This window comes from Alnus glutinosa, chromosome 12 (assembly GCF_958979055.1).
Source record: "Alnus glutinosa chromosome 12, dhAlnGlut1.1, whole genome shotgun sequence".
Lineage (NCBI taxonomy): Eukaryota > Viridiplantae > Streptophyta > Magnoliopsida > Fagales > Betulaceae > Alnus > Alnus glutinosa.
Window position 1 is genome coordinate 3,056,927 of NC_084897.1, and position 144,179 is coordinate 3,201,105.

General features: G+C 36.3%; 10 protein-coding genes and 1 long non-coding RNA gene across 15 annotated transcripts; 4 read left to right on the plus strand and 7 right to left on the minus strand.

Annotated features, from left to right (window-relative positions):
- Positions 1-280: 280 nt before the first annotated feature.
- On the plus strand, positions 281-5,116 carry LOC133851963 (uncharacterized protein Os08g0359500). The gene is made up of 6 exons (XM_062288600.1): positions 281-429; positions 1,565-1,751; positions 2,375-2,528; positions 2,645-2,682; positions 2,772-2,991; positions 4,788-5,116. Exons 1-6 carry the CDS (start codon positions 425-427, stop codon positions 4,895-4,897), a joined length of 714 nt encoding a protein of 237 aa, XP_062144584.1. The 5' UTR covers positions 281-424; the 3' UTR covers positions 4,898-5,116.
- A 1,926-nt stretch (positions 5,117-7,042) lies between these two features.
- On the plus strand, positions 7,043-12,127 carry LOC133852792 (WD repeat-containing protein GTS1). Its single transcript, XM_062289554.1, has 8 exons — positions 7,043-7,277; positions 7,581-7,788; positions 7,934-8,029; positions 8,246-8,320; positions 8,801-8,911; positions 9,981-10,072; positions 10,529-10,613; positions 11,493-12,127. The coding sequence occupies exons 1-8, from the start codon at positions 7,144-7,146 to the stop codon at positions 11,856-11,858; spliced, it is 1,167 nt and encodes a 388-aa protein (XP_062145538.1). The 5' UTR covers positions 7,043-7,143; the 3' UTR covers positions 11,859-12,127.
- A 210-nt stretch (positions 12,128-12,337) lies between these two features.
- Positions 12,338-17,911, minus strand: LOC133851287 (sm-like protein LSM4). The gene is made up of 8 exons (XM_062287624.1): positions 17,791-17,911; positions 17,440-17,475; positions 17,223-17,264; positions 17,001-17,099; positions 16,783-16,860; positions 13,751-13,790; positions 13,191-13,358; positions 12,338-12,777 (listed from the first exon to the last, which is right to left on the minus strand). The coding sequence occupies exons 2-8, from the start codon at positions 17,440-17,442 to the stop codon at positions 12,755-12,757; spliced, it is 453 nt and encodes a 150-aa protein (XP_062143608.1). The 5' UTR covers positions 17,443-17,475; positions 17,791-17,911; the 3' UTR covers positions 12,338-12,754.
- Positions 17,912-18,632: 721 nt separating this feature from the next.
- Positions 18,633-29,114, minus strand: LOC133851286 (DNA mismatch repair protein PMS1). The gene is made up of 11 exons (XM_062287623.1): positions 28,698-29,114; positions 27,886-28,209; positions 26,487-27,677; positions 25,179-25,450; positions 24,964-25,090; positions 24,390-24,458; positions 24,108-24,181; positions 22,698-22,763; positions 19,626-19,729; positions 19,368-19,549; positions 18,633-19,115 (listed from the first exon to the last, which is right to left on the minus strand). The coding sequence occupies exons 1-11, from the start codon at positions 28,935-28,937 to the stop codon at positions 18,990-18,992; spliced, it is 2,775 nt and encodes a 924-aa protein (XP_062143607.1). The 5' UTR covers positions 28,938-29,114; the 3' UTR covers positions 18,633-18,989.
- Positions 29,115-34,090: 4,976 nt separating this feature from the next.
- On the plus strand, positions 34,091-36,200 carry LOC133852206 (uncharacterized). Its single transcript, XM_062288908.1, has one exon. The coding sequence runs from the start codon at positions 34,121-34,123 to the stop codon at positions 36,059-36,061; it is 1,941 nt and encodes a 646-aa protein (XP_062144892.1). The 5' UTR covers positions 34,091-34,120; the 3' UTR covers positions 36,062-36,200.
- Positions 36,201-37,838: 1,638 nt separating this feature from the next.
- LOC133851512 (proline-rich 33 kDa extensin-related protein-like) lies at positions 37,839-38,345 on the minus strand. The gene has a single exon (XM_062287957.1). It carries the CDS (start codon positions 38,343-38,345, stop codon positions 37,839-37,841), a length of 507 nt encoding a protein of 168 aa, XP_062143941.1.
- Positions 38,346-43,259: 4,914 nt separating this feature from the next.
- LOC133851037 (thiamine pyrophosphokinase 1) lies at positions 43,260-48,703 on the minus strand. Of its 2 annotated transcripts, none has more exons than XM_062287331.1 (6): positions 48,467-48,703; positions 48,221-48,317; positions 45,186-45,258; positions 44,831-44,932; positions 44,337-44,586; positions 43,260-43,630 (listed from the first exon to the last, which is right to left on the minus strand). In XM_062287331.1, the coding sequence occupies exons 1-6, from the start codon at positions 48,597-48,599 to the stop codon at positions 43,512-43,514; spliced, it is 774 nt and encodes a 257-aa protein (XP_062143315.1). In that variant the 5' UTR covers positions 48,600-48,703; the 3' UTR covers positions 43,260-43,511. The 2 variants fall into 2 exon arrangements, with proteins under 2 accessions (XP_062143315.1, XP_062143316.1); XM_062287332.1 differs by having other exon boundaries at positions 48,221-48,322; positions 48,467-48,605.
- Positions 48,704-56,866: 8,163 nt separating this feature from the next.
- Positions 56,867-72,149, minus strand: LOC133851135 (uncharacterized). Its single transcript, XM_062287443.1, has 27 exons — positions 71,868-72,149; positions 71,473-71,692; positions 71,218-71,348; positions 69,966-70,082; positions 69,716-69,862; positions 68,799-69,487; positions 64,715-64,836; positions 64,517-64,608; positions 64,046-64,253; positions 63,804-63,870; positions 63,188-63,336; positions 63,005-63,078; positions 62,753-62,926; positions 62,549-62,620; positions 61,812-61,913; positions 61,640-61,729; positions 61,053-61,128; positions 60,866-60,962; positions 60,675-60,744; positions 60,362-60,541; positions 60,027-60,149; positions 59,861-59,944; positions 59,497-59,681; positions 59,270-59,408; positions 59,104-59,163; positions 58,105-58,209; positions 56,867-57,358 (listed from the first exon to the last, which is right to left on the minus strand). The coding sequence occupies exons 1-27, from the start codon at positions 71,952-71,954 to the stop codon at positions 57,245-57,247; spliced, it is 3,774 nt and encodes a 1,257-aa protein (XP_062143427.1). The 5' UTR covers positions 71,955-72,149; the 3' UTR covers positions 56,867-57,244.
- Positions 72,150-114,929: 42,780 nt separating this feature from the next.
- LOC133883076 (translocase of chloroplast 159, chloroplastic) lies at positions 114,930-119,556 on the plus strand. Its single transcript, XM_062322275.1, has one exon. The coding sequence runs from the start codon at positions 115,115-115,117 to the stop codon at positions 119,306-119,308; it is 4,194 nt and encodes a 1,397-aa protein (XP_062178259.1). The 5' UTR covers positions 114,930-115,114; the 3' UTR covers positions 119,309-119,556.
- A 2,803-nt stretch (positions 119,557-122,359) lies between these two features.
- Positions 122,360-123,908, minus strand: LOC133851598 (stress-related protein). 3 transcript variants are annotated; one of them, XM_062288087.1, is made up of 4 exons: positions 123,623-123,906; positions 123,127-123,351; positions 122,853-123,031; positions 122,360-122,819 (listed from the first exon to the last, which is right to left on the minus strand). In XM_062288087.1, exons 1-4 carry the CDS (start codon positions 123,656-123,658, stop codon positions 122,552-122,554), a joined length of 708 nt encoding a protein of 235 aa, XP_062144071.1. In that variant the 5' UTR covers positions 123,659-123,906; the 3' UTR covers positions 122,360-122,551. The 3 variants fall into 3 exon arrangements, with proteins under 3 accessions (XP_062144071.1, XP_062144070.1, XP_062144069.1); XM_062288086.1 differs by having other exon boundaries at positions 122,360-123,031; positions 123,127-123,345; positions 123,623-123,908; XM_062288085.1 differs by having other exon boundaries at positions 122,360-123,031; positions 123,623-123,901.
- Positions 123,909-132,260: 8,352 nt separating this feature from the next.
- LOC133852028 (uncharacterized) lies at positions 132,261-137,989 on the minus strand. Of its 2 annotated transcripts, none has more exons than XR_009895884.1 (4): positions 137,705-137,989; positions 135,241-135,306; positions 134,938-134,993; positions 132,261-132,394 (listed from the first exon to the last, which is right to left on the minus strand). It is a non-coding gene; the product is annotated as an uncharacterized LOC133852028 (long non-coding RNA). The 2 variants fall into 2 exon arrangements; XR_009895883.1 differs by lacking the exon at positions 132,261-132,394 and adding an exon at positions 133,120-133,396.
- Positions 137,990-144,179: the final 6,190 nt, after the last annotated feature.

The window sequence follows — 144,179 nt, forward strand, 5'->3', positions numbered from 1 at the left end:
ACAAATAAGAATGATTACACACGATCTGATGGCCACGTGACACTCATCACCATTAAGAATTTAAGAAAATTATATAAAGAGAGTCATTTAATAAGGTTGCAAACTTCAAAGAGTAAAAGTTGATAAAATTCAAACATGGTGATTTGATAAAAGAAAGAAATACTTATAAAAAAAAAAAAAAAAAAATTCTAAAAAAAGAAAAGAAAAGAAAAGAAAAAATGCTTTGGAATATCTTCGGCCGTGTCACTAAATATTAACCATATGCTAAGAAGCGGTGCATTGAGTAGAAAGCACTAGAAGCGAGGGCGTCACATATATTATATATATATATTCAGCTCCATAACTGAGAGAGAATACTAGAGAGAACTCACGCTTTGCTTGGTTTTTAGGGTTTCACGGCCTCCCTTTTCCATTTTTAGCCAATATGAGGTAAGCCTTCGCTTCATTTCTTACGTTTCGTTCCGTTTCTGAATTTCTGACCATTTGATTTGTTCCATTTGCTCTCGTGCTACTGCTGCGCACTTCACTATTTCCTCGATCCGTTTGTTTGGTTCCCGAGAAAATCCGATCTTGAGTTTTATTGTTTTCGTGGTGCTTTGGTCTGATAAATCTGCGCGGCTGTGATTGATTTCCTTTTTTGGTTTGCTTTCTGTTTCTACATTTTCTCGGCAACCAAACAGGGGATTAGAGTTTAATGTGTCTCAAATATTTATGGTATGAAATGTGGTTGCTCGGTTATCAGATGTAGCGGTTGAATCATATGCTTATCGTCGTAATAGTTGTCTGAAAAGTAGTTGATTAAGTTGTTAAAATTATTCGCTGAGAAGTTAATGTAACTGGACATTTTAAGCCTGGAAAAAAATTAACGCGGAAAGGGTTTAGGATGTTTAGCAAAGTTTCTTGGATGGAATCATATCTAGATGCGTCATAGTTATCTGCAAAATTAGTTAGATAGCGATTCGCAATTTTTTAGAAATGCAACCCCAAACGATTTATTTTCGGTGATTTGGTTTAAAATCACACTTTTTGTCTATGAAATGTGCGTTTTTTCTGCAATCTGAAAACACAGATTTTTCTACACTCTCAAATCGCAATTTTTTTAAAAAAAACTCTCCCAAATGATATATTTTATGCAATTTGGTTTAAAATCACATTTTGGGTATGAGAAATTGTACTGTTTAAAGAACGTTAGAGGGCCTATGGTATTTGTCACTGATAAATGTTAGACTGCTTGTTGGGCCTAGCTAGACATTGAGCAGTCTGCAGGGAGATGTCATAGCTAAAGGTTTTTGCATTGCTAAAATAAAATTTTCCTTTCTATTAGTTAGATTAGCAGCTAAAGAATAGGTGAAGTTAATGTGTTGTCATGGCGTTAGAGCTTCTAACTATAATACCTTAAATGCTTGTAAATTGTTCTTCCCATGCACACTGGAGATTGATACTTCCAAGGTTTTATTTTTACTTTGTTGCATTTTCATTATAATTTTTTTTCCCTAATAAATGCTTTCCAACATAGTTTGCGTTTTTTATTTTAGTTTTGTCTCTCATTTTCAACATATTGTAGTCGTCATCCTGAGGTGAAGTGGGCCCAGAGTGTGAACGAGGTTTACATTACAGTGCTATTGCCAGATGCCAAAAATGCAAAGGTTGATCTTGAGCCAGAAGGAGTTTTCACCTTCTCTGCCAGTGCGGGAGTGGGTGACAACGTTTATGAGCTGAAGTTGAATCTTTTTGATAAGGTTAATGTAGAGGTAAGGAAGCTCTCTACCAATTATTCATAGGACATAAATCTTACTGTGTTGTTTGCTTGTGTTTTCTATATGCTTCTAAAAAAGGAGATAAAAAAAAAGTGTGCACCAATTTTTGCTGTTGTTGATCATTATTGGTTTGGCCTTATGTTGCCCCTGCAATGATGATCAATTTTTTTTTTCTCTGGACAAGTGAATGATTGATTAGTTAATTGGGTTCTCAGTTATCCAAATCAATTATTGTTGTTCAACAATATTTTCACAAATAAGAATAGTTATGCTTATGGTCTTTAGGACCCTTGGGTCAATTTTTCGTATTAGAGCTTGGTGCGGTGCAATGATATGGAAGCATGTGTGTTTAGAGTAAAGCTATATGCAACTCTTATCCCTTTTTTATCTCCCTAAATGTGACATGGCTTGTAGAATCACCGTTGGATCAAAATTCAATACTAATTCATACCAAATCCAATAGTGATTTTAAAAGCCATATCACATTTGGAGGGGATAAGAGTCTTTCATATAGCATTACTCGTGTGTTTATGCTGCGAGTGGGTTTGGAAAATACTTATTTCTTTCGTCGATTTATTTTTGATGTGTTTGTTGCCCATCTCCGCTCATTGGTTTAGGAAAGCAAAATAAATATAGGAGTAAGGAGTATATTCTGCATTGTGGAGAAGGCAGAGAAAGTGTGGTGGAAGAGGCTGCTACGTGAAGATGGCAAGGCTCCACATTTTATTAAAGTAGATTGGGACAAATGGGTGGATGAAGACGAGGATAAGGGTACTAATTTTTGGTGGACTATGTTTTATTTCTTTAAATTGCGTTGGTTTAAGTTGGAAAATGCTGATACGTGCTTAGTTGGGAATCAATTGACTTTTACTTCTTGTTTTGATCAGGTGGTAATGATTTGGATGTGGGAGGAATGGACTTCTCGGTAGGGGATTATTAGCTTATGGGCCTTTGATATTGAACCTTCAATTTTAGTTATGTGCTTGTTGACTTATTTATTGGTGTATTTTGCAGAAATTTGGTGGCATGGAAGGCATGGGAGGCATGGGAGGCATGGGAGGCCTGGGAGGCATGGGAGGCATGGAAGGCCTGGGTGGCCTGGGAGGCCTGGGAGGCATGGGAGGCATGGGAGGCCTGGGAGGCATGGGAGGCATGGGAGGCCTGGGAGGCCTCGGAGGCATGGAAGGCATGGGTGATGATGGAATGGGTGACTTTGATGATAGTGATGATGAAGGTAACAAAGCCATTAAGTGTTTCTAGTTGATGGATGGTGTAGTGCAAAAAATTGTATGATGAATTGTATCTGGTTATGTTCTAAATTGTCAGGAACTAATTATGCCTTCAAGATGTAGAATTAGCAAACACGTTTCTATAACTTAGATCACGTAAAGAGAGCTGAAAAATAATTAGGTAGGATAAGTTTTCTAAATGTGGTTTCTGTTTTATGTTTTGAGAAGTGTTTTAGCGTTTGATAAGTGAAAAGTGCTAGGTGGTATCTGCATCTAAAAACTTGATAGGATTACCATGAAAAGTGTTTCCGAAAGAAAAAGAAATTGTAAAGTCTTTCTGCAAGGAAAAAAAATAAAAAAAATTGTACAGTGTTTGGATGTGGTAATGAAAACAATGTTTGAAAACCTAAGAGGAAAAATTATTGAATTAATCCTTAAGTTTTGAGCATTTTATCAAACTGCTCCACGAGTTCCTACTTTTATCTTTTAACTTATTGTGATTGTTTCCATTATTAAATCAATCATTCCCTCCAATATTGTGCAGATTCCCTAGTATAAAAGTACAATTATATCCTTTTTCTCAAAAAAAAAATAAAAAAAGAAATAGATTAGGGGTAAGAGGGTGGTTTCGAGCACCCCCAGGGTGCTCGTGGCCACCCTTGTGTGACTTGGGGTGGTCGCAAGCTACCCTTGTGTGAATGGGGTGGCTCGTGCAGCCATCCCTTTGTCCCAAGGGTGGCCACACTTAGTGGGGGTGGGTATGAGTCACCCATGTGAGTGAGGGTGGCTGTGAGTCACCCCCTGGATCAATGGAGGTGGCTCGATAGGAGTGATTTGCGGCCACCTCCTTGTCAGTCGGGAAGGTGGGGAGGAGAGATCCACTTCTTACAAATATTTACCTTGTGGCAATATATATATATATATATATTTATGAAATTTAATTTGAACCATTAAATGGTTTCTCTTCATTTCACTTGTTACGAAGATGGTCCTCATCCCTCCTCAATGAGGAAGGTGGGGAGGGGAGATCCACCTCCACCTTCAGTGAAGGGTCAGCATTGACAGGGCGGAGGCTAGCCTTCACTGTCTTTTTTCTTAAGTAGAGGTTGTGTATGAAAGGCTGAACATTATTTTCAATGGTGTTTTCAACTTGTTTTTTAGAAACTAAGCATGAGTTTTCAAAGCGTTCTTACGTGAAAGTTTTATAAAAAGTGGGTGTTGTTTTGAAAACATAAACTGAAAATTGTTTTTGTGGGAACTGCATTTAAAAATTGGTTTGGATAACACTATGCTTGAAGAGCGCTTTCATCGAAAAAGTGAAAACACTTTTTGAAAATTGCAATTGAACAAGCTTCAAGCTATTTTTAGGTCCTATTGTTGAAGGTTGATTTATATTAATCAGTTAGTTGTCATCTTGCTCCAATGGTTTAATTAATTCAGATACTATGTCATTGTGGAAATGTTGAAGTGCTGATGGTTCTTGTTAAATTAAAGAAGCATGGATTAGGAAATGTATAAAGTTGCAGAGATACTATACAAAGGATAAATTTGTGTGTTGTGTGTTGTGTGTTCACTTTTAACTTCTTTGATCTTACTTTTTTGGAAGAAGAAATTTGGAGTTGCTTCAAAATGCATACGTAGGGGACCTGCCATTTTACTTCTACCTTAGACTTTCAATTTAATACAGTAGTGAACTTGCCTTTTGTTTCATGTTGGAGGTGGTTAAGTTTCTCAAGCTCTTCTTTTATGGTTTTCTTTCTTACATCTCTTTAACAAGGCTATGCCTTTTCTGTTATGTCAGAGCAAGAAGTTTCAAAGCCAGACAATGAGAAGCCGGAAGGAGATGAGAAGACTGAAAAAGCCGATGCTGTTAAGAGCGAAGAGAGAAAAGAAGCTGCTCCAAGCACATAGTAATGTTTGTGGTGGTTGAGAATCTCTATTAACTATGGCTTTGAGTATGTGAGGGTGAAATTGTCAGTCTCTATGACTGTATCAATGGGTGTTGTTTGCTCTAACGGAGTTGATGTTACTGATCTTCAAATTCGCACAATATATTGTGTTGGCTAAGAGCATTAATTTGTGTTACAGACAGGCAAATACTATTTTTACTTGAACTAGGATGTTTAGCAACTTTGTTTCATTGATGATAATCCTAGGTAATATCTGAATTTGATTCTTATTTACCCATCATTTACTGGTTGGAAGGTTATAGTCACTGTTTATTTGGAGGATGACAGAGTTTGGAAGACGGGTAATGCTTGGGATATATTTTTTTTTTTATCTTTTTAAATTAATGTGACTCTTAAAATCATCATTGAATTTGAGATGGATTGTTATTAGATTTTAATGATGATTTTAAAAGTAACATTAATATTGAGAGGATAAAAAAAAGAGAAAAAGATGGTCTTTCACATTAATTTTGGAAGAGATAAGTGTCATAGGGGTGGAAGGGGTGATAGTATGAGCCTGAAGAGATAGGTGCCATAGGGGTGGAGGGGGTCGGAGTATCGGCTTGGAGAGATGAGGGTGATTCTTGTACAATTTCTTTTACACAATTTTTATACAATCAAAATATATTGGTAGGACCTATAGGAGTGGAAGGGGTCGGAGTATCAGCTTGAAGAGATGGGAGGTGATTCTTGTATAATTTCTTTTACACAATTTTCACACTACTAGGCACATTGGTAGAACTCATAGGGGTGGAAGAGGTCGGAGTATCATCTTGAAGAGATGGGGGGTGATTCTTGTACAATTCCTTTTACACAACTTTTACACAACTTTTACATAATCAACATACATTGGTAGAACTCACGCATGTGGGTCATAGTAATGTGTCTTGGTTGTGCGGAAGTTGTGTAAAAATGTTGTGAAAGATCATTTCTGAAGAAATAGGTGCCATAGGAGTGGAAGGGGTTGGAGTTAGAGCTTGAGAGTAGGGAAAGGCCATAGAGAATTTGAAAAAAAAATAAATAAAATTGAATGGGTGGATGTCTAAGTGTTCTATACTTTTTATTCATGATCACTAACGTTTAAATAAACGTATACGTTTCAAGATAGAACACAACTTAATAAACGATAACCTCATCCTAATAGCAAATAATTACTTAGAAGATAACAATTAAATCACAATAATAATGTGCTCAACAAAAAATTATTAATTTCATTACACTCTTTACTGTTGTTAGTATGTCATTTATGCCCGAATGTCATTCTCTCTATTTCAATTGAGTGGGGTTAAGATAACTAAATGTACTTAACAAATTTTTTTTTTTTTTTTTTAGCTATTGATAGCTTAAATGTGTATATTTTATCTATTAAAGTAAACATTCATACTTATTATGATTTAATTCTTACATTTTATATTTAATTGTGGAATCATATCTCGTATTAGAATGTTTCTTCAATTCGTGAGTCCAGCAGTTTGGTTTCACCTCTTCTTATATTATACGTTGGACTCTATTTTGGGCATATGATGAACTTCTTTTTGACCCACTTCTTAGCTTTTACTTTTTGCTTTCTTTTGTAATTCTTACATAACACAATATCTTGAATTAATATATTATCTAAGCTTAAGATTAATAATTGAACAATATTTCACAATTAAATATAAAATGTAAAAATTAAATCATTATAAGGTATGATAATGTTTACTTTAATAAGTAAAATATGCACATTTAAGCTATTATCAGTTATCTTCAATTGAGTTGGGTTAAGATAACTAAATGTGCTTAACAAAAATTATTTGTCGTTAAGCCCTATATTCATAGAATATGATTTTTTTATTTTATTTTATTTTATTTTATTTTTTTTTATGGTTAAAATTTTATTTTATTTTATAATAATATACATATTATCACGTTATTTAAACATTGTGTCATTCCATTTAAAATTTTAAATAACGTGAGATATATAAAAAAATATAATCTAAACTTAAAATGGATCCAAATGAACAAATAATTAGTTTGGGCCGATTCCTCTACAAAAGAAGCTTCAATTCTTCAAACAAGGATGAGGCCCTTCAATCAAACTGATTTTTTGCAGAAAGGACTTTTTTTTTTTCTTTTTTTTTTTCAAGTGCCGAAAGCCTACTGTGAGCCCTAAAACACCAGGAGGAGGTCTTTTTTATCAGTTTCCTTAAAGCTCAAGGACACACAGAGATGGAGGCCACGGACATGGATGTCGAAGAACAACCTTCTTCCAATCTCAATAATAACTCTTGTAAGCGGTTTGGTCTTAAAAACTCAATTCAAACCAACTTCGGCGACGACTACGTTTTCCAAATCGTCCCCAAGTACGGTTCTTTTTTGTTTCTTTTCCCCCCTACTATGGCTTAATTTTCCTTTGTTGCTGTTCTTTTTGCCCGAGAAATTATGGGAAAACTGGGAAGAAAAAAAAAAAAATATTTTGAGCCTTATAAACTACCTATACGTTGAGATAATCAAAGTTTTCAACTGGGTTCGTGGGTTCTCGCTATGCGTATTAGCTTTTGTGCTTTTCCTACACTTTCTTGCGGACCAAACGGTTAATTGTTAAATGGGTTTCAGTAATTTTCGATTTAGAGGGTTAAAATTGTTGTCTGGGTTTTGGATGGAAGGGATGATTGGACGGCAATGGCGGTGTCATTGTCAACAAATGCAGTGAAGCTGTACTCACCGGTGACTGGTCAGTACTATGGAGAGTGTAGGGGTCACTCTGCAGCCATAAATCATATCTCATGCTCAGGCGCGTCAGCTCCGCATGTATTGCACTCTTGCTCTTCTGATGGAACCATTAGAGCTTGGGACACGAGGTCATTCCAGCAGGTAGCTCCCTTGGTCTCTCTCTGCATATACATAATGTGCATCATTATGGTTATGTGCTATATAAATTTTTGTAGTGGTTTTGGTTGTAAATTCATTTAAGAATGAGGGATTCTATTTTTTTATTTTTTTATTATTTATACTGCAGGTTTCATGTATAAGTGCTGGCGATTCGCAAGAGGTCTTTAGCTTCTCGTTTGGAGGGTCAACCGATAATCTTCTTGCTGCAGGATGTAAATCTCAGGTTTGATGTCTATAGTAGGAGATTAATCATATTGAGCGTTATGAATGTTAGTTTTTTGGTTGAGATTATTATTTGCTAGTTCTGGTGATGTTTCCTCTATAATGTGTTTGAAGTTTTTTATTCCTTTGTTAGACAAAGGAATGAAGTAAAATGTAGCCATTTACAAGTTTATACACTTATGATTATCTTTTCTTGAATGATGACTAATAAACTCAGATAATCTTCTGGGATTGGAGGAACAAAAGGCAAGTTGCTTGTTTGGAGGACTCCCATGTGGATGATGTTACGCAGGTTTGTTCGGATGCCTATGCCTGTGAAATATGTCTATATATCTAGGTTGAATCATGTTCACTTATTTACTAGTTTATGAGTAGGCAAATAGTGACATCACTTAGTTTTTAATTTCTCCTTTTCAAGTACTTGAAGTGTAGTTAGAATACAAAAACTGTAAGTGTAGTCAGGAGTATCAGTTGATTGTGGTTGGGGCTTACACTGGTAAAGCTTGAGGCTTGCATTACATTTGATTATCTGGAAGTCTATGGCACTCTACCTTGGGCAAGCTTGCATTATATTTATTTTGTGATACTTCTCAGATGAATTGTAGTTGTCAACCTGTTTTGTCGCAGACGTCTTGGAGAGTTTCATAAAAAAATTGTTTGTATGGAGTGCTTTTGTGATCTGTTGATATAATACAGATGATGGAATTTTATTACTTGATTTATATAGCACATGTTTGTTCTGGGTTTTCTAAAGCTTCGTAATTGGTGATAGGTTCACTTTGTCCCCGACCAACGAAGCAAGCTTGTTTCTGCATCTGTAGATGGATTGATATGTATATTTGATACCGATGGAGAAATCAATGACGATGATCATCTGGAATCAGTAAGCACAAGCCTGTAATTCTCAGTATTATTTGTTTTAGTGTTCAAAATTTTGTGGTCAACTAGTTGATGGAGAATGATATATGAACTGGTCAGTTGTTTCTATATCTATGGAGAGGGACGTTGATCAGAGCAAATGATTGGCCGTTTTGAGAAACAATTGCTGAAAAATGCAAGTGGGCTTGGGGTAGTTAGGAAATTTAGCAGCAGTGATTTTTAGCATGTAATTTATGTGGTAATTTCTTGTTTTCAGAATATACCTGAGGTTATCATCATATTTAATAACTCCTTGAAAAGAGATCTTGTATAGCCCATTTCAAATAAGGGACATATTTTATTGGAAAAACCGGTATAATTCTATTCATCTAGGTCTTCTTTATATTATGTGTTATGTAGCCTCGTAGAAATGTGTGTTTTTAAGCTTTTACTTGAAAAGTGTTCCTGGATCATTTCTTTTATATTTCAATATTCTAATTCACAGTTTTGCATTTGTTATGGTTAAAGTTCCTAGCGACCATTGAAATAGTAAAATCTTGTAGAATTTTTACTTGTTAGAAGGTCCTACCTGCAGGACAATGCATCATTAGGAGAATTTAAATCATAGCCATCTCTTTTACTTAGGACCATCTCAGTGGTATTATACTATTAATATATGTATGTCACTGCATAAGGGACATAGGTTGCCTTGTTGATGTAAATTGTCTTGGTTGTGCACATTTAATCAAAACTTGTTTACTCTTTAGCACACTGATTACTCCTCATAGAAGAGTCCTTTTTATGGTTTGCTTTTCAGTATCTAAGGGCATATTCTTTTGTAACTTCAGAAAAAAAGGGGCAAATTTTCCTTTTCTTTTTTCAACTGCAAGATGTCTTACATAAATTACTTTAAAAGAAAAGGAATCTCACAAAAACTTGCTATTTGATACACTTAATGACATATTTTGATGCATTAAGTGCTTGAGCTCATTCGATAAATGAATGGCATCTTAGTTGACAAGTTCTTATTTTCTTGGAGCCATTAATGGATTTTCCTCTATAAATTTACGATATTGACAATTATAATAATTCAGGTAATTAATGTGGGAACTTCAATTGGGAAAGTGGGATTTCTTGGAGAGAGGTATCAAAAGCTCTGGTGTTTGACCCATATTGAGACCTTAAGGTATCAATCTTTTTCCCATTAACTGGTATTTAGTACGTTACTGGAAATATACTCTTAGGAAATTTCCACTCCTTGATCTTCCTGTGAGAATCATGAGGCATATTGGGGTGTTTTATGACAATCTTTTTCCCATTAACAGCCACACACTCACCAGACACACGTTCTTTATATACATTATATCTGAAGTTACAACCCATGCCAAGAATCAGATTTCTTGTCTCCCTCCCTCCCTCTCTACACACAAACACAGCCACACACTCACCAGACACATGTTCTTTATATACATTATATCTGAAGTTACAACCCATGCCAAGAATCAGATTTCTTGTCTCACCTCTCCAATATGTCTCATGTTAAATATTCAGATTTGTACTTGATACTCATATTTTACTCTGATCAGCTGCCACAATATATGTAAAATTCCTGATAACTTACTTCAATTGCTTCCCCTCATAGTGTTTGGGACTTGGAAGGTGCAAAAAATGAAGCAAGCTTCCAAGACACTCGATCATTGGCTTCTGATAGTTGGACGTTAGATCAGGTAAGTCTTTCATGTTGGTAGAAAGTACTCCTTTAAGTCAATTAGGAGAATAACTATGGTTCAAGTGTACATAAATGCGTAATTTTTTTTCAGTGCTTTCTTTTAAAATAAATGAGATGCATCACACACCATATTGAGGTTATATCAGAGCTAAGGGCCCCCCTTAGGATTAAGCCCGGAGTTAACCCCTTGGTTGTCTGAGAACTTCTTGAGGTGGGAATAGTATAGAACTTCTCAACTCTCAACAAAGCATAGTTGGGTTGTACCATCAACCCTACCCTAGGAAAGCAGAAGCAAAGCTCAAGATTTTTAATCCTTGTGGTAAATAAAGATGCAAGTGACCAGCAAGATTACTTAGACAAGCAGTCAAATGTTTCATAACTGTGGTTTTGCAGCATTACTTACCAAATCACATCTTCTGCATGTGTCAACCCTGCTTTTACTTGTACCAAGTTAAAAGTGAATTGGATCCTCTCCATTACAAGTGAAATGGAGATGAAGTATTTCATGATCAAGATTAGATTTCACAGTATCTAACAGTGTACATATTTTTTAAATGACTTGGCAACGTGAACATCATATACACCGTTAAATGCTGTGAAATCTAATCTAGAATGGAGAGGATCCTGTTCCAATTGAAAGGCTCTTTAGACAGCATAAGCACTGAAACTGCGGTCTTCAACTTAAGTTTAGTAGCTTGTTTTAGAACTTTTTGGCTAACCACTCAGATTGGCAGGAAGAATTCTGGGTCCTTCATTAGATGATAGACCCAAAGCAACGAATTTTGGACATTTGTTTCTTAATTGGAACTTAGTAGTTAGAGGATGCAAACAAATTTACCTCCCAGATTGTGTCCCCATTACCCATCTTTTTTTGCAGATAGATTATTTTGTTGATTGTCACTACTCGGAAGAAGCCAAGCGACTATGGGTGATCGGTGGCACTAATGCTGGCACTTTAGGCTACTTTCCGGTAAACTATAATGGAGCGGCAACAATAGGATCTCCGGAAGCAGTTCTTGAGGGTGGGCACACTGGTATTGTCAGAAGTGTGTTGCCTATGTCAACTGTGCATGGTGGCCTACCCCAAAACCAAGGCATTTTTGGATGGACGGGGGGTGAAGACGGGCGCTTATGTTGCTGGTTGTCTGATGATTCTCCTCAAATAAATAGATCATGGATTTCAAGCGCATTGATAATGAAGTCACCAACTACTCGCAAGAAAAGTAGGCACCATCCCTACTAGCTACCCATATTTTTTTAGTGCACTTCGTATCCTAATGTATCTTTCTTTTTGGTTTTTTGGTTTAATTAGATTCTCTTTATTTTATTTGTTTTGATTTTATTTTTTTTGTTAGGGTTGGGGGAAGAGAACATAATTTTGTTTTTCCTCCAAAACTGGGTTGGAGACTGGAGAGCTGGGTTTGGTTGTAAAAAATTTGTAATTTACAAATTCCGTTTGAATTTGTATAATGTTGCCTATTAAGAGATTAATTTCCGTTTTGCTGGATATAAGGATATTCCGACCCAAAAAAAAACGAAGCATATGCTATAATTGGTAAATATAAAGAGAAGACTCGCACACTTCGAGAAATCAGCAAACCTATCACGTTGCCAGGGTTTTTCACATTTTCAATTGAAGGAGACTACAATACCTGTAATTGAGACAAATAGAGAAGACAGTTGTGATATCTAGAACTTGCAAACCAATCTCATCCACCGATCAGCATGAAATTCACAATACTATATGTTCTCATTGATTTTCCATATTCCTACATAGATTTGGTGATCAAATCTGGCGTTCTCATTGAATTTAACCCTTGTAATAAGTAAAACACATTAGGAATAAAAATACCAGAAAAACATTGAGCTCTTTTTTTGGGTTAAGTTTGAATCGCTGAGCTGAACAGAAAAATCAAAGTACAAGCTTCTCACTAAGTTCTGCAATACTGCACCTACAATAGCTACATAAAATTAACCATTCCAACTGAATAAACTCTCGAGGACGGGGAAACATTGGAGCAGCTAACCATCCGGACGTTACCCAAAAAAAATTAACCACCCAGACAGCACATATGAATGAAGTTGGACACCAATGCCTTCATGCTGTTTATTACTAGTTGTTCCACAGCATAACATAAATCAGCCACGGCCACGCCCTACACCTGGTCAGGAAAATTATATACATTTGATTGGTAAGTCGAGTTCTTATGATCTCATTGGCGAACATTAAGCTGAATATACCATGAAAAGAAAAAATAAGGCAGCATATAGATTTTAAACCCTAGTATTGATGGCTCTAACTAGAACTTGTGCTGGTACAGAATGAGCGTACAGTCAATAACTAAATTGCTATTGCTTTGATATAGAGTTATCGTCTATCAGCAGCTTGTAATAAGTGACCCTTTTTTTTTATTCTCTTTCCTGTACGGCTTGTAATAAGTGTGATTTAATAGGTGACTACAAAAGCATATAATCTACCAGTGTTCTCTCTGTACTTAATAGGACAGCTTATTTGCTTTCTATGCCACTAATAAGAAAATCACCAAGAAATATATATTGGTTTAGATAAGTTCACCTCTGTTTCCACCAGGCTTTCCACCAGATCCACCTCTGCCTCGGCCTCCACCCGGACCCTTAGCACTTCCATCATCCAAACCACGCCCAATTCCTTTTGCTTGGCGTCCTCCAGGACCATCCTCCCTACCTCGCCCCCTTCCGCGCCCTACCCCAGGTGGCCTCCTATCTGGAAAATGCAAGCAATTAATCAAATAAGAAGCTAAATTTAAGTAATATCCGATTTCATAAACGCACAAAGCTTTATCTTACCCCATTGCAGGGTGAAAAGCCTGAAAGAGAACTCAAAGCAGGACTATGGTCGGGTAAAACTAAATCATTTTAGTCCAAATATGATATTTACATTAATTTTTGCTGCTCTAGACAAGAACCAATCATTATAACTGCGAAATTTATGTTCACCACAGTGATGCATCCAGTTACAGGTTACAATCCAATTTCTACAAACTCAGGTATGCAATACCTTTCATCAGAATATATATATCTATCTAAACTATCTCGTCATTTGGAGGAGTGAGAATATGAACAAATACCCTAGTCTTACAAGACAAAAGAGTATACCTGAGCGGCTCTTGGTTTCTTCCTGAACCTTATCTATCACCTGAAAATACAAAGGAAACAATACTAGATTGATGAAATTGACCACTAAAACAACCAAAAGAAAGAAGAACAAATGCACCAACGCAAATGATTACAGAGCCATGGCATCCAAATTTTAAATACATCAGCTAACTGTCAACATCATTCAATTTCACAAAAATACTAGATCCTAGAGTCATAAAGCCAAAACCAATGTGTTTCATTCTGATCTCCCGGCTTAGTTAAGGCAAGGCACACGTGGTGTAGCGTTGGGGCCTCCCAAAGGTTTTGGGATTGAGGGCTAGGGTTTTTGAGGGTTGTTGGGTTTTTTTTTCTTTTTTTTTTTGTAGGCTGCTTTAATAGTTCCTGTGTACTTAGGAGCGCCTTACACTTTTATATAAAATCTTTATTACTTCTCAAAAAGAAAAAAAGAAAAAAAGAAAAAGAGTAAAATAAAAATGTATACACCATGTAGATATAAAAATAAAGGTGGCAACCAGGTAGGTTGAATCTAATGCCAAAAAAAAATAAAAAAAAATCCATTGACTACTGTTAAAGCACACGGACTCTCATCAAAGAGTCTGAGTACTAACGGTCTCTTATCCTCAACTGAAGATAAGAGATAACTTCTAGTTTTGAATTGTAAACAAACCGGTTAGACTTGGAGTAGAACTCTAACCGGTTGTATCTGTTTTAGATTAGAATAGATTTGAATTATTCTTATCCTATAGTGTATTTTCAATCTCTATAAACACTCCTAGATAGAAACTCTTTCTATCTAAAACTCTTGTAATCTATTCTCTATATATACGAGTACAAGCAACCAGTGAATAACACGGTTGAACAACAATTCAGATAGAAATCTTTTCTGGTATCAGAGCCCCTACAAGACTAAACGTCTTTTTTTTTTTTTTTTTTTTTTCTCCTTTCCTTCTCTAATTCAATGGCCAAATCCAGTATTACCGTTGATTCCACCTTTGCTCAACCCACTCCTATTTTTAATATTCCGCACATGAACCACTCTCCCTCTTTCAAACTAGCCAAAGACAACTATATGGCTTGGCAGTTTCATCATTTGGCGTATCTCCGTGGTCAAGATGTTTACGGTTTCATTGACGACACGATTCTTGCCCCTGCTCAATTGATTGTCAATCCCGCTACTGCTTCTGGCTCTCCTGCCATGATTGCCAACCCAGATTACCTCTCCTGGTATCAAAAAGACCAACTTATCATTAGCGTCCTGGTCTCGACTTTATCCGACTCTTATGTATCCCATGTTGTCGGCTGCACCACTTCTCGTGCACTATGGGAATCCTTGGAGAAGATGTTTGCTTCCCAAGCACATGCTCGCATCATGCAGGTGCACTTTCAGCTAGCCACCCTGAAGAAAGGTAGTTCTTCTGTAACTGATTACTTTCATAAACTAAAAAACCTCAGTGACACCCTTGTTGCTTGTGGCCAACCCCTCAATGATTTTGAGGCTGTGTCTTTCTTGCTGGCTGGTCTTGGCTCTGAGTTTGATCCCCTGGTTACCTCTGTCACCACTCGGGTCGACCCCATCTCCCGTGATGATATATACAGCTTGCTCCTAGCTCATGAGATGCGACTCGAGCAGCAAATGGCCACCACAAATCTCTCCAATGCTGCTGCCCATGTTATTGCTCGAAATCCTAATCGCTCTGGCCAGAGTGGCCGCAGCTTCAATGTTGCCTGTGGTCGTGGTTTACCCAATGGCTAAGGCTACCGCAGTCCCTTCCCTGGTGGACGTTGTTCCTCCTCTAGCCGACATGGCCGTGGTCAGCATTTTCATGGTCCTAGTTCATCCAGACCCCTCTGCTAGATTTGCAACAAACTTGGTCATTATGCCGGGACTTGTTACCAACGCTTTGATCAAGCTTCTTAAAATGAATCTCATTCTCCACTGCAGGCCTTTTACTCCTCTCCCAATCTACCTACTGATGAGAGCTGGTACCCGGATTCAGGAGCCACTCACTACCTCACTCATGACTTGAACAACCTCACCATCTCCTCAGATGCATACACGGGTCCTGACCAGATGCGTGTGGGAAACGATATAGGTTTGTCTATAAACCATGTAGGTTCTGCCCATATATCTTGTCCAAATCGTTCCTTTATTCTTAAAAATTTACTTCATGTTCCGTCCATTTGCAAAAATCTGCTCTCTGTCAGTAAATTCGCTCATGATAATTCTGTGTTTTTTGAGTTTCACTCTTCCTTTTTTGTTATCAAAGACTGCCAAACCAGGTCCATCCTCCATCAGGGTCCTCTTAAACACGGCCTATATCAGTTGTTGCCCTCCCTCACCTCCACTCCCTCTCCCTACTCTCTTGTTGGTGAAAGGACCTCCGCTGAACAAGAGTCCGAGTACTAACGGTCTCTTATCCTCAAACTGAAGATAAGAGATAACTTCTAGTTTTGAATTGTAAACAAACCGGTTAGACTTAGAGTAGAACTCTAACTGGTTGTATCTGTTTTAGATTAGAATAGATTTGAATTATTCTTATCCTATAGTGTATTTTCAATCTCTATAAACACTCCTAGATAGAAACTCTTTCTATCTAAAACACTTGAAATCTATTCTCTATATATACGAGTACAAGCAACCAGTGAATAACACGGTTGAACAACAATTCAGATAGAAATCTTTTAACTACATATCCAAATTAGAAAGGTATGAATCTATACTGTTCAGTAAAAAGAAGAATTTATCAAATGCAATTAGCTCGAAAGAAAAGAAACCTCTTTTGATAACTATAAAGCAATGACAGCACCTTCCACAAAGCACAATGCAAACTCTAATCATGCCTTACTTAATGCTACTCGACAACACGAATAACTAACAACACAAATAGCATAGATGTTAGATAAAATTAAGAATCTCATGATAGATTCTAAATGCACTAATCCATGAAAAGAGAGAGAGAGACTCAAAATACAAAGATGAACACAAAGCTTCTATATTTGCAGATAATTAACAACACCATTTAACATACCTCATCAGGAACTCGAAGGTACTTGATTGTATTCCCGCGGATGTAGCATTCAGGCATTCGCCAAAATCTATCACCATCCTACATCATGATTCCGATAACATTTGATTATAATCTTAATAAGAAAGCAACATTCTCATTATCAAGCAAAACATGCTTTGAAGAACAAAAGTGAGCTTGTCTATAAACAAATAAGGGTCTGAGAATTGGCAATATATTACTTTAGAGGTACAGATAACTTCACGGAGATGAATGTTCATCCAAGTATCACAGTTGACCAAATGCCCGTTGTAGGTCTCCCCATTTTTCAGTTCCACCAACTGTTACAATACATAATAACTTCACATTACGAATCCCTAAGCATAACACAATATCTAGGAAGCATAATAACCTGTCTATTTTCAATGCATAATTTTTTTTGATACGGAAATGAAAGCTCTTACCATTGGGTGCCCTTGGGCACTCTTAAGTAGAGAAAGTGGAAGCTGCAACAGCCAAAGAAAAAAAGTAAGTAGAATTTTTTTTTTTTTTTCAAAAAATAAGGGAATAATATAATTAGGATCAAAATTAGGGTTTTGATCCTAATTCTCGGTTTTCCTCTAATTTCTCGGCAACCAAACAGAAGGTAAAAAAAATAATAATAATCGTAGAGCAACGTACCATATTTTAGGGCACAGAAAGCAGACCAAACAAAACCTGCAACAAAGACAGTAAAAAATTAATGCAGTTGAACAAATTTCAAACTTTTATTCATCCAAGAAAAAAAAATTCAAACTTTAATTCGATCGAGCAATCTATAATAACCAAGAATAGAGTTTAAAACCCTAACCCTAAAAAAAGAAAAGAAAAGAAAAGAAAAGAAGAACTAGCTACTGGTTATGCTCTTAGAGGCAGAGAGATTGCGGGTACACAAAGAAAGAGGTCGAATATATAGTAACCGAGCTTTGAAACCTTTTTCTTTGGGTAAGTATTTGCTTTGAAACCCTAAAAACTACGAGAAATGGAGCTTACCGTTCAGGAGGCTTCAATCGCTACTTGAAGAGAAAATTTAGTTCCGAGGGATCAAACTGGTGTCTTTCGCTATGACCGCCTATGTATAGCAGTCCAAGTATGAGTTTAACAAATAGTATGAATACGTACTATTTCGTTACTATGTATCGGACTTCAAAATAATTAAAATAAAATAAAATAAAATAAAAGTTTTTTAGGCCGTCCAGATCAATGAGATCATTGTATTTTAGATTGTCTAGAATAAGTGGACTCATAACTCCTCTTATTTTTTTTTTTTTTTTTTTTTTTTTTTTTTTATTTATTATTTTTTTAAGTATCTAATAACAGAGAATTCCCGTCAAGTCATTCTATTCATTAGCGCATTTAACGATGATTAATTTAAAGGTTAGTTAATATAGTCACGTCAATATCGTATGATAATTATAGAATAAAAATATAGTTTATAAAATTACTCTTTTAATAATAAAGCATGTGAGAAGAGTAACGCTACTCTTCGCACCCATTTATCACACTCATTTCATACTAGCTGACGTATCAAGTTTTAAGTGACTTTTCATGTCAAACACTTAAAAAATAAAAAAAAAATAAAAAAAAAAGTCACTTAAAACACGCCGCATAAGCCAGTGTGAAGAATAACATTACTTATGTGAAAATCACATGTTACATATGTCAATTTAATAAATTGGTTTTTAAAGGAAAATTTTGTTCAATTATTATTAACGTTCCCAATTTTTAACATATTACTCTCTTTTAAGTATGTGTGTCTCTCTCTATATATATATATAGAGAGAGAGAGAGAGAGAGAATTTCCTTTTAGGTTGGAGATAAGTAATAAACGCATCTTTGATCATAATAAACACTTTTTTTACAAATAAATAAAGGGACTGAAGTGTAATTGTCCTTGTCAAAAAATGTCCCATTAAGGAGTACAATTGAAAAAAAAATAAAAATTGCAGTTTAAAATTGTGAAAAAAATTCACGTGTTTAAATTACAGCACCTGGAGGCTGTTATCTACTATTTCTTTATCCCAGAAAACTTTCATGAGCCCACAAATATGGTGTCTATGCCCAGAGTGTTAGTTTAGATGATACAGGGGTTTGAAATTTATCTTCAGAGTAAACTAATTGATAATTGATAGAGAATCCAGAAAGCCAGCCCCAAAAATTATATACATGTGTAATCATGGAAAGATGATCCATCAAAAGTTCACATCATTTTCTTCTGATTTTTTGCAAATGGTTGTCAAGTCAACCAAATGACGCATGGTTGGCCTGCCATGTGGGCAATTCCAAGGAGAATTCAGGTCTGTCAAATGCTCCAGTATCTGAAACCAGCAAGTTAACCAGAAATGTGACTCTTTTACTTCTATCTCAAATCTCTAACTCTAATGTTTATAATGATGATGAATAGACAGAGAATGATGCCAGAACAAACTGAATGCCATGTATGGCCATAGAAGCTCAGGAAATTAGGAAGGTTCAAAGTGATAAAATGCATGATAATACTCCTAGCGTGAGAAATTCAGCAGTAAAAGATCATGCTTGACACAAAGATGAGAGTAATCTGGAATTATTACCTTAAGCATCTCATTTCTTCCAAGCGCATCTCCAATCATAACAGACGATCTGCATGCGCGTGATGCCAACATTGCACGAACTCTGGTTGGGCATACAGAGTCAGAAGTGTCCGATTTGTAACTACCGATTATTGAGCATTCCCCTTGGCTATCGGCAAGAGTAGAAATCAGGTCCTTGACATCTGTTCAAAGAGATACTGACAGTGAATGTACCTTTACAGTCGAAAATCACAGGGAAAATCTGAAAGCAACAACTACCTTCAACTCCAAAAGTAATGTTTTTACTGAACGGGACAGCTTTTAATCTAAAATGTTGCCCAGGTGGAGCATATGGATCCTCTTCCAAAGCAAAGCCATTTTTCCTGAAATTGGAAATTACCAGAATGCATATTACGATCAGAAAATAAAAAGTAGTAAGGCATTAAAAAATATGCAAAAAAAAGAATCAAGTACTAGGAAAGCACAAATCCTCCTGCTATGTAGTTTTAGAAAATTAGTATACATTTGAACAAAAGTGCATAAATGGATGAGATCAACACCAGACTACTTGAAAACAACACTAAACATGAAAGAATCCTAGTGATTCCACTAGCAGAATCTCTAATGTAAGTCATTGTAAATGTAATATGATGCACTAATTTCATATCAAAGCTCCCTATTTAACAATTAATCAGGTGCATGCGTTCGGCATCTATGCTTGCATAGGCTTTGCTTATCTCTGAAACAACTAATGCATCTAAGATCTGTGTTATGTGTATACGAGATATATACAGTAGAAGGATATTTTTCAAAACAAAAAATTTAAGAATGCTAAGAGAAAGGGTTGACAACGAACTTTACAGTTTTTTTTTTTTTTGGATGAATTAAAACTTTTATAACCAAACTCATCACAGTACAAACACCCAGTAAAAATTGGATAAAGTCCCCAAACAAGAGAACAACCCATCAACAACAACAACCACATTTCCAAAGCAGGAAAAAACAACTCAGCAAATACAACAGAATGCAAATCCTACAACGAAGGAAACCAACGCAAACAACCAACAGAAAGTGCAAGACAACTACATCCTCCAAAGCTTTGAAAGCTTAACAGAGATGGGAGAACATTTGAACTTCTTTCTACACATAACCCGAGCTCTAACTTCCCATTTAATTTGAGTTACAAGGGCCTCTTCCGTCCGAGGGGTATTACCATGGCACAAATCTCTCGGCCGCCAAATATGGTACATAGTAGTAGCCAAGCAAAGTTTACAGAGAATGACCTGCAAACTCTTCCCTCTCAGCTTACAAATCCATTCTACAATATTATCCCAATCAATATTTTGGATTTGGAATCAAACACGCAGCCATCATATTTCTCCACACTCTTCGACAGAAGCTGCAATTGAAGAAAAGGTGAGCAATAAACTCTTGTCCCCTATAACAGAACCTGCACAATGTATTTCCCTCAAAGCCCCAATAGCATATCCGATCTTTAGTTACCAGAGCATTCCTAAACACCAACCATAGCATAAACGCATGACGGGGAATGGCCACTGGAAACCAAACAGCATGACACCAAGGCACTTTTGGATTCTTGGATCTAAGACAATCCCAAGTCTTAGAGCATGAATAAACACCATTCTTTGACTTCCAAATAAGAACATCCTCTCCACCAATGGCAATATCCGAGAGTTTACACTGAATTTCTACCAATTCATCCAACCTAGCAGGAGGCCAAGCCCAATTGCCATTGCTAATATAGCACACACTTTAGCATCAAGACAGATTCCCGAGTCATAAACAACTCGGTACCCATATATGTCAAGTAATCTTCCTGCTAGATGTCAATTATCAAACCAAAGAGAGATAAGAGTGACATTCCTCAATTTTGAACCTTAAGAACTCATTTGCCACTTCCCGGAGCTTAAGCAATTTCTTCCAGCTCCATGAACAATTCTTGGGAATGGAGATTTGCCACAAACTCTTTCCCTTAGTCAATTGGCTTCCACCCATGCTACCCAAATAGAACCGACTTGTGCAAAAAGATTCCATATATGATTAAGCATGGCTGCACAATCCAAACCTCAAGCCTCTTAAAGCCAAGACCACCTTCAGATTTAGGATAACAAAACTTATCCCAAGACACCTTAGCCTTAGCTTTAGAATCATTCCCATACCACAAAAACCTATTAAACTTCTGTTCAAGGAGCTGGATAACCTTCTTAGGAAGAATGAAAACTCTAGCCCAAAAGAGGCTTGGAGGCTAAAGAGAACAGAGGAAATTAATTGTAACCTCCCTGCAGAAGACAAATGTCTTACCAACCAAGAGTCTATCCTCCCCGAAATCTTTGCTACCAAGGCTTCACAATCAACAGCCGAAAGCCTCTTGGTAATTAGAGGAACACCCAAATAACGAACGGGAAGAAAGCCTACAGGCATATGCAAAATCTCCAACAAAGCCCTTTTATCATCTCTATGGACTCCTGCACAAAAAACAGAGCTCTTGGCAGGATTGGCTTTAAGGCCAGACAGGTCTTCAAACTCAGCCAGGGCTTCCTTAATGGTCCAAATAGAACCCATATCAGCTGCAGAAAAAATCAGCAAGTCATCCGCGAAGCACAAATGAGTAAGCTTCAATTTTCTGCATTTAGGATGGAATCTAAACCTCTCAACATCCATAGAAGCCTCAGCCAATAATCTCGACAGAATCTCCATAGCCAACACAAAGAGATATGGAGAGATTGGGTCCCCTTGATGAAGGCCTAATGAACTTTACAGTTGATGTCAATGTCAGGAACTTAAAAGTAAACAAAATTTAAGAAAAACATAACAAGCAAAATAGGGCCTACAAACAAAAAAAAAATCTAGAGCATTTCAATTAGAGATTGAATCTAATTGAACTCGAGGTCCTACACAGTAAAAGACTTGATCTCCCTGCATAAAAATATTTCAGCCCTAATTTTGACAGTCACTCCATCATCGGCATTGACTCTTTCCAAAGCAACTCACAGTCAGCATGTTTGGTAACCATAATTGTCATGTGGTTTTGGCGCCCACATTTTCAACCAAAGTTAGAATTCCCAGTTACCATAACTAAAGATCACCTGTAAGGCCTTTTCTCCTGAAGTAACTAGACCTCTACCTTTGCCAGGGGGTGGTGGGGTGGGTTGGGTTAAACTTTAGTGATTATAAGGAAATTTGGAGCCTCATGACTACAGGGAGTAAATAAAACTCATAACAGCCAAAGGAAATATAAGCAAAACAAGTTATTCACTTTTGGTTTCAGCTGTAAATTAAAACGATGAAAATATGAATAAGCAAATAAAACAGAATCAGATGATGTTGTACCTAATTATGTCCATGTGCATTGAAGCAACCACTTCTTCTTCAGGAGACAACTCCAACCTCAGTGGCCTGTGCATAATTCAGAATTCAATTTCTAACAGATGCAGACAGATGCATAGCAATAATAACAAAATGTATGAAAGACAAACAACCACCTTGTGCATTATTTAAGTAATACACCTCATTCAAAAGTTAAAATTCACCTCAGCACAAGGATGCTTCACAGGAATGACTTGGAGAATACTAGAACAACCATAACCCGTCCCTGTTCTCCATGACAGACAAGCTAAATGCAATGAATGGCAGATATTTTTGAACACTGTGTTCCTAGATGAATATAATCTACTAATAACATCTGAGTTTTACTACTTCTGTAGCAGAAGAGATTGTTATCCTGTGTTAACAAGTTCAGGAAAAGGGACAGGTGTGAAAGTCTACAGTAGCTGCACAATCCCATTTCATGGAAGGGTTTGACATACTGGTCGAAGCACAGTTCAGCTCTTTGGAGATGATACATCCAAGTGAAACAAGTCATAAGATGGTTTGAATTACCAAATTGAGGATCTTGGGGCCACACCCACCGGCGAAGCCGGAGTTTTACCCGATCCATGTGGAGGGGACGCTTTGCACGGATCCTGGTTTGCCCAATAAGGATGGGTACACGAAGTGGCCCTGCCTTGAAGGGGTTCCCCGTCATCAAAAAAACTTTGACCTTGTACATCCAATCCTCCAGCTAACAAGTAAAGATCTGGTTTGATTGGTTAGTTTTTCTAATAAAATGATCCTAATCTTTCACAACCATGTTCATTCTCCGTAGCAATTACTTACAACAGCCCCCAGAAATCTCGACATATAAAAGCTATATGTGTTCTTGTATGCATGCACAAGCATGTAAAAAAAAACAATGATAATTATCTTCAGAAATCAAACTGTAATACAAACAACATAATTTATGACTTTAGCATCAATCATCATATATCAAACAATAAACCTTTAACTTCAAAATTAAAAGTAGGTCCCATGATTAGAAACATTTATGCATTTAGCTTGACGTTTTTTCGTTCCTTACAATTACAAATTGCATGTACAATAACAGATTATAAACCCAGAAAGGAATAAGCTTATTACACAATGCAACCTCTAAAGAAAAGAGACCCAACTAATGAATCAGATAAAGCATTTTCTTTTACTACTGTTAGAAAATACAAGGTCATAAACTAGATGCCAAATGTCTCACAAAATATTATATCTTAGAAGAGAAGAAGTTTTCAATATGCTTTTAGCAAACATGTAAATACTTCTCAACCTATAATTGTTATCAATGTTTAATAATTTAGTGAACTACCTCAACCAATATACATCATGAGGAGTACAAGCATGTTTAATTGAGGTAAACATATAGCACTATCTCACCGGAGCAAAGGCTGTTGGTTCAAGATGGTTGATTGACAAAGACGCTCAAAATTGTATTTTTCATCAGCAGCATGCTGAAAGTAGAGAAAATTATATATATATATATATATATATATATAAGATTCCAAAGAAAATGTCAGTAACTGCAAAACAGAATTTTATTTAAAGAAGCATTTACAAGAATGTAAGGTTTAATTCAGAGGGTAAAAAGCTTTTAGTTATTGAAAAAAGAAGAAGAAGAAGAAGAAGAAGGAAGATTTGCAAGAATGAATGAAATATTACCTGATCCACGATAAATAGATCTTGATCTAACTTCCCAATGATAAAACCCAGGTTGAATTGCCCAATTACCTATAAATAGAAGTAACAGTTTGATAGTACTAATTAATATAACCAGAATGTACATATGGCTTCGGACTTAAAGTGGGGTAGGGATGGGTAAAAAAAGGCCCAGCCTTGTATAGCGGCGTTTTCTCCACAAATGCCACTAAATTAGTTAGGGGACAAAAACTGATTTTTTTTAAAAGCTTACGAATAATTCATTGCATAGACTAGGTGGGATGTTAATGGCAAAGAAGCCTAACACAAACCTAATCGGTTTATGTCAGGTCAGTCGAAACATGTCTGTCTATGGAAAAGATCAAATGGCCAGAAAGAATTTTCAAGATAGCAAGCATTTTGCGTCAAAAGGAAAAAAAAAATGCAAAAAGGATCAGTCAACCAGTCAAGCAAACCGGACAGGTAATTTTCCCTTTTTATTTTCCTTTTTTGTTCCTTTTTTGTTCCACTTGTATTAGTATATTCAAGCTAATTAATGAATCTGTGAAAATAAACAACGAATACTTTCTACAACAACCTTCATTCTACCAAAGTCCTTCTTTCTGAAAAGTCTTTCCAACTCAGTAGTAGCTGCAGCTAAAGCCTTTGCCTTGCGCTCCTCATTATCTGGTTGAGAAAGCTCCAAAGTTGCAGCAGCATATGACCTACCAGTGATCATACCAAGCACTCCAGTTAAATAGAGAGCACAATCATAACTTTTCCTTCTTTAAAAGGAAGCAATACTTTAAAGACCTTTTCAGCTTCACATTTCCATGTTTATAACCGGTAAATTGCAATCTGGACAGCCTCTGTTGCCTCTTTGTCTTCAAATCTTGAAAACTAAATTGCAAGGTGGAAAATCTCTGTAGACCAGAAGAAGGCCTTGGAGAATCTAGTATGGGACCAGAAGAATGCAAAGGAGCAGCAACTGAAAGATATTCTGGTGTATTTTTGAGATCCTTGCTAGATGAAGCAACTGAGGCTGTGGTAGAAGAAGGCACCACTTTCTCTTGATCCTCTGGTTCCTGAAATGAAATGATTACTTAGAAACAGAGAGGGGAAAAAAAAACCTTAAACAACAGAGAGTGATTACATCTAGGACTACCTATAGGTAATATCTACAACATACACAGGGTTTCAAGGACAAAAATAAACAAATATTCTCAAAAAGCTTTGACTGATCATTTTTTCCTTAACCTAATGCATCATGCGGGATCAGGGAAAAGCATGCCAATGGTTGGTCATGTCACGGTGTCACCCGATGAACTTATGATGGAGCCACTAAATTTGCAACATGGATTTATGAAAAATTGAGTAAAGAAATCAAGGATTGAGGAAGAAGTTTTTAAAAAAAAAATAAATAAATAAATAAAAAAACAGCTTGCAGTTCTTGTTCATTAAGCAGCGACAGATAAAAATGAAAGATGTGAGCTTGTACTCAACGCTTGTGAGGGAAACCATTAGAATGGCATTTTTCTTTAACTAGTGAAGAGTAATTGGTTATCATGATATTCATGTTTTAGTGGTTACACAATTAATGCCAATTAAAGACATCTTCAATCTTGTTACATTTTATTTGGTTAACAAAAGAATACCAAATAAAATTCAAGATTCTTGGTTGAAAGGTAATGACCAAATGTTTTGTGCTGGTTGTCTATATAGCAACAATACAAGGCAAGCATATTATGACACTGATTGAGTGTCATCTTTGAAGGGTTTTCATTGGTTAAGACCAACTTCAGCTTTTAAGAAATTCAAATTTCATTCCTTTCTTTTTGTTCTTACATCTTTGCTTATCATTTCTTGATAGGAGAAATTCTAATAATGACAGATAATGCTTTCAATTATTTATACACATTTGTAAAAACAACTAAAAAAATTTCAAAATATTGCACAAATCCCATTATTTCACAGCGTATAGCAAGAAATCAATACACTTATATTAAAGTATATTTTTAAATTGAAATAAAGAGGATTTTTTCATTCTTATACCGGTTATACTGAAAGGAAACAAGATTGAAATAATAATAATAATGAAGAAAAGAAGCAAGTGACACACACCTTTCTGGGTTCTCCATCATTAGGACTGCCTCCAGAAGAAAGTGGATTTCCAATTTTATTGAAGATCCTGTCTGCTCTAAGATACTTTGAAGGTTCAATCTCATTCATTATATCAGAATTATCAACCTGGTCATGGCTTGCTGGGGATCTTGAAACTGCAGCATGCCTTTCAGAATCACTATTCTTCAAATGACAAGAAAGAGTTTGATTTCTAAGGATAGGCATTTCAGATAGCATTGTTATAATATTTTCATGCTTTCTTTTATTAACAGTTACAAATTTGTTAAGCGAGGATTGAACACAGGTTGAACGACTTCGTGAATCTGTATTTGCAGCAATTCCATTGTCAACTGCCCGTGAAGGGGAGGAAGCAATTTGATCAATTGTAACACTATCAAGGTGACCAGTCAATTGCCTACTGTTATCAGCCTTCTTAGTGCCATGTACTCTGAGAGTGAAATCTTTCTCCATTAATTTGTCATTAGTATTTTGGATTGATCCTTCTAGATCATGCAATTGCTGCTGCGCGTCTTCAACAGTTCTGAGAGGAGTTCCACCCTCCATAATGTGCTCCTCAATTACTTCTACATCACTGCCATCTGGAGATAATTGTTTTAACAACAAATGAGATTTCTCATGAGGAGAACACAACTCAGAGCTATGTCCTTCCTCAGCACGCTCCTCAACTTTATTAACAGAGTAACATGCATTACTTGGGGAATATATCTGTTGTAAAGCCTCCCTCAGGGCAAGCAATAAGGAGCTTTCATCAGAAAAAAATATTTTCCTTTTATCAGGAGTTACATTGACATCACAGGCTCTTCTTGGGACGATAAAGTTCAAGATTGCAATTGGATATTGCCGGGAGTTTGCACCTTTATACAACTCATTCACCAGCTTGCTGACTTTAGGCATATCCACTGGTCGGCCATTTACAAAAAAGAATTGCCTGTCTCCTAAGTTGCGTCCACTACCCTGTCCAGGCTTGGAAAGGAAGCCATCAACTTTGCAATTGTCTGATATAGATATATTCACAGGCTCTAAGCAGCTGAAGATGTTCATGCCAAATACCGTAATGATGTTATCTTTAAGAGAACCACTTCCTTGTGTTTTAACTACCACAGACTTTACATTTTTCCCTGTTGTGTTGGTGCAGACTAACCGGACTCCTTTTGCAATTAAGGCATAGGCCTGAAATTATAAAATGAATATGATGATGCTGATAATAAACAATCATGAAGAATATAAGCTTTCCATATATATACATATCTAGGGTACACAAATTTTAGCCAAATTCAAATACTGGTTGGTTTAATGAAATGTTGGCATTAAGATTGCACTCAAAGCACTATACGACATCTAAAAAATTGAAGTTATATCATAGAAAAAAGAAACTCACATTCACTAATGAAATAAGCTTCCCATATTCCTTGCGAATGTTGCGCCTGAATTCTTTGCTTCGTACTGGCAAATTGGAGAACAATTTCTTAACAGTAACTGTGGTACCAATTTGACGTGCTGTTTTCTTTTCAGCCACCAGTAAACCAGAGTGGTCATAAGTCAAATGTGTCGCAACTGACTCATTCTTCGTCCTAGTCTCAACAGTCAAATCCCCTAAAGCGCAGAGTGAACTCAATGCCTCCCCCCTGAATCCAAACGTGGTCAATGACTGAAGATCAGGAAAATCAGATAATTTTGATGTGTGATGCTTGAGCGCAAGAACCTGCAACAATATGAAAAGGTCAACAATTATATGCTACACCATGCAATGAACAAATGACAGATTTTATAAACATTAATTAAAAATATTTTTGAAAAACTAAATCAGATCGAATTTGAGCACATAAAAAAAAAAAAAAAAAGGAAGAAGAAGAGAGAGATGAATAGTTTTTATCCCAATTGGTTTATTGAGAGTAAGCACAAAGTTCAACAACTACCATTCACAATTTCATAAAGGAACTTCTTTCCCAAACAAGAGACATAATAAACCCAATAATCCTAATTTTTTGTTCCACCCCTGGAACTTTACCATTGGATAGATTTCACAAGTGTTACTATTTAATATAACATAACTGTTCCCAAAAATGTTCTCAGGGAATCAGAAACAGAATCACAAAACTGCTACAAAAAATGAATGAAAAATTGCGTTGAGCTAACCCAACAGTCACTTTGCTACGCTACAAGACAAACCAAACTGCTCTTCTTTGATACCTTGAAGTTATTAGGCGAAATGCCGGAGCCGTTGTCGATGACCCGGAACCACTCTTCGCCGTACTCTTTCAGAGCGATTTCGATGCTGGTGGCGCCGGCATCCAAGCTGTTCTCCACCAATTCTTTCACCGCGGACGTGAGGTCCAGAATCACTTGGCCGGCGCAGATTCTGTGGACCACGCCTTTGTTTATAGGTTTGATCGCGGTTGGAGAATCAGCTGGAGTTTCTGCTGCTTCCATTGAAGCCCCTAATTGGACGAATTGACCAGTTCAGAGTAGAAACCCCATCTAACAACTGTACGTTGCTCGATCGAGAGTGAGATAAACCCTAATTGGCTCCTATTGGTTTTCGGATTTTGCCGCCAAAACGGTCGGGGAAGCGAAGCTGTACTTGTGCGGTGGAGGTAATAAACGAGGAATGCTACGACATAATTCCTTTCTCCACACCTATTTTCATACATTATTATTAAGTAATTTTAAAATTATGGTTAAATTTTTTAACTTTTTAAATTACCATTAAATTTTAATTTAAAATTAATTTTAAAATCCTCTTAAAAGATTGTGAAAATATGTGTGATATTGTGAAAATGTATATAGCATTACTTGTAATACGTGCATTGATACATATTCATTACATAATTTCATTTGAAGAATACTACTCTTCACATAATTTATCACGCTTATTTCATATTGGCTAATGTGATGTTCAAGTTTTTTTTTTTTCTTTTTCTTTTTTAAAAGGTAACTAACATGAAAAATTACTTAAAATACGTTACATAAGACAGTGTGAAATAGGTGTAAAAAGTAGCATTATTCATTCTTTTTTATTATCATCTCATATTCCCTTACTTGTTAGTAGGGGTGTTCAGGTGGGTGCACTGTGTGGTCTACATCTACTATCCGCCTATCCACATGGATTACTGGCGGATTTTCATCCCCTAACCTATGGTATCAGCGCATATGCGAGCGAAATATGGGTAGACAAATGCGAATAATATCTACTCATATACATATATACGTATATAGTTTTGTCTTATACAACAATGTCATTTTGGGATTTAATCCCGAAATGACGCCCTTTTGAAATTTAGTTCCAAAAGTCGGATTAATCAAATCTAAAAGAGTATATAAAAAACTTATTAAAAAAGATGCCCATATATAATTAAATTTATAGTTCAAAAAACCAAAAAAATTAACAAGGCGGATCTCATGGGCGATTAGTACAAAAAGTCGTTCACCTTGTGTGGGATTATGGCCGGATTCCGCCCTCCACAAAAAGTGTGGTTGCAGATGTAGAATAAAGGTATTAACCACCCATATAATGTGATTTACACCCGTACCTTGCCGGACAAGGAGTTTGAAAGATGATCATATTTTCACTTGGCATTATCAAGTGAACTCAGAATTTTTCTCCTTCCATTTCCTAGTCGGCGCCACCCCCAATCACCACGCATGGGTGGCCGGGACCACCTAATTTGGTGGCACAAGTACCAAAAGATCGAACGACAATGGGTAGTTGTGACTACCCCCAAGGACTTCAGAGTCCATGAACCCTTGGAGGTTCGGTTTAGGTGACTATGGGAGAGGCTGAACAAATTGTTTTATGCTAACATGGTAATCCCACCTCAATAATTTCTCTTTTGGTTAACATAGTAATGTCACGTCAAAGAATAAAGGGGTTGGAGTAAAAAAATAGGATTTCTAGCATTTTTTATTATTATTATTTGCATACCCAAATATCCAATTATGGGTATGTGTGTGTATATATATATATAAGAATAAGAATTAAAAAAATAAAATAATAAGAAGAAGAAGAAGAAGAAGAAGAAAAAAAGAGGTGCTATAAAGGAGGATCTTTCCACCATCAAGATGAGTATTCAGTAAAAAAAAAAAAAAAAAAAACACTCAAGTTACAAGATGGATCACATACACGTCTTACCATGTTTACAACTATATCCTTCAAAAAAAAAAAAAAATTGTTTACAAATATCGATTATTTTAAAATTGAATAAGACCATAAATTATTTTATATTTAACGCTATCCCAAATTATAATGAGATTGGGGGTGTGTTTGTTGCAGAATCCACTTAAACAATTTTTACACAATCTAAGATACATTAGTGTAACCCTTGGATGTGAGTCCCACCATACATGAGTCCAACCAATGTGTCTTGAGTTGTGTAGAAGTTATGTAAGTGGGTTGTGCAAGAATCATTTTCTATGAGAATGAGAGTTGTTAATTTGTTATGTATCCATCTCATGTCTATCTTTTGTTAATCACTTTTACAACTTTATCATTGAATATAGGGTTAAATACGTTTTTTGTCATTGAGTTTTGAAAACTTTATTTTTTCTGAGTTTCAATTAGCACCATAGATGGTACCTCCGTTTTGGGAAAAAACCAAATTAGTACTTCAGTCAAGTTTTACGTCCAAAAACTAACAGCCCGCCGGGTTGTTGACACGTTTTTTTTTAAAAAAATATTTAAAAAAAAAAAAAAAAAAAAAAAAAAAAAGGAGAAGAAAAAGAAAAAAAGAAAGAGAGGTGGCTTGGCCATCATGGGGTGGTGCCATGACCACAAAAAAAAAAAAAAAAAAAATGGTCAAGGGTTTTGGCCCTTGGGGTAGCTGGCTAGGGGTGGCCGAACCACCCCCGTGGCCCTTGGGGGTGGTTCGGCCACCCCTCTTCTTTTTCTTTTTCTTTTTTCAATTTTTTTTAAAGTTTTTAATGTTTTTTAATATTTTAATTAATTTTTAAAGATTTTTTATTTTTTATTTTTTTACACTAAAACACGTGTCAACCCTCGTTGACACCTGGCGGGCCGTTAATTTTTTAACGGAAAACTTGATTGAGGAACTAATTTGATCTTTTTCCAAAACGAAGGTACCATTTGTGATGCGAATTAAAACTCAAGTACTAAAAAATAAAGTTTTCAAAACTTAGGAACCAAAAACGTATTTAACCCCTGAATATATGACCACATGTCATTTCTTATACGAAGATAAACAAGAAATATTGGACGAAAGATGTACCCAAACATTTATCAACTATAATAGGAATATTATGAAGTATATATATTACTTCGGAGATTGAATTTTTATTCATTGTCACCCTTCTATGCTAGATTCTCTTGTTTCACAGTTCAAATCGTTTAATGATGTCAAAAGCTAACCAAGTTATCTTTAGGAACAATATATATATATATATATATTGGTTTCAAAATAAACTTATAAGTTCGTATGGTATGTCATGTAACAAAATGAACTCTCTGGACAAATTTCGGTATTTTTTACGGAGCTCTTATTAAATTATAAATTTATTATTAAAAAACAAAAGGGGCGGCGAGGGAGGGAGGGCTATGGTGTTAAAACAGCTGTGATGGTCGGCCACTCCTATAATCAGGAAGAAAGGGTAGCCGAATCACCTCTAAAGTTTGCCATCTCTTAAAAACACACAAAAAAAATAAAAATAATAAATTATGCTTTTATCACAAAGTAATAAATGACATTAGCAATTTAAATATGCTTTGTAACAGGGAAGGGGAAGGCATGAAGAGGGAGAATGGGAAGGTTAGAGAGCAAATGGGAAAGAGAGAAGTAGAACTGGGTATCTGTTAAATCGGTGATGGTAGGGATATTTTCACCTACCGAATCGAAAAAGTTGGTTAATTAACCGACTTCATACCGATGATAATAAATTTCTACTATTTCGATTAAGTCGGTTAATCATAGGCTTTTATATTGGGCCAAGCCTATTTTTATGGGCGAAAAGAAGTTATTTTAGGGTCCAAATGTGTTTTTTTTGGGCTAAACAAGTATTTATTATACATGTTTTTGGGCTAAACAAATAATGCAAAAAACGAAGGGTTAAATTCAGTTAAGTCGATTCGGTTAGAGTTGGTTAAGTCGGTTCGATGGCGGTCAGTAGGTGGCAATCAAATATTCTACCCAAAATCCTTCATCCTCCTATGCCAAAGAGAGTTGAGCTTAACTAAACTGAATTTGAGTCAGTTCACGAGTAGCTTTGTTCATTTGTAGCCTTTGGTTATATATAGACTCGATAATTTCTGCTAAATTGACAATATTTTTTTTTCTCATCAATCACATTGTGAATGACTTCATGTGACAAATTAAGACGGATCGCACTGGCAGCCTTCGCATCCATCTTTTCCCATTCATCATTGTCCATCTTCTCAATTTTTTTTGCTTTTCCCAATAACGCTTTGTAACCTCATTAGTGAATCAAAAGATCCTTCATCCTCCTACGCCAAAGAGAGAATTATCATTAAACTTATCCACTTCATATTTGGTGTTCGTCATATTTACCGTAATCGTCAAACTGAATATCGAATATGGTTTTGATACCACTAGTTAAGGAGAATGATACCTTGAAGAGTTTTAATTAAAGTAAGCCCATAATATAGCATCTTGAGATACTATTTGACCAAAAAGCTGTATTTGGATTTGGGTTCAACTATGTTATATTAATCACGCATATTTTCCTTCAAAAAAAAATTACGCATACTTATGACATATTTTCAATGTTGGATTCAAACATTTCTATACCCACACTTGTATACTCAACAATCTCCCATCATGTGTGAATTCATCACTACATTTCTAAACTCCCTCTCAAACAAAGTTATTTTTTTTTTCAATCAATCTTATGGGCCCTCTCCAATATCACTTGTTGGGCTATGTGGATTTGCCCGCACCACACGCATTTATCCCTACTTCATGAACTCTCATTTGTGCCTATGCCATGAACCCTTGCTCTTTACTCTAAAAACCCTTGTCAATCGTAGTTACAACTTACACCTTTATTCCTACTCAAAGAACTCTTGTACAAGCCCATGCTACGAACCTTTGCTCATCACTCTAGAAACCCTTTGTCCATTCTTGCACATTGCACCTTGTATATGTTTAATTATTTACTTTATTTGCCCAATGGAAACTATATATGCTTGCGTTTCATAATGCAATTGTTCTTTTGTTCTTAATTTCTTTTCGGTTTGTAAGAATTTGCCTGAAATTGTTGGGTTTGATGGTAGACACATATACTCAAGTTTAGATATGAAGTATAACCACGAGAATGCATCTTATTTACTAGTTAATTTTAAATTTGAGTCCAAATTTAAGTATTAAACCTCTAAAGAGTAATTTTCAATATCTTTTGCCAGCCTATGCCTGTAATTTGAAGGTGATTTTACAGCCGCAGCAAGGGCTAAAATATCGGAGAATAGTGGAGCATGTGGGAAATTTGCCAGCTTTTTTTTTTTTTTTTTAATACTAAAAAAAAGCTGACGTGGCTATTTTCTTGCCTCCCACGAAACACTGAGACTAAACCGTGCATGGGTGCGGCTCTTCTTCTTTATAAAGAAAGAAAGCCGAGGGAGCCTCCAAAACCGTAAACCCAGAACAACAATGGCCTCCGCCGGACGTCTTGTAGGCCCACCCGCCGCCCGAAAGACTGCCATATCTGCCACCAAAGATGCCGCCGTAGCCTCCCAAATTCACATCTGCAAACCACCGACCCACGATTATGCCCATGAATGGTACCCAAGAACACTGTTACCGCTGATGGGTCTGACGGAAAACTTCTCTCCGACATTTTTGTCATCCGGGAACCCCTGCCTCGACTTCTTTTTCCACGTGGTGCCCGATACCCCGCAGAAGGATCTGATCGAACGGCTGGAACTGGCGTGGGCGCACGATGCCCTGACCACTCTGAAACTGATCTTCAATCTGAGGGGTGTGAGAGGCACCGGGAAGTCCGACAAAGAAGGTTTCTACGTCTCGGCTCTTTGGCTCCACAGAGCCCACCCCAAAACCCTGGCTTTCAATGTCAAGGCCCTCGCCGATTTCGGGTACCTCAAGGACTTGCCCGAAATTCTCTATCGGCTTCTCGAAGGCAAAGAGGTCAGAAAGCTCGCAAAGGCAGACTGGGAGGGGAGGAAGCAGTATGGGAAAAGAATTTCGTGGGGAAGGAAAACATTTTTCAAGAAAACGAATTCCCAGAAATTTCACAGAGGAGGTGGCATAGGGAAGAGGAGGGTTCTTTATTGGGACGAGGAGAAGAAGGAGAAATTGAAGCACTTGGATAAGGAGGTTGCCAGGGCTTTGAGGAAAGAGTGGGAAATTTCGCAGGCTGTAAAGGCTTTGGATAGGTATAACGGCGACTCTGATTACCGGCTCCTTTTCGATTCCGTTTGCGATGTGTTTGCGGAGCTTCTGAGGTCTGATTTAGCGTTTTTGGGTGGCGGGGAGGTTCGTAAGATTAGTCTTGCGGCAAAATGGTGCCCGACGATCGATTCGTCGTACGACAAGTCGTTGTTGTTATGCGAAGGGATTGCGAGGCGCGTTTTCCCGAGAGAGTGCGAGAAAGAGTACGAGGAGATCGAGGATGCGCATTATGCGTACAGGGTCAGAGATAGATTGAGAAAACAAGTTCTTGTTCCGTTGCATAAGGCGTTGGAATTGCCGGAGGTGTATATGAGCGCCAATCGATGGAACTCGTTGCCGTATAACAGGGTGGCTTCGGTGGCGATGAAGACTTACAAGGGGCTGTTTGAGAAGCACGATGAGAGGAGGTTTTGGAAATATCTCGAGAAAGTGAAGACTGGGAAGGCGAAGATTGCCGCCGGGGCATTGCTTCCCCACGAGATTATCCGGTTCCTGAATGATGGGGATGGTGACGAGGTGGCAGAGCTTCAGTGGGAAAGAATGGTCGGCGATCTTGCCGTGAAAGGGAAGCTCACGAATTGCATTGCAGTTTGTGATGTTTCCGGGAGCATGGAAGGGACTCCGATGGAGGTCTGCGTGGCGCTGGGGCTGTTAGTTTCGGAGCTCAGTGAAGAGCCGTGGAAGGGGAAAGTGATCACCTTTAGTGAGAATCCCGAGCTTCACTTGATTGAAGGGGATTCTCTTCAGGCCAAGACTGAATTCATAAGCACAATGGATTGGGGTGCAAATACAGATTTTCAGGCAGTTTTTGACCAAATCTTGGGAGTTGCGGTGGAGGACAATTTGACAGAAGACCAGCTGATCAACAGAGTGTTTGTTTTCAGTGATATGGAATTTGATGAGGCGTATGGTTCGGATTCATGGGAAACGGATTACCAAGTTATACAGAGGAAGTTCCGGGAGAACGGATACAACAGGGTGCCGGAGATTGTGTTTTGGAACCTTCGGAACTCTTCCTCGACTCCGGTTGTCGCGAGTCAAAATGGGGTGGCGCTTGTGAGTGGGTTTTCCAAGAATATGTTGACTGTGTTCATGGAGAAAGGTGGGATCGTGAGTCCTGAGGGGGTGATGGGATTGGCAATCGCTGGTGAGGAGTACAGGAAACTAGTTGTACATGACTGATATGTCAACGTGATCAGAATTCTCTCTGTGCACAGCTTAATTATCTAATGGGAATGACACTAGCTACCTGACATTATTAGAACTAAGTACTGGGGTTATGGGAGGAATAATATTTTGTGTTATTATTTGTAATCTTTATTCTCTCAGCTTCTTTAATATTTAGATAAATAGATTTATGTTATTATTGAAAGACATACGAGTCTCCTTATCAAACTGATTTGAGAAGCATATTTGAATTCTTCTATAATTTTGTCTCTCATGATTGTACGAGGAATTATTAATGTTATTATTAGAAGCAGGTGGGATAATGGGTTATGGTTGATCAATTTAATTTTATTAGGAGGTTTATCCAAAAATATGGGATACACACGATAATAGGAATGATGGTGGCCGGTGGATCATATTTTAAATGTTAAGTTCTTAATTTTTTACTATCTACACTCTCATAACAGTTTCTCCATATTCTATTTTCTTCTTTAGTGAAGAATGTTTTGAAAACAATTGTCCAAAAGCCTTAAGCACACTTTTTTAACGAAAAAAACAACAAGAAATGGTTTTTTAATTGTTTTTGTTCTCGAAAATAAATCTCAAATACAAAAATAGAAACCGGTTTCTCAAACAAGCTCCTTGTTTTTGTGTTGGTTCTTTTTAGTCCTCCTTTAGAATTCTCTCTTTTCTTGAAAAATGCTTTTCTTGAAAATGCTTTTCAGTTTTCACAAATAAAGATGGATTGCTCCAATGTATCCGAACGATCTGTTGTTGGTAAATTTGCTCGGAGGAACATGTATTTTTTTTCCAAATTTTTTTTTTAGAATTTCTTTTAATTTTTGTACACTTTTCACCTGATAATTACATATAACAATTTAAAAAAACTTTACTTATCACCATTAATCTTTAATCACTTTTACAATCATACCCATAAAATTTTAAACAGTGTCAATTTAGTGTATAATATCCATCTTTCAAATTTTTTTTTTTCAATTTCACCTATCCGTTAGAATTTTTCGTTAAATCCTAATGGATGGGTGTCAAAATTCATAAAATACTCATTTTTTAAAGAAAAAAATTACAAAGATTTAGGCGTCGGTCAAGATTTAATGAAATTTACAAAAATACCCATGCTTGAATCTTTGAAATTTGTTTTTATATATATATATATATATATATATATATATATATATATTATTTAAAAAGAAATAGTATTTTAAAATTTTTGACAAGATTTAACGAAAAATTATAACGAATATGTAAAATTAAAAAAGAAAAAGAAAAAATTGACACTTTTTTTAAAATTTAAAGATATGATTACGAAAATAGTAAAATATTAGAGACGGTAAGTAAAGTTTTTCCTAACAATTTTATTGATTATGTTGAATAAAAATCCAGTTTATGAGATCGAAATGTTTGTGGATTTTGTTAAGCTTAGCCGATAGCTATTACTATGTGAAAAAGCACATGCAAACCCATTATTGGTAAAAGGAAATTTATACTAGAGATAGCTATATATAAAACACAGAAGATCGATGGCAGTCACACTGCTTTAAATTAGAAAAATTCGGGAAATGCTTAGCAGCTACAAGCAGAAGAACAGTACTAGTGCAGAATAACTAATGACTTGAGAAATCCTCACTAGTAATGCTTAATTAGATCGACAGAAGATGACACAATGAAGCTTAATGCATGAGTAGTGATAAACTCTTATTTCTATTGAGCTGATGGATAGGCGGCGCCGTTGATGCATGGCTTGTGGCGCGCGCAGACTAGCTGGGCGCCATTTTTAGTATGGGGTTGGAGGAGGCAGAACCTTCCGTGGTGGTTTTTGATGATCTTTGCCTTTTTCCAGTGGTGGGTGTCCCGGATAGTGACCATAAGGTGGCGATGGCTTGTGCTCTGGGTGTGGCTTCCCTGCCTTGGGAGTGGGAGGTTTGTACACCGGGGTTGATGGCTTGTCGCCAGGTGGCTTGTACTCTGGCGGAGAATTTCCGGTTTTGGGAGGTAGAGTACTTGGTGGCTTATGTTCGGGGCTTGGCTGCTCTACTTTAGGAGGTTGATAAACTGGGGTTGGTGGCTTGTGTTCTGTGGGTGGTTTGCTCACCGGAGGAGGCTTGTAAACAGGAGTTGGTGGAATGTGTTCTGTGGGTGGCTTGGTCACCGGAGGAGGATTGTAAGCAGGAGTTGGTGGCTTGTAAATCGGGGCCGGTGGCTGCTTCTGGTAATCGGCATTGGAGGGGGCAGCGAGAGCCACCACGGCAAGAAGCAACAGAACTAGGTGTGTATTAGACATCTTTGATAATTGGGTCGGGATGATTCAAAACTAGAGCAACGGCTCCCATTTTATAGTGATTTTGGGTCGTTCGTCGGCGGTGTAATTGGTGTGAAAGTCGTTCCTTCTACAAATTTTAGGTGAGAGTGGGGTCCGTTATGGGGCCCTTTGGGTTGAAAAGTTCAAAATTTGAGCAAATGGGTTAAAAGTACAGGGAATATTTTTTATTTTCTTTTATATAGATACCAAAGAAACAACAAACAAAACTTAGAAGACTTTAAATTTAAAAATAAAATAAAATAAAAATAGAAGGCTAAAGGGATTAGGAGTCTTGTGCCTACACGTAGGAGGGGATCATTAATTCCCACTTACAATAGGTATAGAGGGTAGGGAGGGTTGATGGGTTGAAAAATGCTAGAGAAGTAACTTTTTAATTTATTTTAAAACGTCTTTTTATATTAACATTACATTTTATTTTTTATTAATAAAAATAAAAAAGATAAATCAAGCTGTAATTTTTTTATTAAAAATACAGTACCATGTCAGCATAGAATGACCCCAGAAGGATACTAAAAGAAGCTCTAACATTTTTCTGATGGGAATGCGGTAAAAAAAAGATTAGGGTGTGTTTGGTAAAGATTGTTGAGTTTAATTTTTTTTTTTTTTTTAAAGTAGTAGTAAAAAGTGATTGATGTAATTTAAAGTAAAAAAAAAAAATTGTATGAAAAAGTGAAAATATTTTATATTGTAGTGAATTTTTTTATTTGAATAATAATAAAAATTTATTGATGTGATATAAAAAGTGAAAAAAGTTTAAATGTTTTGAAGTTGATTATTTTTTAGAAAAAATGAAAATAAAGGAGAGAATGTTGTGTTGCTTACCAAACACCCCATGTTGCACCTTAATGTATCACATGATGAGCATATAAGTCTGAGTAATTCTAAACGTCATACCCATGTCCCTCTTGTGTCCCTCTAAAAATGAGGTGACTTTTAAAATCACCATGTGAATTTTGATCAATCACAAGCTCAATGGTGATTTTAAAAGCCACCTCATTTTTAGAGGGACACAAGAGGGACATGGGTATGACGTGTAGCATTAATCTTGATAGCTTTCCAGGATGAGGAGGTTGAGATGAACTCAATCGTGACCAAAATTGTAACGACCCAAGGAAAAGCGCTAGCCACATTTGCGCTATCACCCCAAAAGGACTAGTCAATTTGAAGCTTCCTTAGAATCCATTATAAAGCCCAGTTTCACCTAGTAACTAGGCAATGTAGGACTTAGCACCCATGAATATTTATATAAACTACTCACTCTATGTAAACTATTCATCTCTTCCCAATATAGGACCGGGGTGTTACAAACTCCCCCCCTTAATCCCCTGACGTCCCCGTTAGGGCCATGTCATGCGATGCTCTAGTACCACATGACCTAGCGTTACTAGGTGGCTCTGATACCATTTGTAACAACCCAAGGAAAAGCGTTAGCCACATCTGCGCTATCACCCCAAAAGGACTAGTCAATTTGAAGCTTCCTTAGAATCCATTATAAAGCCCAGTTTCACCTAGTAACTAGGCAATGTGGGACTTAGCACCCATGAATATCTATATAAACTACTCAATCTATGTAAACTATTCATCTCTTCCCAATATGGGACCGGGGTGTTACAAAAATAATTTGAGCAAACGGGTTGAGTTAAAGGAATATTTGAGAGGGAACTATATACATAATTATTTCTTTTGGCTATGGGAAATTGCATGGTTATTATTGTATTCATAACCTCATTCAATTATAAATATTTCATTTTATTGTACAATTTTTATAAAGTGAAAAATAACAAAGATTTAGCCAATAAAAAGTTTTACTGTGTGGATGTAGGTAATAGGCCAAACCACCTTAATTTTGTGTCTATTTTCGTTGTTTTCATCACTTGAATTATATGATTTAACAACTAGTATTAAAAATACTGCTTACAAACTGATATACAAATCAAATTATATGTTTAATCATATATTTCACCACTTATGAATTATTACATATGGTTTAAATAGATATAAATTAAGGTGTTTGGTAATATATTTTAAGAGAAATTATTATACATCAATTTTTGGTCAATCTCCTATCATTCTCTTCTTGCATTGTTAATCTACCTTTAAATTAAATCTTAATTAAATAAATAAGTAAAAAAAAAAAAAATCAATGGTGAATTGACAATACCACGACAATGGAGAATAATGAAAGAATGACAAAAGAATATATTATTTGTGAAATCATAAATTAAGGAAAAGTTTTAATTGGGATTTCTTGACCTAGCCTATAAATACATCAGCCTTTGATTCGCTTGAACAAATATAACCGTAGGTAATTTCTAAATCTTTTTCACCGCGTATTCTAGTATATTATTATTATTTCATGTGCTATATTCAACTCGTACTAAAAGTTGTAGTAATCTTAGCAACACCCTTTGGCTCTTTGTTTATTTTATATAGTCAACTATTTGTCTTCCTACTAGATCTTAGCTTGTTTATTTAATTTGATTAATTTAAACATTTTCTTAATTTCAAAAAGTGTGGCATTTTTTTCAAAGTTAAAATTCTTTATTAGCAAATGTCAATCTGCACATGGACCATATCAAATGCATGATTGTGGGTATAATCAGAAGAGTCGGTGAAAAAAAAAAAAAAGTAAAAAAAAGTCGGTGGCCGGAAATTTTATGATTTTATTGCTTAATTTGGTTAATTAGGATTTGAGCATGGACCAAACACATGACCTTTTTGAAGATTTTGCACTGCTTTTTATGGTTGAAAATTTGTTTCTTGATTTCTCAGGCATGTGTGCTGGTGGACAAACAGCTAGGCATGGCATCCATGTGTCCACACTTGGACAAAATTAGCTGGATGATTTAGGGTTCCTTCCAACATTATTTTAATTCAATTTATTAAATTTGAAAATAATGAATAGACTCCAAACTAATCACAACCAAATAATTAATCAAATATGTAAAGCATTTAATACAAATATTTGGTTACGAAGTAGAAACTCTTTGAACTTAAAGAGAAAAACCACTCCGAGACAGCCAAATTTATAAAATCAATTAAGTACGAAGAATCAACGAATTACAAGATGTTTATTCTCACAAAACCTTTGCAGTCGTCATACTCTTAAATTATAACAAGTGACCCACTTGTCTGCTTCTCTCCCAGGACTTCTGAAGAGTTCATCTTCTTGATCTTCCTTAACCAGAACTCTGGTTGGCTTCAATTGTTCAAGGTTAATGGTTGAACTAAACACTCTAAGAAAGATACAACATAAATCAATCCAAGTCTAAAACCCTTTATTAGCACACAGAATTTCATAGTAGAATTCTTAATATACTTCTACCTAAAAACCTCTTTAAATAGGCTTTAAAAACCATAATACAAGTCATGAATGAATTTTTAGGCAGCGGTGTCCAGATATGTTATTACTATGTCTGGATGCAAAGAAGAAAGTAAACTTTATGTAATAACGGTTCGGACAAAAGAACCATCTGTCCAGACACATAAAGAGAATCGATCTTTCTGTAAGTCTTGTCCGGACACGACTTCTGGATGTTCGGATACATCAAGAAATATGAATCTTTTGTAAATCCTGTCCGGACACGACTTCTGAATGTTCAGACACATCAAGAAATATGGACTTTTTGCAAGTCCTGTCCGGACACGGCTTCTGGCTCTACGGACAGAAGAAAACCCGTGTCCGAATAGGAGAAAACTCTAAAAGCATTTTGAGATCGTTCTTCTCAAAAATAAATAAACATTTGTCACATGAATATAGCCAAGAAATAAAACTAACAAAATTGATATTTATCTTTTTAAATACACGTGAGAATCATATATGTTGGTTTAATAAACTAAATTGAAGAAAGTTATTTCAACCCGGTTTAAAGGATTTTAGGAATGGTGAAAAACATGAGCTCGACTTAAGGATCGTTAGACAATTGCAGAAGCCAAATAAATAAAATAAATAAGAAAAAAAAAAAAATGAAAAACTTGTCTTGTAAAACTGAAATAGGGGAATTTTTTTTTCTGTATGTACGTGCATGGTAAATTTTCTTTTCCTTTATTTTTTTTTCTTTAATTTTATTTATTTATTTATTTTATTTTATTTTTTTATTGTCAAACTGCTTGAATCCATTGTTTTAGTTGGTATAATTAGCTGTACCATTGACATTCTAAAATATTCTAAGGTTATTTATAGTAATCTTAATAACCTAAACCTCTTGTCTTTTAGCATTTGCAGAACGACGCAATGGATGAGGTCTATATTAATTATTTAATTCGATTAGTTTAGAATATAGTTATTCAGATTATGTTTGTCGGTGAATATTTTCCTTGGAATATGAAGTGCATTAGTTTTCATTCAAAGTGGTTCAACCGACTTGGTATAATATTAAATTAACATGTTTTTAGAGCACGTGCTCAATCTAAAAACATATATCAATTTTAATAAACTGAAAAATTAGAAATGGTTTTATTAAGCAAACCAAGCGTTCGTTTAACTTATTTGGCAAATCTTTCAATGTAGACCATTCACATCTGGCTCAGCAAATTTACTCTCTACTTTAACTAAAAAAAATTCACGTCTCTCTTTTACAATCACTTACTTTTTCAAAGCAATTACATTTGACTCTTTATTTAGCTATCTTCTTTTACTATTTTATTTAAATATTCATCCTCAATGATTTCTTTATTCTTTCTTTGAGAAGAGTAAGAATGTTAGAGATTTTTTTTAATGTTTTTTTTTTTTTTTTTCACATTTAATGAGTGAACATTGCTAGCCAAATTATAGCAGCTCAATCATTGTTTAAAAAGAAAAGAAAAAAACATCTAAGAGTTTGGCATCTCATTGCCTATTCCATTTGATCTACCAAACTTATGAAGAATAAATCATTTCCGAAATATAAATAAATAATACTAATCATAAAATCAAATACAAGAAGAAAGAGGAGATATTGTTACACACTCTGCCTTATTAATTATTGTTCAGAGTATCTTCACATGTAGTTAGGTAACAGTCTTCAATTGTGAGTAGATGACAATCTTCAACTGTAGCTTAGACTATTGATCTCCTGAAATACTCTAACAATTACAAATATCAAATCCAATGAGAAATTAGGATACCTCTCTCAAAAGCAATATCCACTACTGCTTTTTAATGGAGATTGTCCAGAGAAGATTTGAATCAGATCGCACTGTTATTTTTTCTTCTTTGACAATATTTGATGTGCTTACTAGACCACCAAAACTCATTTCCGTGTTATCTGGAATAGACAGTACAGATTCACAGTGCATCAGACGCGAGTAGCAAATCACATAATCACAGAGGAAAGGAATTTTAAAAATAATAATAATGAAGTGAAAAACCAATAAGTGAGAAATTAATGTGTTCACCACAAGCTATCTGTGTAAGTGGACGAGTCATGGACAGTGGATTCAATTAGTAAAGGACTTAACACAATTACTATGCGCCTACTCAAAAAAGAAGACCAGGCTAATTATGCATCAGAGGATTTCACAACACAAATCATCATGCACTACCGGTATAAAGGGGCATGCCATCAACTCATCGGACAGATACTCACAGTAATTTTATTGTTCATATTACTAGCAATTCGGGTGGCAATTGTGAGAGAGCCTTTATGAAATCCATCTGGCCGAGTGGGTGACTGGGCAGTCCAACTTTATTTGGACAGGTAAGTCCCACATGGGCTCTCTCCCAACTGTTTCCAACATTGCTAGTAATTTGAACAAAAAATTGCAAGAGATCCCGATCCCGAGTCATCCCAACATAAATGAGGCATGTCAGCCAACGCCCCCTTCTTGATCATAAGTCAAAACATGTCTTTATGCAAGATGTGAAAGTGCACTAATTGGTGATCAGAACATCAAAGCCAGAGTTCTTTCCATTAAAGCTTGGTAAATGAAATAAACAACTCAAACAGTATTTTGTGATCGTAATACACTTACCAAGATTCCACTCGAGTCCGGTGGTTGTAGTGCTTCTGGATGGCGTCCCAATTGGAATGAGTCCACAATGCGGACCCTCAACAGAGGGTTGAATATGGATCTCATGATGATGAGTTCTTGGAAGAAGGTGAATGAGACAGTCATCAGATAAAAGAATTATTCGCGTGCTTGAAAAGCTGCATAAAACATTGATGTTTCCAATCTCGTGGTCAAACCGACCACCAAGTGCTCCAGCGACAAGAATGCATAGCTGGAATTAAATCAAGAATAAACAAGAATTACAATGCCGAACTGAGCATGCATGCTGGTGACTAACTCAGTTGCAGAGCATCTGACACAATAAATTTGTACTAACCAGTTCCTAATCAGAAGGCACAAGAAAAATGAAAATGGTTCCACAATTGAAATTTTAGTATACACTGACAGATTAAAGATAACACGAGCAGAACAAATTTTGCAAAAAAGAGCTTCTATGATGACCATATCTAACTTACGTTTGACTTATCGATGTTTGGTGTGACGTCGCGTATATATGCTATGCATTTATGTAGATCTGTGGTGTCCTGATCATGAGATTCATCCACTATCTCAGTTCCCTGAATTCAGTGAACAAATATAGACATCCTGAGAATGGCTCCAAAGCACTACATATGTTAAAACAAAAAGGCAATAACACCATAATAACATATACTGCACAGAAGAACTCGTCAGGTAGAATACATATATCATGGGTCACCACAGATCATCTTTGTGAAGGTTTTATCCAGGTCACAAGTTCCAAAATCGAACAGAAATGCCACAACAGTATCAGTTGAAGAGTTTTTGCAGGGAGTAAAGAAAGCAAGTTACCAGGTTTGAATAAAAGTCCAGTACATCTTTTCGGACAGAATCCATGTCACCTTTGATAACTTCTGGCTTGTACCTGGCACAAATGTCAAAAGTTAGTGTTATTTAGCACACCGGCATTAGTTTAGAAACCATGTTTCCAAGAACTAAACTAAGAACCCACCATCTCTATGGCTTTCAAAATAAGATAATGCATTAGTATAATACACACAAAGCTCTATCTTGTGGCGTATAAAAGTTGGTGACTTTTAATTTCTTATGAGCCCATACGATGGATTTATTAAGTTCTTTCCAATAACCACGTGGCTTCAGATTCCCACAATGCCACTCAGTGGGTTTAAGACTAGAGGAGCAAAATTGGTATAGTTTGTTAAAATTAGCACACAACACCGCCTATGAGCTCTTCCTCAAATGGCACTTCTTCCCCCCATAAGAATGAGATGGAGGGTGAGGTTCCGGGTCCAAAAAGCTAAGTACAGGTATAAATTTCAAATAATTAAAATAAAATAAAATAACACCTAATGACTAGAATATCTGTTTTTTTGACTGTCCCATCACCAAGAGCATCAGGGAACACTAGCAAAAAAAAAAAAAACCCCACATATCGGCTAAAAGAAATAGATTGAAATATAAAGGTACATACGTACAGAACCAGGTAATACAGCATAAAAATATTTCCAGCTTTTATGCAGCAACTTCGGTTACCATAAGCAGGATGCTTCTTCTTCTTCTTCTTCTTTTTTCTTTTTTCTTTTTTCTTTTTCTTTTTTTTTTTTGACGCAGTGGGTGGGGGGGAGGATTCATGATACTATGTCTGAAAACTGAGAGCCAAAACATGAGCCCTAACTTCTTATAGCTACCATCAATTAAACAAGGAAGCCCTTTGAGCAGTTCATGCCACACTGCTCCAAACAATTGGCACCATGCGACTAAGAATAAAGCAACAAAAGCCACAAAAATTGCTTGACGTTTTCAAGTCCAGATATTCCCTGGTGGTAGTAGTAGCATGTATCCTTTTACACACTTCAGCACTTGCCAATGACTTCAAATTGGTAGTAATTTCCAGTGCCTCTTTAAACCTATTCAAAGTGTTCTTTAAGACAGATGGAATTTTCATGGAACTCTTACTTACACCCGAAATACTGTCACTCTCAGTCTTTCCTTCTTAATTTCGTGCCATCAATGACAACAGCCACCACAGAACTATCACTCGGCAAATGATATTTGTACACACTTTGTACATACACTCACATTTGGTGTGGGACCCATCTCACATGCATGGGTCTCACACCAAATGTGAGTGTGTGTACTAATAACACATCTCTTATCACTCACATGTTCCAAAATCGACCAGAACTATTCCTAAAGAAGAAAAGTTCTCAAAGTTGTAATTCCTACACTATAAATTACATGTTGGATCTAAATGCGACTTCTAAAATTACTTAATGTTAGAATATTTAATTTAATGATTAAATTCACCGTTTCTTGTTAATTTAAATTTTTAGGATAAATAGTGATTTAATATGGTACCAAGACAACTGTTTGAGTTCAAAACCTGTTAGCTCGGCTTCAATTTTAATTAAATATTTGATGTGGTTTTCTTATCAAAGGAGATTTGAGCCGCACTTGACTTTAAAATATTAAATGAGTTATTAAATTCACTTTCCTACTAAAAGCTTTTTGTCTGATTTAACACTTAAAAATACTTGATTGCAATTTTCTAAACCTCATGTAGTTTTCAAGTACTAAACTAATTAGCACAAGATAAATAGAAGCAGAATTTGTAACACCCCGGTCCCATATTGGGAAGAGATGAATAGCTCACATAAAGTGAATGATTTATAAAGGATACTCATGAGTGCTAAGTCCCACATTGCCTAGTTACTAGGTGAAACTGGACTTTATAAGAGATTCTAAGAAAGCTACAAATTGACTAGTCCTTTTAGGATGATAGCGCAGATGTGGCTAGCGCTTTTTCCTGAGTCGTTACAAATGGTATCAAAGCCACCTAGTAACACCGTCAAGTCATGTGGTACTGGAGCACTACATGACATGGCCCTGACAAAGACATCAGGGGTTTAAGGGGGAAAGTTTGTAACACCCCGGTCCCATATTGGGAAGAGATGAATAACTCACATTTGCGCTATCACCCCAAAAAGACTAGTCAATTTGGAGCTTTCCTAGAATCTCTTATAAAGCTAAGTTTCACCTATTAACTAGGCAATGTGGGACTTAGCACCCATGAATATCTTTATAAACCACTCACTCTATGTGAGCTATTCATCTCTTCCCAATATGGGACTGAGGTGTTACAAACTCTCCCCCTTAAACCCCTGACGTCATCGTCAGAGCCACGTCATGCAGTGCTCCAGTACTACATGACCTGGCGTTACTAGGTAGCTTTGATACTATTTGTAACGACCCAGGAAAAAGAGCTAGCTACATCTGCGCTATCACCCCAAAAGAACTAATCAATTTGGAATTTTCATAAAATCCCTTATAAAGCCTAGTTTCACCTAGTAAGTAGGCAATGTAGGACTTAGCACCCATGAATATCTTTATAAACCACTCACTCTATGTGAGCTATTCATCTCTTCCCAATATGGGACTGGGTGTTACAAACTCCCCCCTTAAACCTCTGACTTCCTCGTCTCGTCAGGGCCACGCAATGCAATGCAATGCTTCGTTACCACATGACCTGGCGTTACAACCTGGTTTTGATACCATTTATAACGACTTAAGGAAAAGCGCTAGCCACATCTGCGCTATCACCCCAAAAAGACTACTCAATTTGGAACTTTTCTAGAATTTTTTATAAAACTCAGTTTCACCTACTAACTAGTTAATGTGGGACTTATCACCCATAAATATCTTTATAAACTACTCACTCTATATAAACTAGTCATCTTTTCTCATTATGGGACCGGAGTGTTACAGAATTTGAGGCATATCATCAAGAACACTGAATTATATCAATAAAATAATTTCCCAACAAAAAGAAATAATACAGTAAAATTTTAAAAAATAAAAAGCAAAACCTGTTTCGAACATCGGAAGGGTCTTCATGAGGAAAAAACAGAGGCATTTCATCGTACACGCGGTTCGCGCCGCCATCAGCGCAGAGATGGAGGTGTGCTGCTCTAAACAAACGCATGCACGCACCGGATTATTTCTCAGAACTTCAAAATTGCCAATGGAAACCCCAACAAAGCCAAAAAAAAAAGAAAAAAAAAAAAGAAAAGAAAACAACGCAAAACAGAGAGCGAAGGGTGCAGGATAAGTACCGTACTCCCACAGCAGAGGAGTGAATCTCGGGAGGGGTTGGTTAAGCAGGACCAGTGCGTACGTTAGCGAGGGGCGGTGGTCGGGCGGGATAGTGGGCAAAAGGAAGGCCGACGAATGGGACATAAGCTCCATCGCTAACGTGCGCCTTTACGGAACAAAAACTAATTCCAGAGAGAGAGAGAGAGAGAGCGCAGACCTCAGCTTCTCTGTTTAGAGCTATTTATTCCTGCAATGGAGGGAAGAGAATGACTTATCATGATTAGTCAAAGTACCTATTTTGCCCACAAAATCTATTTTCAATTATGCATTTTATAACAAAATTTTGACTTGTCACTTGTTTGTATCTTGTTTTATATCTTTTAATTTTTTTTTAATTTTTTTTTTTTTTTTTTTTTTGTAAGTTATATCTTTTATTTCTATTTTATATATTGACAACAACTTAAAATATAAAATATTTTTTAAAATACAAAAACAATTTTCATATAACCTAGACTTCATCTTCAGAAAACAAATTTGAAAGGACGGAGAACATATGCTCCCTCCTCCTCTTATTTTCTCTTTTTACTCTTTTTTTTTTTTGTTACCCTTCCCCTTCTATTTTAGTTTTTTCTTTTGTTTGTAGGTGTTCTCCGACCAGATCAGAAATTTTGACCTCTTCGCTATGCATCCGTTCATCTACCTCTGTGTTGTGTGATCATCTTTTTCCTGGCCACGGCTGTTATTTGCTAGTTGTATTTTTGTTTTGAATAAAAGTTCTTCTTATCTTTAGATCTATATAATTTGGTGTGAAGGGTTATCTCTTACGGCCGTTTCTAGGATATTTGGCTACGCTTATATTAAAATACGCAATGTCAATCAATATGAAATAAATGTTAAGAGTAGTATTATTCTTTTTACATTTATATTACATACACTTTTTCAATAAAAATACATTAACTGCGAAACTATATGATATTTTGAATCAACATCTTCTACATTTCTTAGGTAATTTACTCAGGAGCTCTTAAAAGTGTAATTATTATTTTTACATTAAAATGGTCAGATTTCGTTACCAATAATTTTTTTTATCAATTCAGTTAAATATTGAAATAAACAAAAAAAAAATTATATATTTTAATTTAAAAATATTTATTAAAATTTTGAAAATTTTCATAATGAATTTATCCTAATATATCTGGGAAATCATAATTGTGACACCTTTTAGGAATACTCATTTTGTGTTAAAGTATATAATTACTTCAAAAATTTAAGCTACAGTCGAAGAATATCACGTACATGTGAAGAGTGTAACCTTACTACAATTAAAGACTATCACCTAGTCACAGTTGAAGATTGTGACCTAGCTACAATTAAATACTGTGAGCTAGCTCCAGTTGAAGTCTACATGTAACCACAGTTGAAGACTATTACTTATTTGTAGTTAAAGTCTATTTGTATTATCTAATTCTCGTAAGTTATAGACCAAACTACATAATTCTTTATGTCTCTATTTTATTATTTCGGATTATATTCCATATTATATTATATTATTATCTTTGGTTTTGTGCTTAGGAAGCAAGTCATCACTTGTTCTTATGGTTTAAAGTAGAGGACAAGATTTTCTATTTTGATAGAATAATAATATTCTCCATTTGTTTTAATTGCTAAACAAATGTGATAATCATGAGACAAATTAGGGGACCGTAGCACTACTAATTAATATGGGGAGAATGATGACGTATGACAGTGGCCACAGGAGAACTGTAACCAATCAAACAATTGGTGGTCGGTGGGAAATAATGAAATATCATTATAATGAAGACTACAATATTCACCCAAAAATTGAATGTTTGTCAAACGTTAGAAAGTTATATTTGACTACTAAACTATTTAATCATTTTATTTAGTCACCCTCCATTAAATTCGATAGATAATAGGTAAATTATCCATTATACTCTTATCATGCATGTGAAAAATACATTTATGCTCTTTTATATATATATATATATATAAAATCTAACGATGGGTATTTTTAATAGTAGTATCTTTTCTTTTTCTTTTTTGAAAAAAAAAAAATTATGTTATGTAGGGTTATTATTGTCATTTTAAAATTTTGTTGAATATAACGAAAAATCTTATTGAAATAAGTCTACTATAGTTTTTGAAGTTTGAATTTTAAGTATAAGTTTTAAAATAGATAAGTGTAGGGTCAGCTTTTTTAAAATGTGCGATTTAAAAAATAATTTTTAAAAACGTAGTTAAGTGTTTGGTAAAATCGTAGGTTAGCCTTTTAAATTCTGTATTTTAAAAAAAGCACCACATTGCTTGGGATTTGAAAAAGCAGTTTTCTACGTTTTCGATCAAATTGTAAATTTTTATAAATACAATGGTCAAACAATTTATTTTCTGCGATTTGATTTAAAATCGTATTTTTTGTCTAGAAAATCGCCATATCAAACCCACCCTTTAATCTCCACTCATCATAGAAGAATTTATATTCTCAACGCCAATATTTTATTTTTAAATTTTCGAATACAAAATGTCGAAGGGAATGTGAAGTTGTTTAGTGTTATATATTATATTTTTATTCTATAATTATTTAATAATTTTGATGTTATATTTTTAACAAATTATTAGATTTAGGACTGTGCAAATCGGCCGCCTGCCGGCCGTTACCGCGCCGACACCAAGCCGTCACTGATATTTGGCGGCCGGTAGGCGGTACAGATTTCGCCTACCGACGTCGGTTTGGTCGGTATGCGAAATGAGTTTCGTACCGTCAATTTTCACACCGCCACGAACTGCCAATCTCTCAACCTCGCATTTTGCCATATTTTCAAAGTTATTGAGTCGATCAGAGTGTTTCTGGAGCTCCGAAGAGAGGTGGTTTATGGACATTTTTGAGAGTGAGAGACAAAGAGTTCTTTCTTTTTCTGACGTTTTATTTTTTACTTTGACATGTCTCTCGTATATTAGCAGATTAGCTTTACTTTTGAGAAGTTTTGTTTTGTTTTTTTATTTTTTATTTATTATTATTACTTTTAATAAGTACTTTTTACCAACTGACTCTCTCTCAGCTAAAGGATCATGGCAATTTTTTTTTTTTTTTCACTTTCTTCCATGCATCTTCCATCTTCCCTCTATTTCTTTCTCCACTATTTTCATTTTCAAACTTCGTACGCCAGCTACAATAACAGCCTAGGAAGACTAGCTGACAACCTACTTATATCATGGTTTATTACTCAAAAAAAAGTCAAAAAATATTACTCCAGCTTGCTGCATAAGCCACAAGGTGACTATTCCTTGATAACAAGAACCAGCCATCTGCGTCTCTCTCATAATCTCATTTGAGTCTTTCTAATTTGTGTCTCCCTCATTTGCTATCTCCAAGCAAAAACCAACCATCTGGGTTTTATGGTTTTCCGGTTTGATGGTTTTTGCCTTTCTAGTTATGCGATTTGCCAGCCCATTGCTGCCGCCGTCGCCACCGTAACCAGAACCTTCTGCCTCATAAAACAGGGATGTGGAAGTCAGTTTTTCAATTTTTCTCCTCAGTCAGACCGATTTGGTCTGAAAACAAAATAACTGCAAAGCCTTTCTCTCTAACCGATTATCGACCATTACCGTCACCGATTAGCCGGTGACGGTAGCGGTCGAAATAGACTAAGTCCGAAAGAAGTCGGTGAAATTACCGACTTCACCAACAAAGTCGGGACGGTAGGCGGAAAATCCCCTACCGTCTCCGATTTCCCCGATACCCACCCCTAATTAGATTTGTTATTTATTTATTTTTTTAAAAAAAACAAATCAAAGATTAGTTGAAACTATCACATCAGCGTTGTGAAATAAAAATGTGTGGTTTCTTGTATTATTCAAAGCCATATGTAGTTAATATTTAAGTAATGCTACATATTACAATTTTATTCCACGCTCATCTTATTAGGCTAATATGATAGTACCTATCAACCATTAAATCAACCCTTATTAAAAAAAATACAAAGGTTGAGGACACAACCACATCGGCCGTGTACCATATAAGTCCCATATTAAAAGGATAAATAGTCAGCATTATTTGCTTACTATATAAAACTAGACGTTCTCCTAACTTCTGGTCCACATAAACCTTTCTATTTGAAAATTCCAACCAACCAAAGGAAGAGATATCTTTAGCAAGTGGAAACCTGTTCTTGCAGGTCCAATTAATAGGAAAATGACAACACTCCACCTTCGTCCATTCACGTTGCTTACCTCAACTTGCAAACCCCTCTTGTCGCAGTGTCAAGCACTTTCTAGAAATAAAAAAAAAAAAATTGTGATTATATCTATTGAATATGATGAGGAATAGAATGGAATGGAATGGAATGGTCCCCCATACTTTTGGAGATTATGAAGTCAATATAAAATATTGTCTTATTCATTTTTATCTTGAATTATTTTGCCAGAAAACAGTGAAGATTGGCTATAGGCTGCATGAATTCAACTATACGAATTCTTTTTCTCGGATGTATATATATATATATATATATATATGTATATGAATGAGATTGAAGTAAGGATGAAAGTGTGAAGAAGGGAAAAGGGTCTGCTTACAGGATTGAACACCATGAAACCAAGGTCAAGATCAACGCCATCGAAGCTCACGACCCAAGTAGCCTTCCTTCTCGTACAAAAATACTTACAGGTTCTAAGTTCTATATTGTTTAGTTACCATAAAAAACTAGATCTTTATAAGTGATTCTAAAAAAGCTTGACTAGTATTTTTTGAGTAATAATGCGCATATGTGACTAGTGATTTTTTAGATCGTTACAATCCAAGTAGAATGAAAATGTAGTATTTAACATTATTATATATATATATATATATATATATATATATATAATTATTATTATTATTATTATTATTATTGTGCAATTGACATTACATGAGATATGACTATAACAATTTGGGAGACAACCAAAAGCTATGTCAAAGGCAAAAGTTGTAGAAACCTTTGCATAACTAAAAGTGGTAGAAACTTTTCACGTGTTATGTTTTCATTTTCACTGACTTTCAGTGTCCAAGCTGCTTTCCCAATTGATAAAAAATGTTTCCTCAAAGGAGAATAATGGCTCGTTTGTAAATGTTTTTATTTATTTATTTTATTTGAAAAAGTGTTTTACTATGATATGAATGTAAAAACAGTTTTAAATGTGTTGAAGCAGATTTTGCAACAGTCGGTTCGGCGATGAGCTCCTGCAAAACAAAGGAAAAGCTATTAGAATGACACCGGCCAAAGGGGGTCCGACAAGAAACCTCAAACGCTTAAGTCAGTAGGTTGCCTTAGAAAAGACTGAATGGAGAGAGTGGAAGAGAAAGAATGTGTGTACATGGCTTTAAGAGTAGTGAGAGTCTGAGACCCTTTTATGAGATAGGCTCATTGTCCAATATGATAACATTGATACCAATAAAATGTGCATTCTATTGGCAAAATGAGTGAACGGATCATTGAAATTGAGAGGATTTATTTAATGTTATATTTCTAACAAATTTAAGGTGAATATGTTGACACGTTATTTAAAAATTTTAAATAATACATATTATATATATTGATTGATGCAAGTAAGAAACAAAATCATGAATATAATTCCAAAGGTTGGTCAAAGACAAAACAACCAAGTTAAATAAAAAATAAAAATAATTTATTTTTTTTAAAAAAAAACATTTAATTTATTATTATTATTATTTTTTTAAAAAAAAAAAAACTAAGGAGAAAAGATGGATGACATTATTAACGCATATCCTAAACAATCTACAGATCCGGAAGTCTAGTGATAAGTCTTAGGTTCTAGAATCATAATAGGATTGCAACACTTTGCTTGTAAACACATGTTGAGATGATAAACATTAGCATGCGATTATAGTTAGATAATCATATGTTTAAATCTAGAGATTGGCCTCGTGGTGGACCTGTGAGGCAAGGCCACCCCTGATGCTTGTCGGAGGTGGTCTTGGTCACCTTGATGGCATCGGAGGTGCTACACCTCGCAACCACTCCTGGGGTTCGCTTAAGGTGGTCGCCCACCTATAGATTGAACATCTTTATTTTATTTATTTATTTAAGATATGAGTTTTTTAGAAAAATAATGAATTATGTAGGTTTTTAAGTAATTTTGGTTCAATTCTAATTGTAGTATGTGTTGTCACCAAACTAAGAAATTGAAATAATTATTTCATTCCACCCTTATTCATTCACAGTAATCATTATTTATTTTCCTAATAGAATAGATATTCCACGTATCAAACGAGGCCTTATCAATGACACAACACTATAGACCGTTTACATTATATTAGTTTTAAACGAATAATGATTCTTTATTCAGTATTTAGTTTTTTTTTTTTAGAATGACATAAATTTCTTACAAATTAGGTTGGAAGAATTTTTTAAATTCAGTACCTAAAATTGACATGTGTTCCTTTAACATATGAGAAACACTTTTTTTTGGACAACATTTTTCTACAAAACCAGCATCTAAAAGCGATGTGTCTCTTAGCATGTGTGAGAAGCTCATGTTTTTTTAATAGCATGTGCTTCTCATATGCTTTTTAAATAGGATTAATAAAAAAAAATGTGTTTCTCACGTATTTAAAATACATGTTGCTTTTAGAGTCTAGTTTATAGGAATTTCTTACAACTCAGTTTGTAGAAAAATTATGTCCTTTTTTAACTAACCCTATTAAAAAAAAAATATGCAATAAAAAAAACACGTGATTACTGAGTATTTCTTTTAAAGAATGGATTAGCCGAAATTTAACTTTACAATTCAACTTCTAAATACTAACCACTATTTTTAACTAAATGGTTTTAATATATCAACTTAGGCCTTGTTTGGTTCGTGAAATAAGTCCTTGCAATGGAATGACTATTCCATTGGAATAACTATTCATTTATTTGGTAGGAACTTATTCTGTAGGAATAACTATTCCCTTACGAAGAGGAATATCTATTCTTCAATTTATGAGGAAATAGACCTTTTAAAAAAAATTAAAATTTTAAAATAATAATAATAATAATAATAATAATAATAATAATAAACAAACAAAGAATTTAGATCAGATATATGGGTGGCTGGCCTTCCACAAATCTAAAGTCCAACATTTATTATTATTTTTTTTTTTTTTTAAGATTTGAGTTCTTTTGAAAAATAAAAAATTATGTAGGTTTTTTTAGTAACTTTGAGTCAATTCCAATTGTGGTATATGTATTGTCACCAAACTAAAGAATTTGAATAATTTTTTCATTCTACTATTTTTCATTCCGAGTAATAACTATTTATTTTCCTACTGGAATATCCATTCCACAAATCAAACGAGGCCTTAAACGTTTCTCAACTAATAACATATCCTAAGAAATGACAGTTAGTATCATAATCTTTGATTTATGATGCATCATTTATCTACTTAAAACTGTGAGCTAGGTTCCTAAACGGAACAGGATATCTTCATTTTATGGTAAAAATTGTCTTATTGCATTTAACGATGTATATAATATCACACCATTTAAAATTTTAAATATCATAGCATATTCACCGGCATATAAACACCATTAAATTTATAAAATTTAATCTAGACATAAAATAAATCTTCTATTTCAAGTGACATGGAGAGATCCTATTAATAGGACCCTCTCCATTTTATTTAATGAAATTGATACTATCCATTTTAAATGAAAGGCCAAGATTTGAAGTTAATATATTTAACGGTATATATAAAGTCAATGTTGACAAGTCTTTTTAAAATTTGAAATAATGTAAAATTATGTATACTATTAGATGTATTAACTTTAAATCCTCTGACTATAAAATAGATAGGAACCTATTCCCCTATGCAAGAGGGGTGCTACTCCCTAGCATTTATGCATGTTTGAAATATCGACATATCGTAACATATTCACCAGCACAAAAACCATTAAATTTATAAAATTTAATCTAGACATGAAATAAATCCTCTATTTCAAGTGACATGGAGAGGATCTCTCCATTTCATTTATTGAAATTAATACTATCAATTTGAAATGAAAAGCCAAGATTTAAAGTTAGTGTATCTAATAGTGTATATGAAGTCAATGTTGCCAAGTCTTTTAAAATTTTAAATAACGTGAAATCACATACACCATTAGATGTATTAACTTTAAATCCTAACCATAAAATAGATAGCATCTATTTCAAATGAAATGGAGGATCCTATTCCCCTATACGGGAGCGGTGCTGCTCCTCGGCATTTATGCATATTTCTAGTGTATGAGATGAGTAAACATATTCACCAAATCACCGTGTGACAACATATACACACCACTAGGATTTCTAAAGAAATAATTATTGGGTCGGGCCGTGAAAAAAATAAAATTAAAAATTAAAGACATGGCATGTGAACAAAAGAACCATTGACATGATCAATATACACTTAATTTTTTTTTGCAATTTATTATGCTACACTTACAACTTGTTTAAGAGGAGAAATTGACTGGATTAAGTATGCTTTGTTCATTAAGCATGTACAGGCAGAAAGGCCCGAAGTAACAAAAAAGATGCTACAGTTGAATTAACTCTGCTTGGGGAAATTGTAAAACTCCTAATAAAAAGCGAAAGTAAAGATTGAAAAAACAATGGAAAAAGAAAAGGCAAAAGAAAAACCTATATATAATACAATCGGGGTAAGGACCTGCAATGGAATTTCCATAAATAATGGTCCCTAATCTTGCCACTCTTTAGGGTGACGAAGAATAATCTAAAAAGAAATGCTATACACAAAGATATCACCTCTACATGAAATAGCTTAGAGATCTCTTCTTCCTTGATCCACCTTCTCCATATAGGTCATTCCATTGCAGGAGTTCGTTCATGTTTGTAGACTCTGATGACACACTTGCGCAAACCTGCATCATTAAAGTGATACATATCAGAATGTAGATGGATGAAGAATATCATCGATAGGAGCACGCTGGTTTGGGTAGGAGCTAAACTTGACGGATCGGAACACTAAGGTAACTAATCAAAGAGCAGCGTCTTTGATTCTGCAAGGAGAAGCGTTTTTGTCTTCTAACCAAAAAGATAAAAACAACCTCGCATACTAAAAGAAAGACAAAACTCCGCATAGTATTTGAGAGAGAAATCTCTGATTTTATAATAATTCAATGGCTTGAGTTCTACATAATAAGCAAGCCTATTTATAGAAGAAAAATACTTGTAAAGAAAGTAAACATAATCCTAGTAGTAATAGTAAACCTATTCCTAGTAGTAATAATAAACCAAGTCCTAGTAGTAATAGTAAATCTATTTCCAGTAAGGAAAAGAAATAAATAAAGCAAATCTAGCCCTAGTAAGTAAAGGTATAAAGTCTTAATTGTAAATAAGAAAATAAAATAAAATCTTGGCTTGACGATCAAGTCTTCCATTTTGTACTTCTATTGTCTGAGAACTGCTCCAATATTATTTTTGACATTTTTTCTATTTTCGTTTTCACCGAAAATATTAGTAAATTCCGTCCTACATCAAAACTGAGCTAAACCCAGCTTGAAAGAAAACTTTGCGTTTGTTTGGTAAAACGTTTTAGAGGATTTAATCACAGATCACAAATGCTTTTTTAGTGTAATCGTGTACAGTGATAATATGTCATTTTTACCTGCTCATGCGCATATTTAAAATCCTCCATCTTTAGGGGACGAATATCAACACTGCTATGCAATGCAGGTAAAGGTCTGTTATCAGCCAACGCTGCATTTTTCTCCTGGAATACAAGCACAAGATCAACAAACAGTTATATAAATACCTTCCAACAAAAAGATATATCAACAAAAATGCCTACAGCAAAGGATTAAACAATTATTTCAACCGAAATCAGAACCTATTATAAATGTCACTAGCTAGCACAGAGGTCTAAAGATATTACTAACAAAGATGGACAGAGATTGGGAGAGGTAAGATGGACGTGCTAAATGTACCCTATCATAAACAGACTTTATCTATTTTCTTTGTATTTGCACAAAAAATGGTCAACAGGGCAGAGCAGACAAAAAGCTGAGGACAAAACATGTTCCTTAGATGCAGTTATAGCATTTTATTAGACACTGGATTTGCAATAATGAGAAACCACCAGAGATGAAAGCATGGCACAAAAAGGTTGGGGAAAAAAAAATAAAGCTGAGGTAGTATTTTTCAGTACTTAACCTAGAGTAATGATAGAAACCACATTTTTATCCCATAAATATTCTACAATACTGGCATGGCAGTTCCATCCAATCCTCTGATCATTTTTTTTTTGTAAGTAAATCAAATCTTATTGATAGCATCCCAACCAACGTCCTGATCATTCATTGTAAAAAAAAAAAAAAAAAAAAAAAAAAAAAAAAAAAAAAAAAAAAAAAAAAAGAGAGAGAGAGAGAAAGAAAGAAACCCAAAATTAGTTGAGACTGCCACATCAACATTGTGAATAAAAATATGGTATATAGCATTACTCAGAAAATAAACCTTGGCCAAATGCCAGCTATCTGCCATGTCAGATTGACCTTATTTTGCACTCAGTCTAGATGATGCAGGGTTTAATATACTAAATAGACAAATCCAAGAAGAAAAACCATTAAATTAAAATAACAATTCCTGATACTAAAAATCTCAAACTAACCTTCTTTTCCTTCACCAAAATTTCTCTAATGGGACAGTGTGCTGCAGTCACACAAAGATTCTGCAACCAAAAATGTAACAAGAGGAACCCAAAATGAATGAAGGAAAATAAAATAAAATTCTTTAGCAGGCAGAAAATCAGAAGACAAAGATAAAATGATAGGAACCTTTAGGTCACTCCCAGAATAGCCATCAGTCATATTTGCAATTGCTTCCAAATCAACATCGGGCACCAACTCTTCCTTGGCTAAAACAACTCTAAGAATTTTTTCTCTATTTGGGGCATCTGGCAAATTGACCATCAATCTGCACATAACAATTGTAGTACGAAATGATGATAATTTCCTTGTACCAAAAGAAATTGAACAAAGTTATGACAACATAATATATTTACCTTCGCGGAAGCCTCCTAATAACAGCCTCATCAAGGTCAAAAGGCCTATTAGTAGCAGCAAGAACCAGCACACGCTCCTTATCTTTTGTACGCAGACCATCCCAATTCACCATAAACTCATTCTTCATTTTACGCATAGCCTCATGCTCTCCTGGATTTTCACGTCTTCCTAGCATGCTATCAACCTGCAAAAATAATTTAAGTGAACAAAAACTATTTCAGAGGGGAAGGGAGACAGAGATGGAGAGGTAACAGGGAAGGTTTCTGGGGGCTATGATAATCCCCCTCCCTCCCTCATAACAAAAAAGGTACGAACATAACAAGGAATTGACAAAGACAGCTGTTGTGGATGCATTAAACCAACCTCATCAACGAAAACAACACTGGGAGCAATTTTACTCGCTAGAGAGAAAACTGCTTTGACATACTTCTCCCCTTCACCAAACCACTACAAGCAATAGAGAGACATCATTCAAGTTCAAAAGAAAGCCAATAAGAGATGCAGGTGCCATTTCTATATGAGTAAATACCTTGGAAGTGATGCTTGACATAGATATATTGATAAAGTTTGCACCGGCCTCAGTTGCCACTGCCTTTGCAAGCATTGTTTTCCCAGTACCTGGCGGGCCAAAGAGCAATATTCCCTTGCAAGGCTGTAAAATGAGTAGCCATATTAAGAACACAAACATCAAACATACAAAATAGATTAAAATTGTTCCCCCCTCCCCCAGCACCAGGGGGGCCCCACCCACCAAAAAGGAAAAAGATCCAAAACAAATACATTCGCATGGGAAAGCAAAGGTTAGTCGCTCGGCCAAAATATCTATGAGAAAATAGAAAGAAAAAAAGATGCAAAGCCATTCACCTTAGTCAACTGCCCTTTACAAAATAATTCAGGCCTCTGAAGAGGAAGCATCACCAATTCCTTCAACGTATCCTTTACATTTTCTAAAGCCCCAATATCATCAAAAGTAACCCCAATGTCGCTGGGAGGAATAACATCAGCGAGAAGCTTCTTCTCAAATTCATTCTCGGTTACCACATCCTGGAAAATTTGGAACTTTAACTGAATATAAATCTCAAACAAATCAAGGGTGTACATTTTATCCTCAGAAACAAAACAGGAGAGGGGGTGGTTGAATCTGTGATAGTACCCAAGAGATAAATGTAAACTTTACCTTCAGTGACTTCTTCAAGCTCTTGCTTTCGTTTTGAATGCTTTGCAGAATGTTCAGCCCATAGCTCATGCTGCAATATAAACCATCATGAATAATGTTAACTCATGACAATGGAGAGGTGAACCATTTTTAACTGCTTAATTATAAACTTCGAAATCAATGATGACCACAATTAGAAAGAATATGGCTACCTTTCAGCAGAAATGACGAGTTTAGCATCTTTAACTGACGCTTCAGTATGATGCATAAAATGGTGACTTAGAGCCCATCCTACTGTTTTCTCCACACCTATCATAAAATCACAACATCAGTTAAAACCACAGTAAAGAACGCTGCATAAAAATTCAGGACAACAAGATTAAGTATCAGAATACATACTTTCAGTAGTAAGGGCTTGATCTTTAATACACAAGGTTTCAAGGTCAGGGCAATCCAAGCCAATTCGGTTGAGAACCTGAAACCCAAAGGTATTTTGTAAATATCCAACACAAAGCCAACAAGGAAGACAATATTATAAATCCAAATAAAAAAACCCATAGATGAATAATACTTGATTAATCTGATTGATATAACAAACAAGGAATTTCCAGGAAATACACATATTGAGGATTTCCAAAGCTGATGAGGCAGTAATCTATGATTTACCATGAGAACATTAAGTAAGAAGGTACATCTGTCCACCAGGGGCTACCCATACTGCATTTCTCAGAGAGAGAGAGAGAGTACTATTTGACCTGACCTTAGATATTATTCATAAATTGATATCTAATACCCACTAGACCCAAATTATGGGTCAAACATATACTCAGCTTTGCACTACTACTGTCATACTTTACAAGGTTCTATCCAGCCCAGCAGGATAAGTCACCATAACAGCGATAATCAATACAGAAATGGCTACCAGCATATAGGAACATGGAGAGAGATTGTAAGATCCCCAAATAACACAATTAGTTAATACTCACCAAGCGAATGCTGACAATATTTGATTGAGCTTTCAAAGTTTCAACATCACGCTCCAACTGCTGTTTCCAGTCCGAAAGTAATGCTTCATCCTGTCAGGAATAACAGAGATATGAGATGCCTCGGAAAATAACAGCAGCAGGATTGCAGTATAAATGAAAGTGGGCTCAATACCTGAGGCAGCTGTATTATCACTTTGTTAGGGAAAAGCCGAGTGAGTTGTTTCATTGCTTTTGGCGTTTCCTTGCTCCTATCATGCAGTCTACCAAAGTTATCCTGAACATGAAGCCAAAGTCACATCATTTTGATTTGTGAAGGAAATGAAACCACCATTGACAATACATAAACCACTGCAAATGAAGTGTCACAGCAATAATAGTTCCTGACGGGACCAACATGTAAGTTCCATTAAAAAAATGCACATGGTTCTTTTACACTTATGATGGGTGAGTGTGCGCACGCAAGGGCAAAAGTGAGAGAGAGACAGAAAGAGAGAGAGAGAGAGAGAGAATCATATAGCAAATATAACTTGTCTGATAGCAAATCATGTAAACAACAGACAAGAATATTGTTCCATAAACATAGTGTTTATGATATGTAAGCACGTGCATGTCTATCAGTGTTTGCACAGAAAATCATACAGCAAATGGAACAGTGCATTGGCTCATTTCCATCCCTAATTATTTGGTAAACGATGCAAATGATTTTAAAAATAAAAAAAATAAAAACCGACTTTCAGTTAAAATCTATAATGTCCAGACAACGATAAATTAGAGACAAAAATTATATGCAAGAAAGCACACTTAGACACCCAAACAAATACAAGTGGAAGCACACATGCACCCACGTGCTACAATACTTCAAGAGTGGAAAAAGGCAGAATGGAAAAGGAATGGCAGAGGTTAGCATACCGGAAAAGCAAGATCAAGCAAAGCAGTCTGGTTGCTTCCAAACTTTGTAAATAGAAGTCCACCAGGATGGGCCTGAAAAATAGAAAATTGTCAACATCAAATGGGTAACAATAGTTCAGCAAGCCATATACGAATCTTAAGACAATAAAATTTGTACCATGCAATTATGAACAAGCCAACAGAGAAAAACAATGAATTTCTTACCTTCTCTTTGCGACTGTCCATCTGGGTATGGGAGCCAATTATAACGACATTCTTCGGCAAATTTTCAAGCTTAATCTTTAAGACTGTATATGAATCTGAACTACCCACCATGGCCTTTTCTATGTCTTTCACGAACAATATTAATGGAGCAATTTTACTTTCTTTTGATGTGACCTATAAACACGAGACACATTAAATCTTGACTCCAAGACAACAGCAACAACTCTTGGACTAGTAAAGAGTGGGAAATACCTCAAAGATATCATTAATAGCAAGTTTGTCGATATCATCACCTCCAAAACCATCTAAGCGTTGTAAATTATTGGCTGCAGAGTGAAGGACCAATGAGTACCCAAAACAACACAACACTGCACCAAATGGAAATTCAATATATATAATAAAGGAAAGTTAGGACAAGTGGGTCAAAGGAATCACCAGAACAAAAGAAACCATGATCATCTTCACAAAGGCCACCAAGATTGTTGCCATCTGGAATTGATTTATCAAATCTAACCCCAATTTTTGAATTACCATTTTCTTCAAAAGGAAGGACAACTTTGCCTCGAGAACCAGCTGTTGGTCCCCTGCTCCAGCATAGAAAAAGGAAGAGGATAAATTTCCAACAAGAACATAGATATTATACATAAATAACAGTTACTTCACATTAAACAAACTTAAGCTACTAGTAATAATTAAAAGAAAAGATCATTAATAACTACATCAATAAAAGAATTAGTAATAGATCACTACATCGGTGCAAATATGTTTGGATCCATATTGCATAGAGTTTATCATAACTCAGATAAATAGATTTAGAATTCAAATCACTAGGTTGCTTGCAAAAATGATTTTGTTTGACACCAAAATGAATTGAATTCTAGTACTAAAATGGTTCCACACACCGAAATTTACTAGATTGAATTTCTATTGGAATTTATAGTCTCAAAAGCATATAATTATAGCACCTTACTGATACACAAAACAAAATTTTAATTCCAACCTAATGTGCCAATAAAAGGTATATGATGCTATAGAGCATAGGGAAGAATACCTTAACGGACAATTTTGCAGCGGTGAAACTCCAGAAGGTAAGGTACCCACGAATTTTACTCTATCACCTGTAAAATTTTATATAATGCAGCTATAGATTATACGTGCTGACTAAATAAAGGATGAGCAATGGAGCAAACCATGCATAACCAAAACAATTCGAGCATCTGTATGTCAGAATTTTTTTTTTTGTTAAGTATCAGTATATTAGAATTACAAAAACTTGGGCAAGGAATAACATGCCTTCTTTGAGTGTAGTGCTTTTTGATGATGCAGTAGATGCCTCCTGCTTTGGCATAGCCTGAGAGCATAATGTGGATCCACCAGTAATATCAGCCTCAACACTAGAAGCCGGTTTCTTGTGCTGTAACAAAGCTCTTTTAGCAAAAATTGATGCTCGTTCGGGCCTCGAAGCTTCTCTTACAGACTCAGAATCTTTAGGTGTTGGTCCCTAAAATTATTTGAAAGCATACAAGACAAAAATAAAATGCTTAGAAATCTGAACATTCCACAGTTCAACCTAGAGCTTATGTTACCAAAATATGGAAACAGCTATTGTTGGAAGTTTTTTTTTTTTTTTTTTTTCCAATTTTATAAGTAGCTGTTGTTGGAAGAAGTTTGTAGCTTAAAAGATAGTAATAAACTTCCCAAAAAACAAAGTAGATAAATTTCTACTTTAAATGTGAAAATCAAATAGACATTAAAGAAGCTTACACCAGGCAACAGAAGAGAATCAACAATCAGCATTCTAGCACCAAAATGTTTGGCAAGAGCCTTTGCCAGAGTCTCCTGATATATCTCCGAACCTACATAAATTCCATTGGCATATAATGTCTCATCAAGAATTAGGAAGGGAAAAACTACAAACACACAACAATATGAAATAGATCAACATAGAAATAGTAGCAGTACCTGAGGGACCAGATAATAATATTCGCGGAGACACGGTAGGTAGGTCTGAGGCATACTTCACAAATTTATCACATTTCAAATGAACATATGTTGAAGCAATCAAAACATCCTTTGTCGTATCACTGTAACAATGCACAATTTTTATTTATTTTTAATAAGTAATTGGAATTCATTAAAAAGCGCAAAAGAACAAGCCAAGTACATAGAAAGTATACAAAAAAAAAACCAATGCCAGTTGTCCAATGGTAGAGGAAATTGAGGAAAAATGCATTTAATTCCACAACCGTCCTCTTGCGGTCTTCAAAACTATAATCATTTCTTTCTCTCTAGATACACCACATTAAACAGGACGGGACCAACTTCCACTTTGCTGCATGATGAAGGCTACCAAAATGCCCTCTCCAAAAGGCGAAGAGGTCTACCACTCGTCTAGGTATAACCCAATCTAATCCAAACAGGATGGGACCAACTTCCACATCTACTCCACTATGATCTTAGAGTTGTCATCCTCCTCAAATCTACTATGACTAGAAACTCCTCCCAACCCTTCCTAATGTTTTTCCATAGACTCACCCCATACCACCTCAAAGACCTCACCTTCCTCAAAAGCTCTCTCCAACTAGATGGCCTCAACCTCGCCAATGGATTCAAAAGAAAAACCATCCAAATTAGGATGCCAATTGAAATGTTCGGTGAACAAACTACTATAGAATTGCACAATCTGTTCTCTGATCTCTATATAATCTAAAGAGACTGTACCATTAATCATCAAATATTCAATGGAGTTATTTATTCTATTCGAGTTGGTTACCCAGTGGAAGAACTTCATGCACTTGTCACCCTCTCTTTAACCACAATACCCTCGATTTCTGCTTTCAACTCACCTCCCCCAAAAAAGTTGTCCTCTCCAACTCACTAATGGCTTTATCATTCCTCATTTTCTCTTCATAACATTGTCATCTTCCAAACCCTCAAGAACTTATAAATCGTCAAACAGAAGAAGCTTATTTTGTCTCTCTACATTGCCAAACACCTCATTCCAAACTTGTAAATCAGCTTTCAATGCCTTAAGTTTTAGAACCAAAATGAAACTCATGGAAGCTTGAAAGCAATAAGAAGTCCACCATTGTTTCACCCTATCCACAAAAGCCTCTTAATTTTAACCGCGTGTTCTTGAACTTGAAGTACATTCTACCTCCACAATCAAGAATAAGGAAATGATCGAGCAATGTTTAGGCAGCCTCTTCTAGGACAATTCAGGAAATTGGGCTTCCCAATCAGGAAAAAAAAAAGGACAAATTTATCAATTCTCGACCAAGAGGGTGGATCCCGATTGTTTGACCATATAAAAAAACCGCCTACAAGAGGAAAATCCATGAGCCTCTGATCAAAAATGAAATCTAAGAACGCCATAGCTGGACAAAAACGGGCTTCACCCGATTTCTCACCAAGACAACGCGTGACATTGAAGTCTCACACAATACACCACACCAAGTTCCACCAACTTAGCAAACCAGCCAATTCATCCCATGAAAAAACTTATATCAATATCAAAGTTAGGACCACAAACACCTGCAAAAGCCCAAGTAAATTGATTTTCGACATTTCTAAGAGAACAAGCAACAGTAAACTCTCCCACACACTTCATTTTTTCGACCACCCTCCTATCCAGCATGAGCAAAATTCCACCGGGTGCCCCCTTGGATCTAAACAACACCATTCCACATGATGGCAACCCCACAAGCTCCATACAACGCTATAAGACATGCTTCAGTTTAGTTTCCTGAAGACAAATAAAATTTGTCTTCTACTCTCTAAGCAAATTTATGACTCTAAGGCACTTATTCCCCTCATTCAACCCTCTTACATTCAAGGATAACAACTTAGGCTTTATAAAGAACCGAAAGACCCCTCACCTTAACTTTGCATTGGCTAGAACTGCCATCTTTAGAATCATAATTGAGATATAACACAACAATCTTTTCAATTCTCTTTTACCTTTGTTGGTTGGTTTGGAATTGGAGGCCCACTCCTCCAGGCCCACTCTTCAAACCCCACACACGATAAACCCACATAATGGCGGAGGTCCTTCACCTTTTGCAAGACCCAACCTGAAGTTGTTGTCCCTGTACAATCAGGATTTACATTCACACCAGGGGGACAACAGCTCAAAGGCTCACATAAAATGGGTTCCTCCCAAGAGCACAATTCCAGTTCAGAGCAAGGCAAACTATTCTCTTCTACACAACACAAATCATGCCCAACAAAAGTAGACGAATCATTAAGACCCAAAGAGCTAGCATCTCTCAAACTGAGATCATGCCTACATTTCTTAAACAGTTAAACTGACACAAGTGTTTGGTCCCCTTACAAACATTGAAACCACCCCACCAAAATCTGAGCTTGAAGATTGATAAATAGGTTGCTTCAAAGTGCCTGTCGATGAGATCTCTAATAGAACGCCGTCGGCGAATAGGCTCACTCCATCACCCCTCGAAATTCCCTTTCTATGTCCTCTCATATGAATGGCAGAAGCAGCAGGACTCATCTGCAAAGCAACCGGAGGTTCGTAAAGCTAGAAGGAACTCAAGCTGGCATCCGCAGAGCCCACATCAGCCCCCAAGCCCAATCTTGAAACCCCAGCCCGCGAGTTCACCATCCACTTAAGGGTGGGTTTAATTCTGGGTCAAATCTGGTGACTGACCCAGGAAGCAGGCACTTAACCCTATCAACCGCAACTTTAGTTTGGCCCATCAATAGGGAGTTGGGTTCTAAAGCACCGCAAAGCGTCTTTCCTGTTGGATTGGGCTTTAGCCCCCAAACAACCACCCCCATTGGGCTAACCTTACACTCCGACCCAGATTGACCCACGCCCACATCCACATCCAAATGATCAGTTAATCATTCCAACTCACCTCTCAGACGCTCCAATTAGACTCGCACATCACAAAAGCCACAATCGGCTACTCTGACACCCCTTGAGCCACTCGCACCCTCTGCAACACAAACTGTTCAACAACCTCCTTCAGCAAAAATCTAGGATTCACTACCTCAGGCCCTCCCCGACCATTCGCACCTCATATCTTCAACACTGCAGCGGCAGGGTTGGTAGAAGGAATTCGGCAAGAGGTGGAGCTTCCCGTACTCTTCCCCTGCCCAACCAATGCCTCCTTATATGACCTCTTAGCCACCACTTCACCTGACGAACCCATCACGGCTGCCGGTCGTCACACCACCAAACTAGGCGGTGGGTACCCATAGAAGGCTTCCCCAGCATTTACAACCCTATTTAGCTGAAAAAATTTGAAGACCTTACGCAATTCTAGAGCAAAGTCCGACCAACCCACGCCTCTACCGTCAAGAATGACCACCAAACCTCTCCATCCCCCTCCTCCACACTTTGCAACTGCCAAGAATCGCTCACCAGTGAACAATAAAAAGCTTTATTCCCCACCCTAGAGGACTTCACAAACTCTTTGAGCCCTTTGTTTTAAGCCGAGCCTCCATGGGGGCCAGCAGGCAGTTCACAGTAACTTCGTCGAGAAAGACTGAATGAACAGAATACCTGCTTCTCTCAAAAACCCGTCGAATCGATACTCCAACCTCAAACGTGAACTCGAAGGACTAAGCTTCAACATAGAACCAACTTGAATACCCCATTGCAGAATACAAAAAAAAAAAAAAAAAAAAAAGGAGAGAGAGAGAGAGAGAGAGAGAGTAGAAGACACGTTGCTGGAGGAACCAACAAACAAAAGAGGGACATTAAGGACGCGCCTAAACTCACTGACGGGAGAGAGAGAAAAGGGGGGGTGGGGGGGACGAATCAAGTGGACAATAAAATATAACAATGTACAATATCCAAACAACATAAATATCCACCATCCAGCAGAATATGCAACAAGTGTAGGCCATCAGTCTAGATCCAACAAGGAACTATAGGAGCCATAAGCCCTTTTTTGAACTTTTTGTGTAGTTTCCTACACATAGAAAGTGCAACACACTGACGAATAAAGCATTTGCAGTGATTAAAATAAGTTTAAAATCCGATACAATCGAATTAACAATTAAAAGCAAATTCTTGTACCTTAAGTAATATGGGAAACTTTCAAATGAGACTTCAATGTTGTCAGGATTGAGAATTCCTTGTTGTAAACTATCCTTGTATGCTTGCCTCCTAGTTGATATCAAAATGGATGGAGGATCAAAATCCCTAAGGAGTTCTCTCATTTCCCTTTGGTCATCAAGTATTTTAGAGATACTGCCACTTAAATCAAAATCTGAAGAAGATGAACCAGCAAGCATTCGCAAGAGCGGCCTTAATTCATAATTTGCTGTAGGGACCTTTCCAATGTCTGTGTCCATACAAGGATCCAATCCAAGATTACCAAGATTTGCCTTTTGATTGGCAGCATCTGGGGATGGAGCAACAATTTTCTCTCTTGAAGAAACGCCAGAAAGATCATTATCATTAACACTATCCTTCAAATCAATGTCTAGAGAGTGATCATCTAGCCCTCCGCAGCCAGAAGGTAACATGGACATCTCAGTATTTTGCTCCACATTCTCACCAGTTTTAGCAGGTGCCTGAAGTAAGGATAACTCTTTTGGTAGATTTGACAAAGATGCTAAAATTGATGCTCCAGCAACAGCTGAGGGGTCCCCAGATCTTGCCTCGAGATGTATACCCTTGATTGGAGCACTATGCGCTTCTAATATGCTTACAGGAGGTATACCAGGAGCAGCTAAATTATCATTAACAAGCTGCTGAAAGATCTGATTTCATGTCAAGGAAAATATAGGGGCATCCATGAGGGAAAACAAAAACATTGCAATCATGCTAAATAGCATGAAGCAACTGCATCACACCAAATTCCACAAAGCAACCACATTAAAACACAGCATGAGGGTTTCTTCTTCTTTTTCTTTTGGGTGGTGGGATGTTTAAAATAATTAAACTACACATGGCTGCACTGGCAATGTTTTGGGGGGAAAAAAGGATACATAAGCATGCTTTCCAGAAGAACTGAAGACCACCTCATCGCCTCCACTCAAGATAACACTGGAACTTTTTCTATAGATCTTGCCATTTACTTGGACGGCACCTTTGCCCCCTGTGATTTCCAGTAATGTAACAGATGAACCTTCACGCTATCCAGAATAAAATGAATACCAAAAAGAGAAGGTCAGTACTTTTACAAGCCACCTGAGGATGAAAAATAAGCAATGTCATTGCACTGTGCAGAGAGCTAACCTCTATGTGCCTCAATCTACACAAATTAGTACTAACAGATGGATCTTTAAGCCACAAATTGCATTGACGGCCTTGACCAACAGTGAAAGTAGTATCAAACATTGGCTGGTGAGGATTCTGCAAAAAAATAAGAACGAAACAGCAGATTAGTTCAAAAACAACAGTATAACATCAAGAACAACGTTATGACCCTGCCTCCCTTACTAGAAGAGACAAAGAAGCAAAAATCAAGTCCTCATTTTCCTGTTTACTGTGGTAATTGAAAGTAAATAACACCCCCAAATAAAGATAACAATTAGAAATAATTTATCAGATTTTGACTGAAAGGATCATTGACCCCCATGAAAATTTCACACCCACGGGCCACGACAGCCCATGAACCAAACACTATCCATTAACCCATCAATGTCGCCCTCTCTTGCCAATAGCAACAATCACCACTCCAACAAATCAATCTCCCAAGAACTAGGGGTGTTGGCTCATGCAAAGAGGGAGCACAAAGAGGGAGGGTGGTCTGACTGTCTGGGTGTAGCATGGGGTTAGTATTGGGGTCACCAACTCATTGCATGGCAGCAGATTGGTAGGAAGGGTAGTCAGCAGCGCGTTAGGTTTGGTGTTGACACATATCTCTTGAAGGAAATGAAAAGTTAGAATAGAGAAATAAGTATTTATATAAGGGGTCAACCGGGTCGAATTACTGACCCATTTCTGACCCCCAACTGACAACATCAGTATTAAACTTCGCAGAACTGACACCAACCAACCAATGTCGGTCGGTACCCTATAAGGTCAGTCAGGATATTTTGGTCACCTCTATTCATACAGCTACCAAGGTCGGATAGGCATGCAGTACTCTGTTCACATACAGCTATTCGCAGGAACTGAGTAAGCCACCTCACAATTAAGCATGCAAACACACCAAATTCATCAAACCCAACTGCAGGCCTGAGAAGGGAGTCACTGCACCAGGAGCTAACACGCATAAACCAATAAAAGGATTAGGACACCATGGCTAACCAATTCGACCACACCTCGAAATTCCATACAAAAAACCTCCAAGTCTTTGCTCAATTGCTTGGGAAACCAAAAAAGAGAATATACAACACAAAATATTTATCATATTTGGCAAAGCTTGCGTCACAAACAACCTAAAGAAAGTAATTATTTTCTCTTCCGCCCTTTTCCAAGAAACCAAACAGAGCCACAATCGAATCAAAAGAACAGGTCAGAATCGATTAAAAGTAAAACCCACCTGAGAGCATTGGGAAAGAAGCTTTCCCCACGCGACTTTGGGACTCGATTTCGCCAGTTTTGTCAGGCGCTTCTTCGGCCGAAGCGAACTGACGCCAACCTTCGAGTTCTCGGCATCAACGTCGGCTTCACCTGAACCACCACCAACCCCCAAAAAGAATCAAACCCATAACCCAAATTCACAATTGAACAAAAACCCAGATTTCAAAAACACCCAAAAGCACATGCAAAAGCTAAAGAATCGAAATTTCATCACCTAACGACAGTGGCGACACCAAGGCCTCGCCTTCGACACCGAAATCCACACATTTATCTGCATCGCATGCGTCAACCGGCTTTGGAGAACCGGTGTTCAGCAGATCAGGGGATTGCAGCTCCAGGTCTCGAGGTTCACAACCGGATTCCTTAACCGGAGCCAAGTTCTCCACAGACGGACCGCTCTGAACATCATTGGTTGACGACGACGCCTCAGACGCCTACAGTTTCAGCCCACAATTAATCCAGAAGAAAAGTTCCAAACTTCATCAAACCCAGATACAAATCTTGCCAAAGAAACGCATACATAGATCAAAACTCAAACATGCATAAAACCCAGATGTCTTATACCCCTCTAAGCACATATAACCGGAAAGCTAAAGTTCCATAAGGTACCTTGGATCGTTTGACGTTGGGGGGAGGAGGAGCAGGTGACGAGTGGGGGCGTTTGGAAGAGGAGGAGCTGCGCCTGGTTTCAACCATGGTGTTCTTGGTGTTGTTGGTCTTCGATCCAAACAAGTCCTTGGCCGGAGAGAATATCAGAGAGAGGTGTCAATTATTGCGGAAGATCAGTTGGGGGGGTTTTCCAGTGTTTTTGTTTGTAGTTGTAAAATTATCTTTTTTCTATTGAGAGAGAAGAAGTTATTAAGCGGTGGGAAGTAGGTTGGTTCGGCTGTTTGGTTTGGCTGTCAGATAAAGCTTAGATTCGGGATATTTATTTATTTTCATTTATAATTCTTTTCTTCTGGTGCGACTTGCGAGTAGGGCTATGATTTTTCTCTTTTTCTTTCTCTTCTTCTTCTTTTTTCTTTTTTTCTTTTTTTTTTTTCTTTTTCTATGTGCCAAGTAGGATTATAATTTCATCTGTTTGGAGGTGTTTGGTGAATTGCCCAAACTGGTGAGGGATTTAAATTTAGTAGGTTTAACTTTTGCAACAGTGAAAATATGTCATTGCGGCAAAATTGTGTTCTATTGTGGTAGGTTACATAGTGAATAAATTGGAGGATTTTGATAAGAACTTTTTAAATATCATTATTAAAGTTAGGGGGTGTAAGATGACTCTGAGTTCATAAGTGGTATCCCTGACTTTTAACGCCAAAGGTTTTGGTCGGTAATCGGTCGATTGGGCTCAAGGGTGGGCACGGGGCTGAGCGAGTTTTTGGGATTTTCGAAACCCGCCCCAGAGGTCATCAGGCTTCAAAACCTATGCCCAAGCCCCGCTTTACTAGTCATGGTTCCATTGTATAGCAGAGCGGGGGTGCGGGGAGTGGGGCAGGGCGGGTACTCGAATGCACAATGTAATTAAAATTGGGTTGGACCTAAAACATTAGAGGGGTGCTACATATGCACCCCTCATCCCCTTCTCATCCTCCCTTTTCATTAAACAAATTGATTTTAATGTAAAAGTAGTCTCTGATGTCACATCAGAGACTACTTTTTCATTAAAATCAATTTATTTAATGAAAATGGGGGAATGAAGGGGGGATGAAGGGATGTTTTTTAGCATTTCTCAAAACATTATATCATTGCATTTTCTGTGTAAATTATATTCAAATTGGGCTTTAATAATACTATTCAAACTGGGTTTTAATCAAATTCAAACCGAAAATAAATTTATTGGGCTTTAATGTGAAAATTCAATATCCAGCCATCAATGTGTAAATAATTTCCAATCCTACAAAACATAACTTACCACTTACCACTTACAAGTTCTCAAATACAATTAAAACTTTAGTACACTACACACATAACACTTAGATCCAGCACATATAAAACATAAATGTTCAGTAGTTTAGCACACTCTGCATATAAAAATTAAAAGTCCATCACACATAAAAGATAAATCAGCAATTTAAAAGATAAACCAATAGGCATCGACCATAGAAGATGTTTAACAAAAAACCAGTTGCCATCACTCATCAGCCATCAAGCAAAATGTCTAGTGTAGCAGCACCTTCAACTAATCATCTTTCAAAGTTATTTCTGAGAATTAATGTTTCTTATTAACCAATTGAACCAAAAACATATTAAAAATACATACAATTGGTTTCGCATGTTATACCTCACAAACTGTGTGCATGTGCTTGTGGTAGATTCAAAATGAAACATGTGAAATCTCATGTGCCAAGCCTTAGATTCCCTAATGAAATGATCATGTGTTCAAAATTTTAAGCTCGCCAATGCAATGCAAATCACAGTTAAAGTTCAATCCAAATCTCAAAAATAACATGATCCAATTGTCTTTTTCTTTTCTCTCTCAAAATAAAGCATTAAAGTAAAAAAACAGAAAAGACAGAAAGTAAAACAACTAGATGCGCTCCAACCCACTATCACAGAAACAGAATGCAAAAATATATATTTAAAAAAAAAAAAATAATAATAATAATAATAATATTCTATACCCCCAAACTTGAATTGCGCATTGTCCTCAATGTGTGAACATAAAAGTATACCTGGAGATATTTGAGACAAAAACGCTCATGGGATGATAGTGATGGAAGTGGTGGTAGGCATGATGAAATTAGGGTCCTAGTGAGGAATTTTAATCTTATAACATATAGCTCAGGACAAATGTGGCCTAGAAAAACTACAACAAACGATGACCCAATAAAAATTACCAGACAACCATAAAAAATAACATGATTATGATCAAACCAAAGCTTCAAAACAAAATCCTAGGTCTCATATTCCTTTAATTTGCTTCAATGTATTCTTACAGGCATTGCAATCACATGAGAAAGACAAGTCAAAGTGAAAATAAAAAACCAGGAATTGAACGGTGAAGCGGTTTGGATTGGCAGCCAGTGATCGTTGATGGGATTGAAAGGGAACAAAAGGTTCAAACTAAATTGAAAATATCAAACATGCAATAAAACCCAATTAGCAACCACCACTGTTTAAAAACCTAAAAAATATATAAAAATAAAATAAATAAATAAAACATAATCACCAACCTCCACCCAACCGCTATTGCCAACAACCGTGTCACCCCCATCCTTTTCAATCACCCACTTGCCCAATGAATACCAAAATAACCTAAGTCCAATCCTTATTTCGACACCCCATGCCAATTCTAAGTTGCTGCTCAACAAACCGCCAATGGCAAACCATAGTGTAGTGTTTCTTGTTTCTAATAACATTGGAAGCCCTAGTTGAACCAGTCTTGCTGCCACTGTTCCCTTCAATCACCGGATTCACCGCCACTGGCCCAACCAGCACCATCAACTACATCCAATCGTTATCTTAAACATTACTGTCCAAAGAGCCACCGAGCCACAAATCCATTACCACCGCATCGTAAACCATAGAGCCATCGCACCAACTCTGTCGCTCCCTGATGATACCGGAAATGCTAGATTGGAACCTCTAGCACCTCCATCTCTACCTAGGTCATTGTCTCCATCAACCACCGTAGTTGTTGCCTATGCCGATTGACGAACGCCACACCCAGCCGCAAACATTTCGCCGCCGCCGTCAACCCATGTCGTGCCAATCGAGTTCTGCATCGCGTCCTAACTGCCTCCATCCCACTAGGTATCACTTTTGCTACTATTATGAGGGAAATGAATGCAAAAGTACAATAATTTAGTCTTAGGTTTATACCTGGTGTAATGGCCTATTTTAAGGATGAGAGGTGGAGGCCAAACCACATTAGGGTTATGTGCTCCCCTCTTGATCTAGGAGCACCGTTTGAGTTCATCCTCGACTAGGAATCCTCCTCCTTCCCAAACTGGGACTATTTCCTTACTTATCTCATAGCAAGATTCTAGGAGGCCAATTTGGGATTAAATCTGGTCCCAGATTTCCAAGAACTAGACGCGATCCCGGATTTCCCAGAATCGTCTATTGCCACCCCTGGTTAGTTGTGTCGATTCCTGGGGCAGTACCTTTTCCGGGGCTCCAGGATATCCAAATTCCATACCCGTAGGCTCGTGCCTAGCGAATTTGGAGCCCACAATCATCAGCAAGCCAATGTGGACTAAGGGGCTCGTAATCTTCAAAATAGGTTAGGCCAAGTGGGATTATTCCCAACACCTATGATAATGTCATTCTTGATTATTTAGGATACCTGGTGCACAAGCTCAAGGAGCCAAACATCATGTTGTTGGGTTAAGTGGAGTGAACCATATTGCCATCCACTACGAGTGTTCGTTGTTGCAGTAATTTTAGAGGCCAGTAGGAACTTTGGCTCTGATACCAAAATGGATGCAACACGAGAATGATTTTCCCACAAAACAAAATAAGAACAAGAAACATAGATTATTAATGTCTCACCAAGGAATAAAATAACATCTCATTTCAACAAAGGTATCTTACTAAAGCAAATAGTTTAGGAAAATATAACTTATCATTTAATAATTAAAAATAATAACGTTACATCACATTTTACAACCCACCAACCAATTAAACTCACGTCCTAGACTTAACACTTAAAAAAAATGGATAAATTAAAATAAAGGAAATTGCAAACAACGTAAAGACTATAAGATAAAAACGTCGGATGTCATAAGACTCCCATCACCAATAGAATTTATACTAGTCCACAAATACCTCCCGAATAGACTTCTAATTTCTTCACAAACATTACTAATATGATAAGTTGGCTTGTTGATAGTAATCCAAACTTTTGGTGACAGGACACATGAACTTGTTGGTATTTGTTTCTGCATCATTATTCCCTTAATAAATGGACAAGAAACCCAGATTAGGTTTACAAATGCCCCCACCCAGCGTGTGACGTCTCACATCGCCTGGGAATGAGGATGTGCTTATATGTATAAATGCACCCTATATGACACAACGCGTTTTAAAGCCGTGATGGCAATGAACCTATCAGAACTCCGCAGTTAAGCGAGCCGCTGCGAGAGCAATCCCAGGATGGGTGACCTCCTGGGAAGTCTGATATGGGGAGCCAAAAGCGGACAATATTGTGTCATTGGGGGTGGATCGTTACAAATGGTATCAGAGCCATTGCCCAGCCTGAGATGGTGGGAGCGTGCACAAGCCCAAGAGGGTTGCCGGCGAGCACTCGCTGGGATGCCAAGAATGGGGTGATCCCATGAGGGTCGCCAGCGAGGACGCTGGGTCCCAAGGGGGGGTGATTGTGACGTCCCACATCGCCTGGGAATGAGGATGTGCTTATATGTATAAATGCACCCTATATGACACAACGCGTTTTAAAGCCGTGATGACAATGAACCTATCAGAACTCCGCAGTTAAGCGAGCCGCTGCGAGAGCAATCCCAGGATGGGTGATCTCCTGGGAAGTCTGATATGGGGAGCCAAAAGCGGACAATATTGTGTCATTGGGGGTGGATCGTTACACAGCGCATCCACGAGAATAAGAAAATGGCATTTTTCCAACATTTAGAAGGATTTATATGGTCGCAATCAAAAGCTCTCTTTTTTTTCTTGTTTTTTTAAACACTTTACCTCACATCGGGCATTTTTGAGAGTTTAGGTAGTTAAAAGTTTGACATCCTGTCCAAAAAGACAGGAAAATTTAACCAAGAGGTTAAATTCAATCATTTTGATGAGCAAAACTAATAGGTGAGAACCTTGAAATTCCTAACAATTATACTATCTACTTCACTAAACAATAACTCTTCATCAAACTTGATTTTATAATGTAAAAGAAATAAAGATAACTAAGTTTGAATAAGAAAATGTTATAGGAGCCCGAACAAATAAATAGTTAAATAAGAATGATATATTTTTTTTATGTCACATTCTCTTAAGCTTTTACTGCATTTTCGCTGCATTTTTTCTGTTTATTATATTTTATTCTAATTTGCTGTTCATTACATTTTTTATAGCCAATTAAGTAAAAGTTTAAGAACTTGCTAGGTTTCAACAAAAAGAATAACTTCTATAGGGTTTTTATATCAATTAGGTCTTTAATGCCCTCCAATAGGAGATTGACACATTGACGAGTGTCAAAAATTGTATATTTGGACCACTTAATTTACATTAGTTAAACATTTAGCTTTGTTACTTTCTGATGTTTTGGTTAGTTTTAGTGTTTTTGCGTTTTGCAGGGCAATAAGAGAAAACTGACAATTTTCAAGGCAAAAATACATAGAAAAACTGGATTTTCGGAAGTGCTGAAAAAGTAGATCGATCGAATATTAAGTAGATCGATCGATTTTAAAATCGATCGATCGAATTTTTGCGGGACAGAAACCCTAGCTAACTCTATAAATACGTCTTTTTCTCATTTTCTCAATATGAGGAGTCGCGGCAGAGACCGTTTGGGCCCCCCAAAGGGCCGATTTTGACCTAGCTTAGGGTTCTTGATGTGGTCTCTTGTTTACCAAAATATATCAATAATAAAATTACCACTCGCAATAGTACGAATCCTTGTAGGATAAGGCTATAGAGAGGGTGTCGAACCTCAAGGACTACAGGGGTATTACTATTAAGTTTTTCGAGATTAAATATAACTTAATTAAAAAGATGTTTGATTTGGTTTTTTTGTTTTATAAAAAGAAATACATAAAAGTAAAAGACATAAAAGTAAAGATAGTAGGGATGAGATAAAGAATAGGGGATTGATTTCACCACTCACCGCATAACAATGGTCAATCATAAATTAACAAGGAAAATTCATACTATGCATGATAAAGGGCTCGTCTCACTCGAGTAGTCAAGAAATTACCTCTAAAGAATAAGTATAATCCATCTTCGGTTGGCACAGACCGTCCACCTAACCACTAAGATGCGGTACGACCCGTCTTCCCTAGGCATGGACTAGCTACGTCTTTAATAGGATATACACACAATCAATGGAATAGTATAACCCATCTTCGGTTGGCACGGACTGTCTACCTAAATTACATTAAACTAGGGTGTAGTACAATCCGTCTTTCCTAGGCATGGTCTATCTAATCCTCTTGATCATATATCAATTAAAACCGTTGTATAACAATCATTCACATAATCACAGAAAATATGAAGGATTGAGTTCAATCAATATAAAAGACTTTCTAAGACAAGATAAGAAATTCATAATGATTGAATATAAACATTAAAATCAATTCTCACAGTTATACAACCATCATGCATAGAGAAAATCTCAAACTAAAATACAATTAAACCATTGTTACTTGGAAAGGGCTACATCAACACCCTATTAGAAATTTAGCCGCTCATCGTAGTGCTGGGATGACCTCCTGCCATGTTCTTCTTCTCTTCAACTTGTCAGGCCTCCAAGAAGAATTTTGTCTAAAGCTAAGCACAAGCCCAAGCACCAAGCACCAAGCACCCAGCATAGGGGTCTATTTATAGGGAGCACACAAGTCCTAGAAGCCCTTGGAATTCCAGAAAAATCGTCTCTTGAGTCTTCTTGTCCAAGTAGGAGATTGAAACTTTAATCCAAGTAGGAAAAGGATTCCAAATTCGGCCAGAATTGCGGTCCTTTATTGCGACGCGATTTTAGCATAGTAAACGTTCGAATTAGAGAAAAGCTATTTCTGATATATTTGTTGAATATTTTATTAGCTTTCCAACGCCACTAATTTTATTGCAATCCAATGTCTGACGCAAAAGTTATGATCCAAACACTGAGACATATGCAGAATCCAAATTTGAATCCAATCCGATTTTTGACTCTTAGTAGAGAAATTCCGATTTAATCCTTCACTTGATTTGATTAAACTTAACCACATCATATAGGTATTCTATTATGATTGGTTAAGCTTAAACATATCTTCTAGGTCGTCTCAAAGTGTGCTTTAAGCCCAAAATTAACGGAATTAATTGTATCTTTATTTAAAACCTGAAAACATTAAAACAACACAAAATCAAACAAATAATAATGCTAAGGAATTAACATATATAAGTTAAGGGGCTTGAATGTGCAACATTCAACGCTTATCACACCCCCAAACTTACATATTGCTAGTCCCTTAGCAATACAAAACCAGAAATAAAACTGAAAAACAACAAGATAAATCCTTATTTCGTGGGATGTACGATTGCATTTAGCGTATGCAACAAGCCTTTTAAACCCCTAGGACTCCCTAGTGGACGAGTGAAGTCTCGTGAGGGTTTGCCAGAATTGATACCCACAAACAATTTTCCTACCATGTTATTCCCAAGAATGTGGCATCATAAAAATAATGGTTCTCATTCATTGGTAAGCTTAACAAAATAAACTCCATCTTCACAATTTCAGGAAATTTCAAAATTAAGCTACTAACATGGCATTATGAGATATCACAAGGTTCAACTAGTGTAGAGTGAACTTAACACATAGTCATGGGTTTTCAAAAACTAATCTCAATCATGAATGGTTCAATACTCAAAATTCACTGGACTCCCCGTTAGATAAAACAACCAAGGCATATATATTTATTATTATTTTTATATATGCAAGCTGTGCAATGCTTAGCTCCCTTAAGCTTTCTAATTGACCCATGTAACAAGTGTTAGGTCAATGACTCCCAAACCAGATGGTTTTAGGGCATTAGGTGTAAAACACCCTAAAGACTTACTAACTCGAGTCAAAAAGGCTACGAAGCCAAACTTAGCCATTTATCAATCAAGGTAAACTTCCACCTTTTGACGCGAATACTCAATGCTTAATGAGGCAAGAGATCCGGTTACTCGGCGAAAAGCTCAAAGTGATCAATATTATTCTCTTTCTTTCTTTATTTTTTCCTTTTTTTTTCTTTTTTTATTTTTTTTTTATTTTTTTATGCCAAGGTTATTCCTCCAATAAGTTACCCAGCTGCATCCAAGATATTGATAACAGACATAACTGATTTCAAATTTCATACCCCACAGACTACGTGCTAGTGTGTTTGTGAGAATCAAATTGAAACAAGTAATATCTCATGCTGCCAAAGAAAATAACAAAAGTTCTTAATTCCCTAGTCAAGTGATCATGTGTTCATCATGTTAAGCTCACCAATGAAATACGAATCAGAATTCAAAATCAACAGCATGCTCAAGAATAACATAGCAAAATATTGGACAGTGTTTCGTTCTTCCATACCCCCAAACTTTAATCACACATTGTCCCCAATGTGTGTATAAAACTAAACATAACAATAAGGGGATAGGAATACCTGAATGAGCAAATGCGGGGCATATCATACCTCCAAACTTGATTGTAAAAACACTTGTCCTGAAAAAGATAGTGATACTCCAACCAAATACTAGTAAAGTGCAACACATTGTTGTAAAAATATAAACTAAGAATGAAGCAACAATGGAGAAGATAAACCTGGATGGAGATCATGTACCCTGACTTGATAGAGGACTCGAGCGTACAGGGCCTCTGCTCGAACCAATGAAGCTGACTCATTTAGTCAAAATATGTGGGATCCGTCAAGCCAACGGAATCCACATCCTTGATGCGCTCAGTGCTCTCTGACCTTTAAGTTTAAATTTGAAGCACCAATCTTTTCTTCTCTTTGACCAAAGAGAATAAATTTTACCTACAAAAAGGTAATTTCGAATGCCCGCATATCGAGGTAGATCCCTCTGAGTATTCTCAAACAGTTTCTCATTCAGAAGGGAATCATGAACTGTAATAGAATGAGGAGAATACACAGGGAAGTTTTCTACCTCGATGGTCTCTTTTTGCTCTTCTAATATCCCTAACAAACTACTCTCTTGACCTCTTGGTACATCACAAGCAATAGGGGCTCGGGGTTCATATGGCGTATCGAGAATAAGAGTGGATGATGAAGGAGCCTCAGTGCTCACTTCCTCGCCTTTTGCCCGATGTAGAGCTTGTGGGGCCTCAATCTGCTCCTCCTTCTTCTCTTCCCCTTGAATTTCGACCACTTCTCCATTATTCATTGTGGTGATGTTTTGCTCATGATAAGAAGTACTCTCATCCATCACATAGTATCTATCAAGATCAGCCTCTGATTGTCTTTGAAACTCTTCTTCTTCTATTTGCTTTGCCATCTGCTCCATCTGAAGCTCTAACTTGACAATGGCTTGGGAGTGAGAGTTCAATGTCTGACCCCGAGATTTCAAATTCTGATTGATCTCACCCATAAGTTTCAATATCTGAACTTGAACGTCAGAATCTGACTGAGTAGATGGTGTAGCCTGAGACTGTTGTTGTGAAGACCAGTCAATGGGGGATGGCTCCTCTTCGTCAGCATCTATCTTAGCAATGGATTCAGAGCGAGAGTTCCATGTCTGACTGACAGAGGTCACTATCTGATGCATCTTGTTCATAAATTTCAACAGCTGATCTCGAAAATCTGAATCAAACCGAGGCGGTGGTGTGGCCTGAGAAGAAGGTTGCCAGTTATCCTCAAAGTTAGCACAATATGGAGATGATTGCCATTGCTGGTGGGGAGGATGGAAGTTAGATGGTGGATAGGCTGCTTGATCATTGAACTGCGGATATGTCTGATGGTATAGTTCATGAAATTGTGGAGCATAACTTTCAGGAGCTTGAGCTTGCCATGGGATATTAGACTGGTTACTCCATGTCGGGTCATAGGAATCACAGTAAGGCTCATTCCTCGGTCTAAAGAACTGTGTGTTCATATGCTCATAAGAATAGTTAGAAAATTGTCCTACAGTAAGACAATCTTTAACATGATGATAAGGACTATAGCAATATGAACATGGTCCATGGGGTGTTGGAATGCCTCCCCACATCAACTAAATTGACAAAAAAATAAAAAATAAAATAAAAAAATAAAATAAAAATAAAAACGAAGATTGAAAACAAAAAATAAAAATACAGAAACCAAAAAAAAAAATAAAAAAAAAAAAGAAAAGAATCAAGTTAAATTCAATCTTTAAAACTTAATAACATAACCGTTTGCAATCCCCGGCAACGGCGCCAAAAATTGATGTGGTCTTTTGTTTACCAAAATATATCAATAATAAATAACCACTCGCAATAGGACGAATCCTTGTAGGATAAGGCTATAGAGAGGGTGTCGAACCTCAAGGACTACAGGGGTATTACTATTAAGTTTTTCGAGATTAAATATAACTTAATTAAAAAGATGTTTGATTTGGTTTTTTTGTTTTATAAAAAGAAATACATAAAAGTAAAAGACATAAAAGTAAAGATAGTAGGGATGAGATAAAGAATAGGGGATTGATTTCACCACTCACCGCATAACAATGGTCAATCATAAATTAACAAGGAAAATTCATACTATGCATGATAAAGGGCTCGTCTCACTCGAGTAGTCAAGAAATTACCTCTAAAGAATAAGTATAATCCATCTTCGGTTGGCACGGACCGTCCACCTAACCACTAAGATGCGGTACGACCCGTCTTCCCTAGGCATGGACTAGCTACGTCTTTAATAGGATATACACACAATCAATGGAATAGTATAACCCATCTTCGGTTGGCACGGACTGTCTACCTAAATTACATTAAACTAGGGTGTAGTACAATCCGTCTTTCCTAGGCATGGTCTATCTAATCCTCTTGATCATATATCAATTAAAACCGTTGTATAACAATCATTCACATAATCACAGAAAATATGAAGGATTGAGTTCAATCAATATAAAAGACTTTCTAAGACAAGATAAGAAATTCATAATGATTGAATATAAACATTAAAATCAATTCTCACAGTTATACAACCATCATGCATAGAGAAAATCTCAAACTAAAATACAATTAAACCATTGTTACTTGGAAAGGGCTACATCAACACCCTATTAGAAATTTAGCCGCTCATCGTAGTGCTGGGATGACCTCCTGCCATGTTCTTCTTCTCTTCAACTTGTCAGGCCTCCAAGAAGAATTTTGTCTAAAGCTAAGCACAAGCCCAAGCACCAAGCACCAAGCACCCAGCATAGGGGTCTATTTATAGGGAGCACACAAGTCCTAGAAGCCCTTGGAATTCCAGAAAAATCGTCTCTTGAGTCTTCTTGTCCAAGTAGGAGATTGAAACTTTAATCCAAGTAGGAAAAGGATTCCAAATTCGGCCAGAATTGCGGTCCTTTATTGCGACGCGATTTTAGCATAGTAAACGTTCGAATTAGAGAAAAGCTATTTCTGATATATTTGTTGAATATTTTATTAGCTTTCCAACGCCACTAATTTTATTGCAATCCAATGTCTGACGCAAAAGTTATGATCCAAACACTGAGACATATGCAGAATCCAAATTTGAATCCAATCCGATTTTTGACTCTTAGTAGAGAAATTCCGATTTAATCCTTCACTTGATTTGATTAAACTTAACCACATCATATAGGTATTCTATTATGATTGGTTAAGCTTAAACATATCTTCTAGGTCGTCTCAAAGTGTGCTTTAAGCCCAAAATTAACGGAATTAATTGTATCTTTATTTAAAACCTGAAAACATTAAAACAACACAAAATCAAACAAATAATAATGCTAAGGAATTAACATATATAAGTTAAGGGGCTTGAATGTGCAACATTCAACGCTTATCACACCCCCAAACTTACATATTGCTAGTCCCTTAGCAATACAAAACCAGAAATAAAACTGAAAAACAACAAGATAAATCCTTATTTCGTGGGATGTACGATTGCATTTAGCGTATGCAACAAGCCTTTTAAACCCCTAGGACTCCCTAGTGGACGAGTGAAGTCTCGTGAGGGTTTGCCAGAATTGATACCCACAAACAATTTTCCTACCATGTTATTCCCAAGAATGTGGCATCATAAAAATAATGGTTCTCATTCATTGGTAAGCTTAACAAAATAAACTCCATCTTCACAATTTCAGGAAATTTCAAAATTAAGCTACTAACATGGCATTATGAGATATCACAAGGTTCAACTAGTGTAGAGTGAACTTAACACATAGTCATGGGTTTTCAAAAACTAATCTCAATCATGAATGGTTCAATACTCAAAATTCACTGGACTCCCCGTTAGATAAAACAACCAAGGCATATATATTTATTATTATTTTTATATATGCAAGCTGTGCAATGCTTAGCTCCCTTAAGCTTTCTAATTGACCCATGTAACAAGTGTTAGGTCAATGACTCCCAAACCAGATGGTTTTAGGGCATTAGGTGTAAAACACCCTAAAGACTTACTAACTCGAGTCAAAAAGGCTACGAAGCCAAACTTAGCCATTTATCAATCAAGGTAAACTTCCACCTTTTGACGCGAATACTCAATGCTTAATGAGGCAAGAGATCCGGTTACTCGGCGAAAAGCTCAAAGTGATCAATATTATTCTCTTTCTTTCTTTATTTTTTCCTTTTTTTTTCTTTTTTTATTTTTTTTTTATTTTTTTATGCCAAGGTTATTCCTCCAATAAGTTACCCAGCTGCATCCAAGATATTGATAACAGACATAACTGATTTCAAATTTCATACCCCACAGACTACGTGCTAGTGTGTTTGTGAGAATCAAATTGAAACAAGTAATATCTCATGCTGCCAAAGAAAATAACAAAAGTTCTTAATTCCCTAGTCAAGTGATCATGTGTTCATCATGTTAAGCTCACCAATGAAATACGAATCAGAATTCAAAATCAACAGCATGCTCAAGAATAACATAGCAAAATATTGGACAGTGTTTCGTTCTTCCATACCCCCAAACTTTAATCACACATTGTCCCCAATGTGTGTATAAAACTAAACATAACAATAAGGGGATAGGAATACCTGAATGAGCAAATGCGGGGCATATCATACCTCCAAACTTGATTGTAAAAACACTTGTCCTGAAAAAGATAGTGATACTCCAACCAAATACTAGTAAAGTGCAACACATTGTTGTAAAAATATAAACTAAGAATGAAGCAACAATGGAGAAGATAAACCTGGATGGAGATCATGTACCCTGACTTGATAGAGGACTCGAGCGTACAGGGCCTCTGCTCGAACCAATGAAGCTGACTCATTTAGTCAAAATATGTGGGATCCGTCAAGCCAACGGAATCCACATCCTTGATGCGCTCAGTGCTCTCTGACCTTTAAGTTTAAATTTGAAGCACCAATCTTTTCTTCTCTTTGACCAAAGAGAATAAATTTTACCTACAAAAAGGTAATTTCGAATGCCCGCATATCGAGGTAGATCCCTCTGAGTATTCTCAAACAGTTTCTCATTCAGAAGGGAATCATGAACTGTAATAGAATGAGGAGAATACACAGGGAAGTTTTCTACCTCGATGGTCTCTTTTTGCTCTTCTAATATCCCTAACAAACTACTCTCTTGACCTCTTGGTACATCACAAGCAATAGGGGCTCGGGGTTCATATGGCGTATCGAGAATAAGAGTGGATGATGAAGGAGCCTCAGTGCTCACTTCCTCGCCTTTTGCCCGATGTAGAGCTTGTGGGGCCTCAATCTGCTCCTCCTTCTTCTCTTCCCCTTGAATTTCGACCACTTCTCCATTATTCATTGTGGTGATGTTTTGCTCATGATAAGAAGTACTCTCATCCATCACATAGTATCTATCAAGATCAGCCTCTGATTGTCTTTGAAACTCTTCTTCTTCTATTTGCTTTGCCATCTGCTCCATCTGAAGCTCTAACTTGACAATGGCTTGGGAGTGAGAGTTCAATGTCTGACCCCGAGATTTCAAATTCTGATTGATCTCACCCATAAGTTTCAATATCTGAACTTGAACGTCAGAATCTGACTGAGTAGATGGTGTAGCCTGAGACTGTTGTTGTGAAGACCAGTCAATGGGGGATGGCTCCTCTTCGTCAGCATCTATCTTAGCAATGGATTCAGAGCGAGAGTTCCATGTCTGACTGACAGAGGTCACTATCTGATGCATCTTGTTCATAAATTTCAACAGCTGATCTCGAAAATCTGAATCAAACCGAGGCGGTGGTGTGGCCTGAGAAGAAGGTTGCCAGTTATCCTCAAAGTTAGCACAATATGGAGATGATTGCCATTGCTGGTGGGGAGGATGGAAGTTAGATGGTGGATAGGCTGCTTGATCATTGAACTGCGGATATGTCTGATGGTATAGTTCATGAAATTGTGGAGCATAACTTTCAGGAGCTTGAGCTTGCCATGGGATATTAGACTGGTTACTCCATGTCGGGTCATAGGAATCACAGTAAGGCTCATTCCTCGGTCTAAAGAACTGTGTGTTCATATGCTCATAAGAATAGTTAGAAAATTGTCCTACAGTAAGACAATCTTTAACATGATGATAAGGACTATAGCAATATGAACATGGTCCATGGGGTGTTGGAATGCCTCCCCACATCAACTAAATTGACAAAAAAATAAAAAATAAAATAAAAAAATAAAATAAAAATAAAAACGAAGATTGAAAACAAAAAATAAAAATACAGAAACCAAAAAAAAAAATAAAAAAAAAAAAGAAAAGAATCAAGTTAAATTCAATCTTTAAAACTTAATAACATAACCGTTTGCAATCCCCGGCAACGGCGCCAAAAATTGATGTGGTCTTTTGTTTACCAAAATATATCAATAATAAATAACCACTCGCAATAGGACGAATCCTTGTAGGATAAGGCTATAGAGAGGGTGTCGAACCTCAAGGACTACAGGGGTATTACTATTAAGTTTTTCGAGATTAAATATAACTTAATTAAAAAGATGTTTGATTTGGTTTTTTTGTTTTATAAAAAGAAATACATAAAAGTAAAAGACATAAAAGTAAAGATAGTAGGGATGAGATAAAGAATAGGGGATTGATTTCACCACTCACCGCATAACAATGGTCAATCATAAATTAACAAGGAAAATTCATACTATGCATGATAAAGGGCTCGTCTCACTCGAGTAGTCAAGAAATTACCTCTAAAGAATAAGTATAATCCATCTTCGGTTGGCACGGACCGTCCACCTAACCACTAAGATGCGGTACGACCCGTCTTCCCTAGGCATGGACTAGCTACGTCTTTAATAGGATATACACACAATCAATGGAATAGTATAACCCATCTTCGGTTGGCACGGACTGTCTACCTAAATTACATTAAACTAGGGTGTAGTACAATCCGTCTTTCCTAGGCATGGTCTATCTAATCCTCTTGATCATATATCAATTAAAACCGTTGTATAACAATCATTCACATAATCACAGAAAATATGAAGGATTGAGTTCAATCAATATAAAAGACTTTCTAAGACAAGATAAGAAATTCATAATGATTGAATATAAACATTAAAATCAATTCTCACAGTTATACAACCATCATGCATAGAGAAAATCTCAAACTAAAATACAATTAAACCATTGTTACTTGGAAAGGGCTACATCAACACCCTATTAGAAATTTAGCCGCTCATCGTAGTGCTGGGATGACCTCCTGCCATGTTCTTCTTCTCTTCAACTTGTCAGGCCTCCAAGAAGAATTTTGTCTAAAGCTAAGCACAAGCCCAAGCACCAAGCACCAAGCACCCAGCATAGGGGTCTATTTATAGGGAGCACACAAGTCCTAGAAGCCCTTGGAATTCCAGAAAAATCGTCTCTTGAGTCTTCTTGTCCAAGTAGGAGATTGAAACTTTAATCCAAGTAGGAAAAGGATTCCAAATTCGGCCAGAATTGCGGTCCTTTATTGCGACGCGATTTTAGCATAGTAAACGTTTGAATTAGAGAAAAGCTATTTCTGATATATTTGTTGAATATTTTATTAGCTTTCCAACGCCACTAATTTTATTGCAATCCAATGTCTGACGCAAAAGTTATGATCCAAACACTGAGACATATGCAGAATCCAAATTTGAATCCAATCCGATTTTTGACTCTTAGTAGAGAAATTCCGATTTAATCCTTCACTTGATTTGATTAAACTTAACCACATCATATAGGTATTCTATTATGATTGGTTAAGCTTAAACATATCTTCTAGGTCGTCTCAAAGTGTGCTTTAAGCCCAAAATTAACGGAATTAATTGTATCTTTATTTAAAACCTGAAAACATTAAAACAACACAAAATCAAACAAATAATAATGCTAAGGAATTAACATATATAAGTTAAGGGGCTTGAATGTGCAACATTCAACGCTTATCAGTTCTTGAGTGATTTTCACTTAGAACCACCTTCCTTTGTAAGTTTATTTATGTTTTTATTGATTCTTCTTGTTCATTGACGTTTTCTTTAGTGATGTATAACTAAACTTTCGTCTTGGGTTGAGGATGAAACCTCACCATTGAAGAGAACCCGAGTTTCCATGCTTATGTATGCTATTTGAGTTCATGGTTTTGATTTCTCATTGTTCTATTTCGGTTTTTAAGATTATTTTTGGATATCTCTTGTGATTTCCGGATACAAGTGATGATTTGTGATGAGTGCCAAAAAGTGTATATTTGGAACCCTTAATTTACATTAGTTAAACCTTTAGCTTTGTTACTTTCTGATGTTTTGGTTAGTTTTAGTGTTTTTGTATTTTGCAGGGCAATAAGAGAAAAATGACAATTTTCAAGGCAAAAATACATAGAAAAGCTGGATTTTTGGAAGTGCTGAAAAAGTAGATCGATCAAATATTAATTCGATCAATCGAAAAGTAGATCGATCGAATATTAAGTAGATCGATCTATTTTAAAATCGATCGATCGAATTTATGCGGAGCTGGAATTTCAGAAACCCTAGCTAACTCTATAAATACCATTCTTTTCTCATTTTTAGAGGAGGAGGCCGCTTAGGAGTGCCCTAGGGGCCGATTTCACTGTATCTTAGGATTTTTGGGTCGATTTTGACCTAGAACTTCAATCTTTTGTAAGTTTATTTGTTTTTAATGCATTCTTGTAGTTTATTTATGCTTTTTTTGTTCATGTCTAGCTAATATTTTCATCTAGGGTTGAGGATGAAACCTCACCAGTGAATGGAAACTGAGTTTCATGCTTATTTATGCTATTTGAGTTTATGGGCTTGATTTCTCATTGTTCTACTCCGATTTTTGAGATTATTATTGGATGTCTCTTGTGATTTCCGGATACAAGTGATGATTTGAAATGGTTTCATTAAATTGATTGCTTGGGTTTTCATTTATGTTGGATATTCATTGTGTTTCATTCTATGGATACATTTGATGATTTAGTTGAAACTAGATATCTTTTGTGATTTGTGGAAGAATGGATTCATTGAATGATTTAAACTATTTTTGAAGCAAAAGTAGAACATACCTAAGATTGGTTTGAAAGAATTCGAAATATGTGTGATGAGCATGAGATTAGGTTGTTGTGATTTGGTGAGTGTGGATTCTAAAACCTTAGACCCCTTTTTTTTCATTAATTTTGTTTATGTTTTATTTTATCAAAAACTCCTAAATTTGGAACTAGGTTAAAATAGGATTAGTTTGAATAGAGATTAATTTTCGCAACTTAATTCCTTGTGGGATCGACCTCGCACTTGCAAAACGCTATATTGCAAACGATTCGTGCACTTGCGAGTATTATAATTTGCACTACAATTTGATATAGTTTCATTAAATTGATGGCTTGGGTTTTCATGTATGTTGGATATTCATTGTGTTTCATTCTATGGATACATTTGATGATTTAGTTGAAACTAGATATCTTTTGTGATTTGTGGAAGAATAGATTCATTAAATGATTTAAACTATTTTTGAAGCAAAAGTAGAACATACCTAAGATTGGTTTGAAAGAATTCGAAATATGTGTGATGAGCATGAGATTAGGTTGTTGTGATTTGATGGGTGTGGATTCCAAAACCCTAGACCCCTTTATTTTCATTATTTTTGTTATGTTTTCTTTTGTTAAAAATCCCTAAATTTGGAACTAGGTTAAAATAGGATTAGTTTAAATAGAGAATAATTTTCGCAACACAATTCCCTGTGGGATCGACCTCGCACTTGCAAAACGCTATATTGCAAACGATTCGTGCACTTGCGAGTATTATAATTTGTACAACACACATCACCTTCTAACACATAACTTATATAAGGTCTTTTCAATTGACCGATTCATCCACTTCCACCATCCACCAAATTGAACGCCTTCGCCTTCGGTGGAGGTAAGAAAAAAAAAATGCTACACTGCCTCTCCCTCAAATCATCATCATCAACTTTCTCGCAGCACAAGCATCTTTTCATCCTCCACAATCTCAAGGTAACCTGTTATGAGCATGACATAGGAGAGTATGTAGATGCTCATCAATGGTGGAGATAACAGACGTATGAGTCAAGCAAGTGGCAGAATATTCTAGAGGAAGCTCAGATGCCTTTTGTGTTTTATGCTTTGTAGTAGTCGTTTTGTATTTCCTTTAAACTTGCGTTTCATGTTGTAGAGTGGGCGTTTTGGTATCTTGTACAACATGCGCCCATGCTGCGTTTTCATTTATTTGCGTTTTACTAGAATCAACAACTATACAATCAGTTAGAATATATTCTAACTTATTTGGGTATTTAGGAAGGGCTGCAACAAGTAGGAAGGTAGAGAAGAATATTGAGGTTGATTTGTTATTAAGAGAGTCAGGCCTCTCGAATAGCCTTATCTAGTTTTTTTTACTAAATTCCATCCAGATTCATCATCTTTTTCCTTGCATTCTTACCATTTTTGCTTATATCTGCATTTTCTCCATGAACCTTACAATTGGTATCAACACAGCCGTCGATTCTTCCTTTTTCAGCTTCCCCTTGCCACTGTTTTCTTTCTCTCCTGTTCCGTTACCATGGCAGATCGTACCAGTCTTTTTCAGCTTCAAGAATCCATCAAAGAATGTCACGATGGGTTGGCTCAACAACAGACCTTCCATGCCCAGCAGTAAACCTTCAATGCGATTGTGGACCAGAAACTCACTAACCTCACTGAGTTCCTTGACACAATCCTCCAAAATCAACACAATCGTCTTCCAGAGCATCCACTTGAAGGTCGTGACCGGGGGCATCCACCTCCTTTCACACCCATGCCTTGCTTTTGGACTTTCCTCGCTTCGATGGTGATAATCCTTCGGCTTGGACATACAAGGTGAATCAGTTCTTCTACTATTACCAGACACCCTTATATCAGTGCATCCAGATGGCTTCTTTCCATATAGAGGGTGAGGCCCTCGTCTGGTTTCAGGATGCCAATGAAGCAAGTCAGTTTCCCACCTGGGATTCTTTCACTCAATCTCTTCTTATCAGGTTTGGCCCTGCTTACGACGATCCAATGGAATCCTCGGTCAAGTTGCATCACACTTCCATGGTGGCTAAGTACATTGCTCATTTTGAGTCCTTATCCAATTGCCTTTGTGGCCTTTCGGACAAGTACAAGCTCAATTGCTTCCTTAATGGCCTAATAGATGAGATTCGACTTCCTTTGCAAATGCTCCTCACAATCTTGTGTCTGCTTTTGGCCTTGCCAAATTGCAAGAGGAATATCTTACCAGTAGTCATAAACCCTTCAAATCTGCCAGCTGCTTGTATTCTTACAATCGGCAACAATTGTGGAGACAACAGGCTGTTTTGGCCGGCTTTTTGGGTGGTTTTTCCTCGACCTCCATGTCTCCTCGTACTTTTCTAGGCATCCCTGTCCAGCGTATCACCCCTGTACAAATACGACACTGCCGTGATAAGGGTCTTTGCTACAACTGTGACGAAAAATGGAGCCCAGCACATAAGTGTAAGTCCCCTATAGTATACCTCATGCAGAATTACTTATGGATGAGTTGGGTGATGATACTTTTGTAGAACCTCTAGATCATGTTGAGCTCGTAGTTGAACCTATAATTGAAGAGGTTCTCAAACCTGAAATCTCATCCTAATTGACTCAGGAAGCACCCATAACTTCATTGACCCGGTGTCATTTCCTAAGCTTTTACTTGAGGAAATTCTTCCCTTACAGTTACAGGTTCGTGTGGCCAATGGGGATTTTATGTTATGTTATGGCAAATGTCAAGTTGTTGCCATTCGGGTATAGGGGACCTTGATTACCACTGAGTTTTATCTTTTACCCTTAGGTGGGTGTGCTGTCGTGTTGGGTCCTATCCTACGGGATTTTACCTTGATAACAATCCAGTATAGTCTTCACTCTCACACAACCATTCTTACTGGTTTGACCCCTACTGAACTCACAATGGAAGATGCTAATCATTTCCTCCGCCCCATTATGTTGGATTCTAAGGGTTTTCTCTTACACTTTATCTCCAATGAAGAAGTCCCTACTGCCTCTAATACCCCGGGCCCTATCCTGGACATCTTGTAGCAATTTGCTAGTGTATTTGCAGAACCGAAGGGCCTTCCACCTCCATGGAGCCAGATCACCAAATCCTACTTAAGAGTAATCAACCAGTTATTGTCCAGCCATATCGCTATCCTTACTTTCAAAAAGCATAAATTGAAAAGATAGTGATAGATTTACTCCAGTCTGGTGTGATTCAATCCAATCAGATCCCGTTCTCTTCTCCTGTTCTTTTAGTCTACAAGCCTGATGGGAGTTGGCGCATGTGTGTTGACTATAGAGCCCTTAATCACGACACAATCAAAGATAAATACCCCATTTCAGTTATTGAGGAATTGTTGGATGAGTTGCTTGGGACCACTATTTTCTCTAAACTCAACTTATGTTCGGGTTATCATCAAATTAAGGGTAAAACCTATTGATGTCCCCAAGATTGAATTTCGCACTCACGATGGGCATTATGAGTTCCTTGTTATCACGTTCGGCTCAACGAATGCTCCCTCAACATTTCAAGGGCTTATGAATTATGTCCTTAAGCCCTTTTTTCGCAAGTTTGTCTTGGTGTTCTTCGTCGACATTCTGGTTTACAGTAAATCTTTGGAGGACCATTTAATTTATTTACATTATGATTTGGATGTTCTTCGGACTAACCATCTTTATGCTAAAGGTTCTAATTGCAGGTTTGGTGTTACAAAGATTGATTATTTGGGTCACCTTATTTCCAATGAGGGCGTCCGGGCTGATCCCTCTAAATTGGAAGCTATGCTATAGTGGTCGTTGCCTACTACAATCAAGTCTCTTCGTAGGTTTCTAGGGTTGACTGGATACTACATGAAGTTTACAAGGGGTTATGGAGTCATTTTTGTCCCCCTTATGAAGCTGTCACTACTCCTCCAGTATTGAGCCTTCCTGATTTCTCTCAGACATTTACCATCAAATGCAATGCATGTGCTACTTGAATTGGCGTCGTTTTAATGCAGGAAGGCCGCACCATTGCCTTTCTCAGTCAAGCTTTGCACCTCTCCACGTATGAGAAGGAATTACTTTCCTTGGTGACAGCAGTCCAAAAATGGAGGCCCTACCTATTAGGACGTTCTTTCAAGGTTAAGAATGATCAACAATCCTTGAAGTTTCTCCTGGAGCAGCGTGTTGGCACTGTCTCTCAGCAACGTTGGCTGTCCAAACTTCTCGGCTATGACTTTGTTATCAAGTATAAGCGCAGAAAGGAAAACAAGGTCGTCGATGCCTTGTCCAGGAAGTACGAAGAACCCTTGGTTGCTGAGGAGTTATCCCTTTCCCTGATTTCATTTCCCACTCCCTCTTGGATCACCAAATTGAAAGGCCTTTTATCTTCAAGACTCGGACACACAAACCTTATTAACTCAGCTCCAATAGTGACACTATTTTCCTACAGGTTACTCCCTACAACATGGACTTATTTTGAGAAAGTTCAGATTATGGATTGTTAAGGGTTCCCCTTTTCAATCCCAACTGTTAGAATACATCCATTATAACCCTGCCTCGAAACACTCAGGCTATCACAAAATAGTCCACCGTGCTAAACTTGATTTCTACTGGAGGGGTATGTGCAAGGACATAAAAAAATATGCCTGGGAATGTGAGATTTGTTAGGTTAATAAGCATGAGACTGTTCATCCTGCTTGGCTTCTCCAACCTCTCCCAATTCCTTCTCGCAATTGGGCTGGTATCTCAATGGATTTCATTGAAAGGTTACCACTTTCTCTTGGTTCCACTGTTATTTTAGTGGTGGTAGGCCGGTTCCCTAAATATGGTCATTTTCTTCCTCTCTCTCATCCATATACAACTGCCTATGTTGCTCACTTATTCCTATCTCATATCTTCAAACTTCATGGCATGTGATAAGCGTTGAATGTTGCACATTCAAGCCCCTTAACTTATATATGTTAATTCCTTAGCATTATTATTTGTTTGATTTTGTGTTGTTTTAATGTTTTCAGGTTTTAAATAAAGATACAATTAATTCCGTTAATTTTGGGCTTAAAGCACACTTTGAGACGACCTAGAAGATATGTTTAAGCTTAACCAATCATAATAGAATACCTATATGATGTGGTTAAGTTTAATCAAATCAAGTGAAGGATTAAATCGGAATTTCTCTACTAAGAGTCAAAAATCGGATTGGATTCAAATTTGGATTCTGCATATGTCTCAGTGTTTGGATCATAACTTTTGCGTCAGACATTGGATTGCAATAAAATTAGTGGCGTTGGAAAGCTAATAAAATATTCAACAAATATATCAGAAATAGCTTTTCTCTAATTCGAACGTTTACTATGCTAAAATCGCGTCGCAATAAAGGACCGCAATTCTGGCCGAATTTGGAATCCTTTTCCTACTTGGATTAAAGTTTCAATCTCCTACTTGGACAAGAAGACTCAAGAGACGATTTTTCTGGAATTCCAAGGGCTTCTAGGACTTGTGTGCTCCCTATAAATAGACCCCTATGCTGGGTGCTTGGTGCTTGGTGCTTGGGCTTGTGCTTAGCTTTAGACAAAATTCTTCTTGGAGGCCTGACAAGTTGAAGAGAAGAAGAACATGGCAGGAGGTCATCCCAGCACTACGATGAGCGGCTAAATTTCTAATAGGGTGTTGATGTAGCCCTTTCCAAGTAACAATGGTTTAATTGTATTTTAGTTTGAGATTTTCTCTATGCATGATGGTTGTATAACTGTGAGAATTGATTTTAATGTTTATATTCAATCATTATGAATTTCTTATCTTGTCTTAGAAAGTCTTTTATATTGATTGAACTCAATCCTTCATATTTTCTGTGATTATGTGAATGATTGTTATACAACGGTTTTAATTGATATATGATCAAGAGGATTAGATAGACCATGCCTAGGAAAGACGGATTGTACTACACCCTAGTTTAATGTAATTTAGGTAGACAGTCCGTGCCAACCGAAGATGGGTTATACTATTCCATTGATTGTGTGTATATCCTATTAAAGACGTAGCTAGTCCATGCCTAGGGAAGACGGGTCGTACCGCATCTTAGTGGTTAGGTGGACGGTCCGTGCCAACCGAAGATGGATTATACTTATTCTTTAGAGGTAATTTCTTGACTACTCGAGTGAGACGAGCCCTTTATCATGCATAGTATGAATTTTCCTTGTTAATTTATGATTGACCATTGTTATGCGGTGAGTGGTGAAATCAATCCCCTATTCTTTATCTCATCCCTACTATCTTTACTTTTATGTCTTTTACTTTTATGTATTTCTTTTTATAAAACAAAAAAACCAAATCAAACATCTTTTTAATTAAGTTATATTTAATCTCGAAAAACTTAATAGTAATACCCCTGTAGTCCTTGAGGTTCGACACCCTCTCTATAGCCTTATCCTACAAGGATTCGTCCTATTGCGAGTGGTTATTTATTATTGATATATTTTGGTAAACAAAAGACCACATCAGCATGCCCCAAACAATTGTTTCAGAACAAGACCCCATTTTCAGTAGCACTTTTTGGCGTGAATTGTTGTCTTCAATGCATCTCCCTAGCCTTCAGTTCAGCTTACCACTCCCAGTTTGATGGCCAAATCGAGTCCTTAAACTAATGTCTAGAAACTTACCTTCGTTGCCATACAAGGTCTAAAACTAAGGATTGGTGTCGTTGGTTACCCCTAGCCGAATGGTGATATAACACTAACCACCATTCCTCTATAGGGTTTACCCCCTTTGAGGCTGTCTATGGCTACTATCCCCCCTCCTTACTCTCTTATGTGCCTAGTACTTTGGCCAACTTGGCTGTGGACTCCCAGTTGCGGGATATGAGTACCATTATCAATCTTTTTAAGGAACACTTGCAGTAAGCTCATAATATAATGAAATTGCATGCTAATAAGCACAAAACATGGTGAGAATTCCAGGAAGGTGATTGGGTTTACCTGCGTCTGCAACCGTATCGCCAGAAAAATGTTGTTATGCGCAAGACTTTAAAGTTGTCTCCTCAGTTCTTTGAACCTTTTTAGATTCTGCAACGCATTGGTCAGGTAGCTTACAAATTGGCTTTTCCTCCATCCTCTCGGATTCACCCTGTTTTTCATGTCTCTTGTTTGAAACTTAAGTTAGGCTAGCACATTACTCCACTGTCTACTTTACCCTTGGTGGACTCCAATGGAGAAATCAAGCCTGAGCCGAAAGTAGTAATTTCTCGTCACATGATCAAGAGGAAAGGGCGGGCTATAACTGAGGTACTCATCTGTTGGAAGGGAGTTGAGGATGATTCCTGGGAGACCCTTCACACTCTTCAAGAGCAATACCCCCACCTTGCACACAAGGTGCTTTGAAGGGGGGGAATCTGTTATGGGCATGGCATAGGAGAATATGCAGATACTCATCAATGGTGGAGATAATAGACGTATGAGTCAAGCAAGTGGCAGGAGATTCTAGAGGAAGCTCAGATGCCTTTTACGTTTTATGCTTTGTAGTAGTCGTTTTGTATTTTCTTTAAACTTGTGTTTCATGTCGTAGAGTGGGTGTTTGGATTGTACATCATGCGTCCATATTGCGTTTTGGTTCCTTTGTTGTCCAGTTAGTTAGAATATATTATAATTGATTTGGGTATTTAGGAAGGGCTGCAACAGGTAGGAAGGTAGAGAAGAATATTGGGGTTGCTTTGTTTTTGGGAGAGTCAGGCCTCTCGAAGAGCCTTATCCAGTGTTTTTACTAAATTCCATCTAGATTCATCATCTTCTTCATTGCATTCTTACCATTTTTGCTTATATATTGCTGCATTTTCTCTACGAACCTTACATAACCCCATGAAACTTTCTTTGGTTCCATCTCTTTCTTCTAGGCTTTACTTCTTGTATGTGACCTGTTTGTGTAAATGTGCCAAAGATTTTAATTGAAGAGGTCGAGTGCTATGTCCTACCTTTAATTCTAAAAACACCTTATTTCCTACCTTTAATTCTAAAAACTCAGCGTGTAACATATTTCTTGGTTCCCTCATTGTAGACAATCTTTAAGCTATTGAAAGTTCAAGTACTAGACTGAAAAGTTCAATTACAATCCAATCCATACAACAAGATATGGTCCAGAATTCATCCCCTGCCACCACCACCTACCATAATGAAAAGACCCACAAGTTACTATTGGCGCATGTGCGTTACCCCAACCGAGAATGCGTTGAAGAGAATAGGTAAGGATTAGTGTTTTTGTTTTAATTAGGTTTGGTGTTACAAATTGACATGTCAATCTCTTATAAAAGAGCACAAAAGACCTTATTTATGCAAGGACCCTATAAAAGTTATTATCCTCAACAAATAATTATAAAAACATAAAAAAAAAAAAAAAGGCAATTTAAAAATGTACTAAGAAATTTTCTAAAGATTCCAGGCTTACAATCGAATTTTGATTGTAAGATTATTAAGACCAAATATAAGAAATATCAAGATTCTATTTATTTCACATCTATTATATTTAAGAGAGTAATTTTACCCTTTTGTGTATGGTAGATTTAGGAAAATTAAGTATGTAGACAATAACCCTTTCTAGACACTCATACAATAATGTAAGAAATGAAAAAGGAGTCTCCTTTAAATTTATGAGATATTTTATGAGAAAATCAAGTCTTTGATCATTATACGTTGGTATTGTTAATCACTAAACACTCATACTCGTCACTTCCAAGCTTTTGTCAACTATTCATAGCGGTAAGCAAAGTAGAGCCTACCAACTAGGGACGAAATTATTATTTCTCATTTGTGGGGCTAAAGCATAAATGAATTATCAAGCCTAATTTTTAAATTCAAATATCTATAAGAAAATTTTCAAAATCGGGGGGTTATGCCCCCGGTCCGCTAGTTCCGTCCCTACAACCAACTAACATACTCATAAACACTCATTGACATTGGTTTGTTACCAATGAGTTGGGTTAACATTATTATTAGGAACCACATGCCAATGAGAGTTCACTCAGAGATAGTGAAGATCGAAAATTTGACCCATACTAACCTGACCAACCGCATGAAAAATATCCATAGTCAACCATAATCTTCCTTGCAACACATGTTACCACACCCAAAGACCACCATAACCCTTACCTTTGGCTTAACCACTTCTTTGAGTCATTTCTCACAATTGACCTTAACCCAAAACTTACACCGTCACATCTAAAGACAATTATCTTCTTTGTGTCAAGCTACCACCAACAACCCAAATCACCCATGTAACACCCTGGTCTTATATTAGGAAGATGAGTGATAGCTCACTTAGAGTGTGTGGTTTATAAAAATACCCATGGGTTCTAAGTCTCACATTGCTTAGTTACAACGTGAAACTGAGCTTTTATAAATGATTATAATGAAGCTCCAAATTGAATAGTCATTTTGGGGTAATAGCGCAGATGTGGCTAAATTTTTTTTGGGTCGTTAAAAATGGAAATGATATCATAGCCACCTAGTAACGTTATGTGGTACTTGAGCACTGCATGACGTGGCCCTAACAGGGACGTTAGGGGTGTAAGAAGGAGTTCGTAACACACTGGTCCCACATTGGGAAAATGAGGAATAGTTTACATAAAATGTGTAGTTTATAAAGATACTCATGGGTGCTAAGTCCAACATTGTTTAGTTACTAGACGAAACTAAGCTTTATAAGTGATTCTAGGGAAGTTCCAAATTGACTAGTCATTTTGAGGCGATAGCTCAGATGTGGTTAGTGTTTTCCTTGGGTCGTTACAACCCATCATTTCTTTTCTCACCCACGCGATATTAAAGTTGCAACCATCAACACAAGTCATTGCTTGCTTAAAGATGGTGGTTGTGGCCTTTGAAGTGATAAGGAAGACGTCATTTATGGTCACTTTCTATGAACGAAGTCGTCTATGATTGAGATATAATGAGTCGATGAAAAGGAAACAAGCCAATAGTCCTGATCGATGGGGAAATATGCCATACGAGAAGATTTGGTGTGTCAACAAACCAACCAAACTGAAATTGATTGATTATCACTGGTTTAGTTGCTTGGTCAATCGATCGCCTCAAGTTTGGTGATTGGATTCTATCTTGACCTCGAGGGTTTGACCATCAAAATCTAGCTAATATTAACTCGAGGGTGAGTACTCAACCCTACATGTAGACAACTACAACCTATTAAGGTTTAGGAAAAAAAAAAAAAAAAACTAGTAGGGATAATTACATTTTTCTTCCATGATCTATCACCCTTCGTCAATATGGCTTCATGAACTGACACCCTCACCACCCGACTACCTCAAACTGCCATTTACTTACTCAAACCTTTCTTCTGTCATTCAACCTCGTTAAAAAACTTAAAATGACGCAAATATCCTAACTTTATAAACAAAATTTACATATAATACAATTCAAATTTAAAAATAATAATAATAAAAAATTATCACTATATCAACAACAGTTCCAACAAGAAAAAAAATTAAAAATTAAAAATTAAAACAAACAAAACTTAAACTTAATTTTTTTTTTTAATTTTTTTTAAAAAGAAAAAAACAAAGAGGGTGGCTCACGGTCCACCCCAGCCCATGGGGCAACCACCCCCTTTGTTTTTTCTTTTTTCTTTTTACAAAAATTAATTTGTTAAGTTTTTAATTTTTTTTAGTTGGGATAAATGCAAAACCAGCCTCTTTGGTTGGTTTAAATTACAAATTGCTCCATGTGATATAAAAAAATAATTAAGAGGTCATCGTGGTAGGCCAAAATAACAATTTAATCCCTACAATCAAATTTCGTCAAAACACTTGAATTCTAAAAAATTAAAAACTTAAATTTTATTTCCAAAAAAAAGGAAAAAAGAAAGGGGGTCCCAGAGATGGCACCAACCAAATCTATGGTGGCTTGCACGCCACCCTCGGCACATGGGGAGGCAACGTGGCCACCCCCATCCTGAATTGGGGTGGCCCGTGAGCCACCCCTGATGTGGCCGGAGGTGGGCTGCACCACCCCCTTTCTTTTTTAATTTTTTTTTTCTTTTAAAATAATTTTTAAGTTTTATTTAACTCTTAAGTTCTGATTTTTTTTATTTAGTTTTTACTATTGATATTTTTTATTAGAGGTTATTTATGTCCTTTAACGAGATTTAACATTTAAAAATAGAATATTGCATCCGATTTAACTAGATTCCCTAACGATGGAGGGTTTTGGTAAGTAAATTGTAGTTCGAGATAGTCGGATAATTAGTATCAATTCATGAGGCCATATTGATAGAGAGTGGTAGTTCATGAGGGAAAAATGTAATTACCCTAAAATTATTAACATATTGAGTGTGTTAGGCTTTGTATTTGTGTTGGCAAATCCTAATGTCAAAACATTGGTTATTTGGGTTGTAACTGATAGTAGTTGAGCTAGAGTTGAGCTCAGTTCAAAATGTGTTTAATACTAGTACTTTATGAAGACTCGATCAACCCTAACTTGACTCTTGCATAAACCTTGCTCGACTCTCGCTCAAGTGAAATTAAACAAAAAATTCGTTCGAATGTCGTACAACAACCGGTCAAGCTCAAGGGAGTTTACATAAATTTTAATTTTGTTTTAAAAATAGGATTCCTTGTTTAACCCAAAATTTTTCCCTACCTATAAATACCATGATTTACATGATTTGTTTTTTTAGTTAAGAGGATATAAAGATGAAAACCCTAGAGAGAGAATAGCCTATTCCTTTCACGAGCTTAAACTTCACTACTTCTCTCCTTACTACCAAACTGCTATGAAATTCTTAAATTCTCTTATGAGTATTGGGATTTGGCTGATGAATTCATCATACCTAGAGGTTTAGAGATCAAACAAATTCGTTCATGGCAAATCACTGTAAAAGAAGACCACAGTTAATTTCCTTGATTAACAATAGCAGTAGTTTTGTCAATATTCGCCAGTTCTTTAATTTTCTTTTCCCTTGAAAATAAGATAATTAGTTGGTATACTATATTTATATGTGCTACAGAACTCCTAATCATTGAGCTTCTATAGTGAAATTTGATGGTGATTAAGTGCTCTGGAAGTAGTTTTTCTTTTGAAGAGTTGTTTAATGCTCCGTTTGTTTCGGTGTAAAATGATTTCCATCGTAAAATATTTTCAGGGAAGTCATTTTTCAGAAAAATATTTTTCGTCGAAATCATTTTTCCGTGTTTGGAGCGTACGAAAAATTACAAATATTTTTTATATTTTAATTTAATCATATTAATTTAAAAAAAATTAAATTTTATTCACAAAATAAAAAATATTAATATAAAATAATTTTCATACAAATTCCGGCAAACGTGGCCAGAATCAGGCGATAATTTGTCGGATTTCGGCAACGACCAGTGTCGAAATCTGGCTTGTCAGAATCCGGCGATAGTGAACTGCTTGAACGCAAAGGTTGACTGCGTTGTTTAAAAGAGAGTCGACTGTGTCTACCATTTACGGAAAATGATTTACGCTTTTAAAAAGCGTAAATCATTTTCCGAAATTTATTAAGCATTTTTTGTCAAACATAAATCAATTTTCGGTTGACTATTATTTTCGCCCCTACCAAACACCGCAAAAAAAAAAAAAAAAAAAAAAAAACCGAAATCATTTTACTCCGAAACAAATGGAGCATAAAAAATTTTCAAATCATAATCGAAAATTATTTCGCATTATCCTTTTTATTTATTGCACTTATATTTTGAATTTTTATTGATTATTTCGTTTTGGTTTGTGCTTCTTTTATTTTTAATTGAAAATGTTTGTCTTGCAATTCACCCCTCCTTTCTAGGGTCTAATTAAACCATTTTTAGAGGGCAATTAAAGGCGCTTTTATTCCTCAGTAATTGACTATTTTTTAATTACTATAACTATCATTAATCGACGGTACTATGTAATAACAACAAAGCACTTATATAACACGTGTTGTGTATATCTACTTCTACATTTACACTCACTTGTCTCTCGTTTGTATTTCACTTCTGTTTGTGTAGTGTTAAAAACTACAAGCTTCAAATATTAAAGTAAACATTGTTATATTATTATTTTATAAGGATCACTATTGAATTTTTATCAAATTGTAATTTTAAAAGTTATTTTATTTTTTGAGGGACACAAGAGTGACATATGGGGGACTCCTAGAATTACTTTGGGATCTCAGCAAACATTTTTTCTCCTTTTATTTTTTTGTTGGTTATTTAGCTTCAAGTCAAGTGGCTATGTGTGATAACGTTTGTTTTATGCTCCGTTTGTTTTGGTGTAAAATGGTTTCTGAAAAATGATTTCAACATTTTTCGGTATTTGGTGAAGCGAAAATGATAGTCAAACGGAAAATGATTTACATTCGACCAAAAATGCTTAATAAATTTCGAAAAATGATTTACGCTTTTTAAAAGCGAAAATCATTTTTCCCATGAGGCAGACACGTTCGACCCTCTTTTAAACGAAGCAGTTGACTACCACCGGAATCTGACAACGTCCAGTCACTATCACTGAATTCCGGTCACCTTCGTCGGAATCTGGTCAGCCTAGATTCCGGCGACCAGAATGGTTGGATTCCGGCAATTTGGACGGGACCTTGCCAGAACGGCCAAATTCCAGCCGTTCTGGCAGGATTTTAGCACAAATGACCAGATTCTGGCCACTCTCATTGGAATTCGGCCAACCTAGATTCCGACGAAACTGTCCGAATTTCGGCCTTTATCCCAGAATCCGGCAACAGTAGTCGGAATCCGATAAAAGTGGACGGAATCTTGTCGGTCAATGATAGAATTTCGTCGCCGGTGATTTTTATATTATTTTATATTAATATTTCTATGTTGTGAATAAAAATTGATTTTTATAAGTTAATATGATTGAATGAAAATATAAAAAAATATTTGTGATTTTCTGTACACGCCAAACACTGAAAAATATTTTCGGCGAAAAATATTTTTTTGAAAAATATTTTTTTTTGAAACCATTTTACGTCGAAATAAACGCAGCATTAGAAGGTATTTATTTGTGTTTCGGTTGAAAAAGGTAAAAATAGTTTTTAATTTTTTTGTGAATATTTTATGTTTAAAATTGTTTGTTAATATTTTTGTTTCGGGTATAAATTGTTTTGAAAAAAAAAAAGGAAAAAGTGTTAGCAGACAAGTCGACGGTCTCATTCAATTCCTTCAACTCCAACCTCAACAAATATGTCTGACCTTGACCAATTAGTTCATTTTGAGGTTTTTCTCCGTCAAGGCTATTAGCCTTTTGCCAGTTCTGGCACTTTGTAGCCGTCCAACTTGAATGAATTCCTCAATTAAATGCACAAGAAAGTTAAGAAACAGATAGACAGAGTTGACTGCCTCTTAATTAGTGTTGAATATATATAAATACTGATAGAGTTGAAAGAAATAAATTAATCATTTCATTGAACCTGTCAAGATTTCCCAAACTCGTGTGTCTGCAGTCAATGAATTTCAATCTGCCGAGAGAAGAATGAAAGAGACAACTACCTTTTAAATTTGCACGGCCAATTTTACGTCGAGAAAAATTTAAAATTATTGAAACTAATTGGCTTTAGAAGCCTGTCGGCCGGGGTAAGTTGACAGGCCGGAGATACCTCCGATTTCTAAGCTATCAAAATCAAAGTACTTTTCAAGGAGGAATATTTGTTTGCATAAATGAGTGAGTGAAAAACTTACCTTATTTTTTGATTCTTTAACAATAATATGATGTAGTTATTTGGACGGTTCAGATTTAGTTGACTTTTAAATGAAACAATGTCATGGAAAAAAGAAAAAAATAAAAAAAATTTAAATTTTAATAATTTTTTATTATTTATAAAATAAACAGTGCTAATTATTGTTGGTGATAATTATTTACTTATTAAAAAAATAATTGCCGAATTGGTAAGACGGTTGAGGACTCATTTTTAACCGTTTCAATAAATTTGACTATTTTAGTAAATTTATTCAGAATGCTTTTAGGCAGAAGTTGTAGCAGTGGAATCACGATACAGAAAAGGTAAAGGAAGAGAGAGAAAATATAAGAGAGGAGATAGAGTTTGTTTTTTTAATTATTTATTCCACGACATTGTTTCATTTAAAAGTCAAAACTAAATATAAATAGTCCAAATAACTATAGTAAATTTCTGTTAATTTTTTTTCACTGCATGAAAGCAGGATCCCTGCGGATTGTTTATTCGAATTTAGGATCATGTTTGATTGTGGGTAACTAAGATTATGGGTTAAAAACGTTTGACTTTTTTTTTTTTTTTGGTTTAAAAACTTTATTTATTTTTTATTTTTATAGTTCATTTTGTATTGTAGATGGTACTTTATTTATAATTAAAGATGGAGATGGTATCTCTGTCTAACTTCCGTCCAAAAAATTGATGGAAGTCCACATCATCCCCTCTAAGAAGCTGACAAGTGTCTTATGTTTAATTAAAAATTAAAAAATTGAAAATAATAAAAACTTCAAAAAATTAAAAAAAAAAAAAAAAAAAACTTTAAAAAATTGAAAAAAAAGGAGCAACACCTCTATGCAAAATAGCCACCCCTATTTGGCCCGGGGTTGGGTTGGGTTCGGCCATCCCCATAAGGCCAAAGAGAAAAAGATTTTTTTTTTTTTTTTTTTTTTAAAAAAAAAAAAAAAATACATTTCCAAGGGCTGAGCCACTCCAGACCGGCCACTCTAGACCGGCCGGTCTGAGGTGGCCAAACCCATCTACAAGCCAAACGGGAGTGGCTCTAAGGCTCTTGGATGTGGTTTCGGTCATCCTCATTTTGATCTTTGGGGGTAGCCAAACCACTCCCAAAGGTCATAGGGGTGGTTCAGCTACCCCCAGATTGGCCATGAGGGTGGCTCGTCCTTTTCAAATTTTTTAAAAGCTTTTATTATTATTTTTTAAAAATTTTAATTAAGCATTGGACACGTGTTAACTTCTTAGATGTGTTGGCGCGGACTTCTGTCAATTTTCAGACAGGAAGTTAGACGAAAGTGTCATCTCCGTTTTTAACCATATACGATACGAAATGAACCACGAAAGGACAAAAAAAAAATAAAGTCTTTAAATTTCAAAGGAAAATAACATATTTAAGCCTAATATTAAAAATGACAATTCCATGGTGTGTTTGTTCTGTGATCTAACCCACTTGGGTTAAATATATTTACGTATATATATAGTACGTAAACGATGATGTAGACTTACCCTTTAAACTTTTTAAAGTTGAAAGCCGCAAAAGGCGAGCTATATATATTATATGAAAATGTGAAGTGTAGGCCTCATGATCATCACCTTTTACGAAATGCATTTTCCGAGCATTGCTTTTCGAAGAAGCTTTGCACGCACGCAAAGTGATTAACACATTTTCTTTGAATCCGGCGAGATTAGGGAAAGGCATAATATAATTTAGTTTATTGCAGCGGTCTATGAAAATAGTCATCACATGCTGACTTAAGTTATGCATGGTCTTGATTAGGTTTAATCATTGGCATGTTTACTTGGAAATATTATATTAAGTTTTGCCGCGGAGTCAAACCGCACAATTAACCGTTTGAATTAATTGCAATAGTAGTATAAAGAGGATATGTGCGAAACTTGCTTGTTTCGGATAGTTCAACATGAACGGTCCACTCGCTTGTAACAAGTGGGCTCCATACCTTCCCGCCACGTGGAGTTCTTAGCTATGTTATAATTAATTATTGTACTCGATCAATCCCGATCCAATTTAATCGAAAACAAAGTGAAAAAATTGGGCTTCGTTTGTTGAACTTTTCTTTTTCTTTTTTCTTTTGTTTTCATTTCTCAAAACAAAAACATTAATAAATAATTCCAAACACAAAACATTTAAAATATTTTTTTACCTTCGTATTACGTCAAAATATATATATTTTTTTAAAAAAAAAAAAAAAAATCCAAAACACATTCAGAACCTTAAAATTTTGTTCATACTACATGCTTGTATATGGACAGAAATTTCTTAAAAACCGGTTTGCATGGAATTTCTTACAACCCACATATAAGAGTGACATATGTCATTTCTCACATTTTTTTTTTTTTTTATTTTTTATTAATGCTTGTTCTTCAAATGATTAGTTTCGAGCTTTTCTGAATTCACATGGGTTGGTTGATCTTTGATTTTCTGGTTCCCCTTTTACCTGGTCAAATCATCGACATGGCCGACATCTTATTAGAGAAAGACTGGACCATAGTGTTGCTTCTACACAATGGATTCATCTATTCCCTTCGTCTCAGTTCGGCATCTCCCAGCTCAAGCTTCAGATCATAACTCTCTGCTTCTTGATACTACCACTCCTAAATCCCAGCTTCCTAAACCTTTTCAGTTTGGAGAATTTTGGACTAAGGATCCATTCTATAATGAGGTTATAGCATCTACTTGGAACCTGACTATAGTGGGAAACTCTTCATTTATTATTGTACAAAAGCTGAAATCTACTAAAGTTGCACTAAGGTCTGGAATTCTATTCATTTTGGGAATATTCAACAACGAATCCACACCTTGTCATGTCAACTTGATGTTATTCAGCAATCTCAGCAACCTCCAAATAACTCCACTGAGGAATGGACTATCAAAAAAACTTTGGATGATCTCTATCTCCAGGAAGAGATTCTTTGGAAGAAAAAATCTAGAGAAACCTGGCTCACTTGTAAGGATCTTAACACTAGATTTTTTCATGTCTCTACTATTATCAGAAGAAGAAGAACTTCAATTGATTTTCTCAAATTGCTCTCAAGAGCATGGATTACTGATAGGACTGATATTGGGAATTGCTTCTCCTCTCACTTTACATCCCTCTTTACCACCTCAAATCCACCCTGTCCAGATGAATTATTATCCCTCTTTGAGAACTCCATCTCCTCGGAAGAAAATGATACTCTTTGTACCATTCCTTCTGAGTTGGAAATCTTTAATGCCCTTTCTAGTATTGGATCCACAAAAGTTCTAGGCCCAGATGGATTTACAACTCTGTTTTACAATAAATATTGGAGTATTGTTAAAGATGTTGTTCTTAGAAGTGTTTGGGTCTTCTTCTCGAAAAATCACCTCTTTAAGGAACAAAACCATACTTTCATAGCTTTGGTTCCCAAACAATTAGGTCCCGCTTCTATTAACCACTTCAGACTTATTAGCCTATGCAACATCATCTACAAAATCATTTCTAAAATTCTGGCAAACAAATTTAAACTTCTCCTACACCATTTCATCTCCCCTCTCAATCTGCTTTTGTCCATTCCAGAAATATCGAAGATAACTACATTCTTGCTTATGAACTTCTCCACACTTTTAAGGCAAAAAAGGGAAGATGAGGCCTTATGGCTATCAAAATAGACATGGAAAAAGCCTTTGATCGTATGGAATGGAACTTTCTATTTGCATCTTAGCTAAGTTGTGTTTCCACCCCACCTGGCTCAACTGGATTTGTATCTGCATCACCTCATCTTCATTCTCCATCCTCATCAATGGATGTCCCCAAGGGCAGAGCTACCTTGGGGCTTAGGCCTCCCCAAGCCCCAAGGTTTTCCCTTAAAAAAAAAAAAAATCCCTAAAAAAATAATTAAAATTTTACCCTTAATTTTTTTTAGTTTTGCCCCCCCTTCCCCCTGCATTTTTTTTTTTTCAATTTTGCCCCCCCAAATCCCAATGCTGGCTCCGCCCCTGGATGTCCCTATGGTCTCTTCACTCCAGCCTGTGGTCTTCGACATGGTGATCCCTTATCTTCGTTCCTATTTATTTTAGGAACTGAAGTGTTCTCCAAGCTTCTTCAAAGGCAATCCTCCCTCAGTCTTCTAAAAGGTATAAAAATGGCTCAAATGTGTCCCCCCATTACTCATCTCTTGTTCGCAGATGACCTTCTCATATTTGCCAAAGCTACCTCATTTCCTTTGAAGCATCTACCATCAAAGATTGCCTTAATTCACATTTCAAATGGTCTAGACAAGCTGTTAATATAGCCAAATCTTCGATACTGCTCAGTAAAAATACATCAACTCCACCCATCAACAGTATCAAATGCATTTTTCCATTCAAAGCAACTGCAGCAACAGCTAACTACCTGGGACTTCCATTTATCATTGGAAAATAAAAAAAATGAAGCTTTCCAAGTTATTTTGACAAGAATGCTCGGGAAAATTGAAGGCTGGCGAACCAAAACTTTATTTCAAGCTGGTAGGACAGTACTCATCAAAGCTATTACTTCTTCTAGTCCTTCATACACAATGAGTACCTTCCTTGTCCCTAAATCTCTTTGTACAGCTCTGGATAAATCTTTCAAAGATTTTTTGTGGGGATTTCCTAAAGGGAAATCTCGAAATCTTTCACTCAAATCTTGGCACTCTATTTGCATGCCTTGTCATCTTGGAGGCTTGTGTATTTGCAATATGTATGATGTCAATCTAGCTCTGATTACAAAACTTGGATGGAAGCTCTTATCCAATCTTGGTTGTCTCTGGGTTAATCAGCTTCGAAAGAAATTTATTGGGGTAATTACCTTTTCCTCCCATCAACTACCAACCATTGTCAACATGACTCCATGAACTGACACCTCGACCAAAAGAGAGCATCTAACTACCAACTACCAACTTTACACACTTTGCCCACTTCTGTCAAGGAATTCCGTTAACTTGGACGGAATATTCCATTTTTTGGCGTTAATTTTGGTTTAAAGACCAAAATGCCCTCCAACAGTAATTAATAAAAAATATATTAAAATTAATATGTTTAAAAAAGTTGAGGGCATTTATGTTTTTTTACGAATTAAACTGACGGAAGGGGGCAAAGTGTGTAAAGTTGGTAGTTGAATGCTCTTTTTTTGTCGAAGTGTCAGTTCATGGGGGCATATTGACAATGGCTGGTAGTTGATGGGAGAAAAAGGTAATTACCCCAAATTTATTTGTTATGGATCCTTATTATCTTCACTAGAGGTGTCAAATGCTTATTGGCTATGGAAATGTATTCTTCATTGCAAATCAATCCTCGCATTTGGAGCATGCCTACAGGTTTCTATCAATTCTCATTTCCCTATATGGACCATTGCCTGGATTCCTACCTTACTAAATTTCAAACCTACCCCGAAATTTTTAGGTAATAGGGAATAACATTCTTTGCATATTTCAGATCTTTTTATTCAAGGATCATCTAAGTGGAATATTTCTACAATATTTTCCCTGTTTGATGATATCTCGGCACAAGAAATTCTCAAAATTTACATATCTCCTTCTTTATCCCATAAATACATATGGACTCTTGCTACATTAGGAAAATTTTTATTTAGCTCAGCTTATCTTTCTATCCTAGCTACTAACCATCCAGAGTGGATTGTCACTTCTTCCCAACCCTTTTGGAAAAATCTTTGGAAATTAAACCTAAATGATAGGCTGAAACTATTCTTGTGAAAAATTGCCTATAACATCCTTCCCACAACCTCCATAATTAATTTCATATTACCTTTCCCTAACATATTACCAACTTGTTCACTTTGCAAAATTGGTGATGATTCTCTACATCACTTATTTTTTAATTGTATTATTGCACAATTTGTATGACGGCATTCCTTTTGGCCACTAGATTCTTCAGCCTTCACCTTTCAGTACTATGGCGAATTGGGTTCAACAGGTTATTTCTCCAGGATCATCATAAATTTTAGATCTTTGCAGCCGTGGCTTGTGATCTCCTATGATTTTACAGAAATAAATCTCATCACGAAGGAAACAACATTGATGTCCGCCTAATCTCAAAACATATCAATACGATTACTATGGAGCACTTCAATGCTTAGCATCCTTCTCTTCCCATTGTAACGGAGAAATGGCAGCCTCCTCCACATCCCTAGGTGAAAATTAATTTTGATTAAGTAATTAGAAACTCCTTCTCAATCCAAGTTGCGGTACGTCGAAACTTTCAAGGAAAAATTATCAAAATGGCATCTTCGCTCTCTCCCCCATGTTAACCAAATTATGGAGAAGCCCTTGCTGCCAAGTTAGTTGTCTCGATGACAGCATCACATGATCTTGATCACTTTATTTTGGAAGGTGATTCACAAGTTGTAATATCTACTTTACATAATCATTATCTCACCAAGATTGGAGGATTTCATCTCTCGTCTTGAACACAATTGGATCCATATCAGCCTCTTCCTATTGGAAAGCTTACAAAATCTCTAGAAGTGCAAACTTCTGTGTCCACCATATAACACATTGAGCCGCAACCAGATCATTTTTTGATAGCATTCCCAGTTATCCATATCCATTACCTTCAATTCCTATTCCTATTGTAAGTGGTAAGGACCTCCCCTCCACCCCTAGTGGTGGTAGGGTCTTTCCACCTAGTTTCTGTATATTTCACCGTTTGTTTGTTTCAAAGGATCTATAAAATATAAATATATATATATATATGAATGATTGTGCGTCGGACTTCATTGTGGTCTATGTATTAAAATATTAACATGATCTGCCCCATCTATCATGGTATTACAACTAAACTATTTAAAGGCTAAAAAGAAAAAGAAACAGAAACAGCAAATAAAATAAAAAAAAAAAATTAAAAAGAAGATGACTCAATATCACCATCATACATGAAAATGGCACCATCGAAAAGTAGGCAACTAAAGGAGATAGGAATTTCAGGCACTTTTATACGGTTGGATTTTATTTTTATTTTATTTTTGAATCATTATACGCTTGGATTAAAATTTTGTTTTGTTACATTGATGCATATAAAGTCATATCATTTAAATTTTTAAATTACTTAGCAATATATATTAAGTTGTAACATATACATCATTAAATTTAGGGTAAAGTCCACATATTCTCCTCAAACTATTACCGAATTGACAATGTCTTTTCCAAATTACAAAAAATTGTCAATGTTCCATGCAACGACAAAAAATACCCTTAATAAAATGAAATAATAATAATAATTAAAAAAAACAAATACATAAAAATCAAGGGTGACCAAATTTAAAAATTAAAAAGTTTTGGTTTTTTATTTTAAATTAAAAATTTTGTTTTTATAAAAGAAATTAAAAATTTTCGTTTTAAAAAAAAAATTAATTTTAATTTTTTTAATAACAATTTTCGTTTTTTTTTTCAAATTTAAAATTATTTTCTTTTTCTTTTTTTGAATTTATAGTGGTATTTTTGTTTTATTGAAAAAAATTCTAAGGTGATTTTTGTCTTTTTGCTAGTCTTGGAGGACACTTAACAATTTTTTAGTACTTTGAGAAAACATTGTCAAATGAGTAGTAGTTTGAGGGGGTATCACCGTATCATGGACATGTGGGCCTTTTAGAGCAGGCAAGCCGTGTATTTTAAATGGGCTTTTCAGTAAATGCCAACCCAGTGGGCCTCCTGCATGTGCAGCCCAACCCAACGGCCAGCTTCAAGTTGTTTTTAATGGTTTTCTTTTTTATCTTAATCGTGGTTTTTTGTTTTTCCAAGTTTTGTTAGATAAGTGAAATAGCATCAACCACGAAAATTATTATTATTATTATTATTTTCATTTATTTTATTTTATTTTATTTTATCACCATTTAATTTAATTTATTTAACAACTTTATTTATTTATTGGGAGATTGAAGATAATTCAGAAATTGGGTTGGGGTGAGAAGCAACAAATGTTGGCCATGAATTTGAGATGAGGAACAAGAGGGAGTAAACAGAAACACGTGCTCGCAAGTACTTAAATCTCCAACGTTATCTTCCAAATGAAACAAAACATTAAAAAAGATTTCAAATAATCCGACAAAACCGAATCACATCCTTGTATCGGTTATATGTAAGCAATTTCAGCCGTTGGATTTTTAGTCAAATTCACATTTCAAAAGTTTGCCGGGTGGTAGTCAAACCAACCTTTCGTAGGGAATCTGGATTCTTTGGGAAATTATTTTATAATCTAAATTTTGTTTTGTCGTAATTAACGGTAAAATTATGAAATGATCCGTATAGACAATTCCTACAGCAATACCATTTCATTACAATTTTATTTGGCTGATGTGACAGTACCTATCAGCTTTGGGATTTGATTCATACACAACACCATCACAACAACCCCTCACATGAGTGTGGACCCCAGTGTGTGAGGTCCACCTTCATGTGAGGGGTTGTTGTGTGGTTGTTGTGTTGGTGTTGTAAAATTAACATTTTTCATCAGCTTTTAGATGAGCGCCACTGTTTAAAAAAAAATTAAAAAAATAAATGATTAATAGATATTACCACGCTAGTCCAATAAAATAAAAATGTGATGAATGTGTAATATTTAACATTTTTTTTTTCAATTCTTAGCCTTTGAGCACATTGAGATGTTAGGAGAAAGAAAAATAAAAGTTTTCAATGGCTTTCAACTTTAATGGTTAGTTTTAAATTTGTATTGGACATAGATTTGACATTTAATGGGAAATAATTGATGAGATTAATAGTTATTTTATCATTAATGGTGACTCCGATGATACATTGTCATCTCAATATATAATTTTTTTTTATCATTTTTACTCACGTGGTAACTTTTACTTTTATTTTTACTTTATTTCTTTTTTTTTTTAATAAAAAAAACCCTTTAAAATTAACTAAGAGATCACCTTGTCATATAGGCAAGATGACCACAAATTGTGTCTTGAGATGACAAAAGATCGTATCTCTTACCTCATATACGAAAACTAATATAATTGACGTATACAAGACTTTGGCTTCCTAAAAAAAAATAAAAATAATAAGAAAGACGGGGACAAGATTTAACTTGTATATAGAGCCTCATAAAATTGATGTGCTAACCATAGTTACTTATCTATATGTATGGTCAAGAATTTATAATGTTCGTTTGTTTTGACTTATTATTATTATTATTTTAATGTAAAATAGTTTTGAAAACATTTTGTAGGAAAATATTTGATTTTTCAGTCTTTGGCTGTCAACTTAATATATATATATATATTAAAAAAAATTTGGTTTAAAACATATTTCAGTAGTGGGCATGGCTATTGACAAGGGCTGGTGTAGGAAGGAGAGGTAATTATGTATGGAGTTTCTCATGGTGTGAGTTTTTGAAGAGAGAACTTTAATTTGTGGACGGAAAATATTTCATGCCTTCAAAAAATATAAACTATTTTACGAAAAATAATAAAATCTTTTATTGTAAATTGAAAATGTTTTTCGGTTGGGCAAAATTTTCAAATACAACCAAATATAAAAAAATACTAAAAAATGCTAGAAAATCAAATATCAAATATTAAAAAAAACAGGAAAAAGAAAAGCACACAGAGTGGTCGGGCCAAACCCATAACACTCCCTCAAGATTTTTTTTTTTTTTTTTTTTTTTTTTTTTTTTCAGGGGGTGGTGAAAGAGGGTGACTCACCACCTCCTCATTCTTTTTTGGCCATTTGGAGGTGGTCTTCTCCTGTTTAGCTAAAGGGGGTGACTCGACCATCTATTGTTTTTTTTTCTTGGTAATATATTATATACAATTTTTTTCTATTATTATAAGTGATATATGTCACATTATGATTGGTGCTGACGTGACATAATAACGGATTCTATTAACTTTTCTGACTGTAGGAACCTATTTATTTTGTTTGCCTACCTCAAAAGAATGTTTAATCATCTTCTAAACCCAAAGAAGCTATTTCTCAAAACTCCAACCATACATACCAATTTTATATTTATCCCTTTGATAAAAGATAGTTGTATGTTGAGACGGATGGATTTAGCATGGGATGAGATAATTCTATTAATAGTTGATAATTGCTATCAGTTGAATGAAAACTATATTATAGCCCTCGTTTGTTTCGATGTAAAACGTTTTTTGATATGAACTATTTTTAGCTGAAAACATTTTGCAGGAAAATTATTGATTTATCGGCCTTTACTCGGTACCCTAGAAGTATTTTTCTAGTTTTTAGTTTGCATTGAGAATGTTTTCCTAAAAACAATAGTGAGTGTAGCTTTGACAAGGGTTGGTGTTGGTATGGGAGGGGATGATATATGGAGTATGCCATGGTAGGAGTGTTCGTCGGGGAGAAATCATATATACGTTTTTATTTTCATACTCTCAAGTGCATACTTTCTTACGTGACAATAAAAATAACCATTAAATTCCAAAATTAAATTGTAATTCATTCAAAATCTAATAGTGAAAATCAAAAAAATTTCCATTTGGAAGTAAGGAAATACATCAAAATATCAGAAAAAGTTTAATATTAGATTAAAAATGTTTTAGGGTTGGTCAAAATTTTGAAATACATCAAAATATCAGAAAATGAAAAGCATGTTTCGTGTTGACATCTGTCCATTTATAAATGGTAGATGGAGGATGATATTTTTTCTAAAAAATCTGCCTGTGACAATCTGCCAGCAAAGAGTAAAAAAGCAAAAAGAAAACTTGAGAAGGGCCATACCGTCATTTCACCCATCTTATGAAAAACATCGAAAACCTGCTCCTTAAACCTTATCTCTCACACACTCTCCCTCGCATCTCTCTGTTTTACCCTCCCACATTCTCGTCTCAGAAACCCAATCCAAAACCACATCCTTTATCCAAACCTATCAGAAGCCCTGAAAATCTCACTCTTTCTAAACCCTTCTCTCATCTTCTCGAGTTTTCCTGTAGTTTGTGAGAGAAGCACATTGAAACTCCATGGACTCCAAGGACTCTGCTCAGGAAACGACGTCACTTTTCTCTAACCCATCAGGTTCTAATTTCTCTTACCCTACTTCTTATTCTCATGCTTCTGATGGTATTGGTAATCAGATGAAAAACTATGCTTTAGAGGTTGATAATGGCGAGGATAATGGTTATGGTGGGTCTGAAAATGAGGGGTCTGGGAGTGGTGACGAGGGGTTCGAAACGTCGTCTGGGGGCCCAGATGAAGAGGCCTTAGAGAAAGCCATTGGAGGGGTTGATACTGATGCCCCTTCTGATCGTTTTGAGGAGTTTTTGAAGAGCGTAGGCGTAGCACCTGTGGCGAAGGTATCAGCGGATGATGATGATGATGTATCAGCGGATGATGATGATGATGATGATGAAGATGAGAATTATGTTGTAGGAGGAGGAGAATTTGGGGTTTTGGGTGAGGAAGCTGAGGGAGGTGGTGATAAGGGTTTGGAGATAGTTGGGGTTGAGGGTTCTGTGGAGAATTTGGGAATTGGGGAAAAGGGTTTGAGTGAGAATGGGAATTTGGGTGAATTGGGGATTGGAAGTGGTGTAAGTAGTGCTCATGAGGGCACGGCTGATGTTTTGGTGGGTGGTGGAGAGGATAAGGTGTTTGAAAATACGAAATTTGACGAGGGTTTTAGTTTTGTAGTTGAACGGGGCTTGAAAAAGGAGGAGAGTGTGGAAGGGACTGACTTGCAGGGTGAGGAGCCTGTGGAAGAGCTGAAAAGTGAGGGTTTGGATGGAAAAGAGACGGTGGTTGTAAAGAAAACTGAGGAGGCTGCTGTGGCAGTTGAAGACAGTACGCTTCTCGGTGGCGGAGATGGCCAAGCAGAGTCTGTGATTGTAGAACCAGTAGATGATGAATTGGTTGAAGGGGATGGTTTGAAATTTACAAGTGGAGGAGGCTCAGTTGTGGAAGCAGGAGCTGTTGTGGTTGGGGATGTGGATGAAATTAAGGATGGCAAGATTAAAGGGATGGAGGTCCTGGTTGATAGAGGCGTCAGCTTAGATAATCGGTTTGACCAAATCAGTGGTAATGCAAAAGAACTGGTTGATTCGAAGTCTGTTGTTGCAAATCCTGAGGCTGATCAAATTGTTAAGCCCATAAACAAAAGTGAAACCATTGTCACGGATGTGGAGAAAGGTGAAAACTCGGACAACAAAGTTTTTGCTAATGATGGAGAAACTGTGGTTCTGGCTAATGCTGAGAAGAATCCAGAAGTAGAAAATGAGCCAGAAGCTGATTCTGAAGCCAAACAGAAAGAACGTGCTATAGAGATAGCTGCTGCTGGAGAAGAAAATGCGTATGGTAACAAATTAGATGGAGGGGAAGGAGCTGAAACTCGGGAAGTGAACTGTATCCCCGAGTTAATTCAACATGAATCAGGCGAAGTGGAAAAATCATTATCTAATGGTGTTATTGATGTAGATACTCAGGTGGATGAAGTGGAAGCCAGGATTTCTGGTAAAACTGATACACCTGAATCTGTAGAACTAAGTTCCATTTTGAGCCAAGAAATAAAGCTAGAAGCTGAAGATGGGGAAAAACACCACCCGGATGTGGAAGACCAGATTGAAGGTTCAGCTACAGATGGGGAGACTGATGGTATGATCTTTGGAAGTTCTGAAGCTGCCAAACAGTTCTTGGAGGAGTTGGAACGAGGTTCAGGTGCTGGTTCTCACTCAGGTGCAGAGAGTTTTCGTGATCACTCCCACAGAATTGATGGTCAAATTGCCACAGACTCTGATGAAGACGTGGACACCGACGAGGAGGGTGATGGGAAGGAGTTATTTGATTCTGCTGCATTAGCAGCTCTACTGAAAGCTGCAACGGGTGGTGGATCAGATGGCAGCAGTATCTCAATCACTTCTCAGGATGGATCAAGACTTTTTTCTGTCGAGCGTCCTGCTGGTTTGGGATCCTCTCTCCAGTCCTTAAAACCTGCTTCTCGACAAAACCGTCCTAACCTTTTTGCTCCTTCTGATCTCACAATGGGGGGTGAGTCTGAAAACAACCTGAGTGAAGAGGAGAAAGAGAAGCTGGAAAAGTTACAGCAGATAAGGGTGAAATTCTTGAGGCTTGTTCGGAGACTAGGTGTTTCTCCAGAAGAGTCAATAGCAGCACAGGTCCTATACCGGATGGCACTTCTTGCAGGGAGGCAAACTGGTCAACATTTTAGCCTTGAAACGGCAAAAAGGACAGCTCTCCTGCTTGAAGCTGAGGGGAAAGATGATTTGAGCTTTTCCCTGAACATACTGGTTCTTGGGAAATCAGGTGTGGGCAAGAGTGCTACGATAAATTCAATTTTTGGTGAAGAAAGGACCCCGATAGATGCATTTGGACCTGCCACAACTACTGTGAAAGAAATTGTTGGGACAGTTGATGGAGTTAAGATCAGGGTTTTTGATACGCCAGGTCTGAAGTCTTCTGCATCAGAACAAGGTATCAACCGCAGAATGTTATCTACGGTGAAGAAGTTCACTAAAAAATGTCCCCCAGATATTGTCATCTATGTGGATCGGATGGATGCTCAAACCAGGGATCTTAATGATCTCCCATTATTAAGAACAATCACTGGTTCTCTTGGCTCTTCAATCTGGAAAAGTGCCATAATCACTTTAACTCATGCTGCCTCTGCTCCTCCGGATGGACCATCCGGTTCCCCTATGCGTTATGATGCATTTGTTGCTCAACGATCTCATGTTGTTCAGCAGACCATTGGACAAGCTGTTGGTGATATGCGTCTTATGAATCCAAGTTTGATGATGACTCCTGTATCTCTTGTTGAGAACCATCCTTCCTGTCGAAAGAATAGAGAAGGTCAAAAGATACTCCCTAATGGTTTAAGTTGGAGGCCTCAGTTATTGCTACTAAGCTACTCCATGAAGATCCTATCTGAAGTGAGTAATCTGTCAAAACCTCAAGATGTGTTTGACCACCGAAAGCTCTTTGGTTTCCGAACCCGTTCGCCTCCGCTTCCATACCTGTTGTCTTGGTTGTTGCAGTCTCGGACACATCCAAAACTGCCTGCTGATCAAGGTGGTGATAATGGGGATTCTGACATTGACTTGGATGACTTGTCTGATTCTGATCAAGAGGAAGAGGAGGATGAGTATGACCAGCTACCACCTTTCAAGCCTCTCAGGAAATCTCAAATTGCTAAGCTCAGCAAAGAGCAGAAAAAGGCATATTTTGAGGAGTACGACTATCGGGTGAAGTTCCTCCAGAAGAAACAGTGGAGAGAGGAGTTGAAGAGGATGAGAGAGATGAAGAAAGGTAAAGTTAATGCACAAGATTATGATGGGGAAGATGACCCTGAAAATGGAAGTCCGGCTGCTGTTCCAGTTGCATTGCCTGATATGGCTTTGCCACCTTCCTTTGATAGTGATACTCCAGCTTACAGGTACCGGTTCCTGGAGCCAATTTCTCAATTTGTAACAAGACCAGTGTTGGACACCCATGGTTGGGACCATGATTATGGATATGATGGTGTCAATCTTGAACATAGTCTGGCCATTGCTAATCAGTTTCCAGCTGCTTTTACTGTCCAAATAACAAAGGATAAGAAAGAGTTCAATCTCCATTTGGATTCTGCCGTTTCTGCTAAGCATGGGGAGAATGGATCAAGCATGGCCGGCTTCGATATCCAAAACATTGGAAAACAACTTGCTTACATTGTTCGAGGAGAGACGAAATTTAAAAATTTCAAAAAGAACAAGACAACTGCTGGCGTATCTGTGACATTTTTAGGTGAAAATGTGTCCACTGGAGTTAAAGTTGAGGATCAGATTGCACTTGGAAAGCGCCTGGTATTGGTAGGCAGCACTGGGACCGTCCGATCTCAGGGCGATTCAGCATATGGAGCTAATTTGGAAGTGCGTCTCAGGGAAGCAGATTATCCAATTGGTCAGGACCAATCCTCATTGGGTCTATCTCTAGTAAAGTGGAGAGGTGACTTGGCACTAGGGGCCAATTTTCAGTCACAGATTTCAATTGGAAGGAGTTACAAGGTGGCTGTTCGTGCAGGACTGAACAACAAGCTCAGTGGACAGATAACTGTTAGAACGAGCAGCTCAGATCAACTTCAGCTCGCACTTGTGGCCATTCTTCCGATTGTCAGGTCTATCTATAAGACCATCTGGCCCGGGGCAAGTGAGAATTACTCCATCTACTAGTTTTGCTGCACTTATTTGTTTTGTTCTTTTCTTCTGACTATGTTGGAGCATCCCGAGTTGGTATAGATTAAGCATAGTCTGCTTATTATCTTTATCACTTTCCCAAATAATGCTTATCTTATTTGATCCATAACCTCTGATTTTATCAGACATTTTGCATTGCGTGACAAATTGTATTGAAAATGAGATGGAACCAAGAGGGAATCGAATAATATGATTGTTGAGTAGCTTTATTTAGTTAGATATGATGTTGTGTTCTCCATTTGCTCATATGGAACACTAGTTCTATTGGCTAGCGTTGAGATCCTATGTCTTAGGTAGAGAATAATTGGGTAGAAAGTTCTGTGTCTCAACAAGTCATTCATGACTTGTATTTTTGGTTATTCAGTTTGATCTTTATTGTTTGGAAACTTCACCCATTCTTGTTTGTGGTATTACCCAGTTGAAAGTATTCAGTCGTTGAGAGTATTTCATTATAAATTTCTTTTAGCATTTTGGCTGCATGAAACGTTTGTTACTCACCCACCTGCCTATTTAAACTCTCTCTCAAAGGTGAAATTATAGGCTTTTGGTAATGAGCCTGGGGAGATGGAAAATAAAGAAGCCTCGAAGTCTGTGCTTCTCAGTTCCGTGTTCCCTCTCCTACTCCATGCATCAACCCACCTCTCACCCTTTTCCCCAATGCTATCATCAACCACCTCCTTGCCACTGCCCATGAATCTTTGATCATACGCCTATCATCTTGTCCACAAATGGGATCTATAATGCCCTTTCGTTTTGAGGTTTTTTGGAACAGAGGCCCTTCCAGTGTCTCTCTATTGTTGTCAATACTTGGGATTCTGGCTGTGTGGGTTCCCCTGCTTATACCCTTTGTTCAAAATGGAGGTCCACGAAGCAAGTTTTCAAAATCTAGAACATACACCACTTTGGGAGAATCCAGACTAATATGAAGTCCATTTTGACTAATATGAAGTCCATTTTGACTTCTGAGGGATATTGATCGCATCCAGCAGTTCCCACCCCCCCCCCCCCCCCCCCCCCCCCCCCCCCCCCTCCCCTCAAAATTTTGAGAAAAAAAACTGCAAAATCAGTCTATATAGTTTACTTGATTTATGATCAGTTCCATGTGGTATCAACATGAACTCAGAAGTTCATGGGGTCCGCCAAAAAAACAAATTATTCCTTGAGTCATTGCAATCAAATTTTATCAAAACACTTGACGTATCCATCATACTCTTGGAGTGGCTGCCCACCTCAGTCGTCAGCCACCTCTTTTCTATTTTTCTTTTTAAAAAAAAAATTAAAAAAAATATATTCTAAGTTTTTAATTTATTTGATTTTTAGTTTTTTATATATATAAGAGTGAAGTGTCATCATTTTTTTTGGTGCTGATGTGACACACTAACGAAGTCCGTCAAATGTTTTGACGGAATTTGACTACAGAGAATGATTTGTTTTTTTGGCATATCTTATGGACATCTGAGTTCATTTTAAATACCAAATAGAGTTAATTGTAAATCAGGTAAATCACATTAACTGATTTTGCAATTTTTTTTCACAAATTTAAGCACTAGATTTCTATGCAATATGCTATGCCTGAGCAACTTAAAAAAGGAAGAAATTTTTTGGCAGTAAAAATCTGAAGAGATGTGGCTTACTTGTAGAGACTTAGACCTTGTTTGTTAAGGCACGTTACAGTACAGAGTCGTGCTGTAGGGTTCCACGGCTGGCATTTTCTTTAGTTTTTCAGATGAATTCGTTCTGAGAGAGGAGAGTTTACGTTGAACTGGTCTCTACGTGGAATTGTCAACAAAAGCAACGTAAAAGAAAAAGAAAAAAAATATATATTATACTTGCTTTTGTTGACAATTCCACGTAGAGACCAGTTCAACGTAAACTCCCCTCTCTCAGAACGAATTCATCTGAAAAAACTAAAGAAAATGTCAGCCGTGGGACCCTACAGCACGACTCTGTACTGTAACGTGCCTTAACAAATAAGGCCTTAAATACAAAATTCTCGTTTGCTTGCATGAATCTCGATGGATCATCGATTTCCGTGGATGATGCATTCGTCAATTTCCAAATTTGGCTGGTACACCCTGCTCTCCAACCAAGATCTCTTACTCGTTGACGCTTACGATAGCAACTCAAAGCCTAAGAATGGTTTCTTCTCGACTCTCTGGCTACCTATGGGGAAGCTCTTTATCCTCATGGATAAAACAGACGAGAACTAAAAAATTACTTATCCGTTGGAGGTGGATATGATCGGTCTTCCACCCCGTGGACATGCAACCGATCCCTGAAATGGGCTTGGAGAAGGGACGGCGGTGCTCAGCCTTGTTGGAAATCAAGGTGGCAGAATCTTGTAGTGATTACGAAAATGACAGAAATTTCTTACAACTCACATATAAGATTGATATGTGTCTCTTGGCATGTAAGACGCACATGCTATTTAATAGCATTAATAAAAAAAAAATATATGTACTTTTCACATGTTTAAAGAAGCACATGTTTAAATGACACATGTCCTTGCCCGCAAAAAGAACTCCCTTCGTATAGTCACATCACAAACACAAAACAATAACGACTCTCTAAAAAAAGGTTAGCAAATGAGCCTGTTTTCATTGGGAAAATATAATTTAACCCATAAAATTTAACTACTTTTTCAATTTTGTATCAAATATTTTAAAAGTTATAATGTATTTTAAAGAAGTTTTCAAAATTCTCAACGTTATTGCCGTATTTTTAACTGAAATTATTAAATTATATTTTTCCCTTTTCTTTTTGAATGTTAACGACCGTATTTAATATGAATATAAATTTCCTATAAATCGGTTCGTAGAAAATTTCATACAACTCACATTTAAAATTGACATGTGTCTCTTGACATATAAAAAATACATATTTTTTTAATAATATTAATAATTTAAATAACACGTGTCATTCTTATACGTGAGTTGTATAAAATTTCATATAAATCAATTTGTAAGAAAATTATGTCCATTTAATATTATTATTCGATAGTTTCGAGGGTTTTCAATTAAGAAAATATTTTTCGCATGAACCAAATAATTTCGACATTATTTCGAAGTCTCAAAAACAAAAACAAAAACGAAATCAAAATCAGATAGCTGTGGTCCACACTCAACAGTATAAGAAAATCACCGTGGGGTTTAGCTAACCACAAGCCAACATCAACCAACTATTTTTCCCCTTCTTAACGAAAACTAATATAAACCATGGTCACTGCGCCACGGCGGCAGCTTCACCATTGGCCGAGGGCCCACCATCGGTCTCTTCAAAAGCCTTGGCGATCTTCTCCTTGGGAATCAACGGCATATATTCCGCCACGGCGTACCCCCTCTCGGCCGAATAACAAACCGCATGGTTGTACATGTCGGTCCAGTAACCCGCCGTGGGGATGGCGATCTGAGCCACCTGGGGGAACATCGGGAGCCGATTCAGCGATCGCCAAGCCGCTACCGCGTACTGCTCGGCCACCGGCTCGTAACTCGCGTACAGCTCCTTCGCCGTCGGCTCGTACTTGGTGTACACGGTCCTCGTAATTGTCTTCGTGGCGTCCACCACGCCGGCCCGCTGCATCTCCGAGGCCACGGCTCGCGCCACCTGCGGCGCCTTATGAGCCACCGTCAATGCCTGGCTCGATGCCAGCTTCACCAGCGACGGCACGTGCCTGTCCAACTCCCTCAAGGACTCGTCCACCTGCAAAGCACGTAGTGACATAAAACTTTTACGCGTATATATATAAATGCTAAGATACGCTGGGTTCGCTAACGTGCGCAGTGTGTAGTGCGGACCTTGCGGTCGGCGAACTTGAGGAGCTCGAAGGGGACGTCGTTGAACCGCTCGTAGACCGGTCCCATAACGGTTTTGACGGTGCCTTCGACGGCCTCGACGCCCGATTTGAGTGGGCCGGAGCTCTCTTTGGCGTACTCGTAGAGGGTGGAGAAGCAGACCACGATGTAGATCGCCGCCACTTGCACAAAATCCAGATACTTTAGACTTTTCTCATCATCCTGAACCTTCAATGAAAAATACGTACATAAATCAGATTTAGATGATTTTCGAATATCATTGATTCAATTTCCTGTTTGGTTGCAGAGAAAACGTAAAAGCAAAAACCAGAACACAAAATGCAAAACTTTTGCTTCACACTGCTACCCCATTTTCTCAGAAACCAAAGGGTAGGCTTAGGCTAGAGAAAAGGCTTCGGATGAAAGAAACGGAACCCTATATCGTCTAAGATCGGATCTTTAAGAATCCAAAGGGGGCAGAGAAGACAGTGCTGCATACCGTCTCTGTTGGTCGTTTGGTTTCTGCGTCCGCCATTTTCGAACTGCTTCTTGGCCTTTGCGACCTCTCCAAGAAAATCCAAATTCTGTCGTTTAAAAACGAAGACCAGAGAAAGAGAGCGTTACAACGACTCCCTTTTAATAGGGAGTCCCAGTCTGATTGATCCTTACGCGACGATCCGCGGGAAATCTACGGCTACAGTGAGAGGGTATTCGCCACGTGGCTTGCGATGGATTGGTTCGATCCACGAGGCGTCAAGACGGTGAAAACTTCGAGGAGGCCAATATGAACTTCATCTTTAGGGTTTAAGTCGGACGGCCAATATGCAGCAAGGGAAGGAACGCCAGATCTAGCGTGACACGTGGAGGATGGGGACGATGTGGCGAGGTGATGCCACTGATGGACACGTGGATCTGTCATGTGGCACCCTTATCCGTACGGGTCGAGGAGTGGGGCGAGATGAGGATATATATATATATATATATTCTCTGCGGATGGCTATGCGGCTGCTTTGGCACGAGCATCAAGGTGATGGTGTGCATCGTGACATCATCATAACGGTATATCGATATGGGGTCTCACGAGTCACAGATGAGTCTGACCTCATCCGATTCAGGGATAAGGGTTCATTTTTTAATTACCCAAATTAATCCCTATTTCAACAAAACGATGCAGTTTTGGTTCATTCGATCAATCGAACGGGGTACAAAATGGTTTGATCAAACCTTCAATCGCAGCTCGATCGACCGACCTATAACAAGGTAGTTTAATTAGGCTTGTAATTAAGGCAAATTGTATGAGGTTAATGACTACAGATTTTAATGGAATCTAGCCTAATTTTAATGACTAATTATACATAGTAATTAGGAGAGGGTTGGCTATGAAATAAGGTTTAGAGTTTAGTAATAAAATCTGGACTAAAAACAATATAATTTCTATAGATGATAGACAAAGCGGTTTTGAATAATAGTGTAACATCTCGGTCCCATATTAAGAAAAGATTAATAGCTCACAAAGAGTGAATGGTTTATAAGAAATAATCATGAGTATTAAGTCTCATATTGCCTAGTTACTAGGTGAAACTGGACTTTATACGGGATTTTAGAAAAGTTTCAAATTGACTAATCATTGTTGGGTGATAGTGTAGATGTAGCTACTGACTAGCACTTTTCGTTGGGTTGTTAGAAATAGTAACCAAGAAATAACTTTGCTAACAAAGAAATTTAAGCTAACAAGGTAAGTAAACACTTCTCAAGAGTAGTTAAAGTTTTATTGCACGATTTATGTATGTTGATTTCCTGTGAAATAGACGAAATATTATTTTATCCAATATATGAGTATTTTTCATAATGCATAAGAATGTGCATCATGTTTAACGTGGTATTAGTCCCTTCTTTAGTAGCATTTTCATGGCATGAACTATTTATCAGAATTTCATGATTTTTTAGAAAAAAAAAAATGAGAATATTATTCAAAAGAGGTTTTATGAAAAGATTTTTAATGAACTAGTCCAAATAAGATTCCCTTTCCTTGGTGCGCCATCCATGATGTCAGCATAGTCGTAGTGTGCCACATGTTAACATTAGTATAGTTATGGATCGGGCAAGGAAGTGTCTCCCCAATTCAATCTTTATAGTACATATATACTTTAACCAAAAGCTTTTTAAGAGTAGAACATTCAAAAAAGTTTATCAGTAAGAGTCTAGGCAAAATAGGATTGTCAGCATAGTCATGGCTTTGCACCACACATGACGTCAGTATATGCATGGAACTTGTGACGTTAGCATAGTCGCAGGTCGGGCAAGACCCTAGTGTCTACCTAATTCAATCTAGTTCGTACTTATAAATTTATATGTGCATGGCATCCATTTTCAACAGATCTCGTAGAACCCTATGCTTGTTCAGAGAGAAATAGTTTTAGGGAAAGTTTTAGAAAAGTTCTTAGGAGAGGATTTAATGGCATCGATGTAAAGATTAAGAGAAAACGTTAGTTATATTTGCGTTATCATTTTAAAATGATTATTCAAGTGGGAGCTTTACCATATTCCATACTCAAATAAGATTAAATTGGTACACCATTAAATGTATCAATTTTAAGTATTGACCATAAGATAAAGAAAATAACTTCTATAAAGACTTAGCATAAACTAGGTTCTTTGTGTCTTCCAATAAAAAATAACTAGTCATACACCATTCCCACGAGAAATAAAAATACAAGGCAGGATTTTGTAGTTTTCAACAATCTGGTCCAAATTTTTTGATAACTAGGCATATTCGCATCTCTCTCTCTCTCTCTCAACTTTCTCTAATTTTCCCTCACTTTCTCGCTCTCCAAACAAGAAACCAGTGTTCATCTGCGCAATTGCTCAATGGGGTTCTTGTTGCCGATTGAATGAGAAAATAGGGGTTGTTGATTGAATGGGGAATGGGGTTTTTGATCTTCTGTTTTTATCTTTATGTTATTTGGCGTGATATGTTGATGTATCCCTTTCTTACTAGAGGGCACAAATGGCCGTTTATGTCAAGTACATATAAAAATTATTCTCTAAAATAAATACTATCCATTTTATTTGAAATGGAGAAAATCCTTGTCCATACTTTTTGCTCCAAGTCATTTGGAGTTTGTTGAGTTCTTATTCAGCAGAATTTTGTGTTTATTTTTTTGATACATCATTCATGGTATAATCCTGATCATCCGACTATGAACAAATGGCCACAAATCTCCAAATGGACTCCATCAGAACACAAACTGAAATAATCCTTTTTTTTTTTTTTTTTTTTTAATTTTTAAACAATATCTTTAGTGTAATTTCGATTTATTTTCAGTTTATTCTGTTCAACAATTCTTATCCACCACTAATCATACTCAAATAAGATTCGCAATCTGCACAATATTACAATCATAACATGATAATTAATGTTTATCAGCCACAAGGGAATGATATCTTCTCCTAAAGCTATTGATTTCCCTAAGCAACGAGTTATGCATGGTATCTACTCCAACTCTTTTATTCCTTGAAGGATTTAACATAGTATTTACTAAGTTGTTCTTCAAGAAAGCATCAATCTATGAAAATCGGTAAACACACTCGGGTTGGAATATGGTATCTATTCCACTTGTCTTTATGTTGATTAATCCAAAAACTTGTGACAGGGTTCTTTCCTTATTCTATTATGCCCAGGACTTGGTCATCCAAATTGACATAAATAATAAATCCATACCACAAGCCTATGCTAGCTAATCATAAACATGCGAGGAATTCTGAAAAATGGAATTGACTTCTAAAATAAACAGAAAGTGTGTGCATAAAGTGTTAACAAAAATAAACAATGCGGAAAATAAACAACACAAGAATTTTTGTTAACGAAGTGGAAACTCAAGATGAGAAAAACCACTCCGGGGCAGCCAAACCTAGGATATCCACTATTCAGAAGACAAAACTAGATACAAGATAGTAACACTCACATACCCCTGATGCAGTGGTTGTAACTTGCTCTCTAACGTGTAACCCAATACGAACGCCTCTCAACCAGGTCACCTACCTGAAGGGGTCTTCAATGGAATCCTTTATCTTAGGGCCTACCCTTAAGATAGACTTCAGTTATAGCGCAGCAACAACACACTTGCAATGGCTTGAGAGAGAACAAATCAGCTCCAATAACCTCACAAAATAACTCTTTAAGCTTTGATGGAATTCAATACCGAATTCTTGCAGTTCTCAATGCCCAGGGGCCTCTATTTATAGGCTGAGGGTTCAAATGGGCGACTGCTGTGATAAGTACGGATGCCGTCCGGATGATGAACCTGAGTCGTTCGGACGGACAACTGTGCGACAGAATTTTTGAGATTTTCGCTGAAAATCTTTCCTGTTTGAAAGCCGCGTCCGGACGGTGAGGCACTGTTGTTCGGACAGTCGCACGTCTGCTGCAAGTAATTTTCATATAAGGCTTCACACATCCGGACCAAGGGGGATGGCCGTCCGGACGGTTGATCTTCAACACGCAATTTCCATATCTGTTTAGCGCGCGTCCGGACCATGATAGGCAGGCGTCCGAACGGTTGAAGTTGAATACGCAATTTCTATATCTGTTGAACGCGTGTCCGGACCAAGCTGACTGACGTCCGGACGGTTGTATTTGAATTGCGATTCTTGCCTTATGTATGAGCGCGTCCGGACGGGAATCCACGTTGTCCGGACGGTTGCATCAATCTTCCCTTATTTGAACTTGGAAAGAAAATCTGAAGCTGATCGATCACTAGACGTCGTCCGGATGGGCTGCTGAGAGGTCTGGACGGATGCAAGCTAGAACAGAAGCTTGACGATACAGTGGAGGGTCCGGACGGAAATTCACGTCGTTCGGACGAATGATGCTTGGTCTGTCGGGCGTTCGGACGGTATGGGACGTCGTCCGAACAGCTGGAATTGTGGACAGATGAGCGTCCGGACGGGATGACACGTCGTCCTGACGGCTGGCAGGGAACCGACTTTTTCTGACTTGCAGATTCTTCTGAAACACTTCTGAATAGCGGAATCCCTGTTAAACAACATCTTTACATACAAGTGATTTTGTCCAAACAGAATGAGACCAATCACAAATTAACAAATTCAAGAAACTAGAATCAATCAAGTTAAGCATCAATATATAAATTGTAGCAAGGTAAATTGAAAAATTTAAAGAGACATGATTATGGCTTCAATCGATCTCTAACTAAAGTATTAGTTTCACATAATTTGGATGAACATCATCCTCATAAGAAAATAAATAAAGGAAAAGAAAAACTAGAGAAAACCTTATACTTGAAGTAGCCTTTGATTTTTCCCCAAAACTTTTGTATTTTTTCTTCAAAGGTTAGAGGCCTATTTATTGGGATTAAATGAACTCTAGAAGCCATAGGAATCATAGAAAAATCATAAATAGGTCTCATAGTCCGAGTAGAATAATCAAGAAACTAGAATTAATCAAGTTAAGCATCAATATATAAATTGTAGCAAGGCAAATTGAAAAACTTAAAGAGACATGATTAAGGCTTCAATCGATCCCTAACTAAAGTATTAGTTTCACATAATTTGGATGAAAATCATCCTTATAAGAAAATAAATAAAGGAAAAGAAAAACTAGAGAAAACCTTATTCTTGAAGTACCCTTTGATTCTTGAAGTAGCCTTTGATTCTTCCCCAAAGCTTTTGTGTTTTTTCTTCAAAGGTTAGAGGCCTATTTATTGGGATTAAATGAACTCTAGATGCCATAGGAATCATAGAAAAATCATAAATAGGTCTCATAGTCCGAGTAGAATAAGTAAAACCCCATTCCTTTTCAAAAATTCCAATCCAAGCTGAAATAGGACTCTTGCTGTGTACAATACGCTCGCATGTGTTTGAGCCCAAGGGAAGTGTGCTCTAGCGTATGTGTGCTCGAGCTTCGGTGATGATGAGGTCGAGCGCAGGTGTGCTCGAGCCTAAGTGGTGAGGAGCTCGAGTGTAGGTGCGCTCGAGCCCTTGTTTTGGTGCGCTCGATCCCAGGGTCTTCAACATGCTTCCAAAATGTCTTTTAAGTGCAATTTCCACTCGAATTCTTCTATCTATCTTATAAAGCTCTGAAACATGAAAACAAAACAAAAATTAAACAAATAACAACGCTAAGGAATTTAACATATGCGAGTTAAGGGGCTAGAATGTGTAACATTCGGCTCTTATCACTTACAAAGTTTAGTCTCGCCTAGTAAGTAACCAATGTGTAACTTAGCATGCATGAATGTCTTTATAATCCACAAACTCTATGTGGGCTGCTCACATTCTTAATGTGGGATTGGAGTGTTACAATTTACCCCCTTATATCTCTAACATCCTTGTCAGGGCTACATCATGCAATACTCTAGTACCACATAACATTACTAGGCCTTTTGGGTTCTTGGGTTGTTAGGGTCTCGTGGGTTTGTTGGGTCTCTTTCTTTTTGGGCTAGTTTTGTTGCTCCCTTGTATACTACCTGTGTACTTAGGGGCGCCTATACGATTTTAATAAAATTTATTACTTATATAAAAAAAAAAAAACCATTTGAACGACCCATGAAAAGTGCTAGCCATATTTGCGCCATCACTTAAACGAGACTAATCCCATTGAAACTTCCTTAAAATCACTTATAAATCTCAATCTCATATAGTAAGGAACGAATTAGGGCTGAGTACTCATGAGTGTCTTTATAATCCACATACTCTATGTGGGGCTACTCATCTTTTCAATGTGGGATTGATGTGTTACAATTGAGGTCTATGTAGCATGTTAAGGAACACAGTAACTAGAAATAAAGATATCATCCTTAGGTGTGCTACCCATGATGTCAGCATTGTCGGGGTCTAGCAAGGATGTGTTCTTTCCAGTAAGTTTAGTGTTACCCATGGCATCAACATAGTCATGGCCAGATGCCACCCTTGACGTTAGCATAGTTGGGATCTAATAAGGATGTTTTTTTTCCAGTAAGTTTAATGTCACCTATGGTGTCAACATAGTCATGGTCGCACTGTAAAAAGAATTTTAAGTTAGAAGCATTTCCAACATTTTATTGCATGCAAGACTTTAGAAGACACAATATTTTATAGTAGTATAGATTTCAGTAACTACTATAAAAAACATTTCGAGAAAAAGAAAATTATGTTAATATAGTTTTTAGTATTTATTATGTAAAGTAGTTCAAAAGGCAATATTTATTTTAGCATAGTTTTTAGTTTTAAAAAGAAAACCATCTCTCATTATGTTTTAAGAAAATAATTTCATTTTGTTTTCAACTACAAATGAGTACCTGTATTTAGAAAGATTTTCTTGTGGTATGTATTTCTGTCTAACAAGAGAGAGATATTTTATCGGAATAAAAGATGGCTCACATCATACACTATTTTGACTAATTTTTTATTTTTTGGGTCATTAACTTACAGTTCCACTTGTAAAATATTGCTTTACAGAAATTGCAAATGCAAAGGAAAATGAATTAGAATAGATGGTAACAAAAATCCTTAAGAGTATTTTGAATATGTACAGCTTTCGGGTCCAATTGGAGATAGTACGATGATGTGACTAGGTTAGTTGGACAACATAGATGTCTAGAGGTGTATTTATAACCTGTTTAGTAACCAACTTCGATGTTGTAATCATGACGTAAATAAGTGTTGATGGTTGTACATTTGTATATGATATTTATGCTTCAGAGTTATTGGTAGCGCGCCAAGCGGCTACGTGGATTTTAAATTTATAAGTTTACCACTCGCAATAGTACGTATCGATTGTACTAAGTAAGGGTGATCGAACCACAGAGATTATTGGTTGTTTTGCGTAACGGGATATCTAAAGAGAGTATTTAACTTAACTTAAAAATAAAAACAAAAGCAAGAGTTGTAGAATTGAAGCTACAACAAGTAAGGCAAAGGAAAGCGGAAATTGAAAACAAACTAAGAGAAAACTTAGGGTGTTGATCTTATCCAATCCTCAACCAATGAAATGCTTAAAGTCTATATGGATCTTCCTAACATGCTTGATATGAGCGCATAATGGGCGTCAACCATTACGACGACTTCGACACGAAAATACTTTCGTTAAGACGTAGTTATAAAGCACCTAGTTTTACATTAATCTACTCCACATAAAGATTACACTATAATTGAAAAACATTTACTCTACCAAAGGTGTGGAGTGACTAATGCTCCCTAGCTTACTACTCTAAAACACATCCCAATAAGCATACAAGATATACGAAAACCCTAACTAGGCCACAATGATAAGGTATCTAGTTTCACACCGATCTATTCCATGTAAAGATTAAACTACAATGGAAAGACATTCTATACTACCAAAGGTATGAAATGATCGGTGTTCCCTAACATACCCTATAAAGTGACTCTAATAGGTAGTCATACCTCAAGTCATATAGAACCATTGCAAAAGACATCATTCTTATTTCTAAGAATGTTGGTTTTACTCAAGAATTCTAAGAAAACTCATAGACAAGTTTAACTCTTTTTCATGAATAAATAGATTGGAATCTTGATACCAAAACCTTTTAGCATGGATTTTGATATCCTCTAGCCCTTAACAATCATCAAACATCTAAAGAAAATTCTAAAAACCTCAAGAACACTACATAGGTCTTGAATAGGATTAGAATCAAACCCTAAGATAGAATTTAGCTAGACATGAATTGAATCTAATCTAAGAATGAATTTAAAGGAAAACAGTAAAGAAACAAGAAGGAAATGAATTAAAAACAACTATATTAAACTAAGGAAATTCGGATTACAAAAAGGGAGAAAAACCTAAGCTAGAACATGAAGAACAAAGAGGAAAAAAAAGAAGAAATTGCTCTCTGGAATTAAGCCCAGAAAACGTGCATCAAAGTAAACTAAAACATGAGAAATTAAAGTGATACACTTGAGAAAATCCGAACAAACCCCAAAAGATGCATGTTTAAACCTAAATCCCTAATCTCATATATATAGAGAATTGGATTTACAAAAGACCATCAAGAGTTAATTCTAGCCGCACAAACAGAGCTGGTCGGCGTCCATTTCTGTCCACAAAATCCAACTTATGATTTGAATTGCATAAAGAATGCAAAGATCTGGAAATATCTGATTTTCTGGAAGACGGAGAATTCGATCGATCGACTTTATTTCGATCGATCGAACTGCCTTGGCCAATTCTTCAACTTGCAGGAAAATGACTAAAGTACTCTTGATGTATTTTCAGGTCTAATTCAAGTGTTTTGAATTAGATTTCAACTAAGACCTGAAAATAAGACATAAAACAAAACTACAACAAAACGTTATATATACAATACGAACTAGGTCTAACAAATGCAATTTAAGGGGTCTTGAATCGAATAATTCAAGACTTATCAGTTATGGTGAGTTGTTTATATGTTGTTAGGGGTGTAAAGCCGGCCGGTTATAACCGATCGGTAACCGATAACAGGGTACCAGTCGATAATCGGTAACCGGCCAACCAATTTTTTACTCAGTTAGAAATAACCAGTAATCGGCCTTACCAAAGCAGTTACCGGTTTTAGAAAATATTGAAATTTGTTATAATCAGTAACCAGGTATGTGTGTGTGTGTATATATATATATATATTTAAAAAACTAAAATAATAAAATTTAGGGTTTTGCACTTTTATTTCAATTACAATTTAGGCCAACATATTGAGCCAAAAAAGGTTGAAATGTTTTTTTAAAGAGCTAAAAAAGTCTAAATTAAGCCAAAAAAGTAGGCCCAATACCCAAATTAGGCCCAAAATATCTCGTTTATTTTATTTTTTATTTTTATTTTTTAATTTGGTTACTGGTCCAGATAACCGGGTACCAACCGGTAACTGTGATGACCCTATTTTTTTTTTTCTTATGAAAATATACAAACGAGTCATCACAGTAGCATGACTACGTGTCACTGAACTAACTCATAGTACACATTCCTTAACATGTACCTGATATATTAGAGTAATAGAATTCAAGCAGTTGAATAGAAAAATCTAACTGCGGAAATCAACATCATAAATACAAACTGTTCATTACACAAAAAAGCTAATTAACGTCTTCTTTTTAAGGCTTATGCATAGATTATACATATAAAAAGAATGGCTATTATCAAAGTGTTATAAGTCACACTGGTCATATACAAAATATACATCAAAAGAGACTATTCAAGTCTGACACCCCTATGACTCAAGCGACAAGCTTTAGTCGTAGTACTCCAAGTAGTTTGCAACGGAGTTATCTTCCGTATCACCACTACCTGCATCCAAAGAAGCTCCATTTATACGGTTGTGGTGATAGCCACATCCTAATAGATGAAAGTGTGAGTTCTCTGCCTCAATAAGAAGTACTGAGGCCTTAGTGGTATAAAACTCACTAAGTAAATAATGCACACAAACATAAATACATGGAAGATTCAATAATGTCATTTTCAAATCATAATCATTTAGTCCACACAACAACACATCATCACGTACAAATCACACCGTTCATCACACTCTAATATAATATAACAGTTTCCAATAGCAATATACCACATATACCATAAGCAATACCCCGAACTCACCAACTCCGTAGCTAGGAGCTACAACCTTAGGCTTACGCATAGAATCCAAGAATATCAACTTGCATGTGCTAGAGCTACGACTCTAGGCTTACCATAATACCGCCCGTAAAGCTACAACCCTCACGGCATACATCTCACGAGTGCTAGAGCTACGACTCTAAACCTACCTCAATACCGCCCGTAAAGCTATGACCTGCAGGGCACACATCTCACGAGTGCTAGAGCTACGACACTAGACTTACCTCAATACTGCCCGTAAAGCTACGACCCGCAGGGCACACATTTTAGCCAAGAGCTACTACCTTCTGGCCTACCAACTCACAAGTGCTAGGAGCTATAACTCTAGACTTATCTTATTACACCTGTAAGGCTATAACCCGCAGGGCACACCACTCAACCAAGAGCTACAACCCTGTGGCCTACCACTTTGCCAGATGCTACAACACTGGACTTACCATCTATCAACTACCGGGTTCTTATAATACCAAAGTATCCACACTATATACATATTATTACACATGTATTCGCAAACATCCTTCTTTCAACAACACCACATTCCACAACACAATCACATTTATAATATAATCTCATGCTACTCAAATCATCCATCCAACATCATATTATTCGAACTCCGAGTAATTTCAAGCATATCAATATAAATTTATTATCACACTTCTCAATTCAGTATTTCTCATCCCAATCACATATACTTTATCAACAATTTCCATAATCAATATATACAACCAAATATCATCTACATCATCTTATCATCGTAAATTCTCCAACCAATATCTCACAACTCAATCACATATATTTTTACCAACAATTCCATAACCATAAATACAATCTAGTATCATCAACATCCATTTATCATCACAATTCTCAATCCAAATATATCACAACTCAATCACATAAATTTTTTTATCAACAATTCTATAACCATAAATACAATTCAATCAATATCATCAACATCCATTTATTATCACAATTCTCAAACCAAATATATCACAACTCAATCACATAAATTTTTTTATCAATAATTCTATAACCATAAATACAATTCAATCAATATCATCAACATCCATTTATCATCACAATTCTCAATCCAAATATATCACAACTCAATCACATATATATTTTTTTTTTATCAACAATTCCATAATCATAAACACAACCAAATATTATCAAAATGTAAATCTAAGTTCCTAGAGTTCCTCAGTGAGTAGAATACTCACCTTAGGCCACGTGTTCACTAATTCCAATGGCTCAAAGTTCAATTTCCAAAGTGCCACTAAAACTTAACATAAAATGCACCTTTTAGTTTCCTATTCATTAATCACACTAAATAGCACTTTGAATCGCTCAAAGGCTATGCCACAATTTACCCATAAAATTCAAAGGTTTCTAAACACGCACCTACAATTATAATATACTAATTCAAACACAATAATATTAACCCATAGGTATTTACTTAGGGTTAATCACATAAAACACCACTTAAATAAAATACCTAAAGTTAGGGTTTAGGGAAAACTTACCCAAAGTTCACCAAACCAAAACCCAAGGTTTGGGTAGCCTTAAGTAACCTCCAAATAGCCAAACACCTAAAGAACAATAGGATTAAACTCACATTTATAAGATTTTACTCAAAAATAAGAATTTAGCAATTTACCACAAAATGATCGGTCAAAACGTAGATCTACACAAGTAAATCACTCTCCCGAAGTCAGATTTGAGTTTAGACTGATAGATTTCCGTGGATTGACGATTTTGTGTGGAAAACTAGAGAAAAATCGTGGAAGAATGGAAGAAATCCGGAGAAAATGAACCAAAAGAGGTTATGTCTCACATTTTAGTCCAGGGCCGTCTGGATGGAATGAGTAAACGTCCAGACGCAAGCACATTTGATGCCGCATGATTTGTGAGGCAGCCGTTTGGACGGAATAAGTATGCGTCCGGACGCCAGACCTGAAACTCCAATTCTAAATTTTTTTAGTGTTTTCTACGCGTCCACTTGCATTTTTTGGACATCTAATTAATTCTTATCGCTTATCCACAAGATTTTACTCTTAAAATGTTATTTAATATTCGAGACATTACAATAATCGTCGATTATTAAATAACCGGTTAACAAGCTATCGCAGCCGGTTGGCCTAAATCGGGTTTTCACCCCAATATGGTGTCATATTTTTACTATATACATATACATGTTAAGGTAATTATAATAATGTATAATTATTAGGGGGCATTACATGTTTTCCGTTGAAATGTGAGATTGAATTCTCCTCAATTTCATGTGATTATAATTTGCTTATTATCATTATGGTACAAGCTTGAACTTTATTCTTTTATGTTTTAGGCAAATGCAATTCTTCATAATTTTCTCAATTAGAAGGGATATCAAAATTGTGAGGAGCATAAAATTGAAAGAACATAACCATTGTTGGCCTTTACTTTTTTGATTTTTTTTTTTAGAGAATTATGTACACAAACAATATAATAATTTTTTAGAAAATTTAAAAGCTAAATTTTTGTGTGGATAACAATCTTTAAGTTTTATATCATCTATTAATTTTTTTCAACATTGAGGCGTATATATTATAAAATGATGAACATGGGTCTCAATATCCAAGATTTAAACATGCATAAGCAAAATTTAAAGTCCCAATCACCCCACACGTAATCGAATAACATAAACAAATCCAAAATAGTACAATCATTGGGTCGATCGTGCCCATGACCATAATTCATACACAAAATCAAGTAAAATTGACTTTACATATACACATTTTTATAATTCAATAGATACATTAATAAAACGAGCAGTAAATCTATGATTTGTTATCCACACAATCCAACTATCCAAGATCTCGCACACCAACCCGTGATGCCATCTTACTTAGCTTGAAATCAAATATAAAACTGATTATGAACCTTTGATTGCCAACTTGAAAATATATAAAATGTTAAGTGTTCTTTACATTGTATTAAAATCTTCATGCTTATATATTGTAGGACAATATCTTCTTCATAAGTGTGTGCATTCATGTCTGTTTGGAGAGATTTAGAGAAGTAGTTGGGAATCTTTTACCAACCTTGGAGCCATCGATTCTACATATATTGTTTTTTTTTTTATTATTTGAACGAAAGATTTGAGTAGTTCATTGATCAAAGGTCACGAATATAAAGCACTTACATCACAAAACATAAAACTCTGCAAAATCATAGCTACATGCTATGAGGTTACAATACATGCAATGAGGTTACAAAGTCATAGATACAAACAAAATTCTCACAATAAAGTGCTATCTATAACTTTCATCTTCCGCTCATCCATGTACAAAAACAGTTAAAGAGCAAATCTGCTCCGAGCAGACTAAATCTAAGAAAGGGTAGCCAAATATTCAAGAAAAATTTATTTAAACCGGCCGTGAGAGAAAACCCATCACACTGAACCATCCAGGCCGTGAGATACAACCCATCATACCTGACTAACCTTCATCCCATAGATCGTTCATGAGGGCAGATATAAAGAGAAGAAAACTCTTATTCAAAGCAAAAACACAACCAACAAATAGCAGTAGTGGCTAGGGAAGAGATGAATGACACATCATGGAGGTAGATGGACCGATGCATAGCGGAGATGTCAAAATTGCTGATCTGGTCAAAGAACACCTACAAACAAAAGAAAAACCAGAATGGGAGGGGGAGGGTAGGAGCAAGGAGTAGAAAGGGAAAGGGAGAGGAGGGAGCAGATCTCATTGATTCTACATATATACATTTAATGATTGTTCATAAGCTTTTCATAGTAGTCTAATAAACATGGTGCAAGACGGTAGCCTTGTTTCGTTTGCATGCCCAAACAAAAAAGTATGCATTTTGACACAATATCAAGACGTTCCTGAATAGGTTGATTAAGATGTATTGGGTTCTCAAAAAGGCAATGAAAAAGATTACGAACAATACAATGCTCTAACATATGCAACTTTAGTATATACTCACATTTTTCAAGTGTGCTTTCAAGGCAACGATGACCATGGCTATTATCAAGTTGGAAGGTATGAAGGCCAATAGGAAGAAAAGTGTGACTAGGAGAGAAAGGGGTAGGGTCATTCCCATGCACTTCGATTATTATGAGGACAATCAACTCTATCATTACCAACATGAGTTTTTTGATATATTTCATAGCCATCAGATTTTTGCTTTCACTCTAGAAAGTCTCTAATTTGGATGTCAAATACATAAATTATATACTGGAATAAATCCTTTAGTAATTATTGTAAGCCAATAGCTTGAAACCCTTGAAAAGACAAATTTATAGTTTATACATTAATTTATTTTTAAAATACTTATTTAAAAAATAGCTGTTTAAGAATTGTAGCTTTTGAAAATATGATAATATTACAGGTAAATAACTTTTCATTGAAGTAATGTCGATCTTTGGCTAGAACCATAAGGCTTTAGAAGAGTTTTTTTACACAATTAATGTATGACACTTAGTAAAAGTCAACTATACTAAAAAGGTAATGTAAAAGAATAAGTGAAGGTAAGTTAAAATAGTAAGTGAAGATGTATCATCCAATATTCACAACATGTTAGATTATAACCTCCATTCTTAAAGAATTTATAAGCATGCAATATTGTAGCGTATAAAGTGTAAATAAGCATATTATTCATTTATGCAAATATATTATAAATGGTGAAAATTACAAGTGGAAGTGACATGTAAAAAAAAAATACATATATTTATTGTAAAAGAGAACAAATAAAAGAACCAATAAATAAATTATTGCAAATTATGAAGGGGCATTTGAAATTAGTAGAAATGAATTCACATGATGCTACACTAGGGAAAAAAAAAAAAAAAAGACTTAAAAAAGGAAGGAGGCGATGAAAAAACTTAATAGTAATTTGCCAAAATAATTAGCAAAAGTAATAAAAAAAAGTTTGTTATTTAAAATAAAAATAATCATTTTCACAAAATAGTCAAAATGCCTTAATAACCTCTATTAATTTGAATTCCCCATGATCACAATATGTAATTCATAACCTTTCATGAAATAAAAGTAGCAACATCTTTATTTATTAATTAGTTGTTTTTTATTTTACATCTTTATTTTATTTGTTGCAAAAATATTTTTATAAAAATCATTAAAGAAAAGATTATCATGACAATATTCGAAACTATATATACAAAATGCAGTATTTGCATTAGAAAGAAAAGGGTTATCCACAATAGTTGTAATAGGATGATAGCCATACAAGCCTCCATTAGATTGCTTGATATTATCATATAAGAAAAATAATAAATATCACCTTTGTACGTGTCAATTTAATCCATATACTTTCACCCCTTACATATTCGATATTGTTAAATCACCGCTTATCAAAAGTAACAGATATGTGACAAATCAAAACCTCTTTTTAAAATTGTTTGTTAAATCTAATGTAAGTAGATATTAAATAGGGGTAATTACATTTTCCTCAATAATTAACTATCAGCTATTGTCAATATACCCTCATGAACTGACACTCTCACAATGAAAGAGAATCGAACTACCATTTACTTACCAAAACCCCCATTTTCGTCAGTCACCTTCGTTAAAAAACTTGAAATGACTCAAATACCTTAACTTTATAATTAAAATTTACATATAATACCCTTAAAATTAAACAAATAAAAAAAGAAAAAAAAAAAAGAGAGAGAAAGGAGGTGGCTTGCGAGTCACCCCCAAACCTGGGGGTGGCCTGTGAGCCATCCTAGACGTGGCCGTAGCCACCTCTAGGGGTGGCTTGAAGGCCACCCCCGGCATATAGAGTGGCAGCGCGGCCACCCCATATGCAACCCGGGGGTGGCGCGTGGCCAACCCCCCAAAAATTTTCATGTATTTGTATTTTTAGGTTTGATATTTTTTATTAAATTATTGTTTGAGGGTATTTCTGTCTTTAAAAAAGATTTAACGTATAAAAATAGAATATTTTATCTGATTTAACGAGATTCCCTAATGGCAGAGGGCTTTGGTAAGTAAATGGTAGTTCAATGCTCTTTCAAGGTGAAAGTGTCAGTTTATGGGGACATATTGACAATGACCGATAATTCATCGGGAAAAAAAGTAATTTCCCTTATTAAATAATATATGCATATCCTTTACTCCCTATTCGAATTATAGAACAATGATTCTTTCTTAATATATGTGCTTTAATATGACAATATAAAGCCTATTGTAAGTCTCAATTATAAGGATATAAAATTTTGGGGAACACCTACCTCCATGAATCGACAATCCATTTGCAGATTACCCCCAAACTACCAATTTTGATATTTGAGCCCCTCAAATTACTATTTCCTTCTAAACGTCATCTTTTATTACTGTTTGACGTTAAGATAGAAAGATAGTTGCGCACATGACTTACTCATGTGAATTTGTATACAATTTCAAAGATGTGAAATGTAAAAGCAACATTTTGACAATTAAAAGTGTTCTATAGTTTTTTTTTCCTATTCAAAAGAGTTCTATAGTTGATCACTATAATAATAAAACAAATGGAAGTTCAAGATACCTGAAAGAAAAATAACTAAAATTTATGTTTGATATAAAATCAATGCCTTATTTGACCTCAATGCACAAAATTAGAGTCAAATTATTCATGAACAACGTGTGGATGGTTTCTTTTGCTCTGAGTTGTGTGAAAATTAGAGTCATAATTAGGAATTTTGACACCCCTTTGTTAGGATTTAATGAAAAATTTTAACGGAGTGGTGAAATTGAAATATAGATACATTAAATTGACACTTTTTAAAGTTTAAGGGTATGATTGCAAAAGTGATAAAAGATCTGGGGTGGTAAGTAAAGTTTTTCCTTTGATTAATTAGTTTCTATTTTGGTTAATTTGTTGGGTTATGGTATTAAGGTAGTCCCTATCCCAATGTCTTTAATGTAATCTAGGGATATTTTATTTCTTCTAAGAGCAAAAATAAGAAGAAAAAAAAAATTATGACCTTTACATGTAACCAAAAGAGAGAGCTTGATATTTCTGATTGGACAAAATAAGTCATGGCTTTCAAAAACAATTCCAAATATTACTTATATTACTGGAGTCCTAACTTTCCCAAGCCAAATAGCCAATAGAACGGGCACACGGGCAATAACAACTTTGGTCTAGTACCAAAATATTCTAGTAATTTTATTAGTACATTAAGTATCCATCAAGTGTCCATAAAAAAATGAGGTAGCTTTTAAAATCACCATTTGATCAATCATACGCCCAATGGTGATTTTAAAAGCCACCTCATTTTTTGATTGACACTTAATGGACGCTTAATGTACTAATAGAATTACTCAAAATATTCATTATCACTGTGACAATGAGGCCCCCCCCCGGTCCAAAAAAAAATAAAAACATAGAATAGGAGCCCAAGTCCAATTAATTATGCACCCTTCCAATATATGATTACCGCTATAAATATAATAGTAATGTTATTTAGTAGACTATTATACAACTTGATGATATGGTAGTAAAAATAAAAGCTCTCCCGAACTCATTGAGTTTCTCCCCAGCCCTGATAAAAAGGAAAAAAAAAAGAGACAGAGAACATGAAATTGTTGGACAATTTATAAAAATAGTTTGAAAAAGCATATTATATATATATATAAAAGCTCTCCCGAACTCATTGAGTTTCTCCCCAGCCCTGATAAAAAGGAAAAAAAGGAGACAGAGAACATGAAATTGTTGGACAATTTATAAAAAATAGTTTGAAAAAGCATATTATATATATATGCAAAGTATATAGTGAGATTTAAATTAATTGCTCATCTGAGAAGGGAGGACAATGGTAGGAGTTGTCACCAGTACTTGAAGTTCTTTCGACAGTTAACTACTTCACATTATCAAATGCAAATGGCAAGGAACCCTGCTTATGTAAAATTTTGCTGGAAGTTTTACAACTGCAAAGGTTACTGGATAGATTTGGTTATTTGTGTTTCTCGAAATCGCAGCCAATAGTTGTCCCTTATGAGGCCCTTCAAGAAACATCCATCTAAACTAATGATTGGCCTACAACCAGCAAGAAAACTTCTTTTCATAGCGACTAATGAGAAGTACAACCTCTGAAATTTTGTTGGAAGATCAGGTAACGGCCTCTCTACCTTCATCATTATACAACTGTCGATGTTCGTTCTTCTTATTAAATCAAACAACAACATTGTGAAAAGTGGCAAGCCATTTTTCAAACATGAGTAAATCAAACACATATCATTTTTTTTTGACATCGCGTTGTTTAGCTCACAAGTTTAGCATTAGGCAAATAAAAGGTTAGGAATTACCAAATGTATAAATAGATTGAACTGGCTCAACCAAACTAGATGAAACAGAGTAAACAGGAGAAGATATGTATGGTGTGCATAGTGTGCATTATTAGGCACTAATATTTACATATAGTAGGACTGCATGCATGGTGTGCATTATTAATATGCACAATGACTCACTATGACCCCCTCAGCATAGAATATTATTCAATAGATATGAATATCATTAGGGAACCAACTTAATTAAGACATATTATAGTTTACACAATTTAAATACTATTTATTACATAACCCATTATTGCATTATTTTAGTAGGGGACCACATGAAATGCATGCCCATTCGGCCACTCCACAATGAAACCATGGAACAATTGATTCTAGATGGGACCATATCAACATTATTTTACTCAAGGAATACCACAAAACATGCCTGTAAAGTATGCATCTAAAGCAAACAAACCAATTAACAAATGGCCCTACCCTGAAGATTTGAAAATCCTAAACAAATAACATCCCAAAAAGAAAATGACCCTATAACTTTTTGGTAACGAGTATTCCAAAAATTCATTGGAAATCATGCAGATTCTGTTTCATATATATATAACCCAAAACAAGAATCAATCTTTGTTATGGGTACTCGAAAAATGTTACCTTTAGTGGCCGAAAAACGCGACTCCAAAAACGCAAAGCAACACAACTCCGGCAACGATTTTATGTTTTTTCCAGCAACATGCAAAGCAACACAACACCCCCCATGATTTTAGGTTTTTCTAGGACCATGCAGCGCCTTGCTAAATTCGGTGACGATTTTCGGTTAGACCAACACAACACAACTGAATGGTCTGTCCAAGAAGCTTTGAGATGCACAATGCTATTTACACCTACAATCAATTCAGCTCTTAAGTTTAAAATGCCATCTTATTTACCCTAATTGCATTTTCATAATATTGTGGTCTTAGTACCACTCAGAACGCGTGTTATTTTCTCAAAGGACAATCTAGTAATTCCACGTTTAAAGAGAAGGGCAATTTCGGGTTGTTGTGTCCTGTTAAGTCACGTGCACGACATGTGGTGTATTTTCCATCCAAAATGATAGGGAGACCTAATAGAGTGGCCATTTTCAAAGGCATTGGTAGTTTAGGGGGCCAGAGTCCAAGCTTTGGTAGTTCGGGAGACTATCCGTAGAATGACTAGTAGTTTGGGGGGCTAAATTGTAATTTTTCCAATACAAAAGGTAATTTTTGTTTTTCAATGGTCAAAATAGGGGCATTTTCAAAACACTTTGGTCAACTTTGATTTTTTTCATCTAATATAACGGTCAAAATTGATGAATGTGGCTAAATAATAATAGATTAGCAATTTGAAGGGTGAAATCAAGACACTTGTCAGTTTGTTGTGCTTCATAAAAAATGGTTGTTAGTTGAGAAAATTTAAAAGCTAAATTTTTTTGTGGATAAGGAATCTTTAAGTTTTATATCATCTATTAATTTTTTTCAACATTGAGGCGTAGATATTATAAAATGATGAACATAGGTCTCAATATCCAAGATTTAAACACGCATAAGCAAAATTTAAAGTCCCAATCATCCCACACGTAGTCGAATAACATAAACAACTCCAAAATAGTACAATCATTGAGTAAATCATGCCTGATGAGTGCCAAATATTGTATATTTGTACCCCTTAATTTACATTAGTTAAAACCTTAGCTTTGTTATTTTTTGATATTTTGGCTAGTTTTTGTGTTTTTCTAGGTCATTAAGAGAAAAATGACATTTTTCTTGTGGAATTGCAGAGAAAGGGGCTGACTATTGTTCCTCTAAATGATGTGCTCGAGTGTAGCATTAGTGCACTTGAGTGCATCCCCCGCACACAGCACAAGCAGAGCTCATGCGCTGCGCCACGCAAGGCATGATGAATGCCCGAGTGTACTCGAGCTCCACTAATGTGCGATTAAGGGCACCTATGCTGACTCGGACTTGCATAAACCCTAGTTAGCTCTATAAATACTATTCTTTTATTAGATTTTTTGGGGGATGCTAGGCAGAGTGCCAAGGGCGCTGTTCTCACATTTTTTTAGGGTTTTTGAGGTGTTTTTTTTTTACCTTGAATTCATATCTTTTGTAAGTTTATTTCATTTTAATGGATTCTTGTAGCTTCTTTATGCTTTT

What these genes read in the sequence shown, in the direction of transcription:
- LOC133851037 (XM_062287331.1), bottom strand. Translation starts at nt 48,599, where the DNA reads ATGGAGCTTATGTCCCATTCGTCGGCCTTCCTTTTGCCCACTATCCCG. An exon ending in CAAACATCGATAAGTCAAAC is followed by an intron (nt 44,587 to 44,830) that starts GTAAGTTAGATA and finishes ATTTAATTCCAG; the next exon opens with CTATGCATTCTTGTCGCTGG. An exon ending in CGGACTCGAGTGGAATCTTG is followed by an intron (nt 43,631 to 44,336) that starts GTAAGTGTATTA and finishes TGTCTATTCCAG; the next exon opens with ATAACACGGAAATGAGTTTT.
- LOC133851963 (XM_062288600.1), top strand. An exon ending in GGATGAAGACGAGGATAAGG is followed by an intron (nt 2,529 to 2,644) that starts GTACTAATTTTT and finishes TGTTTTGATCAG; the next exon opens with GTGGTAATGATTTGGATGTG. An exon ending in TGGGAGGAATGGACTTCTCG is followed by an intron (nt 2,683 to 2,771) that starts GTAGGGGATTAT and finishes TGTATTTTGCAG; the next exon opens with AAATTTGGTGGCATGGAAGG.
- LOC133851286 (XM_062287623.1), bottom strand. Translation starts at nt 28,937, where the DNA reads ATGGAAGCAGCAGAAACTCCAGCTGATTCTCCAACCGCGATCAAACCT. An exon ending in AGGACTTTGGTAGAATGAAG is followed by an intron (nt 24,459 to 24,963) that starts GTTGTTGTAGAA and finishes TTCTATTTATAG; the next exon opens with GTAATTGGGCAATTCAACCT. An exon ending in AACCAACAGCCTTTGCTCCG is followed by an intron (nt 22,764 to 24,107) that starts GTGAGATAGTGC and finishes AATTATGCACAG; the next exon opens with GCCACTGAGGTTGGAGTTGT.
- LOC133851598 (XM_062288085.1), bottom strand. Translation starts at nt 123,658, where the DNA reads ATGGCGGACGCAGAAACCAAACGACCAACAGAGACG. An exon ending in CCAAACGACCAACAGAGACG is followed by an intron (nt 123,352 to 123,622) that starts GTATGCAGCACT and finishes TTTTCATTGAAG; the next exon opens with GTTCAGGATGATGAGAAAAG. An exon ending in TCAAGTTCGCCGACCGCAAG is followed by an intron (nt 123,032 to 123,126) that starts GTCCGCACTACA and finishes CGTGCTTTGCAG; the next exon opens with GTGGACGAGTCCTTGAGGGA.
- LOC133883076 (XM_062322275.1), top strand. Translation starts at nt 115,115, where the DNA reads ATGGACTCCAAGGACTCTGCTCAGGAAACGACGTCACTTTTCTCTAAC.
- LOC133851287 (XM_062287624.1), bottom strand. An exon ending in GTGCCCAAGGGCACCCAATG is followed by an intron (nt 17,100 to 17,222) that starts GTAAGAGCTTTC and finishes GTATTGTAACAG; the next exon opens with TTGGTGGAACTGAAAAATGG. An exon ending in ACCTTCGAGTTCCTGATGAG is followed by an intron (nt 13,791 to 16,782) that starts GTATGTTAAATG and finishes TTGTATTTTCAG; the next exon opens with GTGATAGATAAGGTTCAGGA.
- LOC133851135 (XM_062287443.1), bottom strand. Translation starts at nt 71,954, where the DNA reads ATGGTTGAAACCAGGCGCAGCTCCTCCTCTTCCAAACGCCCCCACTCG. An exon ending in GCTTGAAGAAGTCACTGAAG is followed by an intron (nt 60,542 to 60,674) that starts GTAAAGTTTACA and finishes CAAATTTTCCAG; the next exon opens with GATGTGGTAACCGAGAATGA. An exon ending in ATTCTGGGAGTGACCTAAAG is followed by an intron (nt 59,164 to 59,269) that starts GTTCCTATCATT and finishes TTTTGGTTGCAG; the next exon opens with AATCTTTGTGTGACTGCAGC.
- LOC133852206 (XM_062288908.1), top strand. Translation starts at nt 34,121, where the DNA reads ATGGCCTCCGCCGGACGTCTTGTAGGCCCACCCGCCGCCCGAAAGACT.
- LOC133852792 (XM_062289554.1), top strand. Translation starts at nt 7,144, where the DNA reads ATGGAGGCCACGGACATGGATGTCGAAGAACAACCTTCTTCCAATCTC. An exon ending in GTTTTCCAAATCGTCCCCAA is followed by an intron (nt 7,278 to 7,580) that starts GTACGGTTCTTT and finishes TTTGGATGGAAG; the next exon opens with GGATGATTGGACGGCAATGG. An exon ending in ACGATGATCATCTGGAATCA is followed by an intron (nt 8,912 to 9,980) that starts GTAAGCACAAGC and finishes ATAATAATTCAG; the next exon opens with GTAATTAATGTGGGAACTTC.
- LOC133851512 (XM_062287957.1), bottom strand. Translation starts at nt 38,345, where the DNA reads ATGTCTAATACACACCTAGTTCTGTTGCTTCTTGCCGTGGTGGCTCTC.